This window comes from Bubalus kerabau, chromosome 18 (assembly GCF_029407905.1).
Source record: "Bubalus kerabau isolate K-KA32 ecotype Philippines breed swamp buffalo chromosome 18, PCC_UOA_SB_1v2, whole genome shotgun sequence".
NCBI classification, from domain to species: Eukaryota; Metazoa; Chordata; class Mammalia; order Artiodactyla; family Bovidae; genus Bubalus; species Bubalus kerabau.
In genome coordinates, this window is record NC_073641.1 from 70,468,761 (window position 1) to 70,577,683 (window position 108,923).

At 42.2% G+C, this 108,923-nt stretch overlaps 1 long non-coding RNA gene across 1 annotated transcript; it reads left to right on the forward strand.

Annotated features, from left to right (window-relative positions):
• The first annotated feature begins 53,698 nt into the window (after positions 1–53,698).
• LOC129633139 (uncharacterized) lies at positions 53,699–99,380 on the forward strand. Its single transcript, XR_008704912.1, has 3 exons — positions 53,699–53,961; positions 83,213–83,315; positions 99,196–99,380. It is a non-coding gene; the product is annotated as an uncharacterized LOC129633139 (long non-coding RNA).
• The last annotated feature ends 9,543 nt before the right edge of the window (positions 99,381–108,923 follow it).

Sequence of the window (108,923 nt, forward strand, 5' to 3'; positions counted from 1 at the left end):
CCTGTTTATTCAATAATGTGTGTGAAAATAAGTGTTCATATGCATCATTCTTGACTAGCAGCGTGAATTCAAAGAATCTCCTCTATCGCTGTCTTCATCTGTCACGCCCTCCTACAGCTCTGCCCTCCATCTCATAAACTTAGAAGGGCATCTAAACCCTTTTGTTTCATTCTGGATACTGATATTATTCAACCATTTGCTTGTATATAATGGACAAAATAAAACTCTCATGCACATACTGTTGGACATATTTCACTGATTCAACAGCCTTCCAGTCCAATAGTCCATGGCCCAAACAGTCACTTATAACGGAAAGAGGGACTTGGCTGGTCTGTTGGTTAAAGAGAAGGGGACGTGGGAAAGCAGAGATGTAGCCCCTCCCTCACCCAACAGAGGATCTTCCCATTTAACTGGATTCCTTTACTACACTTTGCACGTAGACTCACAGTCTTTTTTCTTTTTTTAGTGTTAGTTAGTTTTAATCACTCAGTCGTGCTCGACATTTTGCAATGCCATGGACTGCAGCCCGCCAGGCTCCTCCCTCCACGGAGTTTTCCAGGAAGGATAACGGAGTGGGTTGCCAAATTGCTTTACAAGGGTGCCTCAGTCGCTGCTGTATAATGAGGAGAGCCAGCTGTATGCATACGTATACACTCTCACTCCTGAGCCCCGCTCCTCGCCCTCGCTGTAGGTCATCACAGGGCACCACGCTGAGCTCTCTGTGCCGTGCAACAGCGTCCCGCGAGCTATCTGACACGTGATAGAGTGTATATGTAAATCCCGATCTGCCAGCGTATCCCATCCAGCCTTCCCCTGCTGTGCCCACAAGTCCCTTCTCTAAGTGGTACAGATACACGTAGCTTCAGGCATCCCCGTCCTCAGAGGCAAACAATCCACCTGCCAGCGCAGAAGATGTGGGTTCAATCCCTGGCTGGGGAAGATGCCCTGGGGAGGAAATGGCAACCCAGTTTGGTGTTCTTGCCTGGAGAATCCCATGGACAGAGGTAGCCTGCTGGGCTACAGTCCACGGGGCCGGAAAGAGCCAGATGTGACTGAACGCACACATACATGAAACCTAGCTTGAGAGCAGGAATAGAGATGTAGACGTAGACTCACTTATTGATTTGTTAAATAAAAGACTTGCTTTTATTTAAAATTCTTATTCTAGAATTAAGCCAATTAAACCTGCCTCTTGGGTTATATTTATAATATCATGCTATACTATAATGTAATGCCATAAATACTTCTATTATAAAATTATTATGTAATATTCTATTAATAAACTATTACAATATGGCAAATAGACACTAGAGTGACTCACATTTACGCACACATCTTTCAGTCTGTCATGCTTCTGAAAATTAACTTGATTTTTATTGAAATATAGTTGATTTACAATGTGGTGCTGGTGTCTTGTGTACAGCAAACGGATTCAGGTATAAACAGACCTCGCTGTTCAGTCACTAAAGTCACGTCCGACTTTTTCCAACAGCACGGACTGCAGCACGCCAGCCTCCCCTGTCCTTCACTATCGCCCGGAGTTTGCTCAAACTCATGCCCAATGAGCTTTAGTCAGTCATATATGTACATATGGTTTCCCTGATAGCTCAGCTGATATATCTGCCTGCAATGCAGGAGACTTGGGTTCTATCCCTGGGTTGGGAAAATCCCCTGGAGAAGGGAAAGGTTACCCACTCCAGTATTCTTGCCTGGAGAATTCCATGGACTGCAAAGTCCATGGGGTCGCAAAGAGTCGGACACGACTGAGTGACTTTCACTTTCATATGTACATATATATATATATTATATTTTTCAGATTCTTTTCCCATTATAGGTTATTATGAAATGTTGAGTTTAGTTTCCTGTACTATACAATAGGTCCTTGTGGTTTATCTATTTTTTATATAGCAGTGTGTGTATTAATCCCAAATTCCTAATTTAACCCCCCCCCAACCCCACCCGCTGCACCTTTCCCCTTCGGTAGTCAACCATAAGTTTGTTTTCCATGTCTGTGAGGCTGTTTCTGCTTTGTAAATAAATTCATTTGCAACATTTTTTAAAATGGAGGGTTCATTTTTGCTTAGTTCTTGATCATTCAATTGGTCTTCTATCTTTTTATCATCAGTAATAAATACCATGCCAAAACCATGGTCTTCTTTCCAATATGCTTCTACAATGTGTATTTCAACTTGAGAGCTTCAAATAACATATGTTTGAATTTTAGCTTAGCTGCTACCTAGAAATCCAAGGAATCTGCACAGACCAGTTACTCACAGGCTCTGTTTTATGAACTGATTGTACCATGGCTATGTTTTAATTGCTAAAATTTTCATCTCATTTTAAAATTTCTGAATGAACTGTTTCAAGACAGCTTTGCAGTCAAGAAACATCTTATTCTTATGTATTTTTAATCTACAAATTCTAAATTACTCTTTTATTTCCTAAATAGTAGCATAGGACTACCAGTAAATGAATAACTCATTTATAATTTTATCATTTTGTATGAGTGCTATGCATTTAAATTCATCATGAATTCATGAATGCCAAGGGTTGGTTATTTTTTTCTCTTTTCTCTATTCCACACTTCATAAATACTTTTGTACAGTAATCATCTACTTCTGCAGCATGGCCATTGGCAGCACTTTGGATAGTCATTAAAATGAAATACTAACTATTAAACAGCATTTTCTGAATATAAAAAGAATATGTGCACAATTAAATATCATATAAATAAAGAACTGGGAAATCACAGAAAAAAGAACAACAGGCAGCATCTGTCATCTATGATCCCTCAACCCTTCAGCTTAGCAGCACCCAGTAATGTTTAGTTTTCTCTTTCCCGTAAAGAGATAGATATAAAGATATACATATAGAGGTAAATTGAGTGTATATTTAAATTTATTAACATATGGTATGCATTCAGAGAATTTCCACATAATTATTTGTGGAAAACATCCCTTCGGAAAAATCAAAACTTTATTCTGAAATTCACTAGGCTATTCTAGAGTTATCTAATTGCAATTACACTAACTGTATGATTTATTTTAAATGGACTAACTTACTCAGAAGCTATTTTTCTTCTGTGACGCTTAAATATGTTCTGCTCTTTATCAGTTATCCCTTTATTTTTATTTTAAAACCTCATCATCCATTCTATTTTCAGATTTCAAAATTATACGTACTTCCACAGAAGTAAAAAACAATATATTATTGTGCATTTTTAGTAATCATCAAATTCTAAATTAGTCAATGTCTTCTAAACAGTAGCACAGGATTGTAAGTGAATGAATCATTCATGATTAATTCATATGAGTTCTATACATTTAAATCTATCATGATATAACTATACACAAGTTTACCACATTGCTTAAAAGAATATTCAAATGTTTTACCATATTCAAATATTTTTGATTATTAAAGGATTATATGAAAGATGAAATATTTCTTATGGTGGCCCAAGATAAAGTTTAAACTGTTTATAGTCTTTCTCTTTGAAAAATAGGTTGTAGTGTTTATGATTTCCCATTAGAGCAGCAGAGAGGGCTCCTCCCAGGACTAGGCTTTCTTACTCACTTTCTGACCCACTGAAATGAAGAAATGGGACTTGGAGACAATGAAATATCCTTTGCGAGGCTGGGAAGACAATCTATAATGCCTTCAGGGACGTGCATGGGGTTTACAAGGTTGGAGCCACATGTGTGGGGACAGGGCTGGGCCAGAAGGCACGAGCTTAGCTTTATCAGAGGAGGTTTTACTGTGGTGTTTGTTATCCATTCAACACCTCCGCATGCACCACCCTCAACAATCACACTATGTCGTCTCTCCAAGGCTGGGGATGACTGGTTACTAAATATGGATCGCTCATGATTGGCAACACTCACTCCAGCCATCTAGCTCAATGTGGTAACACGTCTGCCTTCCTAAAACATCCTGTGCATTTTCAACAAGCATCTCCATGGGCAAGGAGTGCTGGGCCTGGGGATGGATGTTGGGACTGTGATTAAGGACTGAAAACTGGAAGCATCCTCAGTTCTGAAAAGGTGGGGTTGGCATGCAGGGAAAAGGGCAGTGGGGATCTTTCTTAGAAAGAGATGAGCTTTGTGAATATACCCCATCCAAAAAAAAAAAAAAAATGTAGCTTGCACACACACACACACACACACACACAGATTTACTTTGAATTTTAGAGGGTGATTATTCTTACCAAAGACTAGACTCAAGATCCCTACAACAGATACAAATCTCTTCAAGCTCTGCAATTACATGACTGATCTTCCATACCCAATCTGAAAAACAGAGAGAAAAAAGACGGGAAAAGAGAATTAGTGCCTTAGGGAATGGTTTGTCTATAACAAAGGACACGGCATCTCATTCACCAGAGTCCTGGAAATAAGCTAAGCAAGAAGGGCTTGAAAAAACTCTTGAAGAAATAGTGGCAGAAAACCTCTCACATTTAAAAAGGATAGAAACCTATAGATTTAAGAAGCCAAATGAAGTGCAAACAGGATAAAACTAAAAATATCCATGCCAAGCCATATCACAATTAAACATTCGAAAACTGAAGATAAAGAAGAAAATCTTGCAACAGTAGGGAGATATGACAGCCTACCTACAGGGACATATACACCGACCTGGCTGGATCTCGAGAGGATTATACTGAGTATAAAATGACAGACCCAGAAGGTTGCATTCTGTATGATTCCATTTTTATCTCCTTCTTGAGCTGAGCGTAGATAGAAAAGGGGAACACATTTGTTACTTATGGGTTTCCCTGATGGTTCAGTGGTAAAGAATCTGCTTGCCTGTGCAGGAGATGCTGGAGATGTGGATTTGATCCCTGGGTCGGGAAGATCCCCTGGGGGAGGAAATGGCAACCCACTCCAGTATTCTTGCCTGGAGAACAGCAGGGACAGAGGATCCTGGTGGGCTACAGTCAAGTTCATGAGTTCGCAGAGCTTGACACTGACTTAGCGACTGAATTGCAACAATGGTTAAAGAGGGCGTGAGTTTGGGAGGACGGTGGTTGGGGCTGTAAGGATGAGGGGCCATCGTGGGGACTGACATGTTCTGCATTTTGACCTTTAATACTCTGGTTGTGCTATTTACCATAGTTTTATAAGATGCTGCCTTTGGGAGAAACTGGGTAAAGGATACAGAGCACTTCTCTGTGTTATTTTTTAACCTGCATATGAATGTACATTTATATCAGAATAAAATGATGACTTAAAAAAATAGCAGTTTGACAATTTCAAATGACCAGATGAAACAGATTTTACTCTTTAAAGAGCTTTCATTGCTAAAATCCATTTTACTGTTTTACTTTCTTCTTTTTCATTAAATGTTGTGTTAAGAACAAAGATTATAGAAGCTTGGAATAAAAGAGAATTTAGCTGAGTTAAATTTATATCAAAACTCTGTCCGTAGACACACATGAGATCTTGTGCGGCCCTTATATTTCACATTCATTTCTCTTGTATTGATTTTCTGTGTCTTGCGCAAAGATCCATGAATCAATCAGCACTTAAAATAAATCCATATCATTGAAAATTAGAAGCAAAAGTGCAATAGAGAATACTTTCATAGACTATATTTCCATTTATTCAGGAATAGCCATCCTCAAATTAGTTTGGATTCACTACGAAAATATATGAAAAATTCACAGCTCTAGCTAAAATAGAATGAATAGTCAATGGGAGTTTTTTGTTCACTTACGCATTCTTTGGATTTGCACTATGACTTTGGGTTAACCTTAGATCCTGAAGCATAGTCTAATCTGGTCAGCATATTTAGAAGTAGGGCTTCATATGCAGGAGTTGAAAAAAGGGTCCAAATTATCAGAGAACCAGTAGATGAGAGAACAGATTATCTGCATTTGGACATCACAAAACTGTTTTATGTAGGCCGAAATTTATTGAAGGCCATTTGTGGGTAAATAATTAAATAAAACACTTAAAGATTAATCTGATTATTTTCACTTACTATATGACTGCCACACTGAACTTTAAATCCAATTACTGTCTGTCTTAATTATGTTTCTTCAACCTATTTTTTCATTACATTTTTCAATAATGGTCACAGGAATATTTTGGCTACAGGCTGTAAATTTTAATCTACAGTATCCTATTTGCTTTACACAATTAAAATATCAGGTTTAGTATTAAATGCCTTTTATTTATTTAAAAAATGACCTATACCTAATGAGCACTTAGAATATTATTTTTCCAACCTTCTTTTCTAGCATTTATGTATTATGTGATGTGAAAGTCATTCAGTTGTGTCCGATTCTTTGCACCCCCATGAACTATACAATCCATGAAGTTCTCCAGGCCAGAACACTGGAGTGGGTAGCGGTTCCCTTCTCCAGGGGATCTTCCCAACCCAGAGGTCAAACCCAGGTCTCCTGCATTCCAGGAAGATCCTTTACCAGCTGAGCCACCAGGGAAGCCCCACAAAACTGGAGTGGGTAGCCTATCCCTTCTCCAGCAGGTATTCCTGACCCGAGAATCAAACTGGGGTCTCTTGCACTGCAGATAGATTCTTTACCAACTGAGCTATCAGGAAAGCTTTATGTATTATATCTTTATATTTATACATCACTTCTCTGAATTTTACCATAAAGGATAGCACTCCAGGAAAAGCAAGGAATTTTATTAATTTATCTAAAGAATCATCTACCTTTCATTGAGAGATTTGTTATAAAGAAATATCATTGCCATTTTGGAAGTTCAGTTAACTGTTGGGCTGGGTTGATGGTGCATGCAAGCTAAGTCTGATGTGGTTGTATTTATATTACTATTATTACATGCTTGGATTTTTCGTTAGTAATCTCTTATGGCACTATTTCTCGAAAGGTGAGAATATTCTTCCCACCAGAATAAAATATGAGGATGTCGCATTTTAAAATATTGTCATTATCTGTCTCCAGTTAGCTTTATAACACTTTATAACACTCAAGTGTTATTTCTATTTTGACAAAAGAAAGGTCAAGTGTTAAAAGTTTGTCTATTTTATCTGCATTTATTTATTCAGAGTTTTCTCGGTCTTGAAGTTTTTCTAAGAGCACAGATGTATACCCATTTTCTGTGGCTTTCCAACAGTTGTGTCCCATGCTTTGTCTGACATTGCACAGGCTGGCTTTCAAGTCTTTGGTTGCTATTGGAAACATCTAGTCTAAATTGTCACTGTTATCAGAAGCAAGAACTTCTACTAGGAGGTTTATAACTGTGAGACATCATTAGTTATCTCAAGAAATAAGACAAGGCTCCCCAAACAGTGTGGGAAGTCAATTGCTCTTCACGCTAACATCACAGATGATTAACTAAAGGGTCTGACTCCACTTTGGACATTGATACTGACTTTTCCCATCTCCAGCCTGTCTCTATCTCTCTTGCCTCACTTCTGACCAAGTCAATACAGAAGCCCAGATACTCATTCCTTTTGCGTGAATGGGAAGTTCAAACCCCATGAGTGAGTCACACCCTCAAGCAGGAACGCTCATTCTCCACACCCGTCCCCTGAACTCACTCTCTTAAGACACCTTTGGGCCACCATGGGAGCTGGAACTGCCCTGCTCACTCTCCCCAGAAAGCGTCTTGTTATGTGAGTCATAAAAGGATACCCTCTTGACGTGTATGAAGTCATCCAGCTAGCCATCCCGTTAAGGGTATTTATCCAGCCCTGAGGTAACTATAACATAGATAATTTATTTCACATTCTTATGAAAATGTCATAAAGATATCACCAATCATATAAATTACTGTATAAATGTGCAAAGGACTATTCTAAACAATCCATTTTTGTTCCTACCATTAATGAAGAGATCAACCTGTACTGAGGAGGATGAGGAAGATGGCCAACTAGAAGGACATGTGTGCATCTTTTCCTGTGAGAACTCCAAAATTGCAACTTGCTGCTGAACAAGCATTGACAGGAGAATGTTGGATCCAACCAAAATAGACACCCCACGTTCAAGGGCAAAGGAGAAGCCCCAACAAGATGGTAGGAAGGACAAAATCACATTTAGATTCAAATGCCTTATCTGCCAGAGACACTCGTGTATGCACCAGAATGCAGAGACCCCACAGAGACTGACGCAGACCTGCCTTTGAGTGTTCAAGTGTCTCCTGTGGAGGCGTGGGTCAGCAGTGGCCTGCTGCAGGGACAGGGGCTCTGGGTGCAGCAGACCTGGGTCACACAGCATGTGACATAAGCCTTCTTGGAGGAAGTCACCATTAGTCCCACCATAGAGCCACCGAGAAGATGACCCGCTAACTGCAGAACAATTATACCAAATAAATTCCTGCACTGCTAAGAAAGTTCTAAAACCCACAACAGTTTTCCCAATATGGGGACCTGGCAAAGAGATTGAGAACCCTCAGGGAATTTGACCTTGGAGGCCAGTGGGATCTGATTACAGAGCGTCCCCAGCACTGGGGAGACAGTGGGGTCTGATTACAGAGCATCCCCAGCACTAGGGAGACAGTGGGGTCTGATTACAGGACGTTCCCAGCACTGGGGAGACAGACTCTGGGGGCACAAACAAAACTTTGTGCTCATCAGGACCCAGGACAAAGGAGCAGTGTCCCCACAAGAGGCTGAGCCAGACTTGCCTGTGAGTGTCCAGGAGTCTCTGGCGAAGACATGGGTCGACAGTGGCCGGCTGCAGGGTCAGGGTCACTGAACACAGCAGTGCAGGCCTAAGTCCTTTGGAAGGAAGTCACCATTACCACCATGACCCCTACCATAGTTTGACCTCAGGCCAAACAACAAGGAAGGAACACAGTCCTGCCCATCAACAGAAAATTGGATTAAAGATTTACTTAGTATGGCCCCACTCATCAGAACAAGACCCAGATTCCCCCATAGTCAGTCTCTCCCATCAGGAAGCTTCCACAAGCCTCTATCCTTCTCCATCAGAGGGCAGGCAGAATGAAAACCACAGTCACAGAAAACTAGCCAAGCTGATCACATGGACCACAGCCTTGTCTAATTCAATGAAACTAAGCCATGCCATGTAGGGCCACCCGAGATGGACAGGACATGGTGGAGAGTTCTGACAAAATGTGGTCCACTGGAGAAGGGAATGGCAAACCACTTCAGTATTCTTGCCTTGAGAACCCCGTGAACAGTATGAAAAGGCAAACGATGTGACACTGAAAGATGCACTCCCCAGGTCAGTAGGTGACCAATATGCTACAGGAGAAGGTGGAGAAATAACTCCAGAAAGAACGAACAGATGGAGCCAAAGCGAAAAAAAAGGCCCGGTTGTGGATGTGACTGGTGATGGAAGTAAAGTCCGATGCTGCAAAGAACAATTTTGCATAGGGACCTGGAATGTTAGGCCTGTGAAACAAGGTAAATTGGAAGTGGTCAAACAGGAGATGGCAACGATGAAAACTGACATTTTAGGAATCACTGAACTAAAATGGACCAGAATGGGTGAATTTAATTCAGATGACCATTGTATCTACTACTGTGGGCAAGAATCCCTTAGAAGAAACAGAGTAGCCCTCATAGTCAACAAAAACGTCTGAAAATGAAGTGCTTGAGTGCAATCTCAAAAATGACAGGACTATCTCTGTTTGTTTCCAAGGCAAACTATTCAACATCACAGTAATCCAAGTCTATGCCCCAAACACTAGTGCTGAAGAAGCTGAAGCTGGGCAGTTCTATACAGACCTACAAGACCTTCTAGAACTAACATCAAAAAAAAAAAAAAAAAAAAAAAAGATGTCCTTTTCCTCACAGAGGACTGGGATGCAAAAGTCAAGAGATACCTGGAGTAACAGGCAAGTTTGGCCTTGGAGTACAAAATGAAGCAGGGCAAAGCTAACAGAGTTTTGTCAAGAGAACACCCTGATCATAGCAAAGACCCTCTTCCAATGACACAAGAGAAGACTCTACACATGGACATCACCGGATGGCCAACACTGAAATCAAACTGATTATATTCATTGCAGCCAAAGATGGAAAAGCTCTATACAGCCAGCAAAAACAAGACTGGGAGCTGACTGCAGCTCAGATCATGAACTCCGTATTGCAAAGTTAACATTTAAATTGAAGAAAGTAGGGAAAACCACTAGACCATTCAGGTATGACCTAACCAAATCCCTAACGATTATACAGTGGAAGTGAGAAATAGATTCAAGGGATCAGATCTGATAGACTGAGTGCCTGAAGGACTATGGGTGGAACTATGGAAAAGGAGTATGTCAGGGCTGTATATTGTCACCCTGCTTATTTAACTTATATGAAGAGAACGTCATGTGAAATGCCAGGCTGGATGAAGCACAGGCTGGAATCCATATTGCCAGGAGAAATATCAATAACCTCAGATATTCAGATGACACCACGCTTATGGAAGAAAGCAAAGAGAAACTAAAGAACCTCTTGATGAAAGTGAAAGAGGAGAGTGAAAAAGCTGGCTGGAAACTCAAAAAACTAAGATTGTGGCATCCAGTCCCATCATTTCATGGCAAAAAGATGGGGAAACAATGGAAATAGTGACAGACTTTATATTCTTGGTCTCCAAAATCACTGCAGATAGTAACTGCAGCTATGAAGTTAAAAGATGATTGTTCCTTGGAAGAAAAGCTATGACCAACCTAGACAACATATTAAAAAGCAGAGACGTTACTTTGCCAATAGGTCTGTATAGTCAAAGCTGTGGTTTTTCCAGTAGTCATGTATAGATATAAGGGTTGGACCATAAAGAAAGCTGAGTGCTGGAGAATTGATGCTTTTGAACTGTGGTGTTGGAGAAGACTCCTGAGAGTCCCTTGGACTGCAAGGAGATCCAGCCAGTCCATCCTAAAGGAGATCAGTCTTGGATATTCATTGGAAGGACTGATGCTGAAGCTGAAGCTACAATATTTTGGCTACCTGATGTGAAGAACTGATTCATTGGAAAAGGCCCTGATACTTGGAAATATTGAAGGCAGTAAGAGAAGGGGACAACAGAGGATGAGATGGTTGCATGGCATCACCGACTCCCTTGACATGAGTTTGAGCAAGCTACGGGTGTTAGTGATGGACAAGGAAGCCTGGCGTGCTGCAGTCCATGGGTTGCAAAGACTTGCACACGACTGAGCTACTGAACTGAACTGAAAACTGTACTGATTTCTCCTAAAATTTGTCCCTCCTTGACTAGCTTCCTTTTTCTAAAGATGGTAATCCCCATTATTCATTATTATTCTTCCAAGCCTCACTAATGTCATTTACCACATCGATCTGAGTTCTGATTAGTTATGTTGTGACCTTTGGTACCTGCTGCACCATCTTCTTCGCTGCCCTCTGATTTTGGGTGCACACTGACCACATCACCAGATGGATCCCTGCTTTCTTACTTCTACCTGCTATACACTGACCCTATAGATAATACTGGTGCCTGGTGCTCTTGCTTAGTTATGTCCGACACTTTGTGACCCCATCAACAGTAGCCCATCAAGGTCCTCTGTTCATGGACTTTTTTCTAGCAAGAATACTGAAGTGTGTTGCCATTTCCTCCTACAGGGGATCCTCCTGACCCATGCATGCGTGCATGCAAAGTCGTGTCAGTTGTATCTGACTCTGCGACCATATGGACGGCAGCCCATCAGGCTCCTCTGCCCACAGGATTCTCCAGGCAAGAATACTGGAGTGGGTTTCCATTTTCTTCTCCATACCATAGGAACCACTTATCACCACCAGGGAAGTCCCTTATTACCACATGAGTTCTATTTCTAGGGAAAAGAGGCAAGCTCTTAGTGTTGTTGGAAATGCAAATTCTAGGTTTACCTGCAAACGTCCCCCTACTCTGTATTTCCACAGAATACCCAAAGCCAATTCCTTTTGCAACTGTTAACATTTGATCTTCATTAATTTGATATGTTTACTAATGAAATAGTTGAGTTGGGACTTCTTTGGCAGTCCAGTAGTTAAGACTCTGCACTCCCACTGGAGAAGGTGCGGGTTTGATCCCTGCTCAGGGAATTAGATCCTAAGACTCTGCGCTCCCACTGGAGAAGGTGTGGGTTTGATCCCTGCTCAGGGAATTAGATCCTAAGACTCTGCGCTCCCACTGAAGAAGGTGCGGGTTTGATCCCTGCTCAGGGAATTAGATCCTAAGACTCGGCGCTTCCACTGGAGAAGGTGCAGGTTTGATCCCTGCTCAGGGAATTAGATCCTAAGACTCTGTACTTCCAGTGAAGAAGGTGTGGGTTTGATCCCTGCTCAGGGAATTAGACCCTAAGACTCTGCGCTTCCACTGGAGAAGGTGAGGGTGTGACCCCTGCTCAGGGAATTAGACCCCACATGCCACGTGGTGCAGCCACAAAGAAAAAGAGAAAAAAAAAATACAAGGGGTAAAAGAAATAGTTGAATGAATGAATATTGCACAACTGCCAAATCCCTGTCCATCGCACTCCTCTACAAGACCACACGGGGTAATGTGAGCGCAAAACAGTTTGATGGATTCATGAATGTGGGCAAAGATTTTCTGACCATCAATGTGGCTGCTTAGACATAGATGCTGGTTAGAGGACTGGGTGCTTAATCATTACAAAACAAGGAAAACTCTAAGGAAATGTTTGTGATAAAGTGTACGTACTAAGAAATTGTTCATGGTGTTTCAAGAACAACTTCACAGTGTCATACTACCTCAGGTCACAAATTCCAAACCTGCACAAACTAAAGCCTTCCCAGACTAGCAGAGCACATCTAGGTCCCAGAAATTTCAGTTTACCCTACTGGTTATGAGGCAAAGACAAAAAACTTAACAGTTTTAAAAATACATATTGCTTTACTTCAAAATTAAATAAGCATATTAAGTAAACAATGTGTAATCCTAAAATGTCAAGTATACTCTGGATATATTGTTTGCGTTGGTAACTGTAATTTTGAAAAGTGTTCTGAATTTCTTAGAAGAAAATGTCACAGCCCAGTAGATAAATTTCCGAGCTGTTTTTCTTTCTAATTTAACTGGAAGGGGGAAAGGCCTGGAATTGACCTCTGCTTCCTATGAATGCTTTTTCTTAATGACCTACTTAAAGATATTGCTGGAAATCAAGCCAATGCACTTCATTATGGGGGAAGGAAGGCAAATCCCATGGAAGGCATCATAAAATATGTCGCCCATTCCAGGAGGCAAATGTGAACTGACCACGAGCTGAATCCTTTGAGCTCTGCCTGAAGAGTAATAGCAAGTCTCTGCCATTAAATCAGAAAAGCCATTGTCAGAATCAGACGTATTCGTCCCAGGTTCTAAGCTAATATTTACAAATCTATTGATTTTTGGTCTAATATGGCGTAACTAGTACACTTGAAAAATGAATTTAAAAAATAAGTTTATTTGTTTATTTATTTGTGGCTGTGCTGGGTCTTTGTTCACGGGGTTCTCGAGGTAAGAATGCTGAAGTGGTTTGCCATTCCCTTCTCCAGTGGACCACATTTTGTGAGAACGTTTCACCATGACCCATCCGCTTTGGAGGCCCCACATGGCGTGGCTCACAGTTTGAGTCAGACAAGGCTGTGGGCCATGTGATCAGTGTGGTTAGTTTCCTGTGATCTTTCGTTGCTTCGTGGGCTTCTCTGCAGTTGCAGTGAGGCGGGGGCCTCTCTGGAGTTGTGGCTCACAGGCTTCTCACTGTGGCTTCTCTGGGTGCAGAGCCTGGGCTCTGGGGTTTGTGGGCTTCAGTAGCTGAGCCCATGGGTTCGGTAGCTGCTGCACGTGGCCTCTAGAGCACAGGATCAAGATTAGCCGTGCACAGATCAGGAGGATCTGTCCCTGTAACTCCTGCATTGGCAGGTGAATCCTTTACCGCTGAGTCAAAAGGGCAACTGTGGGCTGTTTAACGAAAAGTCAGGACCTTGAATTAAGCAAACTGTTTTAGCTGAAGGTTCAGGAGCAAGCAGCTGTTGTTTGCATCCTGGGTGTGGTCTCAGGAGCATTCTCTACTCATAACCGCAGAGCAGAGCAGCCTCGAGCGTGTTTCGCAGTGGTCTGTCCTGAAGCAAGGGCTCATTGCCGCCCGTGGGGGTCTGCGGTAGTTTTCCTGAGCTGCCAGAACACAGTGTTACAAAGTGGGTGGCTTAGGCAACAGGATGGTTCTGCCCCAGTTTCGGGGGCCACAAGTCTGAGACCAGGGTTTGGGCAGGGTTGGCTCTTCCCGAGTCCTCTCCTTGACTTACAGATGGCCATCTTCTGTGTCTTCTTATCATTTTCCCTCTGTGCACACCTGTGTCCAAATTTCCCCTTTCCTCAGGACAGCGACCATCAGATTAGGTCATCCTAATGACTGCATGCGTGCATGTGTGCCTGCTAAGCTGCTACAGTTGTGTCCAACTCTTTGAGACTCTATGAACCTAGGAGTCTGCCAGACTCCTCTGTCTATGGCATTCTCCAGCAAGAATACTGGAATGGGTTGCCACGCCCTCCTCCAGGGAATCTTCCTGGGATCAAACCCACATCTCCTAAGTCTCATGCATCGCAGATGGATTCTTTACCACTGAGCCACTGGGGAGGCCCCCAATGACCATATCTTAACTCAGTTATTCTTTTAAAGAAATTTTCTCCAAACACAATCACATTCATTCACACTGGTAATTAAGACTTCAATATATAAATTTTGAAGGAACATAACTCAACCTCTCCCAGAGTCCACACCATAAACATAATTTTGCCTTTTCTGAGGAGAGGTGGACACACCTGCCTATAAAAGCCAAATGATGGTTGTGCACGCTATCCACTCCTGTGGTAGGAAGAGGAGGTGGGCTCTCTTTGATGGACTTTCTAACGCACAGTTAATACCTGCTTGTTTGTGACCTGCTTCCTGTTAGAATTCACCCCACTACCATGTCTCTGAGAAGCCCCATGCTGCAGTCCCAGTTCACGGATTAAGTGGTGGGCATCTGGGCTCCTCCATCAGTAGAATTCTCCAGGCAAGAATACTGGAGTGGGTTGCCATTCCCTTCTCCAGGGAATCTTCTTGACTCAAGGATTGAACCCACATCTCCTGCATGGCAGGTGGATTGTTTACAGTCTGAGCCACTAGGGAAGCCCCGAAGTATTCCAGACTAATCAGATTCTCTCTCTAGGAAATTTTGTTTTTCAACTGGGAAAAAAAGAGGCTGGAAGTATTTGAAACCAGATGGTATTGATGGCCGTGGTTCAGTAAGTGTCCTGGTATCCTTGGAATTGCCTGTTTCTCACCTACCCACATCCTGAGGGTTCAGCCTTCCTTGGGTTCCATAATATATAACATAATATATTTCCTATTTTTTTCCTTGGTCAGAATTGGTCTCTGTTCTTTCAATCAAAATGTCATCTCCCTGCATAGTATCATATTTTCTAGTCTCATGGGACTAAAAAAAAAAACTATATCCTCTTCTGAGACAACAAGCAAATTTTGCTATAATAATACTTGTTCATTCTTCCCATAGTGGATGACTTCTTAGAGTTATGTATAGTTATATACAGTACTGAACATTATAGCTTTACTAAGTGAGTAACAGAGCATAGATATTCACTGGGATGACATTCTAAACCAAAGATTCAGTGAAAAGATGGTGTAGCTACGAAAGATAAAACATAATCAGAAAAGAAAGCATAGGACTTAAAGTGAGGGATGAGACAGCAAGTTACATGGAAGGAGTTTTATTGTTCCTTTAATCAGTGCTATATTTTTCTTTCAGAGTGGTACACATCTCTCAGCACGACTAGAGCTTGGGGTTCTGATGTTGCTTGTATGCAGAAAGAACCTGACGACTAAGCATTTGATATCATGGAGGTAGGACCTGACCAGACACTCCGTCTTGGGAAAAGGGGGGCTTTATGGAACGCAGTGCCTTCAGCTCCCCAGCTATGCTGCGCCGGTGGCAAGCAGGCCTCTTCCACTTCTGAACGCCTTCATCTCCAAGTTAGTCCAGAGAACCACAGAAACTGCAGCCTCCACGGAGTGTGCCAAGGAGGGGAAGGGTGCTTATCACCACACACACTGCCGACCTTCGGTGGCTTCACACACATTCTCCTCAAAGAAATTTGAAATCTACTCACAGAACTTCAGATAGGTGTTTTATTTATTTCAATGATTCTAACATATTGTAAACAGTGATTTTAAAAAGAAATGGAAAATCACATTTGAAAATATCTAACAATCCAAAGACCACACTGATTTGATAATTTTAAAAATATATGTAAATGTTCTTTAACACCCCAATGATTCACAACTTTGATTTTCCTCTTGATCAAATTACACTTTTCCCCACAAGTTTTTATAAAAGTAAAACATATTTATAAGTGAAACTTTTAGAGATCATCCTATCAAACTTATCTGAAAAAAAGAATGTATGTAAATTCAAATGTATATTTTTATCCTGTCTATGATTAAAGGATCCAAGAGTTAAAATATTACAAATAATATTAGTACACATCATTTAAAACAACTTGTGTTTCATATTGTTATAAAATTTAATGCTAAAAATGTGAAATTGCATTAAAAATGCTGCTCCTAATGTCACTGATTTTTTTCCCTATGTGTTTAATAAAGAGAGAAGTCTATATATTGCTGAATCCAATCAGTACAGTAGTCTGCCGAGTATTTTATTTTTGGTTAACTGACAGAAGAACACGTAAACATTTTTTAGGATGAACTGAGAATTGACTAGAAAATAATATTTTGTGATATAACTTTCTAAAATATGTTTTCATGTCTAACAGAATAGCACAAACCAAATATGAAAAAAGTCACATAAAGTTCTGGTCATGAATTTAATCCAAAGGAAATTTAAAACTTTGACACTGCTGAAAAATTCCAGAACTCTGGCTTTTTTCTCATGATAGACTCTCTTAGGCACTGTACCCTCTTTAACAATGGCTGGAAGATGGCGGTAAGAGAGCCATGTACCAGAAAGGTCTTTATTCCCAGCATCCCATCCACTATAATCTGCAATCAGATCATCCCAGCAAGATATCCTATCAGGTCAGGGCATGGTGTTCACTGTGCCTCTAATTGTCAAGGAGGCTGGAAAACTGCAGAATCGCTGTGCTGGGACATTCTGATCACAGATGCTGGGAACTTGGGTTTTTCACACACAGGGGCGTGATACCACCTTGCTACTGGCAAAGATCTGTAGTCAAAGCTATGGTTTTTCCAGTAGCCATGTATGGATGTAAGAGTTGGACCATAGAGACGCTGAGTACTGAAGAACTGATGCTTTCAAACTGTGATGCTGGAGAAGACTCTTGAGAGTTCCTTGGACAGCAAGGAGGTCCAACCAGTCAATCCTCAAGGAAATCGACCCTTAATATTCATTAGAAGGACTGATGCTGAAGCTGAAGCTTCAGTCCTTTGGCCACCTGACGTGAAGAGCTGACTCACTGGAAAAGACCCTGATGCTGGGAAAGATTGAAAGCAGGAAGGAAAAGGAGACGACAGAGGATGAGATTGTTGGATGGTATCATGGACTCAATTGACATGAATTTGAGAGAACTCCAGGAGATAGTGAAAGACAGGGAAGCCTGGCTTGCTGCCGTCCATGGGGTTGCAAAGAGTCAGACATAACTGAGTGACAAGAACAAGGCCCTTCTTTTGTAAACTGAACAAGCTCCTACCAATTGCTCTGTTCTCTTCTCCTGCAAACCAGTTTTGTGAGTACTTGCAATGAAGATCCAGAAAACTCAATCTCTGAAATGATCAAACCCCTCATGGTTCGTGGAAATTCTTCATAAAATTCCAAACAAAGAATAAGCAAATTTTAAGACATGGCCCCACACTCACACAGATGCCAGGACACCTCTTCCTGTATGATTGCTGGTTTTATCCCACTGGTCTTTCATGAGATGCAGAGGAAGCACCCAGTAAACATTTATTTTAGCAATTTATGAGTCGGTATGCAAATGAATAAGGAAATAAGTGAAGATAACTTGTTTATACAGGGTTCCTAAAATAAGGACAAGCTAGAGGCCAAGATACAACAGTCTGCAGTCTTAGCAACAAAGGCTCCCTGAGATAACACTGACTAAACTGAGTTGTCCCAGAAAATGCATTTTTACCTGCTATTTTCCTACATGTGCAATTTATCTATTTTCATGAATTTAGGAAAGATGAGATTTTTCTGGAAGAGTATTTCTATTTCATGACATTCAAAGTTTCTGGATTATCCAAACAAGGACGTTAAATACTCATTCATTTAACCCACCTAGAAGAACTGAAAGTGTTATTTGCTCAAACCAAAGTGAAAGTTGCTCAGTCATGTCCAACTCTTTGTGAATTGGTTCCCACTGGAGTTCCAGAAAGCATGGCTACTGACTTATTAATGGGCTTCCCTGGTGGCTCAGTGGGTAAAGAATCCACCTGCAGTTCAGGAGCTGCAGGGGACTCAGGTTCAATCCCTGGGTCAGGAAGATCCCCTGGAGGAGGGCATGACACCCACTCCAGTATTCTTACCTGGAGAATTGTGTGGACAGAGGAGCTGATACTTAATGATGGAAAGGGACCTTTGTAGACCCTCATTGCAGCTGGGACTGTTATTAATATGCTGAGAATTAATTGACTGTAAATCAGTTTTAGACCTGAGATTAAAACTTTAAAAGCAGATAGAGAAAAATTAACAATAAAACAGCATCCCAAATTTTATTTACTGTCTGCCAAATTTTTGACACTTGTGCTGTCTCTGACAGCAACTTGGAATATTAAGTGTATTTGTTTGAAACAAATTCCCCGCTCTGATAAAGGCAAATGTTGAAGGAACATATGGCTGTCATCATACTCAGAATATCAAGAATATTTTTCATCGCATTCCTTTTTTGTATAAAATAAAAAATGCAGGCCAAAGTTTCTCTTCACAATTTTTATATTAGACTTGATATAAAATGACAGCAAGATCATGTTGAATTCAGTCAATGGCTAGTCAGCTTAAAAACCCCAAACTTTGAATCTCATGAAATAAAAATATTCTTCCAGAAAAATCTCATCTTTCCTAAATGCATGAAAATACATAAATTGCACCTGTAGGAAAACAGCAGGTAAAAATGCATATTTCTAATCTATATGGTTCAGTCAAGGAATATTCAAAGCATGAATTTTATTTTGCAACATGTACAAAATTACTACTCATTTAGTTAACAAAATAATTTAAATATTTATCAATAGGAAAGAAATGTCTCTTTTCTATTTCTACACATTTCTGCCTTCTGAAAAATTCTTTTTTTAGAAAATGCTACTTTCTTATATGAAGTGTTCTGCCTATTTATCTTTTGAGTGGTCCCGCCTCTTATAACCTCTTATAACCAAAATTGTAAACTTTCAGAGGTTATAATTTTGATGGCAAGATTATAGAAGTGAGCACACCAAATATTATCAGGTGTCCCCCTCTCTTCCTCAAGCATGGAGAGGTTTCTTCCCTCTTCCAACTTTCACTGTTTTCCAGCAAGCATGGCTCAGCCTTTGGGCCTCAGATTGGATGACACATCTTCTGGAAGTCTTCCCTCAAACCCATAAAAGGTATCCTTTGAAAAAAAAAAAAAAAAGCTTCTTGGAATCACTCAGGTCTTATCTTAACCCAGGCTGGTAATAACTCCTGCTTGCCGCCCCTGTCTCCCACCAGCCTAGAAGTGCTGACAAGGGAGGTGTGTTGTATCTGTTCATCTTTACCACTGAGCCACCAGGGAAGCCCTGCGTAACACTCTTGAGCTGATGGGGTTATGGATACAGAGATGATGTTAGCACTTGCTCAGGGTCAAGGAGGAGCAGGCAGAGTGGGCACCAAGGGGGCCCCCCTGCTGGTGAAGGTTCCCTGTCTTGACCGCATTGCAGTCTGTATCTCACTGGTGATGCTGTGCTGCAGCTTTGCCAGCTCTACCCTGGTTACCTTTGGTTAACTCAGCAAAAGAACAAGAGTTCTCACTGTACTTCCTTGCAACTGCAGGCAATTCTACAAAGATAACAAGGTAAAATTAATTTAAAAAAAGTGATGGCTAGTTTTTGCTCACTGGAGGTCAACAGTTGGTATATTCTGGCTGTTAATTTTTCACTGAATTGCTTTCAATAATAAAGGAATATTTTAAAATTCCATTTACCTCCCTTAGATTTTATGAGTCCCTTATTAGGACTTGTATTCTTGGCAAAATTAAGTTCATAAAACTACCAGAATACGTCCCAACTCTGGCAATTTTCTGTCATTTGCTATTCTGTGCTGAAAAACCCTGGGGCGATTATCCATAATCAGCAGGAAATAATTAAATATTTTAAAGTTTGTATTTGGGTACATGTCTAGGTGGGTTTGAAGAAGGCATGGCAACCCACTCCAATATACTCACTTGGAGAATTTCATGGACAGAGGAGTCTGCAGTTCATGGGATGCAGTCCACGGGGTCATAAAGAGTTGGACATGATGGAGAAAGTAACAGCTACCAACTCCAGTATTCTGGCCTGGAGAATCTGCCTGGACAGAGGAGCTTGGTGGGATACCCTCCATGGGGTTGCAAAGAGTCAGGCTTGACTGAGCAACTTCCACTTTGGTTTGAGCAACTAACACTTTCACTTCTTCTGGGTGGGTTCAATGAATGACTACTCGCATCCTTGTTTGGGTAATCCACATGAATTGCGACTACACACTAGGACCACCTTTAGCCACTTATTTGTTTATGACTGTATTTTAGTTGGTCAGTGCTCCTTCATGCCCTACTCACTCTAAAGTACCTAACTCTGCCCTTCAATTTGAATTATCTAAGAATTTTGCAGCTCGCCCAGCTCTAAGTGAAATGCCAAGTAACTGCAGAGTGTTGTTGGCCCACATCTGTGCGGCTATAATGCTGGGTCTGTAGGGCCCATGGATAGAAGCCTCTGAATGGGGACAGTACCCTGTGTCCACAGGGCTGAGTCCTGAGTCATCTGGACCACACTCTACCACAGCCACTTGTCCCTTGGGCTGGATCTTAGATGAACCAGTCTTAGCAACCTATTTCCACAATATATATTTATTTCAGAGACTTCACCCTCCCCTTTCACCTATTCCAACACCCAACTTTCCTGATTCAGCACACAAAACTCCCTGAATAAATCTTCAGTAACAAGGGTTGGTGCCTAGATTCCTGATGAAAACTGGCGAACTTTCTGGAGGAAGTACCTATCTTTGCAGGGTAACAAAAGTAAGCCAGATGGAAAAAGACAGATATCACATGGCATTGCTTAAATATAGAATATGGAGGAAAAAAGAAGAAAAGAGAGAAATGAACTTATTTACAAGGCAGAAATAGACCCTCAGTTATAGAAAACAAATGTTTGGTTACTAAAGTGGAAGGTGAGCGGAGGGATAAATTAGGAAGATGGAATTAACATATACACCCTACTATAAATTGATAACCAATGAAACCTGCTGGGAACTATACCTAATGTTTTGTAAAAACCTGTAAAAAAAAAAAAAAAACAGAATCTGAAAAATAACTAAACCACTGTGCTGTTCATCTGAAACTAACATGACACTATAAACCAAATATATTTCAATTAAAAAAATTTAAGTTGTTAAATATCTTAAAAAGTGTTTCAGGAAAGAGAATTGTTCATATTTTATTAAACATCAAATTGATAAAAAGGGGAAATTATAAGAGTCAGACATAATCAAGTAATCAAATAAATGTAATTTTGCCAAGCACTTAAGTCCCATTATGGGACTCATAAAATCTCAGGGAGTTCAATGGATCCTAACTATTCCTTGATTCACCCCTCTGTACTTCTGCTCCTAAAGGAAATCATGCATGGTTTTTTTTTTAAAGAACTCGAAAGAATAATTCTGTGACCTTTAGCATCTCTGCTCCCTGCTCTAAAATGAAATAGTGAGACTGACTCCAGGAATTGTGGAGTGAGGAGCCCAGTGGACTTTATCTGCAACAAACAGACTTTTATCCAGAGGAAATTATAAAAGTAAATCATTTAAAGTCCTAAAGTGAAAGTCACTCAGTTGTATCTGACTCTTTGTGACCCTGTGGACTATACAGTCCATGGAATTCTCCAAGCCAGAATACTGGAGTGGGTATCTATTCCCTTCTCCAGGAGATCTTCCCAACCCAGGGGTCAAACCCAGGTCTCCCACATTACAGGCAGATTCGATATCAGCTGAGTCACCGGAGAAGCCCAAAGGGTCTTATTAAAAGGCAGATTAAAAAGCAGAGACATCACTTTGCTAGCAAAGGTCCATATAGTCAAAACTATGTGTTTTTTTTTTTTCCAGTAGTCATATATGGATGTGAGAGTTGGACCATAAAGAAGGCTGAGCACTGAAGAATTGATGTTTTTGAACTGTGGTGTTGGAGAAGACTTTTGAGAGTCCCTTGAATAGCAAGGAAATCAAACTGGTCAATCCTAAAGGAAATCATCCCTGAATATTCACTGAAAGGACTGATGCTGAAGCTGAAGCTACAATCCTTTGGCCACCTGATGCAAAGAAGTCATTAGAAAAAGACACCTGATGGTGGAAAAAACTGAAGGCAGGAGGAGAGGGGATGACAAAGGATGAGGTGTTTGGATGGGATCACCAGCTCAATGGCCATGAGTTTGAGCAACACTGGGAGATAGTGAAGGACGGGGAGGCCTGGCGTGCTGCAGTCCATTGGGTTGCAAAGGGTTGGACATGACTGAGCATCTGAACAATAAACAACATTTGCTCTAAGTGCATAGAGAAATGAAGAACCGTCCATTCAAGAAAATCTGCTCAATGTCAGCGAGAAGAGTAAGCAAAGAGGAAATGGAACCAATGCAAGCAGAAATAAGGAAATAATACAGATAAGAACAGAAATAAATAAAATAGAAAAATGATAGAGAAAATTGTTAAAATCAAATGTTAGTTCTTCAAAAAGTCCAAAAAAGTGGACAAATATTAATTAGTTTGACCAAGGGGGGGAAAAAAAAAAGAAGAATGTTCAAGCTGCAGAAATCAGGAACAGAAGAGGAGATAGCACCCTGACCATATAGAAGTCCAAAGGACTGTAATGGGATGCAGCAAACAGCTGTACACCAACACATTAGGCAACGTTGGCAAAACAACAGAGTGAAGTGAAGAGAAGCCCAGGGCCCTAGACAGAAGAGGGGCTCTGCTGCAACACACCCCTCGGTCTCTGAGCTGTGCCTGTTCTTTGTGTAGGAGGCCTGCCAGGGAGATGTTGGGCAGCTCATGAACTTTATCTGAGCCTGAGGGATGCTGTGTGTTTTTTTTTTGTTTAAACTGTAACAATTGATATATGTAGAATCCAGAAAAGTGGTACAGATAAACCTATTTGTACGGCAGGAATAGAGACACAGGTGTAGAGAAGAGATGTGTGGACGTGGTTGGGGAGGGTGGGATGAATTGGGACTGACATGTGTACACTGCCATACATAACATAGACAGCCAGTGGAAACTTTCTGCATAGTACAGAGACTCAGCACAGTACTCTGTGATGACCCAGAAGGGTAGGATGGCGGATGGGAGGGAGGTCCAAGAGGAAAGGGATACATGTGTATATATAGCTGCTTCACGTCGTTGTATAAGAGAAACCAACACAACATTACAAAGCAACTGTACTCCAATTGGAAAAAAAAGTACAACCGTGGTGACTTCTATCCAGGCTTCAGATGTAATAAAAGAGCTCAGCATTTGGTGCTGGGTGGATGTGCATTTGATTTTGGAATCTGCCACTTACCAGCTATGAGATGTTGACAAGTTGCTAGACTCTTAAGTGAGAAACACTGAGTCACTCCATTTTATTAGTTCAGTTCAGTTCAGTCACTCAGTCATGTCCAACTCTTTGTGACCCCAAGGACTGCAGCATGCGAGGCTTCTCTGTCCATCACCAACTTCCGAAGTTTACTCAAACTCATGTCCATTGAGTCAGTGATGCCATCCAACCATCTCATCCTCTGTCATCCCCATCTCCTCCCGTCTTAAATCTTTCCCAGTATCAGGGTCTTTTCAAATGAGTCAGTTCTGCGAAGCAGGTGGCCAAAGTATTGGGGTTTCAGCTTCAGCATCAGTCCTTCCAATGAATATTCCGGACTGACTTCCTTTAGCATGGACTGGTTGGATCTCCTTGCAGTCCAAGGGACTCTCAAGAGTCTTCCCCAACACCACAGTAAAAAAGCAACCTGTGGCGAATTCATTTTGATATTTGGCAAAACTAATACAATTTTGTAAAGTATAAAAATAAAATAAAATTTTAAAAAAAAGCATCAATTCTTCAGCACTCAGCTTTCTTCGTAGTTCAACTCTCACATTCATACATGACTACCAGAAAAACCATAGCTTTGACTAGATGGACCTTTGTTGGCAAAGTAATGTCTCTGCTTTTTAATATGCTGTCTAGGTTGGTCATAACTTTTCTTCCAAGGAGCAAGCGCTTTTTTAATTTCATGGCTGCAGTCACCATCTGCAGTGATTTTGGAGCCCAAATATAAAGTCTGTCACTGTTTCCATTGTTTCCCCATCTATTTCCCATAAAGTGATGGGACCAGATGCCGTGATCTTCATTTTTGGAATGTTGAGATTTAAGCCAGCTTTTTCACTCTCCTCTTTCATCTTCATCAAGAAGCTGTTTAGTTCCTCTTTGCTTTCTGCCATAAGGGTGGTGTCATCTGCATATCTGAGGTTATTGATATTTCTCCCTGCCACCTTTATTCCAGCTTGTGCTTCATCCAGCCTGGCATTTCACATGATGTACTCTGCATATAAGTTAAATAAGCATGGTGACAACATACAGCCTTGGTGTACTCCTTTCCCGATTTGGAACCAGTCTGTTGTTCCATGTCCAGTTCTAACTGTTGCTTCTTCACCTGCACACAGACTTCTCAGGAGCCAGGTCAGGTGGTCTGGTATTTCCATCTCTTGAAGAATTTTCCAGAGTTGTTCTGATCCACACAGTCAATGGCATTGACATAGTCAATAAAGCAGATGTTTTTCTGGAACTCTCTTGCTTTTTTAATGATCCAGCAATGTTGGCAATTTGATCTCTCATTCCTCTGCCTTTTCTAAATCCAGCTTGAACATCTGGAAGCTCACGGTTCACATACTGTTGAAGCCTGACTTGGAGAATTTTGAGCATTACTTTGCAAGTGTGTGAGATGAGTGCAATTGTGTGGTAGTTTGAACATTCTTTGGCATTGCCTTTCTTTGGGATCGGAATGAAAACTGACCTTTTCCAGTCCTGTGGCCACTACTGAGCTTTCCAAATTTTCTGGCATATAGAGTGAAGCACTTTCATAGCATCATCTTTTAGGATTTGAAATAGCTCAACTGGAATTTCATCACCTCAACTAGTTTTGTTCGTACTGATACTTCCTAAGGCCCCCTTGACTTCATATTCCAGGATATCTGGCTGTAGATGAGTGATAACACCATCATGGTTATCTGGTCCGTGAAGCCTGTTTTTGTACAGTTCTTCTGTATATTCCTGCCACCTCTTAATATCTTCTGCTTCTGTTAGGTCCATACCATTTTTGTGCTTAATTGTGCCCATCTTTGCATGAAATGTTCCCTTGGTATCTCTAATTTTCTTGAGATCTCTAGTCTTTCCCATTCTATTGTTTTCCTGTATTTCTTTGCATTGAAATCTGAGGAAGGCTTTCTTATCTCTCCTTGCTTTCTTCTCTCTCCTTCCATTGTATATTGGGTAGTAAAATGGAGAGATAGATGATTAGAGAAATACAGCTTTAGGGAGACAGGCAAACAAGAGTTGACATTATGCAAAAAACAGCAGTTATTGTTATGATTCTCATCATTTCTAGGACTCACTTGGATAAAGGTGTGAACTTTAGATGCATTTCAACAGCATGCCTCGATGGGCTCCTAAAATGAAATTCGGGAGTCTGCAACAGGGGCCATTAACATGTGGAGAAAGTGACTATAAATAGCAGGTATCTTTTTATCTTGGCTTCCCTGATAGCTCTGTTGGTAAAGAATCTGCCTGCAATGCAGGAGACCCTCCCCCCCCCCCCCCGTTCGATTATCCATTGCGGCTGTACAATTCCCTTAGTTCAGAGGTAATCCCCTTAGTTCAGAGAATAGATATTTGGAAATTAACTGTACAGTGGTAATCAAATCTGAGTAAAGTATGAATATCTTCCCATCTCAACATCCAAGAGAGAGATATTTTTAGCAGCCAACATACGATTTTGAAATAGGCTGAACCGTGTGTTCAAGGAGCAAGCCCTTTCTTAATGCCTATATCACACAACAGATGATATCATTTTTGTAAATATAGAATCTCTTTTCAAAAAAAGTGTGCATCAAGGGATGAATTTCTCGACTTTCAGTGACTGTATGTTGTACAAGTTTGCTCGGTCCGAAGGCGCCCAGAGGCGAGCAGGAGGTCTAAGCGCGGCGGGCCTGGCACTCTGCCGCCTCCCACTTGAGCTTCCTCCCAGGCGAGTCCACTTCGGAGTCCCTCCGTGTCCTTGGTGTAATGACTAAATTGTTACTGGTGCAGATGGAGTGCCACCAAGATCTTGAAATCCCTCAGAGGTGACCATATGGCTCCCCTCACCTTTTAATATTTAATGATGGTCCTTGGGCACTTTCCAACTATTAAAAAAAAAAAAAGTGTGGAAAGACTTTTCGTGTCAATTTTAAAAATGCACCAAAGAAAATCTACCCTGAAATACTCAAACTCATTTAAAATTAGAATTTTGACTTGAACATAATAAAGTGCTTGCTGAATATTTTGATCAAAGACCAATTATCTTTTGTTAGGTGTTTTTCTCTTGAAATACAGTTGATTCCAAAGAACGTTTCTAGCTCTAATTTATATGAATCATGACAGGCTTCTAATATAAAGTCACAGCCGTGTAGCAATATTAAGGAAAAGATAGATAACTGTTCTTCCTTCAACAACAACAAAGAAAGGAACGGTGTTCTCTATACTCTGTTAATGGCATTATATTGGATGCACTCAATAGCAAGGAGGCCGCCAAGGATAACTACCCTGGAGTTCCTAGTGCTGCTGCTCGCCTCCATTTTACTGAGACAGCAAACTTTTAACATCATGAAGAATTTGTTGCAATGCTTCTGGAGGCTGAGTCCTGAGTTGTGGGCACATCGCTAAGAGTCATGCTGTCTGTCCCGGGGAGGTGTGTACTCGGCTTGTGTGAGATAGATACATCTTGGGGACCTCAGCAGCAAGTCAAGCTGTGGAAGCTTTCAGCTTATCTTTGGAAGTGGAGAATTCATTCAGCACAGTTAACATTTCACGGTTATTTAGTCAAGCTGTTGCATCAGCAGGTTATTTTAAAGCATTCTTATCTTTTCTCTCCCATCCAGTTATTTGTGTTTTTATCAGTCAGTCATTTGTTTTATCATTCAATAGACATGTGTGAAAACATATTATTTTGGGGAATGGTGTAGGCATTGGAGACCCAGAAATGAATATAACTCCTACCCCAAATTCCTGTCTTCATCCAACAAGGTCACAGTTAGGTGACGTGACATTTATGAGAGAGTGTAACAAGTGCTGTGGTGGGAGAATTCCATGCTGAGGGCCCCAGAAGGTGAAGGCTAGGACCAAGGCAAAGGAGGGGTGCAGGAATGGTGAGTGAAGTGGAAGAATCACTTCTTGAAAGTTTAAGATGAGTCTCAAAAAAAAAAAAAAAATGAGGAGGAGGAACTGACTGAGAGTGATATGGAGAGCATTCCAGGCTGGCAGAGAGACTGATGATCTTAACAAAGGGCAGGGAAAATTTGGCAAAAGCTAACCTTTTTTGGTATGGGAAAAATGAAGCATTTAGACATGGTGTATGTTTAAAATGTAAGCTCATACTTAAAAATGCAGTATCTTAGAATGGAATAATATGCTGCACATTGTAGTGACTGGGTTGTTTTTTTTGGTTTTTTTTTTTGTTTGTTTTGTTTTGCATGTGAACATTTGTAAAAAGAATGATGATGAAAGATTAAGTTATTGACTGAAGTCATAAGATGCTGGAGGTGATGAAAGGGCATGAGATTCAGGACACAGTTGGAGATATTAATTTTGGAGGAAAAGATCAAGTAACACGCAGAGAAAGGAAGGGAAAAGAGGTTACACTCATTTCTTCCAAGTATTAATGGCCCCTATTTCCTACTACCTAACTTCAACTTAGGAGCTCACTAAAGTGTACTTTTGAAAAGTAACGAAGTTCACAGCTTTATCCAAGTGGATCCTGTGACTGTTGCTTTCTCGGGGGGAGGGGGGGTTGCATTTATTCTTTATTGATTATGGATACTTTCATTACCAGCCACGTAACACTAAAAGAAAAATTGTGAGCCAATAAAATAAACCAGAGAAACAGAAATACTTCAGAACATTTAAGTGTGGAATCTTAAAAAAAAAAAAAAAAAAAAACAACAACAAAGAACTCATGGAAACAGAGTAGAATGGTGGTCGCCAGGATTGAAATATGGAGAAAAGGGAAAGTTCTGGGGAGCAGATAGACTTGGAAGAGACCCTCTGCTGATGACTTCTGCTGTCTCTGACTTGTGGATGGAGTTGTCACGGCAATGCAAGTCCATTTGTCATGCTCTCGACTAGAGACAAAGGAAAGCATGATTTAGAAATACTGGGGAGCTCACTGGAGAGGAAGAGCAAACGCTCAGTCTTCTAGTTACAACTAGTTAAAACTATGATGGGATTTCTTCCTCCAGTGCTCAGCCACTCATGAAGAGCTGTGGAGTCTGCATTTTCACCAGCAACAATATTGTGTTCCAAGGAAATAAAAATAACTTTGAGGGAACACAGATATATATACAATTTGCAAGCAAATATATAGGATCTGTGTTATATGGGATGGGGTGATTTAAAAAAATTGTCTAAAAAAACTTCCTTAAGAGAAGTTGAAACTGATTGAAAATAAATGTGGCTGTTGAGAAAGCTGTTGGCATCTAAAAGGCTGGTTTCATTTTTGTGTCTGGAGATAAGATGCAGAGAAGAGTTAATGCCGCAGTTCAAGACTTCGGGCAGAAGTCCTTCTTCCTTCGAGGACCTCACTCTTTTCCTATGAAGGTCTTCATCCAATTAGATGAGGTCCACTGATTATAGAGGGTAATCTGCTTTAGTCAAAGTCTATCAGTCAGGGAAATCTGACTTCCCTGGTGGCTCAGATGGGAAAAGCATTTGCCTACAGTGTGGGAGACCCACGTTAGATCCCTGGGTTGGGAAGATCCCCTGGAGAAGGCGATGGCACCCCACTCCAGTACTCTTGCCTGGAAAATCCCTTGGATGGAGGAGCCTGGCAGGCTATAGTTCATGGGGTCACAAAGAGTCTGACACGACTGAGCGACTTCACTTTTTCACCATCAGTTTTACCTTCACAGCAACATGAAGTGTTGAAACTGCCGACCTTCCCAGGTGGTGCAGTGGTAAAGAATCTGCCTGCCAATGCAGGAGACGCAAGAGACCTGATACCTGAGTACCACGGCCCTGCCAAGTTGACTAATAAAACTGGCTATCACAGCTGCCACGCTGAAACTGGGGGTCCCGCTCACCTCTGGCGGTCCACGGCAGAGTCTCTTTCACGCACTTCAGTCCCCTCATCCTCATTTTCCTGAATTCCCTTTTAGCAGCCCATCTGCAGTCATACCACAGAGCTTCTCCTCCTTGGGTCAGGATTGTTCTTCCCTGGACAAGAGAGGTATTCCACAGTTTTCTCATATATGATCAGGATGGCCATGGTTGGACACTCAGTCTATAATGAACCTCCTTAGAATAATGGAAGACAGGACTCTTCTTTTTCTCCATCCTGTACCCAGGGACGATGGTTTGCATCCCAGCAAATGTCCTCAAGGAGACAGGAAACTGACAGCATCTCTAGAGAGTTTTGGGGAGAGGAATGAGGCTTTGTTCTTGTTCTGTTGCTCAGTCATGTCTGACTCTTTGTGACCCCCATGGACTGCAGCACTCCAGGCTTACCTGTCCTTCACCATCTCCTGGAGTTTTCTCAAACTCATATTCCATTGAGTCAATGATATCACCCAACCATCTCATCTTCTGTTCCCCTCTTCTTACTGCCTTCAATCTTTCCAAGCATCATGATCTTTTCCAATGAGTCGGCTCTTCACACCAGGTGGCCAAAGGACTGGAGTTTCAACTTTAGCATCAGTCCTTAAAATGAATATTCAGGGTTGATTTCCCTTAGGATTGGCTTGTTGGATCTCCTTGCGGTCCAAGGGACTCTCAGGAGTCTTCTCCAACACGATTTGAAAGCATCAGTTTTCAGTGCTCAGCATTCTTCATGGTTCAATTCTCACATCTGTACATGACTACTGGAAAAACCACAGCTTTGATTATAGAGACCTTTGTCGGCAAAATGATGTCTCTGCTTTTTACATTCCATTTTACATCACAGCAAATGTCCTCGAGGAGGCAGGAGACTGACCGCACCTCTAGAGAGTTTTCAGGAGAAGAATGAGGATCTGACAACCAACCTGAATTCTTATCCCAGACCTAGTTCCCTGATGTCTTTAGTGCTGCTTTGCCCCTCTTTCTTTTGTGCATTTTGTATGATGTGTAGAGTGGCAGATTATAAGTGTTCTTTCGAGTTCAAGCTGGAACCTACACAGGGCAGGTCTGTCTTGGGGCAGCGAGCTTAGCATCAAATCTGCTTCTCATTCAGCTCATGTCCTTCAAACAAGAGGCTTCAACATCCTTCTTTCCCTATAGGAAAAAGTTCCTCCACTGGTGGAGGAACCATGCTAAACCTTCTCTGGAGGGTTTGGAGGTGGTCAGCTGGTACCCACTGCCCAAATGCTTCCTCAAGGTGCCACAAGAGATGTGAAAATTCTTTGTGCCACTGCCTGGTATACTGTGCTTTTGTGAGTTTGTTCTTATAAACCTATAATTATATACCACAGCCATGGATGAAGTGTTAAAAAGAAGAAAGACTGCCCATATGAGAATATAGGAATGCCATATATTTTTCATGAAGACAGCTTAGAAGTTTCAAGTTTAAATCAATATAAATTTGTTTCTTGATATTGCTTAAAAGACTTAATTCAGGCTGAACAAATATTTGATAATTGTTCTATGATATGGGAGAGCCTTCACTGGGTCCAATCAGTGAATGCAATAAAGGCGATTGGTCCTTGAGGTCAGAGTGCAGAGGTCACTGTTACTTGTCTTTGTGTCTCTAGTTTCCAGCATAGGGTCAGGAAACCACATATGTATTTGAAATTCAATGACATAAAATGTATTTCTGGAATGAAGACTTTTGAGTGTATGCGTGAAAACCAACCCCCTGAGTGTCTGCCCTCAGAATGGCAACACCTCGCCTTCATTTCAGGAGCCTCTGCTTGGGGCAAACAGGTCTGTACTGCCATTGGCTTGTATTTTCCTCAGCGACCCAGGAATGAGCAGTGGGCCACTCTGACAGCGACTGCAAACCTCCAGGTGCATCGCCTGGAACTCCCACAGCACATCTGAATTAAAGATCACTGGCAGGTTTCCTCGGTTGACCCCAGTTCAGCTTTGATTGGTGTTCACGCAAGGTCAAGCCCCAGCCCCACAGGAGAAGGGGAATGAAGGGGCTGGATGGTGATCAGGAGTCGGTGCGGAGTTCACGGTGTCCGTCCTGTTTCCTGTGAGACCCCAAAGCAGCGGCAGCCGGAGACAGTGGCCCTTGCCGTGATGCTCCACAGTTAACACAGCAGCCATTCCGACTCCGTCACAAACGGGCTCCCGCGCGCCTCCGAGTTTCCCAGCCTCGTTGGCGGGTACCTTTGTTGAGGTTGAGGCAGCAGAGACGAGGTGAGATCTGCTGACCTCTCAGGGTCAGGCCTGGGTTGTGTGCCTCAGATCTCGCAAGACACCTCTGCGCCCGGTTTGGGGTATGAGCGCCTGTGTGTGTGTGCTGGGAGCGTGTGCATGTGCACATGTGTGGTGTGTCTTAGTCACTTCCCCCACTTACCAGAAAGTTTCTGTTCATGCACCCAGAACCCATCCCTTCCATTAGGCCATCTCCCTGTAACCTGAAGACCTTTCCTCCAAACAAACGTGATGGCAGGAGAAGGACGTGGTCCTTTTCTCCAGGGCTGTGCTCACCTTGGTGGGGGCAGGTTAGTCCAGCCGACGTCCTCAAAGTCCTGTCAGGTTTGTGACTCGATGCCACTGTGTTTGTCTCACTTCCTATTTGGACTTCCGCTTCCTTCCCAGCCGGGCAGTATCTGGCCTGTTAGCAGCTGACCCACCCTGGTCCCGGCCTCCCTTCCCCTTGGGTGCTGTCTCCTGGGACAGAAGCCCGGCGCAGAACTCACTGTGCTTTGCCTTGTGAAGCCAAGAGGGGAGTCTCTCTCCTTAGTTTCTTCAGTGAAAACGCTCACCCTCACATCTTACCCTCTCCTCCCCTCTCCCCATGTCCATGAGTCTATTCTCTGTCTGTTTCTCCATTGCTGCCCTGTAAATAAATTCTTCCGTACCACTTTTCTAGATTTTGTGTATGTGCCTTAGAATACAATATTTATCTTTCTCTTTCCGACTCACTTCACTCGGGATAATAGGTTCTAAGTTCATCTGCCTCATCAGAACTGACTCAAACGTGTTCCTTTTCATGGCTGAGTAATGTTGCATTGTGTATATGTACCACACTTCTTTATCCATTCCAATGGGAATTTGCTGTATGTCTCAGGACACTCAAATGCGGGCTCTGTGTTTGAGTGGGTGGGATGGGGAGGGAATTGGGAGGGAGGTTCCAAAGGGAGGGGACATATGTATACCTATGGTTGATTCATGTTGAGGTTTGACAGAAAACAAAAAAATTCTGTAAAGCAATTATCCTTCAATAAAAAAATTTTAAAAAATCCTGCAAATGCAAAAAAAAAAAAATGTTAGTAATAAAAAAAGCTCATCCTTCTTCCTTCCAAATATCCTATTTCTAGGTAACCATCCCATGCTTCCCTTATGTATTCTGTGGATAAATAAACGGGACCTTATTGTTAGCTGGTGTTGCACAAGACCCAGAACATGGACAGTGAGAGCAGGAAAGCCTCTCTCATGCATCTTCTGCCTGTAAATCGAAATTGAACCTGCCATGAGGTTTGCCCCCAACACAGTAATCACCATTAGAGCAGCGGGGATACTTTGGGGCTTCCCAGGTGGTGCTAGTGCTAAAGAATCCGCCTACCAGTGCAGGGGGCACAAGAGATGTGGGTTTGATCCCTGGGTCAGGATACTTTTAAAGGAAAATTACTAAATCTAAAATTTCCAAGGTTGCAAAATTTGATTCATTGGAAGAGCACTGTTGAGGTTTGACCCCGGAAAAATAAAAGAAGAGCACCCTGCACTCTTTTTAAAATGACTATGAGCTTTTAGAGAAGACCCCAGCCTCTACTCACACAGGAGGCCGTCACAGCGACTGCTAATGGAAAAACAACCAAGTAGCAAAGTGAAACAAAATGCTACCAGCTCCGAGGGTTGATGACTTTCCCAAATGCACCCAGAGGTCTGGCTCAGACGACAGCATGCGGCTCCCATTCTAAGGGAGGTCACTTGGCGTCACTTCCCTGTCCTGCTCTGCTTCTTTTGTGAGTTTAGTCAGGGAGGCGGTTTTCACGTGGGCTTTGACTGACATGGGAATGAGTTTAAGGCGGGAGTTTATTTGAACAAAGGTGGGATTGAGAGGAGGTTAGTCCCTTGCTTCACTTCCTAGTGTCAAAAAAATTTGCTCTGTTTTGATCCTCGCCTTTGTTCCCTTCTTTGGGGAATTAAAGTCTATGATAAACAGACATTACAACTTGTTCCAGGAAGTGAGTGGCTGCGGCTCTGATGGATGCCCCTGGCTTGCTCAGGGCTGCCATTCGGTAATTACCACCACCAGGCACACAGAGACCCAGCTGCCTTCAGCACTCCTCTGGACAGTGTCCCCTCTCCAGAATCCTCCTGCTAACCCTTGAGCTGATTTTAATAACTCCCTCGCCATGTCCCCAGGCTAGCTATCTTGGCACAAAACCCTCCATCTTGTAAAGCCTAGTTGCTTAGGTAACACTTTGCTCCCTCCTCTGTAATCATCTGTGATACAGGCAAGTGTCCGTCCTCCAGGTGGCTTGAAGAGGGAGTCACATAAATTACATGGGATCGTATTCCAGATAGCTTCCTTTCTCCCTGAAGAGGGAAAGAGAACGTGACTTCAAACTCCGTTTAGAGTGATATAAACAACCAGAGGCAGAGAAATCTACATTCTCAAATGGCAAGTCACAAAGTTGTCTACATTTCATTTTATTTGAGATTAAATTATCCAGCCCTCTCTTAATCCTGTGGAATGAGGCCATCTACAGGCATAAAGACATTTTTTTGTTGTTGTTTTTTCCTGTTCAGGCTCAGAGGAAATACATCCCTCAAGTGAATGTGTAGGGGCTGGCCCTCCAACCTGTTTACAAAGGTCTGACCTCTGCTCCGTAGGTCACATAAACTGCACCTCTGAGCAAAATGCTTCTGAACAAGACACTGTTTCCTGTGACAGCAGACAGATTTGTGCTGGGGGGAAAGAAACTGAAAATTCTTAGTAACGTTTCAGTCTCATTTGTTATAATAAGTGTATGTAAAAGACCTGCAATGTCTAGTCTTTTTAAACTCTGGAACAGGAGTTGAGGAAGTCTTTTTTAATTAAAAAATCTGATTTGTTTTTATTTGTTTAAAGTAGGTCCTTGATTGTTATCTATTTTATTTTTTGTTATTTGTTTTTTGTTATCTATTTTAAATACAGCAGTGTGTTCATGTGAATCTCAAACTCCCAATCAGTCCCTCCCCCTCAAATCCTCCCCTGCTCCGCCATAACCATAAATTCTTCCTCTAAGTCTGTGAGTCTATTTCTGTTCTGTAAATAAGTCTTAATCTGTCTCATCAGAGCTGTGAATTAGTATTTTGGGAATAAGCAGAAAACACAAAGTAATTTCACCCTGACTCCCTGATTTCATCAAGTGATCACACATGGTACTGATCAGTCCTAACTCCAAGAGGTCGTATTCAAATTATTTAAACCCCATAGAAAAAATGTAAACCATGGTTTGGTCATGAGCTTCAACCGTTGTGTCCAGGTTTAAGTAACTGTTCTTTAGCTCAGTTCATTAGTTTAAAATTTTTTCAAAATGCAGAACTAAATTGATAAGATTGATATTTATATATGTCTATACTTTCAAACATGCAGGTCAGGTGCTCTATTCAATAATACTGTAGTTGTATAACTGAAGGAACTGTCTCCAAGCAGAGGGAATTCTAAGTCCATGCTGAACCCAAGCCAGGCAGTCAGCATCTCACACCTTTTAGAGGCACTCAGGTGGCTTTCTTGTGCCGTGGGCACCTTAGGACCTTATTCTTGCGGGCGCGTGCATGTGTCTACTTAGTCATGTCCAACTCTCTGTGACCCCGTGCACTGCAGCCCGCCAGGCTCCTCCGTCCATGGGATTTTCCAGGCGAGAAGACTGGAGTGGGTTGCCATTTCCTCCTCCAGGTGATCTTCCTGACCCAGGGTTCGAACCTGCGACTCCTGCATTGGCAAGCAGATTCTTTACCACTTGACCCATCGGGGAAGACATTCTGGCAGGTGTGTGCGTGCTAAGTCACTTGAGTCGTGTCCAACTCTTTGAGACCCCATGAACTGTAGCCTGCTAGGCTTCTCTGTGCATGGTCTTTTCCAGGCAAGAATACTGGAGTGGGTTGCCTTCCCATCCTCTAGGGGATCCTCCTAACCCAGGCATCGAACCTGGGTCTCCTACATGGCAGGCAGATTTTTTTTTTAAATGCTGAGCTAGCTGGAACTACCAGTTTAATGATTGCCATCTTGGAATGTGAAGTCAAGTGGGCCGTAGAAAGCATCCCTATGATCAAAGCTAGTGGACGTGATGGAATTCCAGTTGAGCTATTTCAAATCCTGAAAGATGATGCTGTGAAAGTGCTGCACTCAATATGCCAGCAAATTTGGAAAACTCAGCAGTGGCCACAGGACTGGAAAAGGTCAGTTTTCATTCCAATCCCTAAGAAACGCAATGCCAAAGAATGCTCAAACTACCACACAATTGTACTCATCTCACACGCTAGGAAGGTAATGCTCAAAATCCTCCAAGCCAGGCTTCAGCAATATGTGAACCATGAACTTTCAGATGTTCAAGCTGGTTTTAGAAAAGGCAGAGGAACCAGACATCAAATTGCCAACATCCGCTGGATCATGGAAAAAGCAAGAGAGTTTCAGAAGAACATCTATTTCTGCTTTATTGACTATGCCGAAGCCTTTGACTATGTGGATCGCAATAAACTGGAAAATTCTGAAAGAGATGGGAATACCAGACCACCTGACCTGCCTCTTGAGAAATCTGTATGCAGGTCAGGAAGCAACAGTTAGAACTGGACATGGAACAACAGACTGGTTCCAAATAGGAAAAGGAGTACGTCAAGGCTGTATATTGTCACCCTGCTTATTTAACTTATATGCAGAGTACATCATGAGAAACGCTGGGCTGGAAGAAGCACAAGCTGGAATCAAGATTGCCGGGAGAAATATCAATCACCTCAGATATGCAGATGACACCACCCTTATGGCAGAAAGTGAAGAGGAACTAAAAAGCCTCTTGATGAAAGTGAAAGTGGAGAGTGAAAAAGTTGGCTTAAAGCTCAACATTCAGAAAACGAAGATCATGGCATCTGGTCCCATCACTTCATGGGAAATAGATGGGGAAACAGTGGAAACAGTGTCAGACTTTATTTTTCTGGGCTCCAAAATCACCACAGGTGGTGATTACAGCCATGACATTAAAAGACGCTTACTCCTTGGAAGGAAAGTTATGACCAACCTAGATGGCATATTCAAAAGCAGAGACATTACTTTGCCAACAAAGGTTCATCTAGTCAAGGCTATGGTTTTTCCTGTGGTCATGTATGGATGTGAGAGTTGGACTGTGAAGAAGGCTTAGCGCCAAAGAATTGATGCTTTTGAACTGTGGTGTTGGAAAAGACTCTTGAGAGTCCCTTGGACTGCAAGGAGATCCAACCAGTCCATCCTAAAGGAGAACAGTCCTGGGTGTTCTTTGGAAGGAATGATGCTAAAGCTAAAACTCCAGTACTTTGGCCACCTCATGCGAAGAGTTGACTCATTGGAAAAGTTTCTGATGCTGGGAGGGATTGGGGGCAGGAGGAGAAGGGGACGACAAAGGATGAGATGGCTGGATGGCATCACCGACTTGATGGACAAGAGTTTGCATGAACTCTGGGAGTTGGTGGTGGACAGGGAGGCCTGGTGTGTTGCAATTCATGGGGTGGCAAAGAGTTGGACACGACTGAGTGACTGAACTGAATGTACTTATTTAATTTAAACAAAGGAAGATCTCATGGGAGGAAAGAGCTCTTATAAGGGACCACAGGTCTTTTATCTTCCTTTTTGATATTCCTTAAAATGTAAACTTGAGGAAGAAAAACAACTGTGACCTAGGGCTCCTACAACTGTCTGAGGAGAGAGGGCAAGCCTGTCTTTATTTACTGAGACTTTCAGGACAATTTCTCAGTTACACGCCATCTTTCACTGGCTTTGTTTTTGCAACCTAGATGTCCATCAGCAGAATAATTGATAAAGAAGCTGTGGTACACATATACAGTGGAATATTACTCAGATGCGAAAAGGAACGCATTTGAGTCAGTTCTTGTGAGATGGATGAACTTAGAGCCTGTTATTCAGACTGTGGTGAGTCAAAAAGAGAAAATCAAATATCATATATTAACACATACATATGTAATCTAGGAAAATAGAACTGATGAACTAATTTGCAGGACAACGATAGGGACGCAGATATAGAGACTTGCAGACACAGCGGGGGAAGGTGAGAGTGGGATGAATAGAGAGAGTGATACTGAAACGCACGCAATGTTACATGTAAAATAGACAGAACAGGAATTGCTGTATGACACAGGCGCTCAGACCCGTGCTCTGCGACCACCTAGAGGGGGGGATGTGGTGGGAGGTGGGAGGGAGGCTCTAGAGGGAGGGGACATATGTACACCTGTGGCTGATTCATGTTGAATCATGGCAGAAACCAACACAATATTATAAATCAATGATGGATCCTGCTATTAAAAATAAATGTAAAACAAGCAGGTGGTTAGGACTCAGAGACACACCAGGGGATAACCATGTAAGGACGTGGTTTGTAGATGGGCCATCTGCGTACTGAGGCAAGAAACCTATCCTGCCAACACTTCGAGCGTGGGCATCCAGCCTCTGAGGCTGTGAGAAAATAGATTCTGTTGTTTAAGTAATTAAATCTGTGCTCAATATTACAGCCATCGTAGCAAATCAATACACGGATGTCTCATGATCAGCACCATCATATGGATTCGGAGTAAGGATATCAGTGATGACATGCACTTCTCCCTGAAACATAGCAAACTTGATCACTTGGTTAGGGTGGAGTCTTTCAGATTTTTCCACAAAAGTGTTACTATTTTTCCCTTTCCATTCCCGTATAGGATTCGGTCACTCAGTTTGGCCTACGCCCAAAAATCAAAGTCTTCCTCCAGGAGGAATTGTCATATAATTTGGGGACTTTTTTGTTAAAACCACAGTAGTTAATAAATAGTTAATAAGTATATTGGAGAAGATAATTTGAGTACGTACAAATGCTCTTTTTCCTTAAAATTTATCCCACAAATTTCAGCCTTCATCGATGAATCTTGTCTGCAGCAATTAAGACTGTAATGCACTAATGGTGAGTTTTTATTTCCCAAGTGTTCTCTGTTACGTTTAATCCGACACCATCAGCCGTCCATCTTTAAACTTCACTAAAGATATCAAAGAAAATCAGAGATATTTGGACTTCCTTGGTGGTATAATAGATGGAAATTCCTTCCCTGTTAATTGGAAAAGGAAAGTAAGGCATATTTTTTCTCTTATCCCCCTCTTATTTGTAATTTTAGTCATTTATGTATATCAGCATGGATTCCTAAATATTACTTTGAATCATAGGGTTATAATCCAATACGGTGGTTCAACCAGATCCAGTCTTGGCCATTGGGGGAAAAAAAAATGTTTTAGGCCATCACTTGAGTCTTTCAGACATGTTACTTTTTGCTTTGAGCATTTATTTACTCCAGGTCAGCTTGTGTTTTTCTTGCCTAGCCTTTTTTTTTTTTTTCTGAGAAGCCATGATTTTTACTTTCCCTGGAGAGTGGCATTTAGAAAACACAGTCTGGGTGCTCCTGTGCTCACTGCTGCTGGAATGTCGGTGATGCCGCAGGTCCTGAGTGTGCACTGCCTCCTGCACACACTTACATGTCATTGTCTCAGATTGTCCATCTCTATGCACACACCTAAACTTAAATTCACGCTGTCAGATCCAGCTCCAAGTCACCCCCTGGAAGTGGCTTTTGCAATTGAAGCAGTTCAGCTTCCCCTTGACTCCTCTCCTCTTGCAGCCTTTGCAGTAAAATAAGACATGCACTCACTAACTTATGTGTCCAGAGCAGCAAAGTAAATACATTTTCATTTACTCAAGAGTGTTCCAGAACACTGGCCAGTGCACGCTGAATGCTGAGTGCATCGAGTTTAGATCAATTTGAGTTCCTTGGTTAGTTTGGTCAATATTAACTTTGCTTTGGTTTGTAGTAAATGCTGCCTCAGTAGCACCCAGAATAACACATTGGCTATTGGTATTTCCCCGTATTTAATTAGGAATCCCCCTTTTTGTCTTTCCTTCCCGAAACTGTGTTTTGTAAGTACTGAAAATACATACAAATGTATCCAAAGAAATACCGTTTGGGGGAAAATCTGTTGCTTTGGCCTTCAGTACCTGATTGCTTTGAAGTCTATTAAGAGGTTTGTAACTGTTTTGTTTATAAGATCCCTGGATTTTTATGCACGACTTGCCTTGTGAATGATGATCCTGAGATGTGTTCGTTTGTTCTGATGCTGGTGGGATGAGGGCAGGGCAAAGCAAGGGCAGGAACGAGGCTGTGCCCTGTGGATCCTTAGACAGGCTGCGTCTGGACCAGGACAAAGATGCTGCGAACCAGCTGGGAACCTGGCCTTCACGTTAGCTGTTGGTGTGTTGATACCCAGCTTCTCAGGGCTGCTGGCAGCTCACCTCTGAAATGAAGGCTTGGGCAGAATGAACCCCTCAGACATGCGGGACTATGCCTCCCACCGTCCAGTGGATCCAGAAGAGAGGGAGCAGAGTGCTGCGCATGCCGGGATCCACGCAGAACCCGCTCATCTCTGCCCCTGCAGGGCTGACTTGACTTCCCACGCCTTCATCACACAGCTGGTGCAGGTGATGCGTTCTCCTCCTCTTTCTCCTGGTTGCAACTAACACAGGATGGGATGAGTGTCCACTGCCTTTTCTTGGTTCTGCTTCATTACGTCTCCTTTCAACACTGTCCCAGCGCTCTGCCAGGTCCCTCACTGCAGACGCCTCCTCTGCAGGAGTAAATATTTGTCAGATGTCATCTCTGCCTCCTCGCCACAGCCGTGCTCTCTGCTCACTGGTTCCCTTTGTATGCGCCGTTCTCTTCCAATCGCTCTGCGTCGTCTGACATTTCTCTCCCTCTCCGCGCTCTCTGCCTCTCTTTTTATAAAGGATTGAGTTGTGTTTTATCCTCTAATCCTTTCAAAATACCGTGTACCTTTCTAAATGATGGCAACCCCCTGACAAGGCGGGGGAGATGAGAAAGCTGGGAATGGCATCAGAGGGGTCTGCTAAATCTGTTGTGACAACAGGGAAGGGGATGCTAGGACTTGCTTCATTTAGGTCTGAAAGCACCTTTGTTATGTTTCTGAGCAAAGGAAAAGAGGGCGCGGCCTGGCACTGTTCAGGGTCCCTCTGCCTGTCAATCACATCGGCGCTGAAGGAAAAAAAATAAAAGATGAAGGCAAACCGGGGGCACATTCTAGCCGGAAAAGCACAAGGAAGATAAGTATTTGCATAGTTTTAAATCTCACAACGGCTCCCCATCATACACTGAGATGATTACAGCCGGAAAAAGAGAACTAATTTGTGCCGGGAGAATGGGGCTGAGGTCACCGAAATTGGATACCCCGCTTCCCATCTTGGCTGGAGAGTTTTTCAAATACTGAACAAGGTACTTTAAAGAAAAGACATGTTCAGGGACCTTTTTTTTTTTTTCCTTGCTAGTAAGGTGCTCATTTGCATCAGGTTGTCAAGAGTTATGACATTTAATGTTATTAATGTCACTTCCATTATGCCACTGCTCCTCAGCTGCCTTCACCTACAAAATGTAAATGTTTCTGACTACATGGCCATAACTAGAGACCCCAAGGAAAGGGAAGAGGAGACACAGGTCTCAGGAACTGTGGGGAGACCAACTTGCTGGCACTCCTGTCATTCACTGCCAGGGAGCTGGAAATACCTTCCCTCCTTGTCAGACGTATGACACACACATACATGTGTGCACAAGAGCACACACACACATACACGCACAGAGTTGTTTTTATTTCAGAAACCCAGTGCAATTCAGCAAACACTTGCAGCTGACTCTTTCGGAAGGAATTGTGTCAGGACTGGAAAAAAGTAGTAAGTATTTTTGATAAATAGCTAGGCCAAAGAGAGCCAGGTGCTTCAATGCAGTGGGAATGATTGACTTATTGCACGCTGAGATGACATTTTTATGATGTACTCACAGAAATGTATTTATTGACACGAAATAAATTTGTGAAATAATGCCATTTTTAACAGAGGATAGTTTCATTTTAACTCAGGAAATAGACATGATAACTTTTAATAAAATTACATTTCATATTTGAATAATCTTAATTTTTACATAAGCCCAGAAAGGAGATTCAAGTAATACTGAACCCTTTAAAAACTGTATTTAATTAGACTTCAAATTCAATTCAGAAGTGAAAAGAGCCTTTATAAGTAATTCCTCTTTTTATTATAAAAAATTAGAAATTACAGAAAAAGAAGAAGACTACTACAATAATCACCTAGATTCAAAAATTAACATTTTGGCACATTTTTAACATTTATCTTTTTATTTTTCAATCTTTCTCTCTCTATGCCTGAGTTTGTGTCTTTATCCAGAAAGGAAAATCAAATGGTAGGTGATAGATAATATTTTGCTAAACTGCACATATCCATGCACATAGCAAAAGTCACATTATCATATCAGATAAAATTTTTAAAAATCTCTAATATCAATTTATCCCAGATCATAAGCACATATTCTATATTCTTTTCAAAATATTTTAGAACAGATTTTAATCGTCTCAAAGTCTATGCATTCATTACACTGGTGTGCCTCCTTTGTCTTTTAAACTCAAAGTAACTCCTTTCTCCTCGAAGTCTTTCTTGACTTCTTAAGAAGAAGAGGCAATGCTGTTTCCATGTCTCACACACTGAATGTGTCTATTTTCTCCTGGTATCACTTGGTTAAATGACCCTTGTTTCCCTGGCTTTCCCAGTCCCTGAAAGCCGAAGGTTGGGTCTGCATTTGGGGCCATTATTTTTAGCAAGAATACCTCATGTGTCAAGTTACACTCTCGACATTTCAGTGCATCAGGAGGTGCCTCCTGTCAGATGGCTGTGTTATTAGTGATGCTAAGTTTAATCGCTTGGTTAAAGTGGTGGCAACCGTTCATCTGCGGTGTTTAGCATCCACTGGTGATGCCTGCCTGAACCAACAACTGCTCTGGGGAGGTGCAAAATGACTCATTGCTTCTCTATGTATTAGTTGAGATTACTGTGTGAAGAGCAGCTTTGCCTCATGGACCCTTCCAATTTTTGAGGAAGGATACATTTAGGATGATAGAAAATTCACGAGTAAGTGGTCACAGGGCTTGGAGCATGGGCTTCCTCAGTGCCTTTGTAATGTTTCAAAGAAAGAGTTATTTGAAGCATACTTCTAACTTTTCTCTAGGCTTTAAATTATTTTAATTTTTTAAAAATAATTATCATGGCATCATTTTCCCAGTAATTTAAGACACTTTCTTAGATTAGCTGCCCTGTCATAATTCTGCAACATGTTAGAATTGATGAGGATTTCTACTTGCTCATATTAAATGGATAATTCGGCCCTATCATTCCGTCACCAGTACAACCTTGTCGCTGACATTTTAACTATTTCGTATGTTCTCTGTAAATCGCTGAGTAGGATTAGATACTGTAAAAATCAAATTTAATTTCTTTGACTAGCTATGTTCAAGGAAGACTGGCCAGGAGAGAACTTTTACTCTGACAGCAGAGTCGAAGATTCCATGGGTTTTTGGAAGTGGCAAGGGAGTTCTCTGGAGAAGGCGAGGGCTGGGTTAGCACCCTGTTGACTAATTGTCCAGGAGAAGCACTTGAAGATGCCAAGTTGTAATGACTGGTTCCAGTTTCCCCACCATGACAGCATTGTTTGAGTCACTCTGTTTGTTGTTGATTCCTGCAAGAACACCCTCCCAAGAATGGAAGCACATAATTATCAGCCTTTAGTGCAAACCCTTTTGGAGAAATTCTCAGTTAAACCCACTCTTTAGAGACAAATAGCAAAGGGGCTTGTAATTAGATGAGCTGCTTTTAAACATGAACCAACATAGATAATGCTAGATAATTAGTAGATAATTTTCTAGGTATTCCTGGCACTGAGTGCGCAAAGCAAATTTAAGTCAGGCCAAGCACTCTGAGAATTGTCTGTGGCTAGGAGTTGTGAGTGTTAATTGGAGACATCTTTGTTCTAGAATCTGAACCACGCTTTCCCATTGTCCAGTGAATTGCCTGGTCTGACAGTGCCTGAGAGCACAAATAATTTGGCCATTGGAAGTTAGTTTGTGATGGAATGTATTCATTGGTAACAGCGTTTAGCTTTAATCACTGGCTTGAATGATATTTGTAATGCGGGCAGAAAGGTGTTTAGGAAACTTTTTAACAATCAGGCGTGTGTTTGGAGTTTCTACTAGCATTCATATTTAGTAAATTGCTAGTTGGTATAAGAGCCGACTCATTGGAAAAGCCTCTGATGCTGGGAAAGATTGAAGGCAAAAGGAGAAGGGGCGACAGAGGATGAGATGGTTGGATAGCAGCACCCATGCAACGGACGTGAATTTGAGCAACTCCGAGCGGTAGTGAGGGGCAGAGGAGCCTGGTGTGCTGCAGTCCCTGGGGTGCAAAGAGTCGGACACAATTGAAAGACTGAATAAAACAAACAAACAATAACTGGCATATTTTTGTGCGTGATCCGTGGCTCAGATGGTAAAGAATCTGCCTGCAAAGCCGGAGACCTGGGTTCAATCCCTGTGTGGGGAAGATCCCCTGGAGAAGGAAATGGCAACCCATTCTAACATCCTTGCCTGAGAATTCCATGGACAGAGGAACCTGGCAGGTTATAGTCCATGGGGTCACAGAGATTTGGTCATTACCGAGCAACTAACACTTTTCAAGAATCAAGTTGGCTGTGGCAATACCCAGTATGGAGGGCTTGGCGAGTTCTTGCATGTCTTTTTTTTTAGAAGTAATAGGCTACTGCAAGGTTTTCCCCAAAGTGTCAAGAATGAGACTGCTTAATTACACATCTGTGATTTTTTTTAATGATAAGACAGAAGTGGGTCAAATGTAGAAAAAGTGGAAAAAAAAAAAAACTCATGAGAGTAGATCAGAGAGAAATAACTCAAGATGTTCACTTGTTGAGCATTTCTTTAGAAGAGCTATACCCATTTCATTAGCAATAGACGGCTAAGGCTAGGCTTCTCTGGCCAGGCTCTGTGTATTTGAGCCCCACACACATAATTTTAGAATATGTTGTGAAAATGTATTTATTTTGTTGGGAACTAGAAATTGTGGCTCCTAGATCAGTTTTAGGGCATAGTCCTTGCATGAATCATAATATATAATATTCTTTCTTTGTCCCTCAATTTTCCCAGGCATAAAAATGGGCTTCCCTATAGATCAGTTGGTAAAGAATCTGCCTGCAATGCAGGAGACCCCGGTTCCACTCCTGGGTTGGGAAAATCTGCTGGAGAGGGGTTAGGCTACCCACTCCAGTATTCTTGGGCTTGACTTTGTGGCTCAGCGGGTAAAGAATCCGCCTACAATGCCGGAGACCTGGGTTTGATCCATGGGTTGGGAAGATCCCCTGGAGAAGGGAAAGGCTATCCACTCCAGTATTCTGGTCTGGAGAATTCCATGGATTATATAGTCGGACACGACTGAGCGACTTTCACTTTCACTTTACCCCTCAGTTTCCCCATGCATAAAAATGAAACAATATCCGTGTACAAACAAGGCATTATTTGAAGGTGAAGTCGCAAAAAAGAAAATGTGTTCAGTGTTAAAATTCCAGAATGGTTATCATGCAAATGTTGGTGTTAATTTCGTGACCATCACCGTTGAAGGAAAGCGCAGGCTAGAAATCTGTCTTGTCGGAAGAAATAAAAAGCTTAAAGTATTGTGAAATGCGCTGTCAGTTTAAAAAGAACAACTTTTCATTTGAAACATCATGTATCCCTAATAAACCAGCTCCCCACCTGTTAATAATCTCCTGCTCTGTCCCTCATCCTTCACATCCTCTGGGTTGACAGACCCTACCCACCCTTTCTGGGCAGTTCTTCCAGTACTGACTTCCTCAATCCTCCTTAGGCTCTCTTCTCATCTCCCCTTTGAAGGCTCCAGGCATTTCCTGTTTTAATTGGCCTTTTGTCACTGCACCCTTTCAAGTGGTTCTCCAGCGAGTTTAGTTACAAAACTCTACATAATCTCTATACTAAACTTGAAATAAATAGGTCTATAATTTAGCACTGAATTTGATATAAATTTGCATTTCATTCCAACACAGACAACATGGGCATAAAACAAAGATTTAAAAAAAAAAAAATATGAGCAGTTTTGAAGTGGAGGCACCTTTCTGCTTGCTTTGACTTCTCATATGTGTCTATGCATTGCATATGGGGCTTCAGCATCTGCTTTGGATATCTGAGCCCTAGGCTATAGCTGGGGTGGGAAAGTGCTCTCTAAGTGACCTCACTTGGAGAATCATCTCTCTGGAGAGCACTTAGAACCCTCTCCAGTCCAGCTTTTTAGCCCATCACTCCCCTTGCAGAGCTGGCTTATTCGGTCTGCTATCCTGGGGCTGTTTCTCCTGTGAGCTTTGCAGGAGTGGAAGGTTTCCCAGCAGCACCTCGTCTGTGTGTGTGTGTGTGTGCCCGCATCTCCACCTGCCCTTGATGTCTCTGGCCACGGTGGAGGTGGGGCATCTCCTCCTTGATGACTTCGGGCATGGACAGAACCTCTGAGGGAGCAAGGTGGCCGCATTCACCCACTGGTGCTCTGGCAAGAGTTGCAGAGCCAGGTACGGTGGTTTATTTGAAGTGAAGTTGCCCTTTGTGTTTCAAGTACATTCTTATCCCAGCAAAGCTGTGAAATTAAAATGAGTTTTTAAACCATTTTTATCCTCCAAATCAAAATGAAACAAAATACTTCTGGCAAGGATTAAAGATGAAATTAAACCCTGTGGGCTTTATCAGAACAACTCTGGATTGGCTGGGGCTCCCTCAGCCCAGGAAAGAAGATTTCTCCTAAGGAGGAAGTCAGGTTTGCACCTGGCTTATCAGCACCCTCCCAAGCCCGGTGGCTGGGCGGTCTGTTTTCAAGTTGCAAAGTTACAAAGCTTTATCCACTTGCTTTTAATGACAGATTAGAATGATAAACCACGAGAAATTGTAAAACCTCCAGGTACTATAGCTAAACGGCACAGAACAGACATTCATGTCACACAGTTCAGGAGGCTGTCCAAGGTCAAGGTGCTGGGTGATTCTGGTGTCAGAATCACCAGAGGTGAGGAGAACCCTAGTTCTGGATTACAGACAGCCACCACTAGCTGTGTCCTTACAGGGTCCTGACCTCACTTCCTCTTCTCATGGGGGCACTAATCCCCTCAAGGGAGTCCCACCCTCATGACATCATCCAAACATGATCAGAGGAACAGCTGTAGGAGGAGGAAGATGACGATGGTTGGCCTTTTGTATCCCGGGGAACTAGTGGTAAAGAACACGCCTTCCAGTGCAGGAGATATAAGAGACGTGGGTTCGATCCGAGAGTCTAGAAGGTTTAATGGAGGGAGGAAATGGCAGCCCACTCCAGTATTCTTGCCTGGAGAATTCCATGGACCGAGGAGTCCGGTGGGCTAGAGGCCATAGGGCTGCAAAGAGTCAGACATGACTGAGGAGGCCTGCATGGGCAGACTAAAACATAATTGCCTCCCAAAGGCCCCGCTTTCTAACACCATCACACGGGGGGTGAATTCTGGGGAAGAGGATACAGACCCACAGCAGGGCTGTGGGAGGGTCACAGGGATATTGCCCTGTGGGTCAGACTCTGAGATACACTGCAAGAGATCAGAGAAGGGAGGTATGACCTCCCACTGAAGAGCAGCTTCTCACCAGCTGCAAATCCACTCAAATACACCTCACTCACCCGCAACCTTTGCAGAGACTGACCTAGACATCCCAGAGGGACTGCGGTCATCTTGGTAGGGAGGCCCTGTCCTCAGCTCAGCTCTGGGTCTCTCTTCAGAGCCACAGGCCTGATAATTGCTAATTCATGTTTGGGGGCCTCCAGAAGTCACATGTGCGTCCAAAGGCTCCCGTAGCTGAGGCCAGGCTGGTCCTTCTGCTTCAAAATCCCATTTCAGAAAGAGGAAAACAAGGAAAGCAAGAAGCAAAGCTCATTGTTTGCACTGGGTCTAGAGGGGTCAGCTAGAACCAGGCTTCTGCGGAGGGTTGTGAAGACAAAGTGTTCCTACCTCCTTCCCTCTCTTACTTTCTCCCATCAGTTTCTTGTGCTTATTTGTAGAAGCGACTCACCTCTTTTCTGGAGGTGGATGGAGAAGAAGCACTCTGATCAATGGCCTCCCCTCCTCCAGGCTGTGTGGACACAGCATCACAGCACACAGGGCCCTGGGGCCTTCATGGGCACCTCCCACTTGGTCCGAGGGGTGGCAGAAGGGGTGCATTTGTCCTGTCCATCTTTGACCTGCAGCTCTGAGTCCAAGGTCCCAGAAGCTCCCAGCATCCACACGCTTCCTGCTGCTCTGGAGGAGGGAGCAGGTGTACCGCATGCCACTGAGCAGAGGGAAAGATTGACCTGAGTTTCCAGTTTGGCCCCAGTGGGAGCACAGGTTGGTCTGGAGTACTATGTCCTGGGTCTCTGCAGAAAGAAACAATTTTAGTAAGCCTGGCATTTTCTTTGCAATCTATTTGATGCAAACTATTTCTTGGACTCCAAAATCACTGCAGATGGTAACTGCAGCCATGAAATTAAAAGACACTTGCTCCTTGGAAGAAAAGCTATGACCAACCTAGACAGCATATTCAAAAGCAGAGACATTACTTTGCCAACAAAGGTCCATCTAGTCAAAGTTAAGGTGTTTCCAGAAGTCATGTATGGATGTGAGAATTGGACCATAGAGAAAGCTGAGCGCCAAAGAATTGATGCTTTTGAACTGTGGTGTTGGAGAAGACTCTTGAGAGTCCCTTGGACTGCAAGGAGATCCAATCAGTAAATCCTAAAGGGAGTCAGTCCTGAATATTCACTGGAAGGACTGATGCTGAAGCTGAAGCTCCAATACTTTGGCCACCTGATGCAAAGAGCTGACTCATTGGAGAAGACCCTGATGCTGGGAGGAATTGAAGGCTGGAGGAGAAGGGGGTGCCAGAGGATGGCACAGCTGGATGGCGTGTTGCAGGGAAGCCTAGCATGTTGCAATCCACAGGCTTGCACAGAGTCAGGCATGACTGAGTGACTGAACTGAATTGAAGTGATATTCCTGAGTAAAAGTTTGGCATGGAAGTTGACCCATAAAATATTAGTCTGTGAAGAACTCTAAGATGTGAAATGTATTACAATAAGAAAGTCGCCTAAGAGCTACATGCACTGGCTTCCACTCTGAACAGTGACATGTGTAAGGCTCGTCTCTAGGCTCCAGCCATTTAGTCCTGGGCTATAGCTCCTCCCAACCATGGCTTTAACCAGACAGCATGAACATGGTGTTTGAATCTTTGCTGCGTACAAAGAGGGATGACACCTGAAAGATAAAACTTGCTTTAATACATATGCATGGACCACGCTCTTAAAAGTGAGTTGGTAGTTGTTCAGAGTATAGGTTCTGAGTTCTCATCACATGGGAAAAAAATTATTGAAGCAAAGTTGATTTACAACATCCTGTTAGCTTCAGGTGCACAGCACAGAGATTTAGTTTTATATATATATATATATATATATATATATATATATATATATAAATATATATGTATTAGTCACTCAGTCACGTCGACTCTTTACAACCCCATGGACTATAGCCTGCCAGGTGTCTCTGTCCATGGAATTCTACAGGTAAGGATACTGGAGTGGGTTGCCATTCCCTTCTCCAGGGGATCTTCCCCACTCAGGGATCTAACCTGGGTTTCATGCCTTGAGGGTGAATTCTTAACCATCTGAGCCACCAGGTAAGCCCCAATAGATATAGATATATAGATATAGATAGCTTTTCATATTATTTTCCCTTAGGATATTACAAAGTACTGAGTATAGCTCCCTGTGCTATACAGTAGGACCTTGTTGGTTATTTATTTTATATACAGCAGCTTGTATTTATTTATTATAGGAGCATGTATCCTTATTTATCCCTCTTCTTCTCTTTCCCCTTGGTAACCACAAGTTTGCTTTCTGTGTATAGGTCTACTTCTGTTTTGTATATAAGTTCATTTGTGTCTTTCTTTTAGATTCCGTATAAATGTGACATCCTAGAATTTTTGCCTTCTGTGTCTATCTGAGCCAAGGGCATGGTTCTGGGCAGTCCTCAACTCGTGTTCTGGGTTGTTGGTCAGTTCATGTTGGTCAGTTGTTGGTTCTCAGCTCCTGTTCTGGGGTCAATGGGGGTCTTCTGTGTCAAAGGTACAAATATATGACAGAGATGATTTGGAAAGCTATATCGGCATTTGTATTTCAGGGTGTGGATGGACTATGGTGCACTCCCTACAAAGTATTCAGCAAAGATATCTTTTCCTTTTCAACAGGGACACCAATAAGAAAACTCAGGAGAATGAGAAGGCACTTTATGCAAAACTTAGAGTGTGAGTCAAGAAAGTAGCCTATGCATTTTTCACATTCATAATTAATGCTAAATGCTATTCTTTCCTGCAAGTAATTAATTTTTTGGTGTTTAAAATTAAGCATTAATACACGACCTCTGGACAGCAAGAAGATCAAACCAGTCAATCCTAAAGGAAATCAACCTTGAATATTCATTGCAAGGACTGATGCTGAAGCTGAAGCTCCAATACTTTGTCTACCTGATGCGAAGAGCCAACTCATTGGAAAAGACCCTGATGCTGGGAAAGACTGAGGGTAGGAGGAGAAGAGGGAGACAGAGAATGAGATGGTTAGACAGCATCACTGACTCAATGGACATGAGTTTGAAACAACCTCCAGGAGATATTGAAGGACAGGAAAGCTTGGCATGCTGCAGTCCATGGGGTCGCAAAGAGTCAGATATGACTTAGGGACTGAATAGCAACATTCATGGATTAATGTTAAATGATTATCTCATTAATTTCAAGGAACTGAAAGTGAGGGGAAGGGAGGGCATTTTGGGAGCAGTTGCTTTACAGAAAGAGCATCATTTTCAGCCCCTGTGACTCATGAAGTCCAGCTGAGGATGAAAGTTGAGTTTGAGAAACAAACCATGACAGTCAGAGATCATTAAAAAGTAACCCTTGCACTTGACACTCTGTTCAGAGGACCTAAACATGGTCCTGAGTCTCTTCATTACTAACTTGTTGGTCATTAACCTGAATGATGGTACTGGAGGGTCAGTCTGGCCTGGGGCAACAGCATGTGACCAGAGGCCCTGAGTGGGTCGGGGCAGGGCCCAGAGACACTTGGCTGCAACTGAACAACAAAGGGCCTTGTGGGTGCTGGGGAGCCTTCTGCATTTCTGCAATGTTTTACATTGTTACTGTAACTTAATCATCTATGTTGTGATAAACTGTGTGGACATGTGTGTGTGGAGGGGAAAGTGAAGTTTCTAAGGAGCTTCTGTGTGATAAGAACTTCCTAAAATAATCAGTTTTTTCCCAGAAAATGGACCCTGATTTAATCATCAAATGATGGCTTCCTTGGTGGCTCAGATGGTAATGAATCTGCCTGCAGTGCAGGAGACCCAGGTTTGATCCCTGGGTTGGGAAGATCACCTGAAGAAGGGAAAGGCCAGTATTCTTGGCAGGTTACAGTCCATGGGGTTTCAAAGAGCCAGACATGACCGAGTGACTAATGCACACACAAATGCCTGAATTTAAAAACTACCGAAAGCTACATATTGCACAATAGTACAGAGATCTCACATACAAAACATGTAAATGAGCTCGTCTACCATTCTGATCTCTCTTGGAAGCAGCTCCATCTGGATGTCACAGGGCTCATGCTGGGTCCCCCTGTGCTGTTCAGAACCCCTTGTGAGTGTCTCGTCCCTGGAAATGCAGGGACAAGTTTTCAGTTTAGTCGTTCAGTCATGTTTGACCCTGTGTGACCCCGTGGACTACAGCACACCAGGCCTCCTGGTCTATCACCAACTCCGGAAGTTTACTCAAACTCATGTCCATTGAGTCGGTGCTGGCATCCAACCATCTCATCCTCTGTCGTCCCCTTCTCCTCCTGCCTTCAATCTTTCCCAGCATCAGAGTCTTTTCAAATGAGTCAGTTCTTCTCATCAGGTGGCCAAAGGATTGGAGTTTCAGCTTCAGCATTAGTCCTTCCAATGAATATTCAGGACTGATTTCCTTTAGGATTGACTGGTTGGATCTCCTTGCAGTCCAAGGGACTCTCAAGAGTCTTCTCCAACACCACAGTTCAAAAGCATCAATTCTTAGGTACTCAGCTTTCTTTATAGTCCAACTCTCACATCCATACACGACCACTGAAAAAACCATAGCTTTGACTAAATAGAACTTTGTTGGCAAAGTAATGTCTCTGCTTTTTAATATGCTGTCTAGGTTGGTCACAACTTTAGCAGGTCGCATAGGACCTGCTAATCTCCCAGAAAGTGGGGGCACCTCTTCCTCTCTGCGAAATCTACATCATGGAGTCATGAGGGGGACTGCCTGTCCCTAGCATCCTCTCTACTTCCCGGCCATTCTGGAGTCTCAGAGACCCTGAGATTTGGAGCAGCTGGTATTCAGTGAACCATCTCCTTTGGGCGCAGGGTGACAGTCCCGCAACACTGGGCCGGAAGCAGCCTCTGGATTCTGAGCTCCTCACGCTGCACTTGACTTGTGTGCAGCTCCTCCCGTGGGTCACTGGGGCGGGCTGCCTGTTGGCCCACTTCAGCTGCATATGTTCATCTGTTCAGTGAGCGTGTGCTGTGCACCCCTCTACACCCAGAGTCCTGGTGTGATGAGGCGGTAAGCCTGGAAGCCATAGTAGTGCAGAGAGAGGAAACCACAAATCCCTAAAGACACGGCATGGTAATATTCCCCAGGCACTTAAAAAGCACACCATTTTTTCTTTTCTGTTGCCATCCACAAATAACTTTACCTACCACTCAAGATCAGAAAAAGATGATGCAGTCAGACACACTGAATATGAAAGTGATGAGGAAAGACAGCATAGAAAGAGCAGCCACATAGGATTTATACTATTAATAAATACTTGTGTATTTAGTCATATCTGACTCTTTGTAACCCCATGGACTGTAGCCCACCAGGCTCCTCTGTCCATGAGATTTCCCAGGCAAGAATACTGGAGTAGATTGCCATTTCCGCCTCCAGTGGATTTTCCTGACCCGGGGATTGAACCTGAGTCTTCTGCCTCTCCTGCATTGGCAAGGGGATTCTTTACCACTGAGCCACGTGGGAAACCCAATAAAGGTTAAATCCTTAAATAAGTAAGTCCTTCAAATAGATTAATTATTGTTCCAGTGACTTGCCAATTAAAAAGAATCCAAGTGACTTTCATATGCTCAGGCCCAGTTGAAAATTTTGAGACCTTCCTGTTGAATGCTGCTGCTGCTGCTGCTAAGTCGCTTCAGTCATGTCTGACTGTGGGACCCCATAGACGGCAGCCCACCAGGCTCTTCCATCCCTGGGATTCTCCAGGCAAGACTACTGGAGTGGGTTGCCATTTCCTTCTCCAATGCATGAAAGTGAAAAGTGAAAGTGAAGATGCTCAGTCATGCCTGGACTCTTAGCGACCCCATGGACTGCAGCCTACCAGGCTCCTCCATCCATGGGATTTTCCAGGCAAGAGTACTGGAGTGGGTTGTTATTGCCTTCTCTGTTGAATAGATGACAATAAAATACAACAACTGTATTTGTTAATAAAATGAGTTTTCTTTTAGGCAAGAAAAGGCAATGATTACCATCTCAAGGGTAGATCCTTGTTCTTTAGAAACTGCTCAGGGCTTAGATTTTTCAGAAAGGAAGAAGGCAAGAAGGAGCTGAGGAGAGCACAGTACTTTGTGCTGGCTGACAGCAGGTCCAAAAGAAAATATCTGTTTCCAACAGGTGCTTTAAAATGAAGTGAGTCCTGGCTGCAACGATATCTTTAAAAGAGAGCCACAAAAACACAGCCTTGCTGGTTTTCATTCCCTGGTCGCTGCTACCCCTCCCCCGCACTTGTGGGGGAGCATCTTGGCCTGACCCCAGCAAGATGTTTCTAGAGGGGTTGTGGCAACCACTGACTGATGATTTGTTTTGCCAACCTGTCAGAGTAATCCAATCACTTGCTAATTTAAGGCAAGGTCTTTATTTGAAAACATATAATGCGTTTCACTGTACACGTCTGTGTGCGGGACTCCCCTGCCAACATGTGAGCTTTTGCTCATTTCACTAAATCAGCCACATGTGTATCAAGAGGAAAGCATGCTTGAAGTTTTGGGACTGGGGGTGGGGGAACCTCTAATGGGCAGAGTCAGAGAGTGCTCAGGGTGCTCCCCAGTTCTCCCAGGGGTGTCAGCGGCTGCAGGCTTGAAAGAAGATGTCTCTAGTTTATACTAAGAAGACAATGCATCAGGTTAATGAAAAGGTGTAATGTTTCCTACAGGTGAGCTTCACTGATCAAGGGTTAAAGAGAACTTTTTTTTGGGGGCGGGGATATTTTATTTATTTATTTATTTAATTTTATTTTATTTTTAAACCTTACAATATTGTATTAGTTTTGCCAAATATAGTAAAGAGAACTTTTGTTGCCGCTTTTGGCAAGACTCAGGTTTAACCCAAGCTTTTGATGTGAGCTCTGAAGTCTTCCAGAGGCTTGGGGGAGGGGTGCGTGTTCTCCAAGGCTGGGCTGGTCCTTATTAGGGTCATGGGTGGTCCCAAAGTGACACCATACATTGACCTGACATGCCAGAGAGGAACAGCACAGGGGCCCACTGAGTCACAGGGCACCTGGGCATCCCTTCTCCTCTGAACCTCTAAATCAGCCCAACAACAAATCTAGGCTTCATGCAACAGAAATTCACTCAATCTAGGAGGACTTCCTGAAGGAGGATGTGCAACCACTATTATTAAAGGAATAGTCAAAGACTGTGATGTTTTTAGTGACTTAACCAGGAAAAGTCCTCTTCTACCTTCTCCGAGCATTCTGGCTCAAAGAAGCTTTGCAGAATCCCAGGAACTCGTGTCTACTTCATGGGCCAGCTCAGTATATTCCATCTTGTAGGGCAAAATTTTACAGAGCCCTCTTAGAAAGGTCTTGAGTGCTCAGTCATGTCTGAATCTTTGTGACCCTATGGACTGTAGCCCACCAGGCTCCTCTGTCCATGGGATTTCCCAGGAAAGAATACTGGAGTGAGTTGCCATTTCCTCCTCCAGGGGATCTTCCTGACCAGGGATTGAACTTGTGTCTCCTGCATTGGCAGGCAGATTCTTTACCACTGGGGCACCAAGTCATGTTAGCTCCAAAGGGGCCATGGCATTGCCCCAGAAGTGATCTTTCTTATCAGGGACAACCAAAGGAGTAAGAATTTAAGGATGGGGTAGAGAAGTCAGCAGACAAAGCTCTCATCTTCCATTTATCTGGGACATTCATGACTCCCTCATCCCACTCCTATGGCACCCTGGTTTCATTCCCAGTCCCAGACTCCAGCCAAACCGGACCCTATTCTGATAAAGGTGAGGGGTTAATTTCATACACAATTGACTGGATTTGGCAAAAAAAAAAAAAAAAAAATCAGAAGACAAGAATGGTTTCCAAAGACCTAATCCCTGGCAGAATGATCAAGCCTACATTTAGCTTCTCCAAGTTCAGCTCAGGGTGATCTGTCTCACATGGAGAGTTTCCACTGTGTGTATCTCCTCTCAGATTCACGTTTTCACACATTAGACAAGGGAAGTTATCAGATTTGTAGAGTTTTGTTCAGGAGGACAAATCGTTCCATGGCGTTTTTAGGAAGGATGAAGCCACAGAAAAGACCAGTGCTTTAAGGAGCTACAGCCAGAGAAATGGTTCTTGTTTTCTCTTGTTGTTTCAGGACAGTGGGGGCGGTCAGGTGGTCACATGGGCACCACTCTCTGAGGAACTCAGAGGAAACAGACAAATTAAGTGTTACCATACATCCCAGCATTTCCATCGTTTAACATGCACCATTGACTAAAGGCCCTATGGGGTTTCCTCCAAGGGCTCTACACCATCAGCAACGTGGAAATGTTGTCTTTGTCAGTTTATTTTTCCAGGTGAAACCCTTCCTGTCCGTGAAAGGAGGGTTTTGTGGCCCCCAACTCCCTGGTTTGCAATAAAATCAGGAGGGATCAGGTTCCTGTGGAAAATGCAGTGTCTGAATGTTACATTTGAAACCTAGTCATCAGAGCAAGGGGATGATGAACAGACACAAGTAAAGATATGTTTGTTCTGATTTAATTTTAAAAGGGAAGGGATGGGGCAGACGCGGAGAAAATGTTCTTCTGTCTGTTAACTGGCATCAGCTCCTTGGTCGGAAGGTAAACACAGATTGGGGGGATCGAAGGTAGTTTGTTTCCTTCATAAATCATAGTTATGGCAACAGTTGTCCATCAAAGGCAAAAGGAGAAGGGGGCAGCAGAGGATGAGATGGTCGGATGGCATCACCGACTCAATGGACACGATTCTGAGCAAACTCCGGGAGATAATAAAGGACAGGGAAGCCTGGTGTGCTGCAGTCCATGGGCTTGCAAAGAGTCAGATACAACTGAATGACTAAAACACACACACACACACACATGTGTTCCTAAAATAGAGGGAAATGAAAACAGATTGCAATTAATTGCAGCATTTTTATTCAAAAAGAACTTTCTGGGCTACACAATGAGTTTGATGAACTGCTTCATTTCTACTTGTGCTGTTTTGTGCAGAAAGACTCAAAAGTGCCCTGTTGGAAGGTTGGCCGTGTAGAACGTATCGTAACACAGATGGCATACTATAGTATGTTAACATCATAATCAATGTATGTTTATAACTTTATAATCATGCACCACAGACCACGCCTGAGTAAAATGTGTAGCAGCTCGGTTTGTCTTGCAGCCTTATAGCCGCCTGTGAGACTGCTCTCAGTGGTGTCCAGAGTCCGTGCTGTTGGCGCACACGCGCCCCACCCGTGCAACCACAGCGCTGCTTCATGCGTCCATCGTGTCAGCATGGGGACAGCTGATGACCGCAGAGCCAGTCCCTGTCACTTTCCTGTCTCTTCCCTGGTGAATGTCTTCTGATGGAAACTGAGGGGTAACACACAGATCTTCAGGCTTGATGGCCACTCCCATATACTCATCCCCAAGCGTCTGCCGCTGACTTCTTTCCCTGACCTTCCAACCGTTCTGCTTCTTCTAGGTGACGACCAGTTGGCCAGACCAGTGGCCGCTGCCCATGCATTTACATATATTCTCTTGTGCACTTTCCATTTCCACAGGTGGGAGATGACAGAGTGCAGCCCTGAAGCTTTTCCTATTGCAGTAACTTCCCTTGCTATTCTTTTTGAAAACCACACTTGAATGAGTATGGAGTGTGACAAGTGTTTATTTTTAACTAGGATTCATGAACTTGGAGCTTCCCTCATAGCTCAGTTGGTAAAGAATCTGCCTGTAATGTAGGAGACCCCGGTTCAACTCCTGGGTCAGGAAGATCTGCTGGAGGTGGGATAGGCTACCCACTCCTGTATTCTTGGGCTTCCCTTGTGGCTCAGCTGGTAAAAAATACACCTACAATGCGGGAGACCTGGGTTTAATCCCTGGGCTAGGAAGACACCCTGGAGAAGGGAAAATCTACTCACTTTAGTAGTCTGTCCTGGAGAATTCCATGGACTGAATAGTCCTTGGGGTTGCAAAGAGTCGAACACTACTGAGTAGCTTTCACATGAACTTATCCATAAGCTAAGTGCAGAGTTTCCCCTCCTTTTTGAGTTGGTCATAGCATCTCCCATGGGGCTGTCAGCCTGAGCTGGGGAAGTGGCTGGCACAAATGTGCTGAGGGTCACCGTGGTCCCGTCCTGCACATATTGTCTCAGACTCACTGCTTCCATCATTGTATAGCTTTTTCTGGGTCTGCCTGACCTGAGTCCTTGATGGGTCTGATAGTACTCAGTTCATGATGGAAAATTCTAGGTGCATGGTCACTTGCTGGCACAGGCTAGGCATCCATCACTGCCAGGGCCCAGCTCAGTTCAGTTCAGCCACTCAGTCATGTCGGACTCTGTGTGACCACATGGACTGCAGCACGCCAGGCCTCCCTGTTCATCATCAACTTCCGGAGTTTGCTGAAACTCATGTCCGTTGAGTCGGTGATGCCACCCAACCTTCTCATCCTCTGTCGTCCCCTTCTCCTCCTGCCTTCAATCTTTCCCAGAATCAGGGTCTCTTCAAATGAGTCAGCTCTTCGCATCAGATGGCCAAAGTATTGGAGTTTCAGCTTCAACATCAGTCCTTCCAATGAACACCCAGGACTGATCTCCTTTAGGATGGACTGGTTGGATCTCCTTGCAGTCCAAGGGACTCTCAAGAGTCTTCTCCAACATCACAGTTCAAAAGCATCAATTCTTCAGTGCTCAGCTTTCTTTATAGGACCCAGGAGCCTACCAGTTGTGTTGAAAAAAAGCATGTATTTTCTGCTGCAAATGTCATGGCTTGGCTTCAGATCCCAGGGTCCCCCTGCATTGTGATTTTTAGACTCCGACACGTTGCATTCTTTACAAAACCTGTTTTCCCACCATGGACACCTCCAACAACAGTTTGACAGGTCACGTGACATAAGTGGGCGGATTCCTTTCACTACAGTGTCTGCTGTTGCACCCCCATCCCATGGGTCAGTGTATGGACTGAATGTTGGTGTCTCCCCTGAATCCCAGTATTGAAGCTCTAGCCCCCTGTGATGGTATCTGGATGGGAGTCTTGGGAGGTAATTAGATATAGTGAAGTTACAATGATGGAGCCCATGATGGGATTAGTGTCCTCTTATGAAAAGGAAGACACTGGAGCCTCTATCTATCTGTCTGTCTCTTGAACCCACAAGACCACCTGAGGACACAGTGAGAAGGTAGGCAATTGCCAACCAATAAGCGAGCCTTACCGGGAACTAACTCAGCCAGCACCTCCATGTGGACATCCAGCCTCCAGACCTGGGAGAAACCACTGTCTGTTCTTCAGGCCACTGAGTCTGTAGTATTTGGTAACAGTCACCTGAGTTGACTTAAGAACGTCAGAGTCTCAGACTTTTCCAACCACAAAGCAGAACAACTGGGGCTGGATGCTAAAACTTTTAGGAAATTTAGACAAACTATTAGGTCCAGGCCAGGATCTGGGCTTTAGGATACTGTGTCCCTCTCCTCCAACAGATAACAGATGATTTTTAAGCAGTCTAAGAGTCTGTCTTGGACTCTCTCTCATTTGTCCCTTGTCTTCCATGAGACCATTTGTGACACTCAGCTACTGTGCTCCAATTCCATGCGCTTGTATCTATTATTTATATCACGTGCCTCCCGCGTCTGGTCTCGTGGGCAAGTTTGTTCCCGTCCACTGGGACACCCCGTTCAAAAAGCCACTTCTGTGTCATTATCACAATTAAGCTCTGCCGTGAGTGAAGGGCTTGTGTTGTTGGCATAGAAATACAACATAAGAGCAAATCTTTAGTAATAATCCTGTTTTCTCCATTTTGTACACTCACGTTTTTTTTTTTTCTTATGAAATCAAGTGTTCAGTACCTTTGTACTTTAATCACTCACCAAGATGCATTAATGTATAAGTACTTTAAGTGGAAGGCTTACTTTTTAAATATTACTGAAAATTTCTCTTAGAGTATTGAATATACTTTAGTGAAAGTGAAGTCGCTCAGTTGTGTCTGACTCTTTGCACCCCATGGACTCTAGACCACAAGGCTCCTCTGTCCATGGGATTTTCCAGGCAAGAATACTGGAGCGGGTTGCCATTTCCTTCTCCAGGGGATCTTCCCAACCCAGGGATTGAACCTGGGTCTCTCACATTGTAGGCAGACGCTTTACCGTTTGAGCCACCAGGGAAGTCTCCTCATAAGACCCAATACCCAAGAAGTCAGCATTTTTCTCAAGTCTCTCAAATTCAATCTACAGTAGAGATTATCTCTTAATTTACCTGATGAAGAGCTTGTCTCACCAGCTTCTGGATTCTAGGAGTGAGTGAATCTGCTCTCAACATTTGAGACTCTTACTTGAGAAATGAATTACTCGTTAGTGGATGTCTGCCATCTGGTATACTATGCAAATCTGGAGATCCAGGAAAGGGTGTTCAGTTAAAGGAGAGGGTGGTTCCATGCCTTTTGAAAAGAATAATTACCTTCAAAGGTAAAATAACTTCTTGCTCAGTAATAAACAGCACTCATCCTTTTTGCTTGTGGGGAGATATTCATGGAAATTTGGAGGTGCCAAAACTAATCTCAGACAGAGCACCTGGGGAATTCCCAGGGTAGGCTGGGAAGTGGCTGAAGACTACACTGTTCAGTTATTGCATCAACAGTATCCTCCTGGAAGCTGGCACTTAATTCCACCCCATTGGGTTTCTTAAGAATATCAGTGCTCCTAGATGAATCCCAGTAAATGTTGTCCCTCTCAGTTCAAATCCCGTGTCCCTTAAGCAGACAAGAAAGGACTGAGTAAATCAGCTGATTAAAATCATGTTAATATTTTTAAGGATTGAATCCATAAAGTCTAGATTGAATGAATGTATGTATATAAGGACACACATAGGCACTCTCTCACAGCTTAATAAATGTCAGCTTAATAAATGTCACCTGATAAGGAGGCAGAAAGTTGAGAATTTGTTGTTGTTAAATTGCTAAGTCATGTCTGACTCTTTGCGACCCTGTGGACTGCAGCACACCAGGCTCCCCTGCCCTTCACAATCTCTTGGTGTTTGCTCAGATTCATGTGCATTGAGTTCGTGATACTATCCATCTCATCCTCTGCCATCCCCATCTCCTCCTGCCCGCAGTCTTTCCCAGCATCAGGGTCTTTTCCAATGAGTCAGCTCTTCACATCAGGTGGCTACAGGACTAGAGATTCAGCTTCAGCATCAGTCCTTCCAGTGAATATTCAAGGTTGATTTCTCTCAGGATGGACTGGTTTGATCTCCTTGCAATCCATGGGACTCTCAAGAGCCTTCTCCAGCACCACAGTATCTAAAGGTGGTTGTCTTCTAGGCTACTTTAGAGTCAGGAGACACTGATGATGCGCCTGAGTTCACTACCACGGTCGTGCTTAATCCTCTGACAGTATTTGCATTACTGTCGCGACCAGCACTCTACCGTCACAGTGAAAGTTCTAAGTGTGAGAAGGTGAAATCAGGAGGAATTTTCTCTTTTTCTCCAGGATTGTGTATCACTACAAGGAAAACAAGGATGCTCTTAGCATGGACCCGCATCCCACATAATCCCAAGTATTTCCCACATACAGGACCTCGGGTTGTATGTATTGTGTGCCTCCCTGTTATGCAAAACTAAGGAGAGAGTGCAAAGAGGTTTGTAGTTTGCCCCAAGCCTCAAAGCCTGGTCTGGTGGAGGAAGGGTCCCCGTAGGGACGTGTAAGCATGACTCTGCATGTCCTCCATGCTCCTGAGGATGCTGTCTGGAGGGGAGAGGTCAGGGGACACTGAGCACCCATGAAACTGAGGAACTGCTCTCCCAGATTTCCATGTCTCTGAAATGTGGTCAGCCAGGCTTTGGGTTCCGTGACCACCCTCCTGCTCTCCTGCCCATGGCCTGAGAGCCTTCTGTGGAAGGACAGCAAGCTGACATGTGCAGACTTGCCCTGGACACGATGAGGCAGAGAGAGGCTGCCACCGAGGCTGCAGGTAGGAGGGGTAGAAGAGCAGACAGCCTCGCTGGGAGAAGACCCACGCCCTGGTCTTCTACAGGGGGTGGAGGATTCTAGAACTTGTTAGGAGTGCTGTTTTCTGTCTCTCTTCTCACTCTCATCCATCACAGGGCATGTCCCTGATCCCGTAATGCATCAGAGGCACTGGTGCTGGAAGGAGAGGGTGCAGATTCTGGGGAGGAGCCACTCAGGGTGCTGAGTGACTGTTGACCGTGGCAGGTGAGATGCCATAGCTGCTTCTAGTAGTCCTGAGGGGCTTTCAGGAAAGGAAAGAGTGGCTTTTGAAGGCGCTTTCTGCTTTCTACCTGCTAACCACCCAGAATGTCTTAATACAGCCCTGGTTGTCTTCTTCTTAGAGGCCATGGAGGGCCTGGCCCTTCTCTGGGCTCAGTGCAAGTCCAGGGCTCTTCCAGCAACTTGTAACTGCGGCAGAGCTCACTCTTGCAGACACTTCTGAGACGCTCCGTCTCCTGACTGAACCCTGGTGCCTTTGCTCTTTGCTTCTGCCTGAAACGGCTTCCTCTTGGGTTGAAAACCACAACTCGGCTTTTTTCTCAAGAAACACTCATGCTAACAGGGGGAGGCTATTTTCAAGTGTTGGGCTCCAAAGAGGAACATCCTTTTCCTATCACAATGGAGACATGCTAGACTTTGGGGAGAAGGGAGGGTTTGGGGTTAGACATTGGGTTATTTTATGAACATTTGAGAGAAACCCTAGCTAGGTGGGCTCCAAGAGCTGATGATTACACTAGTGAGCCAGTGGAGGTTATTCTCAAGGCAAAGGCCACACACACACACACACACACACACACTAAATCAACACAACTGGAATTATAAGAAAAATTAGCTAGCTAGATTTTTGTCTAAAATATCATAATCAGAATATATCTGCTTATTACTTTCTGATGAGGAAACTATTTGATGTTCTACTATTATTTTCACATTGTCAAGTCCCTTTATTTAACCTATTATTACCAAAATTTGATAACATTTGCTAATCAATGTAGCATTTCCAGAGGAATCATTTAAACAATTTTAAATCATTAATGAAAATGCCTGTGACATCAATGAGCAGTGAGGGTTGATAGCACATTTCAGAGTAGAGTTCATTTCAGGACTATTCATTTTATGTCTACTTTAAGCATGGGGTACAAAATAATTTTATTTTTAAATACATTTTCTCCCACTTGTTTTCTTTTGTGCCTGTCTTTTTCTTCTTTTTTTTCCCCCAACCTTTTCAAAGTGGCGAATTTGGCCTCACAATAGAAATCAAATGCATCTTTGAACATCTAAATTTACTTTAAACTGACTCTGTAGAAGGAAGGTCTCTATAACCCTTATAGAAGCAATATTCCTACCTCTTTTTCTTTTTTTTTTTTGGCTCCTTAAAAGTGCTTATCAAGATGAATGAGAACAGTGGTGTGTAATTTCAAAGATGAAATTGCTTTTCTCTCTACCTTTGCCTTAGCATTTCAAGGTCACAGGTAAGGGAGGAAGCCTGTAGCCCAGCCTTCTCCTGGGTCCCTTTCTGGGCACATTTATGCTCCCAGGAGAAACGCCTTGTGTTATTTCTCCTCTCGAAAGAAGGTGTGAAATTCCGGCTCATGCACACATCGTTGGGTAAAGCTGAAGTGTTAGGACCAGTGAGTGACATCCCGGTCTGTGTCCTCAATGCTGTTTCCTGGCTCAACTACTCAACCACCTGAGTTAAGAAACACATGTCCTCTGAAAGGTGGGGGAGGGAGGTCCAGGGACTCGTGACACAGCCCAGGGCCAGGAGCCCTGGGAGGAAGTCACCTTCAGTGTGCAAGGCGGCAGATGGGGTGCAGAATCACACCAAACTGTGCACTCTTTGGTTTAATCATTGACAAAATGTCAGGACATCCTATCTTGCTTTTTCTACCCAATCCTCTAAGGCATGCCGCTATTTCAGGCATTAATGGGAGGATCATCTAATCAGGCCCAAACATTCTTCAGCTTCCATTAGTTAGTTAGTATCAGTCACTCAACAGCTTCCCTGGTGGCTCAGTTGGTAAAGAATCTGGTAAAGAATCTGCCTATAATGCCCAATGGAGAAGGCAATGGCACCCCACTCCAGTACTCTTGCCTGGAAATTCCCATGGATGGAGGAGCCGGTAGGCTCCAATCCCATGGGGTCACTAAGCGTCGGGCAGGACTGAGCGACTTCACTTTCACTTTTCACTTTCATGCATTGGAGAAGGAAATGGCAACCCACTCCAGTGTTCTTGCCTGGAGAATCCCAGGGACAGAGGAGCCTGGTGGGCTGCCATCTATGGGGTCGCACAGAGTCGGACACAACTGAAGCGACTTAGCAGCAGCAGCAGCATAATGCCCAAAACCCAGGTTCAATCCCTGGGTCAGGAAGATCCCTTGGAGAAGGGAATGGCTACCCACTCCAGTATTCTTGCCTGGGAAAGCCCATGGACAGAGGAGCCTGGTGGGCTACAGTCGGGGCTGCAAGAGTTGGACATGCAACCAAAATGTCTAAACCACCAAAAATATTTTAAAGTGTTTTGAATAATAAATTTATATTAATCAGTGAAACAGTGATTCAGTGTGACATATTGTTTACTTCTAGAAAAGTCCTGTTCTTACAATGTAGGAACAGAATTCATGACAGCTTCAAGGAAACTCATCAGCAATGAGTGGGCTGGAATGAAAATACTTGGAATATTTACTGGAAGTCAAAACATGCAAGCACTCTCTGCCAGTTAATGGGTAATGACCTTGTATGATAAACGCCGCCTGGCAGTCCAGGCTACTTCTATTGGATGGTGTAAGATTTAGAAGAAATCGTCTGGAGCTGGGTTTCTTGTGATTTCAGGGGATTAGAACATCAGTCTCACAGCGTTTTGTGAAAAGTGGAATAAACAAACCATTACTGCTTAGCAATGGCTGCTCGGTGGTGTAACTGTATGATTAGCGATATTCAAATACTCTGATCAAAGCACTTGGGAAAACTGCCAGTAAGAAAGACAAAGACAAATGGAAGAGCATGACCTGCGTACAGTCCAGCGCCTGCCCGGAGTCCAGTGATGCCTAAACACTTTCACCGGTGGAACTGGCTTGATTCTTTGATGTCTGTCCTCATCCTCCAAGCCTTTGAAAGTTTCAGGACATCACGAGGGGGTGTCATTTTAACAGGAACCTCAAGGAGGAGCATCTTGAAACGAAACATAAAAGCAGCAGGCGTGCGGCTTTCTGTCAGCTCGAGTCCGTACGCTCTGCGGCTACTTACCCTTCCTGCATCATGCCTGCAAGTCCAGCAAACGCTCCTGGGAAGGAGCTCACGGTTTTACCAGAATCTGACCTGTAGCGAGTTTTTTGACAGAGATAATCAAATATTAAGATTTGTTTTTTTTTAACTAATTTTTTTATTATTATTATTATTATTATTTTAGCTTTTAAGATCTTGTGCTGGTTTCTGCCATACAACAATGTGAATCAACCATCCTTATACATACAGCCCTCCCTCCCGAGCCCCCTCCCTTCCCCCTTCCCACCCCTCTAGGTCATCACAGAGCGCCAGATTGGGCTTCCTGGGCCAGGCAGCACCTTCTCACTAGCTGTCTGTTTTACACCTGATAATGTATACACGTCCCGCCACTCTCCCCAGTCACCGCTCCTTCTCCTTCCCACTGCACCCACAAGTATGTCCTCTATGTCTGCATCTCCATTCCATCTCTGCAAATAGGTTCTCCAGTTCCGTTTTTCCAGATTCCATAGATACGTATTTGTTTTTATCTTTCTGACCTACTTTATTCTGTATAATAGGCTCTAGGCTCATAATTGTCTTTTAAAAACATTTAATGACACTTTAAATAACAGAAGTATAATTGGGGCTTCCCTGGTGGCTCAGACAGTAAAGAATCTGCCTGCAATCTGAAGATCTGGGTTCGATCCCTGGGTCAGGAAGATGCCCTGGAGAAGGAAATGAAAACCTACTCCAATATTCCTGCCTGGAGAATTCCATGGACAGAGGAGCCTGGTGGGTACAGTCCATGTGGGTGCAAAGAGGTGGACATGACTAAGCAACTAACACTTCCATACTTTATAGTTGATTTACAGTGTTGTCTTATAATAATTTCTACAGCAAAGTGTCATAATTTGTACAACAGTGACTCAACTATATACATATATATTCCATCCTGTATATACATATATATGTGTATATATATATATATACACATTCCATCCTGTATGTATATATTCCATCCTGTATATAATAGGTTGTATCCACTAATCCCAAACTCCCAGTCCTTCCCTTCCCTATTCCCTTCCCCTTGACAATCTACACAGCATCTTTTATCTCTGAACCTATACTTTTCTTTCTTTTTTTTTTATTATTAATTTATTTTATTTTTTAACTTTACAATATTGTATTGGTTTTGCCATATATCAACATGAATCTGCCACAGGTATACATGTGTTCCCCATCCTGAACCCCCCTCCCACCTCCTCCCCATACCATCCCTCTGGGTCATCCCGGTGCACAAGCCCCAAGCATCCAGTATCATGCATTGAACATGGACTGGCAACTCGTTTCATATATGATATTATACATGTTTCAATGCCATTCTCCCACAGAGTCCAAAAGACTGTTCTATACATCAGTGTCTCTTTTGCTGTCTCGTACACAGGGTTATTGTTACCATCTTTCTAAATTCCATATATATGTGTTAGTGTACTGTATTGGTTTTTTTTCTTTCTGGCTTACTTCACTCTGTATAATAGGCTCCAGTTTCATCCACCTCATTAGAACTGATTCAAATGTATTCTTTTTAATGGCTGAGTAATACTCCATTGTGTGTATGCACCATAGCTTTCTTATCCATTCATCTGCTGATGGACATCTAGGTTGTTTCCATGTCCTGGCTATTATAAACAGTGCTGTGATGAACATTGGGGTACACATGTCTCTTTCAATTCTGGTTTCCTCAGTGTGTATGCCCAGCAGTGGGATTGCTGGGTCATAAGGCAGCTCTATTTCCAGTTTTTTAAGGAATCTCCACACTGTTCTCCATAGTGGCTGTACTAGTTTGCATTCCCACCAACAGTGCAAGAGGGTTCCCTTTTCTCCACACCCTGTCCACCATTTATTGCTTGTAGACTTTTGGATTGCAGCCATTCTGACTGGCTTGAAATGGTACCTCATGGTGGTTTTGAATTGCATTTCTCTGATAATGAGTGATGTTGAGCATCTTTTCATGTGTTTGTTAGCCATCTGTATGTCTTCTTTGGAGAAATGTCTATTTAGTTCTTTGGCCCATTTTTTGATCAGGTCATTTATTTTTCTGGAATTGAGCTGTAGGAGTTGCTTGTATATTTTTGAGACTAGTTGTTTGTCAGTTGCTTCATTTGCTATTATTTTCTCCCATTTTGAAGGCTGTCTTTTCACCTTGTTTATAGTTTCCTGTGTTGTGCAGAAGCTTTTAAGTTTAATTTGGTCCCATTTGTTTATTTTTGCTTTTATTTCCAATATTCTGGGAGGTGGGTCATAGAGGATCCTGCTGTGATGTATGTTGGTGAGTGTTTTACCAATGTTCTCCTCTAGGAGTTTTATAGTTTCTGGTCTTATGTTTAGATCTTTAATCCATTTTGAGTTTATTTTTGTGTATGGTGTTAGAAAGTGTTCTAGTTTCATTCTTTTACAAGTGGTTGACCAGTTTTCCCAGCACCACTCGTTAAAGAGATTGTCTTTAATCCATTGTATATTCTTGCCTCCTTTGTCAAAGATAAGGTGTCTATAGGTGCATGGATTTATCTCTGGACTTTCTATTTTTTTCCATTGATCTATATTTCTGTCTTTGTGCCAGTACCATACTGTCTTGATGACTGTGGCTTTGTAGTAGAGCCTGAAGTCAGGCAGGTTGATTCCTCCAGTTCCATTCTTCGTTCTCAAGATTGCTTTGGCTATTCGAGGTTTTTTGTATTTCCATACAAATTGTGAAATGATTTGTTCTAGCTCTGTGAAGAATACCATTGGTAGCTTGATAGGGATTGCATTGAATCTATAAATTGCTTTGGGTAGTATACTCATTTTCACTATACTGATTCTTCCAATCCATGAACATGGTATATTTCTCCATCTATTAGTGTCCTCTTTGATTTCTTTCACCAGTGTTTTAGAGTTTTCTATATATAAGTCTTTAGTTTCTTTAGGTAGATATATTCCTAAGTATTTTATTCTTTCTGTTGCAATGGTGAATGAAATTGTTTCCTTAATTTCTCTTTCTATTTTCTCATTATTAGTGTATAGGAACCTATACTTTTCAAGTGTTTCATGGACCTGTGCTCTGCTTTCTAGAATCCATGACTTTTTCCCCCCAAATTTGAAAATTTATATTCAAAAGATTAAAAGAAAGAAATGTTAATCAGAAGGACATTTCACTCTCCCCAAAAAGCGTGGAATCATGCACTCAGCAGAGGTTATTTGGGGCCACATACAGGCCTCCAGGTGTCCTGAGCCAAACCAACAGAAGCATGTGTTACAAAAACATGTGATCCTCATGGACTTCTGGTGACAAAACTGAGCCACTGCATGGAAATATTATTTTCTTTCTTTCTTCCTTTGTGTCTTTTAAAGGGAGGTGTGTTCTTCCTCTCTATGAAATTCCTGTTTACCTGCTCATCATGAAGTTCAGTTTAGCAATGTCTGTGATTAACCTTGGTGCATGTCACACACGATCGCTTACACACACTGACACCGGCAAAGAGGATGCTGTCATCTACATCTCTGTTTATTATTTGAACTTTAGTTGATTGTGGCTGATCTATAATGTTGTGCTAGCTTTGAATGTACAGCAATGTGATTCAGTGTGCATGTATTGTTTTCTGTTGTACGTTATTGCAAGATCCTGAGTGCTGCACAGTAGGGTCCTTGATGTATATGGTAGTGTGTATATGTTCATCTTTGGCTTCACCTGGTGGTTCAGTGGCAAGGAATCCACCTGCAAGGCAGGAGCCATAGGAGATCGGGGTTCAATCCCTGGCTCAGGAAGATTCCCTGGAGGAGGACATGGCAACCCACTCCAGTATTCTTACCTGGAAAACCCCATGGACAGAGGAGCCTGGCAGGCTACAGTCCATAGGGTTGCAAAGACTTCGACAAGGACATGACTGAAGGGATTTAGAATACATACATGCATGTGTTAATCCCACCAGCCTAATTTACCCCTCCCCCCATGTTCATTTGCATGTTTATTCTTTCTTTTGTCAATTGCTTCCTGATGTTTTGTCCTCACTACCTATCGCTGGTCTTGATGCTGAACTACTTTAGGACCTAGACAGTGAACATGTGTTTTTTGCTGTTTGGTGTCTCTTTGCATTTATCTGCTTGTCTCTTAACTTTGCCCTACCTATTTTTTTCCATACTTAAATATTATGTCTTTCTCCATATATTTTTACTTTTGGAGGAGGGGATAATTCCAGGTCTTTTCTACGTTATCCACCACTACTGTATTGTTAAATTATTTCAACAATATTGACTGAACTATAACATGTGCCTGAAAGATAATTTTTGTTCCTGCTTTTTTAAGAGTATAAGATATAATTTTTTTGTGTTTTCATTTGAAATTCTTTTTCCACATAAGGAATGAGAAAGTTTCTACATTTTTTTCCTTTTTAAATACTTGTCAGTTGAAGGGACAACATTTATTGAAAGCTCAAATTTTCCCCAGAGTTGAAAGGCCATCTCTGTCAAATATGAGATTTGCATATAAAACTGGATCTATTTTTAGATTCTATTCCTCTAATCTTGCCATCAATTGCTGTGACCAAACCATACCATAGCACTTTAATTATTTAAAATACATTTTATTATCTGGTGAGTCATGTGATACTCTTTGTACTTCTTTTCATAATTCTCAACCTTATTTGTCTATGTTTCTTTTCTGGGTAAGATTTAGAATAACTTTTGTTGTGTTCTTAAAATACCAGGGTAATCTCTGTTAAGATGTCATTAAATTCACAAATAAGACTGGGAAGGCTTGGTATCTTTATGAAATGTAACTTTCCCATCTGATATGCTTGCAGTTTTTCAATACATACATCATATGTTTGTACACATAACACAACTTTTAAATTCTATTTTAGCAAGAGATCACAAAATAAACATGATATACAAATGCTGAATATTTCAACCAATAGTAAAATAAGACCTGAGTGTTCAGGCATTCTGCTCAGGCAAGAACCTCCATGTACCCACCCCAGAACATTAAGTTGTAACACAGAATAAAGGGCTTAGAGATTCTGTTCTTTTATCTTAGAAATATTCCATTTTAATCCACCATTTGTGAATTAATGGAAATTGCCACATGTTCTGATCTTGAAGGTTTGAAGTTCTGAAAAGTTCTTGGGGAGAATGAAGTTTAATCTTCCTATTGCCTGCTGGTCATAGAGGTGTTTCTTTTCATTTGGTGGAAAACAGTCTTTCTCACTTCAAGGGCTGACCTTACCCTCTGACATCCCTGATTCTTTTGTCTCTTGGCTTCACCAGTGAGCATGTTATATCATTGTTCAGTCTTCACATCTATAGTGAAAATTCCCTAATATTTTTAACATGGACTCTGTACAGGCTTATCACTCTGATTCTTCTGTGAAACAATAGCTTGATGACCCAGGTACTGTCATTGTTCACTGTCTACAAAGGAGGACTTGAGGCCGTTCAATGATTGAGGGCTCACATGTATGCAATGGAGCCTGGAAGCATGCCCAACCTTCATGACATTCCATGCAGGTCTCACATGACCTCTCACCATGCACGTTATGTTATTTCTCTTTCTGTCCACTGACAGGAGAGACCAATAAACATGGACACCATTAGTTGAAGGTGGGAGGATTGCTGATTTGGGGCACAGCCTGCCGTCAGTTAGGGTCACCAGTCAAACTTCATCTGAGAGAGAAATGAGCTGCTTTTATCGCATCCACACATCATACATTGGGACTGATCACATCAGTTAGTGTTGTTATTGTTGTTGCTGTTCAGTTGCTAAGTAGAGGCTGACTCTTTGTGACCCCATGAACTACAGCACACCAGGCTTCCCTGTCCTTCACTATCTCCCAAAGCTTGCTCAAACTCATGTCTATCGAGTCAGTGATGCCATCCAACCATCTCATCATCTGTGGCCCCCTGCTCCTCCTGCCTTCAATCTTTCCCAGCATCAGGGTCTTTTCCAATGAGTCAATACTTTGCATCTTATGGCCAAAATATTGGCGCTTCAGCTTCAGTAATCGATTTTCCAATGAATATTCAGGGTTGATTTCCTTTTGAATTGACTGGTTTGATCACTTTGCTGTCCAAAGGACTCTCAAGAGTCTTCTCCAGCATCACAATTTGAAAGCATCAGTTACTGGGCACTTAGCCTTCTTTATGCTCCAACTTTCAGCTAGTATTAGTAATGCATTTAATGCATAAAGCATATAATGAATCACATTTTTTGTATGTTAAAGTAAATTTCAAATAATTGTGCAACTGTAGCTGGGATGACAATAAAGTTAGGGAATGAAGAGAAAGTCAGGGATGAGTTTGATTTGCAATATCCAGAAGGTGAAGTCCTGTTCTCTGGTTCAGAGGACAAGTTTGATTCTAAGTAACAGGCAGAGAAAAGGAAAAGGAACTGAATAGATGACCAAGGAGAAATACAAGTGCCACTAATAACCATGGTGGTGTTCTTTCTGCATCCAGACAGAATAATTCATCCACTGTGATGGAGCCTGTTAGGAGTCTATTTGCAGTTCTGTGTGTAGACATGGAAATGGATAGGGATGTGAACATGAGCCTGAACCTGGATGTGGATGTAGATGTAGGATCAGACAGAGACATAGGCACAGGTGATGTCAATAAAGTCAGAGATAGACAAAGGTATAGCTGTGGGTGCTTCCCTGGTGGCTCAGTGGTAAAGAATCTGCCTGCCAGTGTGGAAGATAAGAGAGAAACGGGTTCAATCCCTGGGTTGAGAAGGTCCCCTGGAGGAGGACATGGCAACTCACTCCAGAGTTCTTGCCTGGAGACTCCCGTGGACAGAGGAGCCTTCAGGGCTACAGTCAAGGGGTCGCAAACAGTCGGACCTGACAGAGCACACATGCACGCACACACACAGATAGACAAACAGACATAGATAGAGACTTAGCCAGAGATGGTAAAGGTCTTTACCTCTCATTTACTTCTCAACCTCTACCAGTTTTCGGCATTGTTCTGTGAAGAACTCTTTCTGAATAATCGGTCCCCTCTTCCCACCACCTAGCCCAACTGGCATTTGGTGCAGTCAGAGTTCCCTTCTTCTCTGTGACTCTACAGGAGTCATTTAGTTTGGGCGCCTGTGGTCCCTCCCCGGAGTGCCTGCAGCTCTGATTCTTGCCGTCCTGCCAGTGTCTGCGCCCCTCAGACCCTGCCCTGAGTCACTCCTGCTTCCTGCTCACTCGCTGTTTCTGAGGATCCTTGCACACCTCTGTGACTTCAAGGCTTCTTCTTTGATGATATGGAATGAGAGTCTCTCTGCATCCCGGGCCCCTCCCAGTGCCGCCAGCATTCAGGCGGCTGGCTCCCGGGATGCTGACCTGCCAAGTGACACATCCCATGTCCAGAAGTAAAGCCATCATCTTCTCCAAATCCCACCCCTGGGGCCTCTGCCTTGTCCGTTTTAAGGGCCTGATGCCAGGCCGTCGTCCAGGCAGGGATGCGGGGGCTGTCCTGAGCCCTCCCTCTCTGCCTCTCACTCCATCTCCCAACAGCTCTGCCGACGCCCCTCCTGCCTGTCTTTTGACACGTCCCTCCTTCCCGCTAGTCTCCATCATACGCCAACAGCCACTTGCAGCATGTCCGCCACGTCGCTTCTCGCCTGGGGCCGGGCTCCAGCTCCCTTCCTCCTCTCTTCTTTTGCTTCAGGGATGCCTTTCAGCTCCCGGGGTCAATCACAGACTCTGGCTTCAGGGCCTTCCTAAGTCTGCCCTTCCTCCTTCTCTGCTGTCACCACTCATGTCTCCTGCACGTCGCTATGTGTCAGGAACTGTTCAAAGTTATGACCCCGTTTAATCTTGTTATGACCCCATTTCATTCTCAGAGTAACACTGTTACTTGCTCCGCGTTGCCAGCCTCTTAGGCGGAGCGGGGACTCAGGGCTGTGCTCTTTTTCCTCTGTGTCCCAAATAACCAGCTCGTGGTTCAGATTGTCTCCTGCTGGCAGCATCTTGTTGTCCCATTCACAGGTGATCCCTCCTCCGTGCCTGAGCGTAGATACCCTCTGCCCTACAGAAACCTCCTGGCTCCCCATGTGGGCATGGGGTGGGGTCTCCCCAACCTGCATAAGAACATCCAAGGCACTCAGGTCAGCAACACTATACAGGACTCCATGGAAAGAACTCGGAGGGCAGGGCCGTATCTGACCTTCCTCTGGTTGTAACCTCCACCCTGGGGGTGATAACCACATCTTTAAAATGTATAAACAGACCCATGCAGGAGTGGTCTCAGGCACTGTGGGAAAAACATCGTCTGCACCGTTTGCAAGTGTATGTATAGTTAGGCAGTTTTTTTGTTCACTATTAGTCACTAACGTGCATGTTTAAGCAGAAGAACGTGGCTCAATGAGATTATGAAAATGAATAATACATACACATATATATAGCCACATATAAAACACCTCATTTATGAAGTTTTAATGATTACGAACCTAAACCATCCCAAAGAAAAAGAAAAGTAAGAAGGCAAAGTGAATGTCTGGGGAGCCTTTACACATCGCTCAGGAGAGATGAGAAGCGAAAGGCAAAGGAGAAAGGGAAAAATAAATGCAGAGTTCCAGAGAATAGCCAGGAGCACCAAGAAGACCTTCTTCAATGAACAATGTAAATAGAGGAAGACAATTGAATGGGAAAGATGAGAGATCTCTTTCAATGAGATGATATCTCTTTGAAAACTGGAGATATCAGAGGAATATTTCATGTAAGGATTGGCCCGATAAAGGACAGAAATGGTAAGGATTTAACAGAAACAGAAGACATTAAGAAGAGGTGGCAAGAATACCCAGAAAAACTATACAAAAAAGCTCTAAATGACCTGGATCACCATGACGTAGTCACTCACCTAGAGCTATTTTAGTTTTATTTTGTTACATATTATATTAGACTTTTTATTTTGAATATTTTATTACAATTGACATTTGAAGATGAATAAAAATTTGAATATGTAATAAAAATTAAGAAAACAACTTGGATTTTATTTTTTAACTTAATATTATATCAATCATTTCCCAATTTATTAAATGTTACTTATAAGCCTAATTTTATGGTTGTCTGTTACATAGTACATGAATACACATTTATTTTCATTAGAAATTTCTATATAATTTTAGATGTACATCAAAATTCTTAAGGGTTATTGCGTTATGACCAACCTAGATAGCATATTGTAAAGCAGAGACATTACTTTGCCAACAAATGTCCGTCTAGTCAAGGCTATGGTTTTTCCAGTGGTCATGTATGGATGTGAGAGTTGGACTGTGAAGAAAGCTGAGCACCAAAGAATTGATGCTTTTAAACTGTGGTGTTGGAGAAAACTCGAGATTCCCTTGGACTGCAAGGAGATCCAACCAGTCCATTCTGAAGGAGATCAGCCCTGGGATTTCTTTGGAAGCAATGATGCTAAAGCTGAAACTCCAGTACTTTGGCCACCTCATGTGAAGCGCTGACTCATTGGAAAAGACTATGATTCTGGGAGGGATTGGGGGCAGGAGGAAAAGGGGACAACAGAGGATGAGATGGCTGGCTGACATCACTGACTCAATGGACGTGAGTCTGAGTGAACTCCGGGAGTTGGTGATGGACAGGGAGGCCTGGTGTGCTGCGATTCATGGGGTCACAAAGAGTCGGACACGACTGAGTGACTGAACTGAACTGATTGCTGCTATTATATTTAATTAAAACTTGCTTGTGTCTGATTTGTAAAATGGAAGCACGAGGTCAAATTTCTTAAACATCTGAGCTTCTTTTTCCAAATATCCAATTACTGTGACAAATGACTGTACCTATTTCATGAGCAGATTTGCAAAGGCCTCTTATGCCACAACTTAAATGAAAGCTATTTCACAATGTGTTCTACAATTTTACTTTGGCAAAATTAGAAAGAATTCAACTATACCCCATCCCCCTAAGTCCTGGTTATGTTTTATTATTATTATTTTGTTTTGTTGGGTTTTGCTTGATTGCTCTTAAGAAATTGTCTGTGGTATTTTGGGAAGAATTTATAATCTAATAAATAAGCTTTGGTTTGCCTGGAAGGGACAGAGAGTCAAGCTCTGCAACCGTTCCCTCTCTTCCCAGTTCCTCAATATAAAGGGAACGTTTATGAATACGATTCTTGGAATGCTCCAATGCATTGTATGGCTCTATATTTGTGAGACACCTACTTACCGCCAGCTACCAAACAAACGGTTACATTGTCCTTCTATTTTTGGAGATGTCCAAATTCAAGAGTAATTATTGAAGAAATTTGTTTTTGATCTTGTGTCTCTTTTCTTAAAGAAGACTGAGTGTTTTGATAACTAAAGCATCATAATATTACCCTGCCACCTAGGGGTATTGTCAAAGAAATTTATCCACGCGCAGTAAAAGCTGATACAGTGTGTTGGCCAAAACATAAGAAATCTGTCGCTACTATACATAATTTAATGACTAAGTTCTGTCACTAATATATATAACATCCACTATCATGAAAATATATTTTATCTCTTTCAAAATAATCTGTGTTTTCAAAAACATATGAGGATAGGGGATGGAAACTAGGAGAAATCCCCCTTTTAGGACTATGGAAATTTAAAAGTGAACACATCAAGAGCAGAGCCTTACTATGTGAGAGTGAAAGCGTTAGTGTCTCAGTCACGTCCAACTCTTTGCCAACCCAGGGACGCTAGCCCACTAGGCTCCTCTGTCCATGGGCTTCTCCAGGCAGGAATACTGGAGCAGGTAGCCATTCCCTTCTCCAGGGGATCTTCCAAACCCAGGTACTGAACTTGGGTATTCTACGTTGCAGACAGATTCATTACCATCTGAGTCATCAGGGAAGCCCATTACTTGTAGTTTAGTCAATAAGCATGTCTGACTCTTTCGACCTCATGGACTGTCGTCTTCCAGGCTCTTCCATCCATAGGATTTCCCAAGCAAAATTATTGGCATGGGTTACCATCTCTTTCTCTGGGGGATCTTTCTGACCCAGGGATTGAACCTGAGTCTCCTTCATGGCAGATGTATTCTCTACTGTCTGAGACACCAAGGAAGCCCTACCACAGAAGCCCCATTACTATGTGGGCCTGCAAATAACATAGATGCTTTCCCAAGCTCTCAAAGCTCTTTATGTATGACTTCTAATTTATGACAGTTAAACACTCAGAAGACAAATGTCTGCTTGGAGTGTGGTTAACTGTGCACTGCTTAAAGGTGAACAATAAATCTAGATCATAATGTAAACATGCAGCTCACCTGACCAAATTATTCACACCACCATCCAAATCACTGACTCCCCTTTTCTTTTCTTTTAGGTGGAAAACATGAGAGAAGAAAATGGCCTACAAAAACAGACCCATAACAATTAAGAAAATGGTAGTAGGAACATATCTATTGATAATTACCTTAAGTGTAAACAGATTAAATGCTCAAACCAAAAGACACAGACTGACTGAACGGAAACAAAACCAAAACCTGTATATATGCTGTCTCCAGGAGACCCCCTTCAGACCTGGGGACACACACAAATTGGCAAATTATTCACTTCTTATGGCTGTCTTTGCATGCTAAATCACTTCAGTCGTGTCCACCTCTTTGCGATCCTATGGACCATAGCCCACCAGGGTCCTCTGTCCATGGGACTCTCCTGGCAAGAATACTGGAGTGGGTTGCCATGCCCCCTACAGGGGATCTTCCTGAGCCAGGGATCAAACCTGCACCTCTTAAGGCTCCTGCGTTGGCAGGCAGTCTCTTTACCACTAGTGCCACCGGGGAAGCCTGTGACTGTCTTTAGCCTCTACCTAACAACTTTTCTTTTTAATCCCCTAAAAATAAGGTTTCCCTGATGAAATGTACTGAAGTGTGAAATCTAAGCATTCAGCCCTAATAGTAATACCTACATACTCTGTGGACATGGAACTTTTGCCCTGAGCGATCTCAGAATTAAGACACATTTGTGGAGAGAATAAACATACACAAGGGACAGATATCAGAATTCTTAAAGAAGGTGCACTTTGCCATTATTTAACGCTAATGGAGCAAGCAGACCAAGTTCTGTTTAGAAATGCATAACTTCTGAGCTACAACAACGTCTCTTTGTCTGGAAACCCAAGCACACTGAAGGAGGGACTCAAGCGGCCAAGTGGCTGTCAGGCCATCTGTGCCTGGTGTGCCAAGGAAAAGCCACACACGGTGCAGGTCTCTGTTTGTTTAAGAAATTAGCAAGACCGAGGGATGGAGAGTCTGCAGCGCCTCATTCCATCCTCACGCTCTTTTCTGCAGTTACTCAGCCCAACAAGTGTCGAGATGCTCTCTGGACTCAAAACCATGCCATGACTCCTAGTAAATAATATGGACAGAGACTTCCCTGTAGCTCAAACGGTAAAGAATCTGCCTGCAGTGCAGGAGACCAAGGTTCGATCCCTGGGTCAGGAAGATCCTCTGGAGAAGGGAATGGCAACCCACTCCAGTATTCTTGCCTGGAGAATGCCAAAGACAGAGGAGCCTGGTGGGCTACAGTCCATGGGGTTGCAAAAAGTCAGACATGACTGAGCAACTAACACACACAGTAGTTTGAATAGAGAGAGCCTCCCATCCTCACATTGGGGAATCTGCCCACACCTGTTTTCTTCTCTTTCCTCTCTCCCAGGCAGGGAGAGGGAAGGGAAAGATGTAACCGGTGGGGGTTTTGCTTAGCTGGGGGCTTTTCTTCCTCCTGACAGGCCTTTGTTCCTGTACCGAGCAAGCCCTAATTACACCCTCTCCACATCGGGCCTGTGTCTGAGGCAGCTAGGCAAATGCCATGTGCCTTCTCATTATGACCTGTCTCTTTGCAAGCGCATCACTTTCAAGAAAAGTGGAGGGTCCTCCTTCTGAGCAAAAAACACACTTTCTTGATCTCCATATTAGTTTTACCAGTTTCGCTCCAAATCTTAAACCCTTAGAGGACTGAGAAAAATGCTACGTATGATGACCAGACTCGCTACCATTTGAATTTGGAAATTCACCACAACGCCATCCAGTCACTCACCTAGCCCCTCGGGCTGATGGCAGTTTTGAGCACGGGTCCTGGGAGCGTGTCTGGCAACTCTGCTCCCCATCACACCCTGCCACCACCCTGGGCCAGCGTCATGACATCATGGAAAATGCAGTCTCTGCACTCCAGGACTTCAAAACCAGCCTGAAAGAAGCTCAGATTAGCTGAGCCCTGCTCCACTTGCATTTTTAGAGGGGTTTGTGTGCTTTTTAATTAAGAGCTTATTCAAATAACCATCCATGCAAAGGTATCCAATGACTAGGCTAGGTCTTAGTATAATTCCAATTGTCAGACTGTTAGGAACACAGTGGAAGGCACTCTATGACATTTTGGTGTAATATAAGGATATTTATAAGCTCATCTCAATTTCCTACTATTTTTGGCAATGACATTATTCCAATGGCTTGTTCTTCTAATTCTGAGAGTCAAGTCAAAACCTGATGAAGCACTATAAGTAAGAATCTTTGGGTTTATTTAAATTTCTTATGCAGTTCAAAAGATCCAGCACAAAAGAGAAATGACATAAACAATTTATGTTTTACTATTTATAAAATTTCTGTCTGTTAAATAAAACAGCCTGAGCAGGAGGTAGTGATTAGTTTTATAAAGGTAAAATATGCAAATTGTATAAAATTAGTATAAATTCGGAGAAGGCAATGGCACCCCACTCCAGTACTCTTGCCTGGAAAATCCCATGGACGGAGGAGCCCGGTGGCTACAGTCCATGGGGTCGCTAGGAGTCAGACACAACTGAGCGACTTCACTTTCATTTTTCACTTGCATGCATTGGAGAAGGAAATGGCAACCCACTCCAGTGTTCTTGCCTGGAGAATCCCAGGAACGGGGGAGCCTGGTGGGCTGCCGTCTATGGGGTCGCACAGAGTCGGACATGACTGAAGCGACTTAGCAGCAGCAGCAGCAGCAGTGTAAATTACTAAGTGAGCTATAATTTGATATTTGCTGATACAGAAAAAGTTTTCCTATCCTCAGCATCCATTTAGCTAATAGACAATTTACTATGTGTTTCATAAACAGTTTTAAAACTTCCTAAAAAAATCAAGTACCTACATATAATTTCAATATACATGTAGATACATAAAGTTTTGAGTAAATAATACTGTGGCATGTATTGTCATTTTCAAATGATACCATCAAACATATAATATGTATTAATACACTCAGTTCCTTTAATCATGCATTATATTGAAAGCACTGATATTAATTAATCTACCTGTCTTTACACACTTTTCTTTATTGATTTGTGTTTTAACAATTAACTTATTCCTTTCCATATCATAGAATCATATCTATAAAATATTCTTTAGTGATAGAATCAAATCATATTTCTATGATTATTGTAGATCACGTGCGTATGTTACTAAACTAAAAATCTTTACTGAAATCAAGAGGATAAGCAACTCTATGCTGTACTTGAACTATCCTAATTAATTTTTCAGCCTCAGCGTGTGATGCTGAGATCCGCTCGCTTGTTACCAGTGAATGTACGGAGGGGACAGTAGGTCGCTCGAGCTCTAAAACGAGCATCAGATTGTGTTTCTCTTTGATAGCATTGGATTACTCTTATAGTCAGCACATTCAACTGATCACATATATTTTACATAAAATAACTTGCTTAAACCAAAGATTCTTAGGTAAATATAGGATGGGGCTTCTAACAGTATAATTTTGAACATTTGTCTGCTTCATAAAATCACATCCAAGTGTATATTATTTACCAAAACAGTGTTCACTGTTTTCTCCTTGTAAATCTAAGATTTCTTAGGGATATCACTGAAAACTTCTGTGCGAGTGGCAAGGAATGCCCCAAGGAGCCAGGGCCGGTGGAGACACCATTATCTCACTAGTCTTCCTTCTAGGCCCCCCGTCCTCCACAGGGAGCCCCAAGTGCAGCTCGACGGCGTCCTGAGGACTCAGGAGCACAAGCCCTGAGGATACACGGCAACCCCACGGCCTCCGAAGTCACCTCCATAGAACGAATTTATTCCAGATATTTTTCAAAACAAATGCTTTCATTTAATGTTAAGTGAATCAGATTTTCTTTGTAAAACTCTATCTCTATTTAAATTATTTAAATTCAAAGGCATTTGAGCCATTTTGTAAGGTAGCATGACCATATCAGAATTGATCTATTTTTTTCACTATTGTCAAAATCCAGAATGGCTACAATTACCATATGTAAAACAGATCGCCAGTCCAGGTTAGATACATGAGACAGGGTGCTCAGGGCCAGTACACTGGGATGACCCTGAGGGATGGGATGGGGAGGGAGGTGGGAGGGGGTTCAGGATGGGGGACATGTGTACACCCATGGCCGATTCATGTCAATGTGTGGCAAAACCAACTACAATATTGTAAAGTAATTAGCCTCCAATTAAAATAAATAAATTAATTTAAAAAGAAAGAAAAAAAAAAACAAATTCTACCACTTTACTGAATCCCTAAATGAGAAAAGTTTCCAAAAATGTGAAATAAAGTCAAATGATGCATTGAAGGGCCATTTATGTGTTAAAATTTTGTGATTTTGTTCCTAGAAGGCAAATTACTAATGAATTAAGCGGGAGTTAGTGAACCAAACTCTGGGCAAGGAAATGGCAACCCACTCCAGCGTTCTTGCTTGGAAAAATCCCATGGACAGAGGCGCCTGGTGGGCTGCAGTCCATGGGGTGGCAAAAAGTGGGATGTGACTGAGTAACTGAGCACATGGTGAACCAAAAAATGCATCTGTTACTCAATTCGGCTGCTGTGCGTGCGCACTAAGTCACTTCAGTCGTGTACAGCTCTTTGTGACCCTATGGACGTGTAGCCCACCAGGCTGCTCAGTCTGTGGGATTGTCCAGGCAGGGATACTGGAGAGGGTTGCCATCCCCTTCTCCAGGGGATCCTCCCAACCCAGGAATTGAATCCGAGTCTCTTACGTGTCCTGCATTGGCAGGTGAGTTACTTACCTCTAGCCCCAGCTGGGAAGCCCTCTGTTGCTGTAGGGGGTGAATAATCAGTCTAGGGCCAAATCAGAAGATGTGGGGGAGGACAGGAGCTTCAGAAGCAAGAAAGAGAAGAAGAGGAAGAGAAGGGCGGGAAGGAGAAAGGAAAGTTAGAAGGGAGGCAAGCTACTTCTACTAAACCAACCAGCGATCAGGCCTTGAAGCAATTGAAAAAATATATATATTTTTAATGTTAAAAGCTCACAAAGATTTCAAACGACTGTCTTATATGCCAGATCTATCCAGGGGGATCTAGAAAAGGATTAATTTGCTTGAATCTCCCTACAAGCCTCCACAGCGTGAAGAAATCCCAAGAGGCTGAGCAACTTGTCCAGAGTCACACAGCTATGGAGCTTTGAAGCCAGGGTCTGAACTCTGACATCATAGTTCTGTTGCCAAATCTTAATCACCAGCCCCTCAGTGTGTCTGAGAGCTGATCACCTGTCCAAGGCTGTCCTCCTTACTCTCGTATGAAATAAGGGTGATGATACCAGCGTTGTTGCCAGAATTAAATGAGATGAGTGTTTACCGTCACACACTGTTGGCTGTTTGCAGGACGGGGCAGCGACTGTACACGTGTGTACTTGTGTCTCTCATCCTAGAACTGTCTTATACGTAGCAGAAGTGCAGATACAGGGAGAATAAATGAATGTATATATAAGTTCAAGTGAAAGTCACTCAGCAGTGTTCAACTCTTTGCGACCCCATGGACTATACTGTCCATGGAATTCTCCAGGCTGGAATACTGAAGTGGGTAGCCTTTCCCTTCTCCATGGGATCTTCCCAACTGAGGGATCGAACCCAGGTTTCCCACATTGCAGATGGATTCTTTACCAGCTGAGCCACCAGCTGCTAAGTCACTTTAGTCGTGTCCAACTCTGTGCGACCCCACAGACAGGGGCCTACCAGGCTCCCCTGTCCCTGGGATTCTCCAGGCAAGAACACTGGAGTGGGTTGCCATTTCCTTCCCCAATGCATGACAGTGAAAAGTGAAAGTGAAGTCGCTCAGTCGTGTCCGACTCTTAGCGACCCCATGGACTGCAGCCTGCCAGGCTTCACCATCCATGGGATTTTCCAGGCAAGAGTACTGGAATGGGGTGTCATTGCCTGGGAAGCCCAAAAACACTGGAGTGAGTGACCTATCCCTTCTCCAGGGGATCTTCCTGACTCAGGAATCAAACTGGTGTCTCCTGCGTTGCAGGGAGATTCTTTACCAACTGAGCTATCAGGGAAGCCCATATATGTACAAGTAAATGTTAAACACACATTTAAAAGTGTCCTTGGAAATTGCTGTATGACTCATGGACCTCAAACCAGTGCTGTATGGCAACATAGAAGGCTGGGATGGGGTGGGAGGTGAGAGGGAGGTTCAGGAGGAGGGGGATCTATGGACAGCTATGATTCATGCTGCTGTGTGGCAGAAACCAACACAATACTGTTAAGTAATTATCCCCCAATTAAAAATAAATACATTTTTTAAAAGGAAAAAATAAAGTATTTTGAATAATAATTTTAATCAGTTTTTTTGTGTCTCATATTTATCCCTTCATTGCTATTTGTGAACCTACTGTCTGCTCCTCCCTCTACCAGAGTGTAAGAATATCTAGTTTAGGGATGGTAACTTACCAATTTTTATACTCACACAGAGAGGTCACAAAATAAATATTGACCGAATGCAGTTAAGCCCATTTTTACTCCAGGGCATTGTCATTCTCGGTCCATTTGGGAAGTGTTCAATGAAAGGAAGACTTTCTTGGAGGCTTAATATTAATAGAATTCTGGCCTAAGTGCCAGTCAAATTCACATTCAAACCGCCGTTTTCCTGTTTGTGTACATAGAAGGACGCCAACGGAAACCAGAAGTCCCCAGCTGGCACCGGGCTGGATGTCGCAGGGGCAGGGATGTGCCCGTCCCTCTGCAGTGAAGTCCGGCTGATCCCTGACCCCAGCTTCCTGTGCCCTCTGCCAGGGTGGAAGCAGGGGTCACCCTATCTCTGTGGCTTATTTCACAGCACGGACCACTGGCTAAAAATGTGAACCAAGTTTAACCCTGCAGAACACTCAGCTGGGAGATTTTAAAGCCAAAGCGCTCGCCATCACTTGCATGTTGTGGTTTGGTCAGCGCATCTGAAACGTTAGGACAGTGGCCTTTCTCTCCCACAGGTAAGAGACTGCCCCAAAGCCTGAGCTTATAATCAATAAAACCTCTGTGGCAAGGAGTAAAAATTCACTTTCAGAAACATTAAAATTTAACTCAGCCCTTCAATCAGAGGAAATGCATCTTTCTATAAATCTAAGAATCCTCTCTAGAAGAACTAGCAAACACTACCCTGGTAAATGTGTTTGAAACCATAGAAGTCGGATGTCTAGGTGGCATTCTATGAATGTTAAACATACATAAAGCTTTTTATTAATTTTTTAATATAAATTTATTTATTTTAATTGGAGGTTAATTACTATCCATAAAGCTTTTTAATAGAAAGAAGGGACACCCCGGATTAAATGATTTTTCATCACATTTGTTAATACCAAATTATGAATGCACGTGATGACTCGAATACATTCCAATTTAATTAAAATTACCATTTTAAAAACTGTTCATGAGACGTCTTCAGAGGGGGAGTTGGGTTTGCTTGTCCGCTTGTTCAGGGGCAGATTCGCCAGCTCAGAGGCTTCTGTGCCATCTAGGTGGCACCAATGACAGTGATTCTTCTTTCCTCAGGTCTCTGAAGCCTTGCTCGGGAGACCCTGCAATGCCATGCAGGATGCACGCATCTCAGGAAGAAGACCAGACTCTGAAGGACAATTTGGGACTTCTGGGGCAGGTGAGAAACCACCAACAAAGGTAGACGGCAAAGCAGGGAGAACCACCCATGACTTGTCAGCATCATCAATTACCCTCCTCCAGTGACTGCAGCACAGGGAAAAGGCGCCCAGTTCCTGCCGCTCACTCTGCAAGTTCACTCGACTCGCTGGTGCACGGAACATCTTTCATGCCCGCGTTCCCCGTGGCGCTTCCTGAGGACACAAACGGGGAAATAGCGTCTTGTCCTGTGATGTCAAAGGCTGCGATTAACTAGATAAAGCCGGTTCCAGACCTTATTAGCCTAGTCTTGTCTCCTGGCAAGCCTCATACCTCAGCATGAGAAAATGTGAACTCTGCTCACCTCTCTTTGATTTCCAAGTCAAGCAGGGTTTATGTATAAGCCCTCTGGCACCAGGCTGCAATGTAGAGGCCTCCGTCTGTATTGAGAGTTAAGACAAGACAGGTCTTTAAATTGATTGGACTGCTGGAATGGGTGCAGGGGTGTTGTGTGTATGTGTGTGTGGCTGTGAATCCCTACATGGTATTTCTGTGTTGTGAAGTTGTGAGATCCTGGCGTAGTGTCTATCATCTGGATAGACCCATATGAGTCAGGGAGCCTCACTATCCAAATGATGTTGACAAACTCAAAAGTACAAAGAAGAGACGCAGCCGTGATAAAGCGCTGAAAGGACTGATTTACGAGAGAGAATGAAAAGAGCCGTAGATAACAGTGAACAGCGTTTTGTCTTTCTCACATAGCGCTTTGGGGGAATTCTCAAAAGGGACGTTGGCAGAAAACTCAGAAAAAGATATCTGGAAAACAATCAAAGTCAGTGGGAAAATTTAGGAGAAACTGGAAAGAAATAAAGGACACAATTTGGTTAGGCAAAATTGGTTTGGTCTGTGACTCAGAAAGTGATAATGTTGTTGTAAGGTCTATTCTTACAAAAAAATGATTTGAAGTTATAGTGAATGAATATTACATATTTACATTGCAAACAACCTACTCAGAAATAAATACATGACATGTAAATTGTAGCACATGTTGGAATGTGAATTATCTGAGGAGCTGGAACCTTAACACGTTAGATCTGATAGAGCAAATCTCAGCAGACAGGTCGGGGATCAGAGTGAATTGCTGTTGCCCAAAGGGGTGATCGGTATCATTCTCCCTTTCCATCGCTTCGCTCTATACTCTATTACAGAGGATAGCTGTTTGAAGTCTGATCCCTGGGAATAAAGTAAATATCAATCAGGGATTGATATCTGCTGACATCAGGGAACAGAGAAACACCTGATTTGCTTATGGAAGTGCAATGCCACGGGAGCCCGTGTTTATATGAAACAAAACATTTAGGATGCCTTACAAGAAGGTATCATAATTTTCCTCCAAGCAACTTTGCCTTGGCCATCTTTTCAGATGCCTTCCTATGAGCTGAGTTGGACCTAAGTTCATTTTCGCTGGCCAAGTACCACTGCTTTTTAAGGCAATGGGATCAGTGACCAATTTCCTAAGGATGCGTTGTGTTGCTTAGTCGTTAAGTCACGTCTAGCTCTTTTGCGACCTCACGGACGCCATTCAGCCTCTCAGGTTCCTCTGTCCTCAGTAAACTGATCGTGCGCTGTGGCCACAACAACGCAGAGGAGCCTGTTTCCAGCCGAGCGCCTGGAAAGCAATCATCATCCTGTTAGACTCTGTGGGTTTTACTCAAAATATTTGATGAGCTGTGTGTAAAAGTGTGTGGGCATGGGGAGGTGACACCTTTTTTAAGACAGGAAGTTACAGATAGAGGATCACAGAGGCTACATTATAATCGGAGACCAAAACCTGGTGCAGTTTTCAGGAACTCATGATACTTTGACTTATCTAGTAAAATCAAAACCTACCACCTGATACAAAATATCCAAGTCTGGTAAAGAAGTGGGGAAGGCACTTTGTTCTCAGGGTAACACACACTGTCACTGAACTTCTCTTCCTCCCGTAGTTTTTTTTCCAGGCGATAATTGCCCTTTTTATTTTGAAGAAATACAATAAATCTGAGCTGCCTCATCCCTCCAGTTCACATCACATGTCTGCTCAGTTGTGTCTGACTCTTTGCAACTCCATGGACTGTACCTGACAGGTTCTCTGTCCATGGGATTCTCCAGGCAAGAATACTGGAGTGGGTTGCCATTCCTTTCTCTAGAGGACCTTCCTGACCCAAGGATCCAACCTGGTCCTCCCCGTATTGCAGGCAGGTTCTTTACCACTAGCGCCACCTGGGAAGCCTTATACGATAAATATATACTTCTTCAAATACTCATTTCAGAACACCCATTATTATCAGAAGCCAAAATAAAATGTCCTACTTTGAACAGTTTTTTTTTCAGAAGTCAGTCCAGAGGAAGTTTTTGCCTTCCCTGGAAATGCAGATGAGCTGGCTGGGGGGAGGCTGGGGGGTGCAAGGCTCTAAGCCCACCATTGTGGGGCCGGATTAGAAAAAGAATCCTCAGCAGTTGCTTTGCTTGGGTAACAGTGCTTTTCTGTTTCTAGTTCCCCTCAGTTAATATTATAGGACTGATCACAAGCATCTCCCCTGGTGTTGGCTTCATGCCTCCAGGGCACTGTGGTTCCCATCCTCTTCCTTCAGAGGCCGCGGGATCCCAGGTCCCCATCTTTGCCCCCGTGGTGTGCTCAAAATGTGGTCCTCCCCTTGGCAGGCACTGGATCCCTATTAACCCCCATCTACCCCTCATTATCCATCCACTCAGCAAGCCGTGCTCACTGACCTACATCTCTGACATCAGATAGCTAAATCACCCTTTAGGGAGCTCCAGGTCAATTCTGAAATAGTCACTTTGAAAAATAATTCAAATCTTCTTCCATTCACAGAGTCCAAAAAATCAACTTTTTTTTTCACTCAAACCAAGGAACAGTAACAAGGAAACGTTTGAGAATCACTTTCCAAACAAAAATCTAAAAAAAATAAATAATCACAAAATAGCTGAAGCCCATTAGGAGGCACCGACTTCATGCATAGCAAACTTCCACCTGCAAGACAAGAAAACACGAGGAAGACCTGCTGAGAGTGACCTGACGGAGCTGGAGACGAGGCTGGGGAGGAGCCCACGAAGCCAGCGACCCTGGGGAAGGGAGAAGCCGGTGCCTCTTGCTGTGTCTTCACCTACTAGACACAGGGACACGTTCAGACAGACAACACAGTCACACGAGTTCTCATTATTTACAGCCACGCTTCCTCACCACAGCACAGCCAGAGAGAGACTACTTTTAACTTTCCTTTATCTCTGTGGAGAAGGAAAATGCCAGCTGCCTTGGTGTTTGGTCTGTAGCCCTTCAGTTGCTGAGACTGTAAATCCTGCCGCCCAGGAGCGGAATGCCAGCGCAGAAAGCCTGTTAGTGCAGAGCATCCCAGGTGCCCACAGCTTCGCAAAGAACGCCCAGATGCGGGGTGTCTCATGCCTCTGGGACGTGGGGGCTCTAGTATGTGTTGGTTCCACCTGAACCAACACTTCTGGGGTGAGCAGGGGCAATCTAAGATGGGTCCCGCCTGCAGAGCCCACCCAGCACCCCTGGAAACCCTGTCCAGGGAGGGGTGTTTGGCTTGGCCCTGAGCAGAGACCTCCTCGCCTGCTCCTCTCCCTCCTCCCTCCCCTCCTAGGGCTCCAGCCAAGGGAAGGTGTCGCGTCCTCACACGGGGTGCGGCAGCAGGTGGCAGCATTCTCACAGGCCTGGCAGCAGGCTGGGTGAGGGGACACAGGAGTCCAGCAGGAAGGTCTGCATGTGCGGGGGCTGCCCCCTTTCCTGAGTTTCCCGTCCCCTATCTCCGCTGCTCCGCTGTTTGCCCGTGACAGCAGCTAGTCATCAGAGTCATCAGCCTCTAGAGTCACCCTAACCTGAATTATTTGTTCCTCTCCCTGTTTCCACTGCGGCAACACAACCTGTGCTCTTCCACCTCGAATCTATTAATACCAGGCAGAGGTCTTGGGACCACAGAGAAAGCGCGGGCATCTCTCATCCTTAAAGGACAAGCAGAACGGCAGGTGGGCGCATGGGGGAGGGCAGGGGCGGGCGGCAGGGTGCGGAGCCTCTCTCATGGCCTTGACACTGAGTGTGTGTCACCCGAGGGTGCTGGGATGGTTCTTTTCCTTTTTCTAAGTAGTGACTGAGATGAAACACACCTGCCTCTTGCATCTTACGTGTGTCTGGGTGGTGCACAGCTCAGAGGAGCAGCCATGCAGAGAGCAGGCGTGCAGAGTAAGTTGGAACCGAAATCCCACCAAATCCCGGAGGTAAGAGAAAGGGCTTCACCCTGCCTTCCAGCTTTACGTCTGCAGCAGAGGGAGAAAGGGGGAGAGGCATTTTAGACAAAGGCAGGACCAGGGCTGGGGCCCAGAACCAGCTTGCCTCAGGCCACAGGCCGTGGCAAAAGTAGGCACCTGGGGGCCACAGGCCTGCTGGTCTCTCCGTCACTGCGACCCAGTTAGGTTTGGTTTTACCTGGCGCTTGTGACATAAAATGCTATTTTTTCCTTTCTTCTTGTTTGGTCCCTTGTGCTAAGGCTCACAGGACATGACTGGTGCAATTAAACATCTGAGTTTAGACTGCTCAGTCATTCATGTGTCCTCCCCCTACCCTCTTCCTCTATGTGCTCATGAGCACTCTCTCTCTCTCTCTCTCTCACACACACACACACACACACACGCCTTGCCCTACCTTCTCCATCTCAGTAAATGAGTTGTGATTGCTTGTATAGGCTTAATAGTTCACAAGGCAAACGCCTTCCATCACGGCACATCGAGCTGCCATAAAGGGGCTGAAAAGTGACGCCACCGAGGTGTTAAGATGCAAGTTCTGCCGAAAATGATGCCAGCATGAAGGACCAGGATTCATTAAATCGGGCAGCCTTTCTCATTAAACGTGCAGATTGACAGTCGTGACTAGCTGTCATCTGCGGTTTCCCTCGCGTCCCCTTGCCCAATAATATACATATAGACGTTTTTGCACAGTTGCTATTATATTTAGAACAGAATAGTGAAATTGTGACTATTCAGGGGTTGCCTGCTCTGTGTAAAAACAGCAGTGTTCTTTCTTCCTTTGTTGCTTCTCTGAAAGAAGAGGGACCCTAAAAAGAAGTAAACCCAATTCGGAGGCTAACCCCCAAGGCTTCTAGTTAGGTCAACATATCAGATAAAATGGGCCCATGTTACCTGGAAGAGATTTAAAAATTAACCATGAACCCAAGACACTCACTACTCTGGGTTTCTGTTTTCTAGCCACTTAATTCATGCATGTGTTTCACTTTCTCTACATCCAATAAATCCTTTATGGAAAATTCCTTATAACATGACGAAGGAGAAAGTGTCCCAAAAGTCATATCCCTCTATGTGTAGAAAAGTGACTGGATGAAGGAAAGGCACAAACTCATTACAAAAATATCGTTTTTCCTCAAAGATCTGAGGCCCCTAGAGGACACTGTTTTGCATCTTAACATAAAATATGTAATGTAGAACCTTCTGGTATTAACAGATAGCACCAGAGTACTCTGCCCTGGGTACTTCGCAAAGATGCAAGATAGCTGTGCCTTGAGGGAGGTAAAGAAAAAAAAAGAAAATATTTCCTCCATAAATATGGGATCTCAATCATCAATGAACAAATATCCTGGAAGGCACGGTCAATATGAAATGTCGTCCAGGGGCAAAGATGCTTTCCTGATTGAAAAAAATAATAATTGTGTAGATGTGTCTGTGTACATGTATAGGAAATACTCCTCAAAAAAAAAAAAATGTAATTTTCCAGAGAACAACTCTAAGGACCTATTCATTACTGAGAGATCTCTTACTGAGAAGTGGCTTGCACGGCTCTATGCTCTGTTTTTGTTCACTTCCTATTACCAACTTCCTTAAATGTACCCTCTATTTAAAACAAACAAAAAAAAAACACTAAGAGAGGGACACTTCTGTCTATGCAATGCCTCCTTATTTCATGCACTTCTGTTCTAGAAGAAGTGCTTCAGTTTACAATAACTGATTTTTAGTTCACAGCCTCTTTCCCTCATTCTGTCAGGAGCTTGGATTTCTCTCTTAAGGTAAATTCTCTAAGGCCCCCTGAGCTACTACGAACTTGAAAGCACTTTTTCAGGGAAGCTTATTCTCATTCTTTTTTCTCAGCCTTTCGCAGCGAGGATTATTTCAAAAGGTTGCTTTTTACCTTTGTGTATAAATATAGACAGATATGGATATAGATACAGAAAACCTGGGTAACGAAGCACACACGCTCCCTTACTTTCGCTCCATGTCACCTTTCCTATGACTTGCATGCCTGTCTCTTCCCGCTGCTGTTCCCCTAGGGCAGGCAGAAGGATTCTCCTGGTTTTTTTTGTGTGCATCACTGACTACCCTTGTCAAGTGCTTTAAAAAATAAATGATTAGAAATTTTTAAAAAAGTCTTCACCTTTGTCCTTGGATCTGAGAGTATGACTTGAACATTCTTTCCAAGTCTAGCACAAACCGTAGTAACACGTGCAGTCTTAAATCAACGGTATCTTCATGATCTTGACATCCACAATTCTGCAAGTCAAGCCCAGATTGAAAACAATGCCCTTCTTTAATTACATAAGAGATTTTTAACTCATATTGCATGAAAGAGTCCAGAATAGCCAATAATATGTTACAAAAGTACTTGGCTAAAAATAGTTATTGACAAGGATAAGTCAAATCCCTGAAAAAATCTACAACTTTTTCCAAGATGATTTGAAAAATAAATATGTCCTGAGAATCACTCATGGTTTTATGCCTATAATAGGTTTTCTTTGGAATAAAGTTCACATGCACAAACCTGTGATACAAATTAAATGTATTTTCTGTGGAGATGCATTAAACAGTGCAAATACTTTTATGTGGTTCAGAAATGTGTGAGGTCAGTGTATCCTGTAACGCTGACGTTCTAAACTACCGAGAAATAGATTGTGCATCAAATAGCATTGAGAAAACTGATTTGCTGTCTCAAAAAAATCAACTTCAAAATACTTAAAATAGTTGAAGCTGTGCACAATATTTTTCACTGACTACAATAAAATAAACTAGATATCAATATTAGATAACTAAATAGCTCTCCAAAATTTGAGAAATAAACAGTACGCTTCTAAATAGTTCATGAATCAGAGTCAGTCACATAGAGAATTGGAATATAAATTAAAATGAATTGCAATTAAAAGACATTGTATACAAATTTATAAGCTGGAGATCAAACAATTCTTTGAAGGAAATTTTCTTTAAATGCTTACACTGAAAATAACAGATGTTTCAAACTAATTGCTAAAACTTACACAGGAATAAATTACAGAGGAGAAGAAAATTAAACTTAATCATAAAAAAAGGAAATGAGAAACTTAACAGTAGTGTTCAATGGAATTAAAAACAGAAAAAAAGAAAAATCAATGGAATTAAAGGAGATTGTTTCAAAAGGATCAATGAAACTGATGAACCTTTTAGCCAGACTGATCAAAAAAAAAAAAGAGAGAGAGGACATAAATTACTAATATCAGAAATTAAAAAATGACATCACTAGAGAATCTGCAGATATTAAAAGGAGAGCAGAGCAATATTAATACTAAAGACACATACAGTATACAATGTCATAGACTAAACAAATAGATTGATTGAATAATACAAAGTATCAAAGCTCATTCAAGAAGAAATAGATTACCTGATAGTATATATATATATATATATATATATATATATATATATAAAGTTTTAGTTTAAACTATTATCACTGAATTCAAGTATCTTTACTGGCAAATTCTATCAACACCTGAGGAAGAGATAATACCAATACCAGTTCTACATAATCTCGTCCAGAAAATACAGGATAGAGAAAATTGCAAGTTTATTTTATTAGCCCAGCATTATTCTGATATCAGAACTAGACAAAGATAGTCCACAGAAACAAAAAGTATAGATCAATAGCTCTAAAAATGTAAGGAAATGAAATCTAGCATTATTAAAAAAAGCATAATAACTCATGATTAAATGGTACTTATCAACAGAAATACAAGGCTCAGTTAACATTTGCAAACTGATCAATATAATTTGCTATATGAATATGCTGCAGGTGAAAAAACATTATCTCCATAATGTTTGTTTGCTTTGTAGACAAAGCATTGACAAAATCCAACAACTATGCTTTATTAAAACAAAAAGCAGAAAAATAAGCTTCCTTAACTTGAGAAGGGCAGGCTGCACAGAATCATAGCTATTATACTTCATGGTGATAGACAATACTTTACCCCAAGATTGAATAAAATACATTGATTGATTGAGAATAAAAACAAGGATGTTTCCTATCAACATTTCTATTCAATACCTATATTAGTTTTCTATTGATGAGCCAATAAATCATCAAAAACTTTGTGTCTTAGGATCGCTTGTATTTATTATTTTATCTATCTATGGGTCAGAATTGAAAATCCAGTTGTCAGCAGGAACCCTGTTGACTGGAGGCCTGAGAGGTGAACCCACTTCCCGCCTATTCAGATTGTTGGCAGAATTCAGTTTCTTGCAGTTGTAGGACTGAAGTCCCCAGAGTCTTGCTGTCTGTCCTTGAAGGCTGTTTCCACTTTCCTTGAGTCCACCCACACTCTGACTAATGGTCCCTTTCACCATGTTCAAAGTCACCAACAGTGGCTGAGCCTGTATTACAACCAGAGGTCTTCTCTTTTCTTTCTCTCAGCCATGTTAACCCTACATGAAAGGACTCCTGTAATCTTAAATTCTAGCATGATTTGATTGTGTCCAGTTGGATAATCCAGAATAATCACTTTACCTCAAAGTCCATATTCTTAATCACATCTGCAAAGTCCCTTTTTCTACTTAAGGCAATATTTTCACAAACTCTGGTAATTAGGGTCTGAGCATCTTTTTTGGGGGTGGGGGCATTATTCTGCCTACCAAAATAGCATGTGAAGGAACTATCCCGTACAGTATATTAAGGAAAAGAGAGAAGTGGCATTATAGGAGATTAAAAATAAAAGCTAAACTTATTTCTATTTATAGACTAGATTATCTATTTTCAAAATTCCAAAGCATCTAGAAAAACAGTAGTAAATATTACAAGAGTTCAGCAATATTGTGGTATTGAAAGCCAACAAAAAGAACTGCATTTTTATATACTAGATATATTTTTATATACTAGATATAAACAATTAGATAGGAAAATTTTAAAGAAAAAATTTTCAGTAATGCCAAAAAACTTGAAATATTTAGAGACAGACCCAACAAAATTGTTTGAGATTTGCAAAATAGTAAACAGAAGAGAAAAATCAAAGAACTAATAAATATATATTTACACATACACACATATGTGTTAGTCGTATATATACACACATATATACACAAGATTATCCAACTTTTTTTCATGAATTGGAAGTCTGAGTTTTGTTAAGATGTCAATTTCCCTTGAACATGAGTGCTAAGTCACTTCAGTCGTGTCCACCTCTTTGGACACATAGGCCATTAGGCTCCACTGTCCATGGGATTCTGCAGGGAAGAGTGCTGGAATGGATTGCCATGCACTCCACCAGGGGATTTTCCTAAGCCAGGGATTGAACCTGCATCTCTTATGTCCCCTGGATTGGCAGGTGAGTTCTTTACCACTAGAGTTACTTGGGAAGCCCCAATTTCCTCTCACAGATTTATAAATTCAAAGTAATCCTAACTAAAATCTCTGTAGGCATTCTTATTGAAATCAACAATTAACCTAAAGTTTATATGAAAATCTAATTTCTCCGTCACTGAAGTCTCCAAAAGTATAAAATAAAACAAATGAAACAAAACTAAATTTTTCTTTAGAGCAAAAAGTGACTTTTCAGATGCCACGAACTCCAAAAATCCATCTCCTCCTTTAACATGTAGCTTTCCAGAGAGAGAGACAACTTCCTGAGCAAATTTCTTTCTGAAATGAAGACAATTTATAATTACTTTAAAAGACCATATTTTTGGTCAAGGAAAAACTGACCTAAAAGTTAGCTCCATCCTGTCAAAATCATTATTGCTAGCATGCAGGAACCAAGGACTTGCAAAATCATTATCTTTAGCATGCAAGAACCAAGGACTATTCTTTTTTTCCAAGAACTCCATGAAAACTACAGACGAAGAACTTCAGCCAATCAAGCAGTGACCATGGAAACTAAACTCCAAACGCATGAAACCATGACTGCACCTCCTGATGAGGACGGCTGAGCATAACCACACGAGCGGAATTTGCTTTCATGACGTGAAGGAAGGCACCCAGCCAAGATTCCACAAAGATAAAAACGATCACAATTTTTATGACTAGGATATCTCTTTTTAAGTGGAACATTAGGAAAAAATAGAAAGATATTTAACAAAATAATGCTAATGCTAAAAAAAAATTCTCATAAAAATGATGCCATATTTACTATTACTTATTATGTACAGGAGGTATTAATAGCTACTACCTAAATAATGGAAAGATGAAGGGTGCTAAATTAAGTTTTAATTATAAGGGTAATCACTAAAACGAAAAACCAAAAATGCCAGCCTTCCTAAATACAAAAAATCTATTCACCAAAAAAGCACAAAAAAGTTGAACACCTATTAAAGGCTTTACGCATAAATAATACACAAAATTATATGAAAGGACTAAAACAAAACATATTTATTATTTTGATGAATGTAAATAAACACATTTTAAAGTAAAAGCCAAATTTATATTGTTCCACTTAAAATGTTGTGATTTTTTTATTTTTTTTATTAATATTTTATTAATATTATGCTTTGTTACTGGTTCTGTTTTTTAATTTGGTTAGTTGCTATTTTTTTCTTTTTTTTTTTAAATTTTATTTTATTTTTAAACTTTACATAACTGTATTAGTTTTGCCAAATATCAAAATGAATCCGCCACAGGTATACATGTGTTCCCCATCCTGAACCCTCCTCCCTCCTCCCTCCCCATTCCATCCCTCTGGGTCGTCCCAGTGATTTTAAAACTTTAAAACAAAAGAACAAGCAAAGAGCTATAAGAGGAAAAGAGAAAGCAGGTGACTTAATTTTAAAATCAAACGAAATAAGGAGTTTGGGTGAAACCTTTAAACAAGATTTAAAAGAAAGTATAATATAAAAATGAACTATTGATGAGAAAGGTGTAGCAGTTCTGAACATCTATGCATGAACCAGCACAGCTGCTGTATTAATGAAGCACAAACCACCGAAACTGCGAGAAGAACTAGAAGAGCCATAAGCATTAATAATGTCGTCAGTAAAGGAGATTTACCTTAAATACAGCAAATGCTGTCTCCAGGAAACAGAGATCATGTTTCCTCTGTATCTGACTGTGGAATGTCCCCTAAAATAACCCGCACACTAGGGCACGAACACAATACAAGAACTGGCACTGCTTCTTGTGTTTCACCATTGAGTGTGATTCTGGCTTTTGGGCAAGAGTAGACACATTTTATCAATTAGGAAATGGCCATCTGTTTTTGATTTATTAATTTTTTCTAAAATCATGAATAGTTGTTGAATATTTCCAAATGTCTGTCAGCATGTATGGAGATGAGCATATTTTTCTTTAGATCTTTAATATTATGGATTAGATCAATAGCTTTCCTAATATTCAACCATCCTACCATCTGGAATCAGCTCAAGATTATTAAATAATTATGTCAGCAAAGTGTTCTTTGATTATATTTATTCATTTCACATTTAGGATTTTTCATATCTACACGTCGATATATACTGCTGATATGTTAGTATGCAAAATATCCCTTTGACTATCAGTATAAAACCAGCATCCTTTAATGCTGGGGAGGAGGCACTAACCAATGCAATTAGATAAGAAATAAAGCAAGTTGAAAAAAACTGGAAAAGATAAAATAATTTTCTCACTATATGATCATATGTGACATGAAAAAACCAAGGGAATCGACAAAATACTTTTGAAAATAATATAAAAATTCAGAAATTGTGCAAAGTGAAAAAATAATTTATATATAAACTGATATATATATATAATTTACATATATATATATATATACACACACCTGTGTAATGGAAAAATGCCCATTTAAAGTAATGAAACCCAAATATACTCAAATATAAAATGACTAAATTCAAGAGGAAAAAACAATACTTACTTAAATTAACCTTTCCAATATTATACAAAGAACACAAAAATAATTGAACATATGAAAGGCATACCATGTTCTTGAACATGAATATTCAAAAATAAAGATTTATGAAGTTCTTACAATTTAATTTACAAATTTCACATAGTTCTATTAAAAATATGCCAAGAGATATTTTGGGAGCAGTAAAATTAAAGGTCCTTAAAGCTCATATGGAGTGAAAAAAGTCAGAGAACATTATGAGAGAAAAGTCAGTGGAAGGTGGACAGCCCCACCAGATCTTACAACACATAATAAACTCTCCATTAATAAAGTGTTAGGGTCCTGGCACATGAAGAGATAGACCAAAGGAAATACCCTGAAATGCCCTGGGACTTTGGAATTTTATTAATATGGCAATTAAGTAAGAGGAGTAAAGATAGACTTCTCAATACATGGTATTGGGACAACTGGATTGATTTATGAAAACAGGAATGTTGGACCCATTCTTTACACCACACCTCAGAAAACTTCAAATGGTTCAAAGATTTAATTATAAAATGTAAACTTATTAAAGGACCAGAAGGCATGGCAAAATGCCTTAATAATCTTGGAGAAAGAGCTGACTAAAATCAAGAAGTCATAAAAGAAAATATAATTAAATTTTATTGCAAAAGCTAAAATTTACTGTATGAACCAAAAAAGAAAAAAAATAATAGAGCTTGAGATAAGTGTCAAACTTAAAAGACTTTTTACAATACATATCACAAGCCAAGTACCATTCTCCCTAATAGACAGCATTTTCCTCAAGCTGATAAGAAAACACCAACAGCCCAACAGAAAAACAGGCAATATATATAAACTGGTATCACAAGAAAGGAGATAGAAACGTAAGAAAAGATAGTCAACCACATTTTTACTAAAGGAAAAGCACATTAAAATTACACTGAGGTGCCAAGCTGTGCCTACTACATTGAAAAAATCTGAAAGTTTGATCATGTACTTTCATTAAATTAGTGAAGAAGAGAGCATTCTAAACCATGACTATCGGAAGTGTAAATTAGTATAACCTCTGTAGAGGGCGATTTGGCACATTATTCAAAATTACAAACTCCTATGCATTTTGACCCAGCAATTCCACCCCTGGAAATTTATCCTAGCATAACAGAAAGCATGTGTCTATGTGGTTATTTGCTACGGCATTATTCCTAATAGCAAAATTGTACCGATGTCAATATTGTTAACAAAGCACAGATTTGTTAAATTGCCAACTACATAAATCAATACAAACATATAACAGAATAGAGTAAAATAAAGACAGAGAATACAAATAAAAGCCATAGTAGATTGAAAGACTTTTAATATTGCTTAAATGTTAAGTCATCCAAAATGATATACAGATTCAATGCAATATCTATTAAAATTCCAAAGGCATTTTTTTTTCAGAAACAGAAGACATCTTAAATTATGTGTCCAATTTCAAGGTGCCCCAAAGAACTAAACAATCTTGAAAACAAGAAACAAGTCTGGAGGTGACCACTCTTCCTTATTTCAAAACATGTTGCAAAACTACAGTAAGCAGAAGAGGGCAGTGCTAACACTGAGGCAGAAATATAAACCAAGAGAACAGAATGGGTGACCCAGAAACCACGGTGTCCGTGGTTACATGGTCTTCGACAAGGGTGTAAAGATCACACGGTGGAGAAAGAACTGCTTCTTCAACAAAGAGTGTTGGGAAAACTGGATATCCACACGAAAAGAACATTGCACCGTTATCTTACACTGCTTAAAAAATCAGTTCCAGTTTTGCCAGATGAAAAAGTTCTGGAGAGAGATCTGTAGCAGAACAACACAAACCTAATCAGCACTACTAACTGCATACTTGAAGATGGCTAAGATTATTATTTTTTTGTTAAAAAAAAGATAAAGAAAGCTCTTTTAGACTTACTAGAAGCATCCTGAAGATTTATTAAGTGAATAAAGGGAAGATGAATAGTGTGCACAGCATTCTACCTTTTAAATAAAAATGCAGACATTAAGACCACTTGTTTGCTTTGGCTAGAATACACAGGAACATATTTTGAAAGTTTTCTTAAGAAACAGACTCTTGATCTGTGAGGTCCAGAAGGCATATGGTGAGAACTCCGCAAATTGAATTGGGGTACAGGAGGGTGACATTTTACACTGTTGACTTGTATTCATTTTTAAGTCAGAAGAAAGTAGTGAATTTCTAAAATTATGCTTAAGACAATGAGAATTTTTTTTAATTGTTATGAAATCAATAGATTGGAAGTACTAGTCAGATGAAAGTACCATTTAGAAAAATAGTGTTGAGCAAAGGTGGACTTTAGTTTGGGTTTGATAGCCTACATGGGGTTTAGTTATGCACGCTATGTTCTGAGAATGTGGCCATGGAAGCCAGTGACTGTCTCGGCTGGAGGAAGTGACCCCTGGAATATTGACACACGAGTGCTGAGGACATGGACCGTTGATGTCATCTTCCAGACGGCTGCCCAAGTCCTCAGGAGACAGGATGTGGTGAACACAGCAGACCAGAGGCTGACCGCTTTAGTGATGGGACATATCCGGGAGGCTTGTCCACGTCCATAATGAGGACCCAGCACGGTACCCTCTGAGGAGCTTGCCTCAGTGGAGCAGGGTGTTTGCAGAGGGGCTGGAATAGAAACGACGCCAGGCTGCAAATGGAACAAAAGGGCTCTCTCCCCTCAGTACCCCGTTTGCTTGTCTGCAAAATGGGGCTGTTGAGAGGGTGAAATGGGTTACCCCCCGTAAAATGCCAAGAACAGGGCAGGCAATGCCCTGTTCCATAGCAGCAAGTGCTCCACACAGCAGGGGAGAGTAAAAACCGGCCCCTGCAAGGGCTGCTGGGGACATGGCATCATCTGGAACGGGCAGGAGTCCTTAAGAGCAAGGTGTAGTGGGGAAAGAGAAGTTGAGCAAAGAGGGGATTCTTGGCTCAGTGGGAGCTTTGAGAGTAGGGAGGAGAGTAGCTGGTGGAGCCAGTGGGAGCTTGGGGTGCAGGCGATGAGTGGGAAGGGGGGGCCTGAGGCTGCAGCTGGGGTCAACAGGAATGGAGGGCTTCGAGGGCCTTTGCACAGAACCAGAGCGTCACAGACATGCCCACAGCCCTTGTCTGTGCCGACTCTCTGTTGTTGGGTCCTTGGGATGCCTTGTTGGCAGGACTTTGGGGTGACAGATGAAGGGGCTCAGGAGCACCATGCTTAGTACCAGTACCTGAAAAATTGCTGTAAACTTGCTTCCCAAGGACATTTGCTACACATGAATGGACACTTGTTAGATTATGGATTTTATTTAGTTTATTCAGTACTACTTGTATATACAATTGAATGTTATCTGGTCTATTTTAGCTTGGTGGCTTTATGAAGACATACCTAGTTCAAGCATTGTTAATTAAATTTAGGGCTGTTTATAGGACATTTTGGAGAAGGAAGTGACAACCCACTCGAGTATTTTCGCCTGGAAAATCCCATGGACAGAGGAGCCTGGCAGGCCACAGTCCATGGGATTGCAATTAGTTGGACATGACTTAGAAACAGCGCGACTGAGCATGCACAAGAGCTTTATTTCTAAGGCATTAGGGATGCCTTGCAAACAACCCCGTGAGAAGCTGCGGAGGCTGGTGTGAGAGGCTCAGTGTCGTCCATTAAATTTAGACCTGTGTCTCTGTGGAATCTGAAGGCACTGCCTCCCTTGACAATCTTTTCTTTCTTTCTTTCTTTTTTTATGAGCCAGAAAGAACTGATGGTATCTTTGGAAACCTGTCCAGCCAGTATGAAGGGAGAGACGTATAAAGCCTGTCTACATACAAACGTCTGAAAGTACAGCATCAGCAAGTCAATACTGTAATCCTTGTCCTCCATTGCTTCAGTTTCCTTTATAAGTTTCCTTATAACCTCAGCTGGTGTTGGAGAGTCCCATAAAGTTCAATGAGTGCTTGCATAACATTCCGTAAATTGAATTATCTTTGCATCAGTGAGTAAAGCACATATTAGCTGGGGGCAAAAGGTTGCAAAAGAATAAATCAAGTGGACCTGCTGTTCTTTCCTAAGCAGGATGTGTGTGTCATATGTAACAGAGTGTGAAGTGCTCCCCAATTCTCCAAGGGTTGCAAAGACAAAATCATGGACACAGGAGTCAAGCATCTCATTTCATCCTTCTCTTCATGAGGTTCAACAAAGAACTCCAGTTTCTGCTCTGGTGATTGTGAGCATCTTCCCAGGCTAGGTGACCCATGGCCACCACCCATGCCCGTGCTGGTGGTGTTAATGTAGATTGTAGGACTTAACCCAGCATGCTCCCTCACTCGGTGGACAGTGGCTTCAGTAAGAGCTTTCAGGAGGGCATCCTTGCAAGTACCCAGCCCAAGGCTGCCTCCTCACCTGCAACCGCAGGTCACATCACTTGGTGCCTGCAGTGGGTGCTGAATTGTTTCCTTTTCCTCCTCCACGAAAGTCTGGCCCTGGTTGTGCCTTGCCTAGTGGCAAAGGTGTCCCCACTGAGAGGATGCGCAAGGAAAAATCCCACGGGCGACACATGGAAATCCTGTTAGCGACGCCATGGCAAAGTGCGGACGGCAAAGGAGGAGGGGGCTGGCCCATCCGTTGATGATACTGCCGGAACAGTTCAATTAGCAGCTAACACATATTCTAAATCATCAAGGCAGTAAATCTTGGACCACATCTCACGTGCTGAGGGTCTTCGAAATTTTCTCTGTTCCATTTTTAGCACGGGGGCGGCAAACAGAAATAATTATGTAGATTAGAACCAAAACCTCACCTAAAAGACAAATTCTTGGGGCTGGCATTAACATTTCACTGATAATGCTCTTTTCATAAATCTTGGCATTCCTGTTAAATTATTCATACGGTGTTCTAGGAGAACATATGACAATTTTTTTTTAAATGTATTCTTCACAGCATCTTGCAATCAGCCAGAATGTCACTCCATGGGTTATTTTTCTGAATCTCGCCATCTGAATGTTCTGAATAAATTTTACTTTATTCAATAAGTTTCACTCTTGTTTCCAAGCATTCCTTTTATGATTTCTACAGCTTCACTTCTATTGTATTACCCTCCTATTTTATTTCTTTCCCATCGTCTTGATCTCCCTTTATATCTGCCGTGTGCTTCGCTTTACTGTTTTTGCAATCTATCATTTCAGCTTTGAAAAGAAAAAGGGATATTTCCTATTATCTGGTCTTCCCTAGATGTACTTAACTTTGTGGCACTCGTATTTCTCTGAGTGACCTTTGTGATATAAGTCTTTGGTGCTACATCTTGAAAGTGCCCCTGACAGATTCAGCAGGTGCCCTTTTACTTCCCATTCTGGAACCAGCCTGCCTGTCTTGAATACACTTCCTGCCAGCCCCGTGTTGTCTGCACTTCCTAAATCACAGGCAGCACAGCCACAACGCTGTCAGATGCTCCCTCCGAGCTGCCTCACGCATTTTTCTTCTTGGAAGTGTCAGATGACTTTTTAGTTGCTATTTGCCTAAGGAAATCTAACGTCAATGTAATGGAAATATATAGACATCCTCATGTAGCTTCCATCTGGGCAGGTGGGTAGATATATGCCTTGCAAACCATCAGCTGAAGTCTGCCTTTTCAGGGTAAGAAATCCTCCTTCTTCTCTGTGTGTATCTGGTCACGTCCCTCTTCCGAGTCCCGAAGTCCTGCCTTGGGACTGTCCAGTGAGGAGGGTTGTCTCTGGATTCTGGACCATACCATTTTCTACCAAGGTTGGTCTGAACCGTGACCCATTTTTCAAGCCAGTGACAGCCCTGTCCTGCCCCACTGACCCGATATAGCTCAGGGGCCTGCCCCGTTTTCCAGGGGGTGTAAATGAACCCCTGAATCCAAAACCAAATCCCAGAGAATGTCAGAAGGCTCTCAAGAGCATCTCCCCTCCACCATCTGGAACCAATAAGGCCCCATTTGAATAGTTTCAAGCTCTAGTCTGGTCCATGGTGTTCACTTTTTTCAATAAATTAGAATAAATCATTTAATAACTAACAGATTAGAAAGCCTCTAGTATCATTCTTAGGTAAGTCATATTCAAATAAGTCCCTTGGTGTGTAACAAAAAGATTTCTGTTATGAACCTCATCAAACAAGGAACTCTGTGGTTCTTTTAAATAAACAGTTACACAATATCTGAATGATTGGTGACTTTTAATGGGAAGAAGTAAGAAAAGTGGGTGAGGCAGGACCTGTCTAACTGATGATGTGTTTTGGGGTGATTTTGAGGCCGCTTATAAATAAGATCTTTCTCTATAGCCGAAAAGAACTCCTGACAACAAGTCTAATGCTATCCTGGAGGGTAAAAGAATTAGGTGTTTGATTATGTTAATCCTATTGAGCTGATGTGAATTTTTTTTGATTCAAACTGAATAAATGAATAAATTTTCTTCCAGCTCTGAGAATGGGTATAAACAAAGTGACTGCTCGGGGATGACCTTGGGGAAGATACAGGGAGCTCTTCCAAAGTTTGAGATTCAGAGTTTTCAGTCTCCTCAGCTTCTGTGGTCTGCCCACTGCCCACGAGCGCTGCTCTTGAAACTATGAGTACTGTAGAGTCTTGCCTTCAGAATAAGTCAACTTCTTCTGTGGGTTCAGTTTTCATTTCCTCTCCACCAGACCCCGTCATCACCATGGCTACTGAGACTGCAGATTGCTTTCAACTTTCCAAAAGCTCAAGCTCTGACACCAGCCACAGTCCTGCCATTGCTCATATTCCTTTATTCCTATTAACATACTGTTCTCGCTCTCTTTACCTTCCTTTCATCTCATCTCTCATCTAGTCCTTCCAATTTCCTCAATATCAGGTCAGACACATTTCAACTCTTGATGCTGGGTCCCCAGGGTTGACCATTAGTGCCTTGCAATAGCAATTGTCCTGAGATGACCCCTCCACCTCTGAGGGCAAGGGCCTTCCAATCCTCTTCACTCCCCCCTCTTTTTTTCTCTCCCATCTCTGCTTTTGGACGTCTTCTCTCACATCTCTGCTTGTGGACATTGTAACAAAGGGTTTTAAATTAGGTTCTCTAGAGAGTCGTATATTTGGTTCACGTAAATTGAGTTTTCTTCATTACATTGACCTGAACATTGTTATCAAAGTGGACCTGGAAAATATCCAGGTGCCGAGTGAAGGGCATAAGTGTGGAACACAGACAAAAGAACCGTCCAGACTGATGGGACAGCAGTCCATGGCACACCCCCACCCTAGGGAGCCTGGCATGGAGCTGAGTGGGCCTGGGGATGGGGGAGTTGAGTTGAACTCCAAGGTATCTTCCTTGCTCTGCTGGGCCATGGGGTGATTCAACATAGAAGGCAAAGCAGAATGCAAGGACATGCTGTGGATAGCAACATGATGAGATGAACCTTATCAATGAGAAAAAGGTGGAATTTGCAGGTTTGGGCTCTCTGGCAGGTAGGTTGGTGTATAACTGAAGCTTAGTAGAGAAAACTGAAGATAAAAAAAATAGATTTGAGAGTTGCCAAAACCATATGCATTAATATAGGCTCAACTTTCAAGTTTCAGAAACTGTTCTTTAAGGAAATAGATAGCAGTGAAGATTTTAAAACATGACATCAGGGACAGGAACAAGGTGGATCTCATGGAGAAAGCAAGCTGACACTAACATTTGGAACTCCTCCAGCACCAAGGACTCTCATTCTGGGTCATTCCTGCCGCCCTTGAAAGTCAGTGATATTCATTCTTCATTCCGTTTCTCCATCCACGTGGTACCCACGTCTTGTAATCTTACAAGAGACATTTCCAGCTCAGTTCACAAACTGACTGGATGCTTCTAGGTACCAAACACAAATCCTTAGGAAAAGGAATCTGATTGTTCCAGCATAAGCCACATGCCCACTTCTTGCCCAATAAGCTACAGGTAGGGAGATGGAGGAGAAGGCAATGGCACCCCACTCCAGTACTCTTGCCTGGAAAATCCCATGGGCAGAGGAGCCTGGTGGGCTGCAGTCCATGGGGTCGCTAAGAGTCAGACACGACTGAGCAACTTCACTCTCACTTTTCACTTTCATGCATTGGTGAAGGAAATGGCAACTCACTCCAATGTTCTTGCCTGGAGAATCCCAGGGATGGAGGAGCCTGGTGGGCTGCCCTCTATGGGGTTGCACAGAGTCAGACACGACGGAAGTGACTTAGCAGCAGCAGCAGGAGCAGGGAGATGGAATTACACTGAGTAAGTCTAGCCCAGGGCCTTCCTTGAGAATAAAAATGTGATGCCAGGAAAGGACACTGGCTCACAGGATGAGTAGATCTCCACCCAAGTGATAAACAACTCCACTGTGGAAATGAAGGGGTGACTGAGCGTGGATGAAAAGGAAGTATTTAGACTAGTTGCAAATAGAAGGGGGAAAAGTGGAAAAGGTGGTAGATTTTATTTTCTTGGGCTCCAAAACGTCAACTGCTGACGTTGACTGCAGCTACAAAATTAAAAGATGTTTGCTCCTTGGAAGGAAAGCTATGACTAACCTAGACAGCATATTAAAAAGCAGAGACATCACCTTGTAGACAAAGGTCTGTAGAGTCAAAGCTATGGTTTTTCTAGTAGTCATGTACAGATGTGAGATTGTTGTTGCTGTTCAGTCACCCAGTTGGGTCTGACTCTTTGTGACCTCATGGACTGCAGCACACCAGGCCTCCCTTTCCCCAACTATCTCCCACAGTTTGTCCAAATTCATGTCCATTGGATAGGTGATGCCATCTCATCCTCTGACCCCCTTCACGGATCACTGCCTTATCATGGCTAAAGGACTTTTGTAACTCAATGGAACTATGAGCCATGCCGTGTAGGGCCACCCAAGAGGGATGGGTCATAGCGGAGAGTTCTGACCAAATGTGATCCACCAGAGGAGAGGATGGCAAACCATCCCAGTGTACTTGCCGTGAGAACCCTATGAACTGTATAGAAAGACAAATGTGAGTTGGACCATATAGAAGGCTGAGCACCAAAGAATTGATACTTTTGATGTGTGGTGCTGGAGAAGACTGTTGAGAGTCCTTTGGACTGCAAGATTAAACCAGTCAACACTAAAGGAAATCAACTATGAATATCCATTGGCAGGATTGATGCTGAAGCTCAAGTTCCCATACTTTGGCTACCTGATTTGAAGAGTTGACTCATTGGAAGACTCTGATGCTGAGAAAGACTGAAGGCAAAAGGAGAAGGGAGTGGCAGAAGATGAGATGGTTAGATAGCATCATTGATTCAATGCACATGAATCTGAGCAAACTCTGGGAGACAGTAGAGGACAGAGGAGCCTGGTGAGCTGCAGTCCATGGGGTCAAAAAGAGTTGGACATGATCTGGCAACTGAACAACAACAACAATACTAGTTGAAATACATCAAGAATCTCATGTTTTTCTTCTCATAAATGGTTTTTTCTGCAATAAATTGAATTTTCAGTTTTGCTCACATACTTAATTTTTACTCATTCTTTAAGTGTCAACTTGATACCTTTCCTTATAAAAATGAATTTAGTTGCTATTCAAAGAGATCACCTACTTTTCTGAATTTGAGCATAATTCTATCCCTTTGTGTACTAAATCATTCATGGGTGTGTATCAGACTACATCCTCTGAACTTCATTTCCAGTGTAAATAGGGCATGCTTTATTTATCTTTGTGCCTTATGTTTCTTCACAGTCACTAGACCAGCCCATAAGTGCCTCCATCCAAGTGTAACCCCCTCGAGGGGCGTTTGTCGCCTTCTGCACAGCCCTAGCAGTTGTGAAGGCACCTGGCAGAGCAGAAAGGGCAAAGCTTCACCTGAGGACGGGCTGAGCCCTCAGTCCCCACCGTGATTACTGATGCATCCTGAGTCCCCATTGTGATTACTGACACCTCTGGAGGTCTGGAGTTATGCTGACTAAGTCAACCATAAAATAGAGATTTGTTACCAAAAAAAGAGAAAAGCTCACAGTTTCTTGAAGATGATTTTAAATTTTCTAGAGAATGAGCTTTCTTTTATTTTATTCCAATTCCGGGATCCTTGATGGTAACATACATAAATGAAATCTCCCTTGAAGCATTCACTTATAAGATTAGATCTGGAACATATGATGCTAAGTAAAATATGAAGTTGCTTTTTAATGAAAAGATACACAAACACACACACACATTAGTCTACTAAATATGAGTGGAGAGCCTCTTATTTGCCATAACTCACTTTTATAGAATCTGTAATTTAAACTGGCCTGCATTTAAAAGCTCTCTGTGGGAGAGAGCTTTGGTGATGGCATAACCCTGTCTTGTGGCAGGAATGGGGTCGGCATAGATGGGGAACATGTTCCCTCCGCCTGGAGAGTGAAGAGAAGCCACAGAGGGCAGTGAAGACAATGTAAGTGTCCTACATTTGCTAACTTTGCTAAGTGGACCACATGGAGAGAAAGGGCATTCTAGTCAATGAAAAAGGAACGTGCCAAAGCCCGCAGACAGGTAGCAGTTTTTCTAGCACATAAACCCTTTATGGAAGACTGGGCTTCCCTGGTGCAGGAGACATGGGTTCGATCCCTAGGTTAGGAAGATCACTTGGAGAAGGAAGTGGCAACCTACTCCAATATTCTTGCCTAGAGAATTACAGGCACAGAGGAGCCTGGTGGGCTACAGTCCATGGAGTTGCAAAGAGTCAGACATGACTAAGTGACTAACACTTTATATTTTGATAAGCCCAAGGTGCTTTTGAACTGTGGTGTTGGAGAAGACTCTTGAGAGTTCCTTGGGCTGCAAGGAGATCCAAACAGTCCATCTTAAAGGAGATCAGTCCTGGGTGTTCATTGGAAGGACTGATGCTGAGGCTGAAACTCCAATACTTTGGCCACCTCATGCAAAGATTTGACTCCCTGGAGAAGACTCTGATGCTGGGAGGGATTGGAGGCAGGAGGAGAAGGGGACCACAGAGGATGAGATGGCTGGATGGCATCACCGACTCGATGGACATGAGTTTGGGTGAACTCCGGGAGTTGGCCTGCTGTGATTCATGGGGTCCCAAAGAGTCAGACACGACTGAGTGACTGAACTGAACTAAACTGATATGCTGAGATATTGTAAACTGTACTTGGGGATCAAGTACTTGCCTTTCTTACTTTCAGGACTATGTTAACTGATTTTAGTTGTTCATCTTCTTAAATTAAGCTAAAATTCTTAATTCTTGTTGTTGTTTTTATTTTCTGTCCAGTTTCTTAAGGGAAAAACAAAATAAAAATAACCTTAAGTTGAAATGTAATGATAGACCTGACTGAAGAAAGCTGGGTGATGCTCAGAAGAAATGAAAAGACATTGTTGTGAAAGACCCTCCAATAATTAATATTTATCAAATTGAAGAGGACATTGTGAGAATATTTTAGACTTCTAAGCCAACATTTAGAAGTATGATTTATTAAGAATTATTAGTTTTTCATGGGGCAAAGTATTGATGTAGGTATTGTTGAGGATTTTTGTATTTTTGTTCTTTGTAGAAGGATGCTCAATTGTCTCAGCATCATTTGTTGAGACAATTATCCTTCCTCCATTGAGTTGCCTTTGTGCTTTTCTCAAAACTGAGTTCCAGACCTGCGTGAACTTATTTTTGGACTCTTATTTGGTTCCACTGACCTATCTGTCCATTTTTTAGGTCAATACCATACTGCCTTAATGACAGCAGCTTTATAATACATATTCATAACAAGTGTTACTAGGCCTTCTGGTTTGTTCTATCTCAAAATTGTTCTGAGTTTTTTTGTTTGTTTGAGGTAAAAAAATTATTCTAGGTAGAGCCTATAGTAAGTGTATTTCTCTCGTGCCTTACATAGGTAAATTTGTCTATGTCAATTATATGTATCTTAAGACCAGCATGTAATTTTAATGATTTTCTCCATTATTTTTCTGGTTGTTTATTTCATTTTCATCTGTTCTGTTCTCTATTATTAATATTTACTTTTTTGTTGCAAAATTGAGCTCAACTTGCTCTTCTTTTCCTTAAAGCCAAAACCATTGATGTGATATTTTTCTTTGTTTTCAACATAGATGTTTATTGCTATAAATTCAAGTTATTGCTGTAAATTCAACATCTCCTTACAATGTTCTACTTTAGCTGTTTCCCACAAACTGGAATATATTTTCCTTTAATTTTAATTTTGACTAATTTTTTTCTAATGTCCTATTTTTTGTTTATTCTTTACTATGCGATTTCTTTGCAACCAGGTTATTCGTTTCCAAATATTTGAGATTTTCTAGAAAATTGTCTGTTATTGATTTCTAATTGAATCCATTGTGGTAAGAGAAAATACTTTGCATGAAATGAACTATTTTATATTTATTTAAACTGGTTTTATGAGACAAAACATGCTCTGTTTTGCTAAATATTTCCTGTGCCTTGCAAAATAATTTGTATTAACCTTTTGTCAGATATGGTGTTCTAGATATGTCACTCAGGTACAGCTAGTTGATAATTTTTTTAAATAGTGTGTATGCTTATTATTGTCTCTCTACTTTTGAAAGTAAGGTATTAAAATCTTTTCATATAATTACTATTTTGCCTATTCTCCTTATAGTTATATCATGTTTTGCTTCCTGTATTTTGAAGCTAAGTTATTAGGTTCACAAAATTTAAAGATTGTTAGTTCTGTTTGAGAAATAGAGTCCTTTACAATTGTGGAATGACTTTCTTTATACCCGTTCATATGACTGTCTCTGATATATACTTTGTTTTGTTTTAATGACTGTTAGAATAGTCTTTTTCATCTTTTTATTTATTTACTTATAAATTTATTTTATTTATTTTTTATTTCCATCTTTTTATTTTTGTTCTCTCTTTTATTTTCTTTTTCTGACTTCTTTGAAGGAATTATTTTTTTGTGATTCCATTTTGCCTTCTTTTTGGTGTATTTTCTATAATTCCTTGTTTTTCTAATTTAGTGCTTGTGTTAGGATCAGCAGAATACATTTAAAATTTTGCTCAAACCCACTTTGATGCCGTATCACTGTGCGTGACATTATAAGCCTCTTATGATCATAAGCTTCTCTTCATATCATCCCCCCAGGTGCTATTCTCAGCATTGTTTGAGTAGCATTGATATAGTATTGTTGTTCTATATTAACGAACAATTGGTTTCTAAGCAGATTTAAATAAGAAAAAAATCTACCTATGTAGTTGATATTTCTAGTGTTCTTAATTTCATTGTGAAATCACATTTTTTCTGGTATTATGTCTTTCTGCTAAATGACTTTACTATTATTTTTTAGTGCAGATCTGTTGTGATTATTTCAGCTTTTGTATGTATCAAGTATTTTTATTTTACCTTGGCTTTGAAAGATTCTTTTTTTCTTTTTAGATATTCTATGTTGACAGTATTTTTTTTCTCTCAGTAATTTAAAGATATTGAGTTGTTTTCTATATGAAACTCATTGTCATCTTTATCTTTGGTCCTCTGTATGCAATGTATTTTTTCCTTTTC